Source organism: Sycon ciliatum, chromosome 3 (assembly GCF_964019385.1).
Source record: "Sycon ciliatum chromosome 3, ocSycCili1.1, whole genome shotgun sequence".
Classification (NCBI taxonomy): Eukaryota; Metazoa; Porifera; class Calcarea; order Leucosolenida; family Sycettidae; genus Sycon; species Sycon ciliatum.
Window position 1 is genome coordinate 39,163,569 of NC_088645.1, and position 142,936 is coordinate 39,306,504.

The following is a 142,936-nucleotide window of genomic DNA, read 5'->3' on the forward strand; positions in this document are numbered from 1 at the left end:
CAATAATGAATCGTGTATGAACCTCTGATGGAGGACAGAACTGGAATGTGTGTACTGCTACTGTGTTTTTTTACCAACAAGATGTAAGTGGATGACATCACAGGTATAGTGTAATGTGTACTCATGGTATCCCAATGATGTAATGTGAATGTATGACATCACACTGCTATATTGTGTACCAAGAGTCCATAATACCCAAGAGTGCGCAACTGGGATGGGGTTGTGGGCCGGCGTAATCCATGATGCACGTTATTTTTTGGGTCGGACTTGCGTCGTTCCGTCGACGCTGTCCACCACGGAAACGCTTCTCCTGCTCATGATGTCACACTATGATGTGCAACGCGGATTTCGCCGTCCCAGATCCGAGCAGTGAAGTTGGGCACTCTGTGGGGGTTATGGACTCTTGTGTGTACGTATGACATCATGATGCTGTACTGTGTACAAGGCCTTCTGACCACACAATGCTGTAACGCTGTAACTGAGTACTTCGAACATCACAAGAATGTGTGCACAGTCTGTGAAGCAACTCAGATGTGTCCCTTTCAATGAAACGAAGCCTTCTTTTTAGGTAGTTACGGCGTTGCTGTCACAGAAGCATTTTGGAAATATGGACGATCCACTGGTTGTTTTTGTTGGTGTGCATACCTGTGTGTGTGTGTGTGTGTGTGTGTGTGTGTGTGTGTGTGTGTGTGTGTGTGTGTGCGTGCACGTGCACGTGTACGTGTATGTTCAGGTGACCATTGAGACGGCCGTTCATCTCGGTCCACTGTTAGAAGAGCAGGTCAGCACAGCAGCAGCGCCCAGTCATCAGCCCGCGACCGGTGCTGCTGCCAAGTCGCACCATACCTCATCTGGTGAGCACAGGCTTGTCCTCTCACCCATGCTCTCAGTTGTCTTGTGTATGGGTGTGTGAATGAATGCTGGCTTGAGTTGTGTGTGTGTTTGTGTGGGAGAGGGGGGGGGGGGGGGGGGGCGACTGGCAAAAGGCCGTTCATGTACCAAGAAGTACACAGTTGTGTAGTACGTGGCCAGGATTTTTTCCCGTAATCGGTTCTTCAGCCTTGCAAGCTCTACGATGGCTAAAGCCCAAAATGATTTACTGCAGTGTTTGCTATGCTCGCTTTCTCTGCTGGACTGTCAATTTTCTAAAGTCCCTGTGTGTGTATGTGTGTGTGTGTGTGCATATGTGTGTGCATGTGTGTGTGTGTGCATGTGTGTGTGTGTGCATATGTGTGTCCCTGTGTGTGTGTGCATGTGTGTGTGCATGTGTGTGTGTGTGCATGTGTGTGTGCATGTGTGTGTGTGTGTGCATGCATGTGTGTGTGTGCGCGTGCGCGCGTGTGTGCATGTGCATGCGTGTGTGTGCATGCGCACGTTTGTGTTGTGCGTGCGTGTGTAGGTGGCGACGACGACAGCGTATCGTCCGTATCGATGATGGACGTGCGCCACTCATCGCAGGACCTGGATGCTCTGGCCGAGGACGAGGACGACAGCCTGAGCACGGACAGTGACATTGACAGCGGTGTGGACGATGACGAGGCAGACGTGAACGACAACGCCGGAGCCACTGCGTCCGCCACGGCCCTGGCCACGGCTACGTCCATGCTGCAGAGCCTGGAGAAGTCCTTCCCCTCATTGTCCGGTACCATCTCACAGGTCAGGCAATAAGTCCATTGCGCAATGACGTAATTTGCACCGTCAACACCGCACACAGAGTCACAGACTCACGGGTATGGCCCTCTGGAGTGTGTTTACAGTGCACTGCAGATCCCAGCGTATTCACATGCATTACTATTACCTTCCATATCAGATTCTGGCAATACACATTGGGCTTATGCTGTCATCCTTTCCGGATACCTTCATCGCTGGTCAGTTGTAGTAACTGTTGCATGTACAGTAGAACCTGTGTTTGCCGGACCTTGTACCAAGCGGAGTCCTGTATTGACCGGACAATGCTTCACGCACCAAAGTGCTGTAGACCGAACTTGCATGCCTAGATCAAGTGGAACCCTGTCATGTCAGGACAGTGCCCGCTGCACCAAGGGCGTCCGATTAGGGCAGGCTTCTACTGTACAACCAAGTAAAATGCAATCTGTACGTGTCTTTTGCGTTTTGGTACTTGCAACGGCCTGTGACGGACACTCTGTATGGGTTTAGATCATTATGATCAGAGACAGGGTTTTAGTTCCACTGTATCTACCGGTTTTGTATCATCGTCATGTGACTGTGGTCGTGTAGAAAGTGTACTTGGTAGTACGTGTATGCGGACAGTGGAACCAACATTGCTAACATTATGTGACTCACTCCTGCAGGAATTGATTGGGCTGGACCCAACATAGCTGCCCTGTATGCGGTCATGTGATTATGTACAACAGCAGTATGCACCAGGCCAGCAGGGGCGCTCAACATGTTTCTCGTGTTTTGTTTTTTTACTACTGCGGTTTCTGCTCTCTCTCTATCTCTGTCTCTCTCTCTCTCTCTCTCTCTCTCTCTCTCTATCTCTCTCTCTCTCTCTCTCTCTCTCTGTCTCTGTCTCTCTCTCTCTCTCTCTCTCTCTCTCTCTCTCTCTCTCTCTCTCTCTCTCTCTCTCTCTCTCTCTCTCTCTCTCTGTCTTCCCCGTGGATGTGCATTGCTATCCACAGGTCACTACCAGCTTGCAAGCGGCCACTGACGCCAACGGCCAACAACAGCCTCCTCCATTGGATCCCCAACCAGCCGCTTCGTCACAGGTCGTCAGCAATACCAGCACCAGTGCTACATCCAAGCTGAAACGCTTTGCCGGCTTTGTGGCACACACGCGCATTGGCCAGACCGTGATGAAGAGCAACGTGGTCAAGAAGCTCTCCGAGAAGGTCTCCAACATGCCACTGGTGCTGTCCGTGGAGCTACGCCAGCTGTCAGGCACGATGACTATCAACGTCCCACCTCCGCCCAGCGGTGTTGTGTGGTACGTTCCGCTCCATGATGTCGTTGTTTTGAAGTGTTCACGGGGGTATAGATCAGATTTCCCCAAGCTAGGGCTTCGCTGCCTGCTTTCTCCATTTACAGGTGCCAGTGCGCCATCTATTTTCCTCTCAAATGTGCCGACTGCAAACATAATCAAGTAGCGTGCCCCACTGTCCGAAGAGTGCCCAATACCCGTATAGGGCAGAGCCGTGTACACAAGAGAGAGAGAGAGAGAGATTGGAAGCCGTGTGACGGTGTCTGTCATAACTCTGAGTTTCACGTATTGCTACGATCAAATACAAACATAATTATGTTCGACGGGATCACAGAAACGCAATGGCTAAAACTGCCCTTGCTCACCTGGTTTTCCTGGCCAGTTCAAAGCTTCCAGCACGACCTTTATGTACATGACAGCTCTAGATTGTATGTATTCTTCTCTTGTTCTTCTCTTTGTTCTTTGATCTGCAGGTGTGCATTTGCTAAGCCACCGGAGATCATTCTTGTGGCAAAGCCACGCGTTGGTCAAAGAGAGGTGAAACTGGAGAAGGTTACTGACTGGATAGAGCGCAAGCTGATCGCGGAGTTCAAGGTGTGTGTGAGCATATGTGTACGAGCGTGCTATCATGTATGTTTGTATGTCGGGTGGGGGGCGTGTGTGTATATTTTACTGTGTGTATGTGGTCGTGCATGTGTTTTATGTATATGCACGCAAACAAGCGCACACACACGCACACTCGCGCACACACACACCCTGAGACTCCCTCGATTTAGGCTAAGGCCTGTGGAGAATCCGTAAACACACATACAAATACACTTACGAAGTGGTAGGGTGAAATACACCTCTGACCTGTTAATATTATAGTGATTGTGTTTAGCGTGTTTCTAGCCCCATTCGCTCCGCCAATGCCTCGTGCGTTTTATTTCCCTACCTCTGTTTTGCGCCTTCCTCTGACCTGCAGAAACGCCTGGTCATGCCGAATATGGAAGACCTTGCCATTCCCCTCATGAGCTCGGGCATGCCTGACGACGTCGAGGAGAGTCTGCCTGCACCTGCATCCGAGATAGTCGGCGGCCCTTCCACGACAGCCACAGCAAGCTAGTCAAATTGCTCTCCTTTTTTTCTTCTGTTTTTTTTTCTCGATATTATTTCACCTGTTGTGTTGGCATGCTCTGCGTGCTCTCTTCGTGTACATAAGGTTTTTTTTAAGTACGGCGCCTTGCCTGATCGCCCCACGCTTTTATTGACCTGCCCTGGAGGCAGAGAATAGTTCCATGTGCCGTGCACCCCCGTCGCCGCCTCGATTTTATTGAACATACCTAACTTACTCGACCCGCTGCTTATTTATTGTTCGTTGTGCGGCTGCGATCAGATGAGTTTATTTTATTTTCTATCCGTAGCGTTGATGTGCGCGCTTTCTCTGTAGCATGTGTACATACGTGAATAATTATCGATGTTCGCATCTGTCAAAAAATGATAATTATCACTGCTTCTTCTAGGATGCTTATGGTCCAACACCCCAGACTTATTACTGCGCATCTATTTCTTGCTGGAGACCAGCTTCCACTTGGTCTGGCTTGCTACCTATCGGCTGATTTTTGTATCCATTTTTATTCCACGATGATGTCGTGCTTCGACTGAACTTTAAAAATTCTTGCCTTGCTGGGTGATAGTATGCAGTGCACTGGTGACGTCACTGGTGACATCACTGGTGACATCACACGCCAGTACATGTAGTATGTAGCCTGCTGCTGGGTCCATCATATATATCAGAGCTGACTTGACTTCTGCATTCCGGCGAGCGGCAAGGTTGACCGTTTTGCAAGACAAGCTTTGCAGAGCTTTCGGTTTTGCCTGGAAGTCGGCGAGGACTTTACCAGTGGCGGTCCGCGACTGGTTACTTGCAGGCTTTCTTCTTTTCTACCTGTGATACTGAAGTGACTTTGACCTTGAGGACCAGATGTAAGCTGTGCGCTTGTGTTCGCTTGTGAGAATTGCGCTTGTTGTGCCCGCGTGGTTGCTCTGGTCACGAGTCATTACTATGTGTAGTGCATTGGTCTGTCCCCGGGGAAAATTGCAATTCCGCGGCCGCGTTTTTTTCCGCGTTTTTGCGATTTTTTAAAAGACCGCGTTTTCCGCGATTTTCCCGCGTTTTTTGAACTTTTTTGTTGCACTACACGTACACACAGTGCACTGTCCGGTCAGCAACGTCTCATCGTGGCGGCTTTTTACTCAAATATGACGAGTGTTTACACCAGAGACTTGTAACTGATTGATTTCACTACATACTCACTGAAAATTGCCGCACATCAATATTATTTACCGCATATTCACCGCATATTTACCGCAAATTCACCGCAAATTATGCCATATTATGCCGCGTTTTTCCCCGCGTTTTTTGCGATTTTTTTCCGCAATTTTCCCCGGGGACAGATTGGGCACGTCATCATGCACCCACTGATTGCACAGCGCCTGGACGGCTGGAGTTCTAGTGCATGGCCCCATTGTGGACACTGGACCGGAAATTAGAATATTGGGACAGGTCGACTTGCCCGGACCGCGCACCGGGTGCATGCTTCAGCCCTGACCTAGTCCGTGACCTGTGTATGGGCTACTATACAAACTACTACTAGTGTGTACTGTAGGCATGGACGTTTCATGGGAAAGAATTGTTTTGGAGAGTCGTAAGATGCCTTCAGCAGGAAGTACTAAAATAGCCTCCCTTGTCTGGTAGATCTACATGCCATAGCCTGCAGTGATAAGTGGCCAGGTTTCACAAGAGAAGTATGAAGTCTGATCTTATGACTATGTCATTATGTGATCGTTAGGTCAGCTCTGACGTAGAATCTCTGAAGGGAGTACTATTTTAGTACATGCACATGCATTATTAATATTATGCACTTTTGGCTCACAGTACGGCACCTCCAGGCTAATCACCACTGCGCTGTACGACAAGATCATGGCGCAAGAAGAGCACCTCGATGATGCTCTTGCCTGTGTCCGCAGGGCCAAGAGTCAGGCTCGCTCTGAGGCCAGAAAGGCAATGAAGATAGCTGCCGATACGCTCCGCACCGAACACAGCGAACTCGATCTCGCTATCAGTCTGGCAGAGGAGAAGGGAGCATCAAGCTGGCTTACCTGCCGACCCATCGCTCGCCATGGCTTCGCTTTGTCGAAGGGGGAATTCCGGGATGGCCTCTGCCTCCGTTACGGTTGGACGCCTTCTCGCCTGCCCACCACCTGTGTTTGCGAGAAGGCATTCACCACTGCTCACGCCTTGTCCTGTCCTTTCGGTGGGTTCCCCTCGATCCGCCACAACGAGGTGCGCGACATACTGGCAAGCTCATTGAAGGGTGTCGCCCACAACGTCGCAGTGGAGCCACATCTCCAACCCCTGACTGGGGAGCAGTTTCAGCTCCGGTCAGCATCAACCGAGGATCAAGCTCGTTTGGATGTGGTGGCCAGTGGAGTTTGGGGGGGTCGGTTCGAACGCACTTTTATTGATGTACGGGTGTTCAACCCTTATGCGTCTTCGAACCGCACCTCCTCTCTCTCTGGCTGCTACCGGCACCATGAGCAAGAGAAACGGCGTCGATATGATCGGAGAGTCCGAGAAGTGGAGCGATCCACTTTTCTCCCCTTTGTGCTCTCTTCCACCGGAGGATGCGGCAAGGGTGCCGCTGCACTGGTGAGCCGGATTGCACATCTCCAGTCGCTACGTGGGAGGGAGGCGTATTCTGTGCTAATTGCCCACCTCCGATGCAGGCTGTCTTTCGCCCTGCTGCGTTCGAGTGTCATGTGTCTGCGTGGGGCTCGCCGAGTTTGGCAGCCTCCAATGGATGGCGGTGCCTCCCTGGCTGTCGTGGAGGCTAGGATGTCCCGTTGAGCCTTGCCCCGTGATTGTGCGGACTATGCTATGCTTCTCTTGCTGTCTGATCACATGCGACGTCATCATTATGTGATTTGTTTTCAATCCTCCGCCATGGCAAATTGTGTTTTGTTCGCCCGTAAAAGAGGCTTTTACTTTTTTTCTTTTTCTTTTTACACACTCGTACGATCGTACAAGAGTCTTGCTCGTAGATTTCTAGATTTCTACGCGTACAGATCGTATACCATGCTGTCCCCGGGGAAAATTGCGGAAAAAAATCGCAAAAAACGCGGGGAAAACGCGGCATAATTTTTTTTTTCTGATTTTTTTTCGCACAGCAGAAAAGCAACCAACAGAAAATCACGGAATCATAGCAAACATGACAAAACAAAATCATCGGATAATAAAAGTGTGGCTAGACACGGCTACTCCGCAAGAGTCTCATCAGTCACGCAACTGACAGTCGTTGACTGCCAGCACAACAGGAGTGGCAGCATCCAAACGACTGCGGTAGGGAGAAGCACGGTGACCACGGAGGCTCATGTTGCAGGATCGAACCAAAGCAAAGGAGACAAGAGAGCGGATCCAGGACATGACGGAGGAGTAGGGTTCATGCCGCTTCTCCGAAACCATATGGCCAAGACGCTTCAGGAAAAAACGCGGCATAATATGGCATAATTTGCGGTGAATTTGCGGTAAATATGCGGTGAATAATATTGATGTGCGGCAATTTTCAGTGAGTATGTAGTGAAATCAATCAGTTACAAGTCGCTGGTGTAAGCACTCGTCATATTTGAGTAAAAAGCCGCCACGATGAGACGTAGACGTTGCTGACCGAACAGTGCCTTTTTTGTTGCACTACACGTACACACAGTGACTGTGTGTACGTGTAGTGCAACAAAAAAGTTCAAAAAACGCGGGAAAATCGCGGAAAACGCGGTCTTTTAAAAAATCGGAAAAAACGCGGAAAAAAACGCGGCCGCGGAATTGCAATTTTCCCCGGGGACAGACCATGGTATACTCGTAGAGGATGTGGTCGACCGGTCACATGTACATGCACACGTCACATCGATCACGCGACACAACAAACACACTCTCAAAATCGTTTCCTGTTGACAAAGATTTGGCGTCGACGGCGAGTCGAGTCTTTGTTCGGGCTTTCTTGCTCGGTTATCAAGTATCTATCAAAGTTTTCCTTTGCCAAGTAATCTCAGAACCACCGGACTGTGGGTAGGAAATAATTTTTAATTGGGCAGTGTAGCTGCGGCGTCGGCGAAGATGTTGATCAAGGAATAGTAAGCCGCTTTGTGATGCAATTCCACCGAGATCGAATTTGATCATCTTTTCAGTATTTGCGCGTAGAAGATCAAATATTTCTGTCTCGAGCGACTCCCACTGAGGTCTTTTGTGTACTCTGGTGTGCTATTTGCTGATGATCCTGCAGCCGAGTTGTACTTCCTCTTACGGTCGAGGAGGTAAGTCAGCGGGCTGTCTTTTCCGCGCTTAGCTCACTGTGCATTGATGACATTTTTATTTTTCTGAGTTTTCAATTTCAATTTCACTGTTGCTGCTTTTTCGCCTTGTTCCTTCTAGTACCAAGTTGGCCAGTTGTACTCAGTAGCACAGGCCAGCAAAGACAACACTGGTGGCGGTGAAGGCATTGAAGTCGTCAAGAACGAGCCGTGCGACCATGCTGAGTTTGGCAAAGGCCAATACACGTACAAGATATACCATCTGGATGGGTGAGGGCGAGGGGGTCGTTCTATGTGTGTGTGTGCGCGCGTGGGCGTGTGCGTGCACGTATTCCTCGCGCCTGTGCTGTCTATCTCCATCTGCATGTTTGGCTCTAGACCATAATCAGGCAGGGTTCAGGTGTTTCCCCCAATTCTGTGCTCCAGTATTGCACTCACGCTCTTCCCAGTATTCCGCTCGCTTGTGTGTCTGCACGAAGATGTCTAAAGTCTCCTTGCTCATCATATACATAGCACCCATCTTTTCAACAGCCGCACGCTCGTACGCATGACACTCACGATTCGTTCAAGAAACGCACACTTTAAAAATGTCCCCGTGTAGTACGAACACATCAGTTAGCAAAGCACACCGCGTGTATGCATCTTCTCACGCTCTTCGTGCATGTAGGTTATGTTGCGGCAATGGGCAAGCGACAGCTCGTGCCATACATCATGACGTACTATTCTTTTGTTGTTCTTGCTTGCGGTGATGTGTGTGTGTGTGTGCGCGCGCGCTCGCCGTGTGCATTTGGTGGGTGTGTTTCCGTGTGTGTGTTCTCCTTCCCTTGTGCATTTACAGAAAGGTCCCACGATGGATTCGCAAGATCGCACCCAAGGGCTCATTGGAGATCCACGAAGAGGCATGGAACTGCTACCCATACTGTCGGACAGTTCTCAAAGTATGTACAACATGAAATCTGCCACCTTGATAGCAACTAACTGCATGGTTATCCCAGTACTAGGGGCGAACGATGAGAGCTCTTTCCCGATGGCACCGCAGCTATCTAATGCTATCCCGCACAGGGTTATCCCTAGAGAGTCCTAGCAAAGGGGGGGGGGGGGGGGGGCACCCCCTCACCCCCTACTCTGACGGTGCGCACCACTACTCTGACAGCGCACTACCCTACTTATTTTTTCTCTGGATTTTTTTGGTTGCACATTGAAAATGCTGTCACAAATCGATCGTTCCAGTTGCTCACTGCGCCCGTACATAGGGTTTTGGTGTGACAAGGCAATAGTGGAACATGAAAAAAATGGTGAACTGTTTGTTTCCCTCTGTCCCCCACCCCGTACAATTTTTTCCGGCCTAGAACCCTGCTAGAGCTTCATGTCACCGCTGAAACTCGCGTTGCATGAGGCACTTTTCCCCTCGCAGAGTCCGAGACAATCACTAAAGTCTAGGGGTGAAGTTGGCACTGAGATCCCGAGTTCGAGTACTCCGATTCTCTCCAATCGAATATTCGAGTATTCTTCATCCCCTAAAAATTGCACACACCAATGGCCTTAAAATCACATGATACAACCCTGATTGAACCGAGTGGCAGTCATTTTTCTCGGGTATATTGGTTGGTGGATCATTTGGGCTCTCTCTCCACTACAGGTGCAGTCCCGACTGAAACGTGTCATTTTTCTGAGCCAATGTGTGACAGATGTACACAGTCATGTTATGAGATATATCCGGGACTTGTGGTGGATAAATCACTATTTGATCCTGTGTGAACGAGTGCAAGAAAGCGCGTGTGGTGCGTTGACATCCAGTACAAGCGTCGAGGGATTTTCTTTCTTTCTTTTTGCGGCGGGTACTGTGCGCTTTGCCCCGTGTGTGTGCACATAGTCCACCTGATCTGTGTCTTCCTAACCGTTGCTGTCAATAGAGATTATGCGATCCAAACGATAATTAGAGGATGAAAAAGGGTTTTACTCTGAGTTTCACGCACTAAGGCTGCAACCGCACTACGTACGAAATCAAGTACTCGTTTGCGTTCGCGTTTCGATAACGCAACATTGCATCCACACTGCCATTTCATGCATGCTCACGATCCTTGCGTTTTGTCCACGTTTCTGGGCCTCAGAAAATATCGTGCTGTGAAAATGTATGTACAGTTGTGGCAAGTGAAATCCGACACTCAGCATAAGGGACTACACCATGCAGTCTGCAGCCCTGCATACGTAGTACATGTGTTATATACAACTTTATCCGTCTCATGACAGAATTCGTACTCATCACAGTCAAGGTTCACAGTCAAGGTTCAAAAGGTGCTGGCGAAATTTAATGGGGATTGGATACCAATACTCCTTATGTGTACCATGTTTGTGAACTGTGTGTATCTACGCTGTGACCTTTCGATCTGTTCGGGATGCATACGGCTCTATTGTACAGATTAGGTGCAGTGCATTACATCATTGGTGTCCATTTGTGGCGCTGTCCCCTATGGCAAGTGTCGGATTTCACTTGCCACACTGTATTAGTAGTTTGAAAAAGAGTCGAAGCGCTAAGTATGAATTTCGTTTTTGAGGAACGTGGATGTTCGCGGATGGTTTCAAGGTTTGTTGCCCACTTTAACATCAAGTGGAGACCATGGAAGGACGACCTTCTCGTAGGAGATTTGCCGCTCTCTGGTCGTTCCAGGTGATGTCTCAGGTCTCGAGTCTTCAAGCTGAAACGGTGGATACCGTTGTCCGAACTTTGTTGCTGTCTGATGATGATAATATCACTGTCCTCGGAGTGTATGCTGATTTCGTTCCTGTTGTTGACTGGCAAAATGAAATACCGCCTGTGTCGCCTTCTTTGGACAGCCCATCCTGAAAATGAAATTGGTCATTGCGCAGGATTTTGGGAGGGAGAAGTCTTGAATACCTGGGAAGTCACGAAGAGAACATCTCTCAGGTGGTCCTCGCTGTCGTTCTCATCACCTGCATGCTCCAATGCTGATGCTGTAACATGCGATGATGGCCGCTTGCTCCGCCGAGCATGTGTTCCCTGTGTGTACGTTACAGGAGTACTGTCGGCAGATACCGTCCCTGCGGTGGATGGTGTCGCAGGACACAGTGGCGAGCTTGAGTGATCAGCTAGAAGAAGAGCATCAAGACTGTCATCGTCGGAGTCATCAGCTCTCAGTTGTGGCCGGGTCACTGTTGACGCGCTGGCAGTAGTTGAGCCAGGTGTGCTGGAGCTGGTTGGTGAAGATGACGACGTTCTAGGCATGGCAGCACTGCTACTGTGTGTTGTCGCAGGATCACAGTTGGAAGCGGCCTGGAGAGAAGCTGTGCTTATCGAAACTAGTGGACCATATTCAGGCATCTGCCCGAACGGGGAATGCCACGTCCGGAAGTTTCCCCAGCAAACGTAGGCCATCTCCAGGTCGTAGGCATCGTCACTGCCCGGATCTGGGGCAGCGGGACCAGTCTCCTGCGACTTCTTATATTTTTTATAGAATTTGCGCGCCTTGGATTTTAAATTGTCGACTTTGTCGTGTATTTTTTTTGGTATAAAAAAAAACATACACCCCTCACCGTAGAGGTCCTTGTCATACCCGTTCAAGGCCTCTGTCATCTCCTTCTCTCGGATGCTCCGTTTCGTCATCTGGTCCTGCTTTGTCTTCTGATACGCTACCCAAAGCTCCATGAGCTTTTCAAGATCGTCAGTGAAATAGTTGCCTGCCATCTCGGAATCAACAGCAGGCAACAGGAGTGTCCGGAAATTATACTGAAAGCACTGGCAGATGAAATCTCAAACACTACAAACTGACAAGGAAGCCGTCCACTACCGACACGGACTCAGTGCGAGCCTCAACAGGAAACATCTACCCGTATGAAGAACCGAAACGCAAGGAAAAGGCGAAAAGTTGCTTTCTACAGGGGTACCAGGATTGCTGAAAAGAAACGCAGCACGTTTTGCGTTTCGCGCACGTTTCCTTGACGACATAAGCAGAAAAGTTGCGTTTACGCAGTTTTGTACCTAGTGTGGTTGCAGCGTAAGCGATCATCAGAAAACAGCAATGAGCAAATCTGGATATTGGTTTATATACCCACAAAGCAAAAGTGTTAATTTTAGAGGTTATGCGATGACATCATCAGTTGAGATGCCTGGGCGAGGTCGCGGCACAGCGCTGCTCTTGCGCTAGCGACACGTGCTGCATACCTAGCGTCCATACGCGGATCCGCCGAGCATTCATTCGCGTAACCTCACTGTGTTTGATAGAAGCTTGAGGTGCCATGCTCCAGGACTAGTTCCAGGTGAACAACTCAGAGTATGTGCCTATTCCACCGTCCTTGTGCATCATTTGTGTAGAGTACTTTGAGACGGTTTTGTCCTTGCCTCAACTCTACACTGTTGTCACGCTAGTCATGTTGTTCTTGTTTGGTGCTGTTTGCAGAATCCCGACTACATGAAGGACAACTTCTCTCTGATTGTGGAGACTTGGCATAAGGATGGCTGCGCGGATATCGACAATGTAAGCTTTCTAAGTTTCTATCTATTAGTCTATTTTGCTGGTTTTACTGTCCATTACTCTGCTCTGCTACGGCATATGTACTCAGTACGTTGCAGTGCCCAACAGACAACACACCTTATCCTTGTAGGTGTTCATCTTAACACCTGGCCGGGTCTTTGTCATCATCGCTGCTGTTCTCTCTCTCTCTCTCTCTCTCTCTCTCTCTCTCTCTCTTTCTCTCTCGCTCTCTCTCTTCTCTCTCTCTCTCTCTCTCTCTCTCTCTCTCTCTCTCTCTCTCTCTCTCTCTCTCTCTCTCTCTCTCTCTCGCTTTCTTCTCTCTCTCTCTCTCTCTCTCTCTCTCTCTCTCTCTCTCTCTCTCTCTCTCTCTCTCTCTCTCTCTCTCTCTCTCCCCCAATACATGTGTCGGTGTGTCCTTCTCACTGCTCTCCCCTGTTTTCAGGTACATAACCTTGACAAGGACAAACTCAAGCAGAGAGAAGTGGTGCTTATTGACATCGGTAATGACCCAATCGACCCAGCGGTAAGTTCTCCTTACAAGCGCTTTGGACACTGTAGATTGAACTATTGTGTATACCTGTACAATGTCATGTATATACATGCACGTCCCATGTTGGGCGACCACGCACAGCTGTGCTGATCAATTCCGACCTCTTAACTGCTGAAGGACGTATATCTGCTACACGTGGAAAAGGAACCGAGCAGAGCCTGAGAACCCACACAGGTGTAGCGATTTTCGGCCTCACATTAGGTATAGCCGTTTGTTCGCTTCTCTCGCATAACGGATGTAGCAAACGTTTGCACTGGCGCAAAAATGCTAGAATTGGGTATCACCCAAAGTACATTCGGCAACCCGAGGGGTTTGCAACGACCTGCACAACCTCTATCCAGTGCTGCGGTAGCAGAACTTCACATGGTTCAGTAGGTAGCAAACACTGCCAAGTGACCACAGGAGAGTTGAACCCAAAGCGAGAGAGAGAGAGAGAGAGAGAGAGAGAGAGAGAGAGAGAGAGAGAGAGAGAGAGAGAGAGAGAGAGAGAGAGAGAGGTCATTTTGTACAGGATGTGTTTGGGGATACAATGCACTGACTTGTACACCTTTACAACACCCTTGTGATGATCTGTGTGTGTATGTGCATGTGTGTATTTGTGCATACATTTGTGCACGTGTGTGTGGGCGTGTGCATGTCTACAACTCTTGTACTTTCAACATTCCGTGCTTGTTTGCAGTCTTACAAAGAAGACGAGGACCCAACCAAGTTCAAGTCCGAGAAGACCGGCCGTGGACCACTCACGGGAAAATGGCAGGTATGGCGTGAATGTGATACCTTTACAGGGCATGGATCTCCCGCTCTCTGTTGTGCCGTGGCAGAAATGGAGCCCTTTGTGTCAGCAGTTGTTCTGATCACACAAGGCAGGCTTCCAACACGGTGAAGAGATTGCCTGGCGGTGATTCCATCGTATTTGTTACCTGTATACCCAGGACGCACCGTTGCGAGACAAAACCCGTACCTGGTCTATCAGCCTCGCTGCACATTTGTACCGTGAGGACATTTCCTAAGGGTTGAGTCCACTGCAGGTGTTGCATGCCAGGATGAACTGTTGCAAGGCACGGCCTGTTCTTATCATCACCAACAACAGTTAATGAGTTATTGGACCCATTGCGCAATGGTGTAGTTTGCACAGCGAACACCCCACACAGCCACCTGGGCATGGTCGTCTGGGGTGTTGAACAGTGCATTGCTGATCCCAGCGTACTCACATAACACCCCACACAGCCACCTGGGCATGGTCGTCTGGGGTGTTGAACAGTGCATTGCTGATCCCAGCGTACACATAACACCCCACACAGCCACCTGGGCATGGTCGTCTGGGGTGTTGAACAGTGCATTGCTGATCCCAGCGTACTCACATAACACCCCACACAGCCACCTGGGCATGGTCGTCTGGGGTGTTGAACAGTGCATTGCTGATCCCAGCGTACACATAACACCCCACACAGCCACCTGGGCATGGTCGTCTGGGGTGTTGAACAGTGCATTGCTGATCCCAGCGTACTCACATAACACCCCACACAGCCACCTGGGCATGGTCGTCTGGGGTGTTGAACAGTGCATTGCTGATCCCAGCGTACTCACATAACACCCCACACAGCGACCTGGGCATGGTCGTCCGGGGTGTTGAACATTGCATTGCTGATCCCAGTGTACTCACATAACACCCCACACAGCCACCTGGGCATGGTCGTCTGGGGTGTTGAACAGTGCATTGCTGATCCCAGCGTACTCACATAACACCCCACACAGCCACCTGGGCATGGTCGTCTGGGGTGTTGAACAGTGCATTGCTGATCCCAGCGTACTCACATAACACCCCACACAGCCACCTGGGCATGGTCGTCTGGGGTGTTGAACAGTGCATTGCTGATCCCAGCGTACTCACATAACACCCCACACAGCGACCTGGGCATGGTCGTCCGGGGTGTTGAACAGTGCATTGCTGATCCCAGTGTACTCACATAACACCCCACACAGCCACCTGGGCATGGTCGTCTGGGGTGTTGAACAGTGCATTGCTGATCCCAGCGTACTCACATAACACCCCACACAGCCACCTGGGCATGGTCGTCTGGGGTGTTGACCAGTGCATTGCTGATCCCAGCGTACTCACATAACACCCCACACAGCCACCTGGGCATGGTCGTCTGGGGTGTTGAACAGTGCATTGCTGATCCCAGTGTACTCACATAACACCCCACACAGCCACCTGGGCATGGTCGTCTGGGGTGTTGAACAGTGCATTGCTGATCCCAGCGTACTCACATGCATTACTCATACAATCCATATTTGGCAATGCGCAATGGGTTCTAATGTCACGTCCTCACTAGGGCGTCTATGGAGCTTTATATGATGTGGCTTGATAATATGCTTGATATGCATCGACAATTTATTTTCGTACAGTCCGTGTCATGCATAGTAGACCCCGGCTTTGTCTTTCTTCCCTGCAATGTCCGCCTGACCTGTCAGCAGTGCTTGATTCCTGCCGTGTACCATCAAGAGTACAGAACCTCTGGATACCCTTTTCTATGATACACTCTTGAGAGCTTGTTATACTCTTGTTGCCATGTTACAATACTCTGCTCCTTGGTTTGCATGTCCTCTGCTTGGCAGGAGAGCGCATCACCCGTGATGACCTGCTACAAACTGGTATCGTTCGAATTCAAGTGGTTCGGCCTCCAGACTTTCATGGAGCGCAAGGGCATTGAGGTAGGTGGTAAAAGCCTAAAACCTGTTTTGTGCCGGGTGTGTTTTCTTTGTGTATCTGTTGAGGGGGGGGGGGGGGGGGTGACATCTCACCGTTCATTGTCGGATTCTCCCATTGGGAGTGTTCAAAGTTGTTCACACTATATCAGCGCCTGGGTTCGAGGGACTGAAGTCACTATTCAGTATTGCCACAACTCTTCTTGGTGCTGGTCTTCCGTTGAAGCTGTCTGTGTAGACAGTGAAACCCTACGGTTTGTCACTGAGATCCTCTCCTCATCATACGCCGTATACACCTCTATATCATGGTGTTTGCTTATGCCCTGTCGACAGTTCAATGCCTACTATCTGGCTCTATCTCTCTCCCTCTCTCTCTCTCCTCTCTCTCTCTCTCTCTCTCTCTCTCTCTCTCTCTCTCTCTCTCTCTCTCTCTCTCTCTCTCTCTCTCTCCCCACACACACACACCCACATTCATGGAACTTGGTTGTCTTTTGTTGTGCTTTCTTTGTACAGTTCAACAAGAACCTCTTCACAATGTTTCACCGACAGCTGTTTTGTTGGCTGGACAAGTGGCATGGTATGACAATGGGAGACATCCGTGAATTGGAGGAGAAGACGAAGGCAGAGCTTGACGACGTGAGTGTGTGTGTGTGTGTGTGTGCAAAGGAGAAAAATAGTGTAGCTTGCTCAGCATAGCAAACTGCTTCATACTACCAGTACGTTGTATTGTGGTGACTTTGGGGGCGGGGGATCTGCCTTTTCAATGAATTCTGTCCCCTACCTATCCCCGCTCAGTTAGCAGAACTGTTCCAGTCGCCTTTTCCTGCGTGCCCGCATTGCACAAGTAACGTTTGGTCCTGTTCTAGATCGCACCAGACAGACAGACACGCCTTTCGATAGCTGGAAAGAATCGATAACTGGCGTAAAAAATTTCTTTTTCTGAGACCGTGAGCGGATCAGCTGCCAAGTGGGCTGACAAGCTAACTCCTATCACTCTGCACGCACCGAACATCCTATCGGCATGAAACCGGCGTTTGCAGGGCGGATTTCATTACGGTTGTGTTGCGTAGTTGTAATGCTGTGTCGTGATCCGTTTCTTTCTACCGCCTATCGGATTCAACTACCGTAAACGGGTAACGTTTGCGAAATGAATGTTTGCGTTTTTCGAATTGAGACTGGTTTGCGTTGGTTAATGTTTGCGATTGAATACATAATTATTGAATACATTCTTCTTTGAACTTTACATGGTGCGAGTTTGCGATTCGGGGCCTCTCGCAAAATTCGCAAGCATTTTTACGTCGCAATAGTTACCCGTTTTACAGTATGGGATAACTAACATTCCTGATCTGACCCCATGTATGTGCCGTGTGTGTCTTTGGGTCTGTGTGTGTGCATGTGTGTGTGTGTGTGTGTGTGTCTTGTGCGCGTGCATGGTGCACGTGTTTGTTATACATGTGCTCTCCCTTCACAGCAACGGCAAAACGGCGAGGCCAAATCGACGATGAAGTTTGGCGATTAGTTTATTTCTATATTTATTTATCGAGGTGATAGTCGAGTGGCGTTAGTGTGCGTACGTGTGCCTGTGTGCGAGAGAGTGCTTTTATACACGCATTTGAGCTAGATTTGAGCGGGTGTATGCGGTTATTTTTTTCCATTTCTGATCCGCGTCTCCAGTCCTTTGAGAAACGTGCTGACCTAAAGATCTTTTCAACTCTTTAGCAAATTTGCTCCGTGTACAATATCAGCAATGTGGTTGTGTGTGTGTGTGAGTGGTATGTGCAGTCGATTTCCAATCGAGAGGTTGTGGGTTCAATTCCCGACGATTATGGTCGCACACGTCTTTCTTCTCTTTCTCGGACTCTTCCTGACTTTTCTTTCATTCTCCTGGGTGGTTACCAACAGCCAGTGTATGCCGGAGTATGTGGTGTGGTGTGTGTGTCCGTAAAAAAAATGGAAAAATAGGGATTCACTGGCCATAAAAAGTCACTTCAAACAGTTGTGTGGTGGATACCAGGCTAAAAATAGTGGCGGTCAATTCATCAGCCTTGCAAGCTGTTGAATGGTGTAATCCCAGCACAAGTTGCTATTTCTAACATAGCTGTTCGCTACCATCGCTTCCGCGATGGGCATGTCTGAGGTGTGTGTGTGTGCGTGTCCGGAGTGGCGTGCCATTGCCCGTCGACCACCCAAGGCACCCTCTGCTGCTGGCTACGGTTGCGCCTGCGGCCCCATGTTCCGTCGAAGCGGCGACCTGAAACGCCATCAGTCATTCTGTCGTGGACTGGAGAAATAACAATGCGCTATCATTGCTACGCAATGGGCAAGGTCAGGGTGCGTGTGTGTGTGTGTGTGTGTGTGGTGCCAGCTAGTTCGGTTGGTGGGTACACTTATGCCTGACTGTGTTGGGTCTGTTGCCAACGGGCTCGGCTGCTTGAAGGTGTATTGTTGGTTTCAGGGTTCGTATACTTTCTATTTGAAATAGACATACCTGCTAACCATGGACTGCTTCTGGCTAGATTAACTCTTGTGTAATCAATGGTGCTAGTGACGCTAAGATCAGATCCACTCTGATTTAGCCACCCACACTAGTAGCAAGTATTAGGGAGGTTTCGCTCTACGTAATTACGTATGAAAATCCGTATATCGAACGCGCCGGGGAGCGAGGGCAACTTTCATACGTAAATCTCTCTACGGATTTCCGTAGGAAAGCTCTTTCCTACGTTGGGTCCTCCGTAGGACTTTTTGAAATATTTTTTCGCATTTTCCGCATTTGTCCATGGCAACATTCAAGCCGCGCGAAACACATGGTACACACACCGTACACCACGTGCGTAATATATGGAAACCGCGGTTTCGGTTCATGGTGCATACGGTGGGCGCATGCAGCCAACGCGTCTCCAAAGCAACAAGGCATGTTTAGCAGTCGTGGAGAAATCACGAAGAGCGAAACCCGACAGCTCTGATTTTTACGTATGAAAATTCCGTGCAGTTCATACGTTATTTTTAGGGCTGAAACGATTATACCAATTACTCGGTAAGCGATCGATAATTCCTTATCAATCAAGTAATCGTTACGTTATAGATTACTCGTTAGGAATTTTGAGTCCAAAAAGTACTGAAAACCCTCGTTTTGTGAAGTTTGAATCAGTTTACGCTGCGTGTATGCAGTTGCCAGGGGCATGGTGCATTTTCTGAGGTTAAATTGACTTCAAAACTGTCATGGTTTGGAGCTACCCTGTCACTAATGCAGATTTTTGGTATTATGAAGGCCTAGCTTTTGGAAACAGGATAATTTTTGCACAAAATTCTGACGCTATTTGCTAAAGATTATAATCGATTACTCGATCGTTAAGCTAGAGAGTAATCGATAGGTGAAAATCCGCGATCGTTTCAGCCCTAGTTATTTTCATACGTAATTCCGTAGAGCGAAACCTCCCTAGTATCTTCACTGGGGGCAGGGGTAACTGCAGTTGGATCCCAGGACGGATACCCTGATGCCGTCAATCCTTTTTCTGTACCTTGTCCTCACCCACTTACTGAGGTGTGGTGAGCCCATAAGTGGGATCATTTTCAAGTCCACCCAGAGTTTTGGGGATTTCAGGGGGTGTCGGCCGTTGGGTGGTTCAATAGCCAGTTGAGTCATCTTTCCAAGATTCCTTTTGAGCCTCTCTCCCGGGGAGACCCACGTGACCAGTTTTGGCAGTGAGCAACAAGTACAAGTGTGTGTGTGTGTGCATATGTGTGTGCACAGTGTGTGTGTGGCTTAGGTATGTAGCCATAGCCTTCTCAACTTACTATCTCAAAAATACCTACAGGCATCGGAGGTTCTTCAAGAATGGAATGACATGGGGAACCGGTTCGTGCTTTCGGAGAAACCCGCTGCACAAGACATGAACAGTTTGCGCTGTGAGCGAGTGGTTGTGACACAAGGAGTCACAGTGGTGGCAAAGGGAATGTGAAATGCAGTTGGAACTGGTCGCCGGGCAGAATGATGCACGAACTATTCTTCTGTCAGCTTGACAGCTTCCCCATGCTTCTGCCAAACTTTCTGGTCGGCGTTCACGAACAACACAGCCATCACGATTCAATAGACGTAAACTCTTCACGGTTATCACCGCAGCACACCAGAAGGTCAAAGAAGGAGATTTGCTGATTCATGGTATTAGTAAGGTTCTTCTCCGTAGCCGTTTTTAGCAGTTTGAAGAATTCAGTGTGCGCAGCGACTGAAGTCGGCTATGGAGTGCACTATTTGACGGTAGCCCTTGGCGGATTATGCCGGCATAATATTCAATTATTGGCATAATAATCTTGGGATTTCGTGAAAAAATTATGCTCCGGCATAATATACGGATTCGAACGTGTAGGGTCGGCATAATCTTTCGGTTTAGACAAAAAATTATGCTTAGGCAGTTAGGGGCATAAATGCCTTAATATAGCTTTGTCAGAAAGCCTGCAGATGTTTTTTTTTAAATACCCCAGTTACGATTCCTTGTCATAGGCTTGGCGGATTATCCCGGCATAATATTTGGCATAATCTTGGGATTTCGTCAAAAAATTATGCTCCGGCATAATATACGGCTTCCAAGGTGTAAGGTCGGCATACTCTTTCGGTTTAGACAAAAATTATGCTTAGGGCATGGCCGTGTGTGTATGCGTGGTTTCTCAATCCTCTATGTACAGCGTGAATACATAGTGGAACCGAGCATAATTCAGCATATTTGTTGGCATAATTGTGGCATGATCAAAAGCATAATTTGACGATTGGCCGAGCATAGTTCGCCAATGGCTATTTGACGGGCTCTGCGTGACGGAGCGAGCAGACCTTTGGCTTGTAAATCCGCTCAGATGTTCTTCACCTCAAGATTCTGGAGGTGCTGGAGCAGGAGGTGATTATTTTCAATCCATCGAAGTATGCAGAGCACGTCCCTTCCAACACGTACATGTACGGCAGTTTCTCCGCCACCCACCACCCTCCAAAGAACACCAAAAACCCGCATATCGCGCAACATTCACTGTGTCTTCATGATGTCCGGGAAACCCACTTTTGTGCCATTGCTCTGCATACAATTGCATACAATTGCATACATGTACTTCAAGCTGTACGTGGCCTCCGACGATTGCATACCAACTTTGTGGCCTGATAACTCCGGTTTGGGACAAGATAATTATACCCATCAAAATTTCTGTGTGTGTTCTACAGAGGTTTCTCTGTTGGCCCTAATTCCAATTTCAGAATTTTGGACTGAAGTCGCTACTTTATATTAATCAAAAGATGATAACAAACCAGAGAGTTTTAGATGCTAAACCTACATGTCACGCCGAAAAAACCTGTTCGACAGGGGGGGGGGGGGGGGGGGGAGGTGATTTCACTTTCTGGCACTTTATTTTTATAATTATTTACAAAGTACTCATGGTACTTGATCGATTGCTCGAGCGCGCGCTCTGGTTCGTTGCAAAAAAAGAGTACTATAACTGAGCCAGGGACTACAGAAACCACCCTATGGCACTTTTTGGCGAAAACATATTTTTCTCTCAAAATGTTGGTATGGTATGGTTATGTGCTCAAACAAAATTTCAAGTTGATCTGCGGTGGTAAAATGTGCCTAACCACCTATTTAGTAATGGCATGTCAACTGAGCGATATAGAGCAAATTTATGTACACAGTTTGTAATGGTCTTTGTATATCTTCAGTCTTGCTAGTTAGGCAGTTCAAATGTATAGTGAACTATGCCCTCAGCTTCATCCAGTGACGCCTGCGCGCCGTCCACTAAATCTCGGTAGTACTGCCGCTCCTCTTGTGCTAGTTGTTAGGTCCCGGTTTCGCTCAGTCAGCAGAGCACGAGGGTACAGTAATGGGTAATGGTTATCATACGGAATTGCACACTTATTCAGAGAGAGAGAGAAAGAGTTCTCAGGTAATACACTGTAGTCTAGCATGAAACTAATCCCGTACTAGTCCGTAGGAAACTAGAAAGGCAGCAGCTTTTATAGGGTGAGTAAGTAAGTTAGCCTATGGTCAGGGGATACGTAGAGCAGAGAGAAGTAAGAAGAAAGGTCAAACTACAAGGTACATGATTGTGTGGGCAGAAGAATGGGAAAGGTCGGGACATGGCACCTGTGCAAGAGGAATACGTTGTAGAGGAAGAACTGAATAGAAGGGTGTACAATACATCGTATACATGTAGGCGTGCAATAATACCAGGAGGACAACTGTTGAAAGGGGCATTAGGATGTATGGACAGCTGTTAGTGTAGATAACTAAAAGTGCGGCTGAAAGTGAAATGCATCAAAAGGTCTCCAGTGTGCTATCTAACTCTAAGGTCAACCTCGAAAGTGAGTGGGAACAATACATGAATACAGCGCATAGTATAGTATTAGTAGTGCATGTAAAAGAGGATAGAAGGTGAGGCTGGTGTAACAAGTCAAGTACATGTGCATGTCATAATAATGTATGTATTCCTATCTAACATAGCCCTCCCCTTTGCGGGCGCATGTCCTCATGCGAAGAAAAGTAAGAGGGGACATGTACATGTACATGCATTGCAGCAAACAGAAAAGTACAAGGCAGTACTAGCAGTATAACTATAAGACAATGGCATGAAGAAAGAAAAAGAATGAGTAGCGGGCGGGGGTGGGGTACTTCATAGGGAGTGGGTGTGATGAGGAATGATGAGTGTGTGTAGAAGAGCTGGATTGTTGTAAGGAACTGGCCGTATGATTGTATTGTACTTTGTAGCTGTGGAGTGTGGCGCGGGCGGATGTGATCATGGATTCGTGTAATGTAATTTGTAATCATGGATTGTCATGTGTGGCAGGACAGTATGGCTTGGTAGACTGAGAATAAAGTAGGGACCCTGGGTGTAAAATGTAAATGTGTGAAGGACCTGTCTCTCTGAGGAGCGGTAAAATGTATGTTCACGTCTCAATTTGGACGGTTGAAAAGGGATGTGTAAAATATCGCGTCACTGTGGACGGTAACAGTTCTTAAAATAATCTCGTCTCTCTGGGACGGTAAAACTGGGAAAGTATACTCGCTCATCATGTGGCGGTATATCATGTTACATGGATTTGTGAGCTGAGTGCGTGCGTGCAGGGTATACAGTATTTTGCGTCTGTTCAAGGGCAGGGACTGGTGACTGCTGATCCAGCTAACTGATTGCATGGTCTGTATGTGGTTGACATGGTCTGTATGGGTAATGAAGATGCTAGGAAGCTGTGTTGTCAGAAACTTGAGAAAGCTGTTGTGCTTGAGTGTGGCCATTGTAACATGTTGAGTGATCCAGAACTACATGTAGTTACAGTACTGTGTACTGTATGCATCTGTATGTAAGAAAGAGTTTTGAACTTTTGATAGAATGGTGGGCTGGGAGTGGGATGGGGTGAATGATGCGACTTGAGAGTGTGAAAAAAAAGGACTGGAACAACTATGCCTATGATAGCGGAAAGACAGCGAATAAACTAGCGAGGGATAGCGGAGTTTGTGGTTGGCACAGTGAAACGACTTACTAGATATTTCCGTAGATGAGGTTGAAGAGTTTCTCATAGTAGATTCAGGAAGGAGAATCAACGTTGACAGACACTGCGTGCGATTGGTCAGACATAGCGCTATGAGGTAGGGGATTATCCACGTACTCAGCATAAGCCTTCATATCATCTTGCGAATCTTCTTGCCTACGTGCTTGGCATGACACAGCATTGTTGACAGCCAGACATACCACTAGAGTGACGAAGAAGACTGGGACGAACTTCATCTTGACGAATAGGATTAGGAGGAGAAAGACTTGTGCAATAAAATACTCGCTACGATTGAATACGGAAATCTCAGGTCGTCGTGGGTTCGGAACCGCTGTTGGGGGCCAAATGTTAAGTCCCGAAACGTTCACGTTGGGCGCCAAATGTTAGATCCCGGCTTCGCTCAGTCGGTAGAGCAAGCGGTTACATTAATGGATAATGGTTATCATACAGAATTGCACACTTATTCAGAGAGAGAGAGAAAGAGTTCTCAGGTAATACACTGTAGTCTAGCATGAAACTAATCCCGTACTAGTCCGTAGGAAACTAGAAAGGCAGCAGCTTTTATAGGGTGAGTAAGTAAGTTAGCCTATGGTCAGGGGATACGTAGAGCAGAGAGAAGTAAGAAGAAAGGTCAAACTACAAGGTACATGATTGTGTGGGCAGAAGAATGGGAAAGGTCGGGACATGGCACCTGTGCAAGAGGAATACGTTGTAGAGGAAGAACTGAATAGAAGGGTGTACAATACATCGTATACATGTAGGCGTGCAATAATACCAGGAGGACAACTGTTGAAAGGGGCATTAGGATGTATGGACAGCTGTTAGTGTAGATAACTAAAAGTGCGGCTGAAAGTGAAATGCATCAAAAGGTCTCCAGTGTGCTATCTAAGGTCAACCTCGAAAGTGAGTGGGAACAATACATGAATACAGCGCATAGTATAGTATTAGTAGTGCATGTAAAAGAGGATAGAAGGTGAGGCTGGTGTAACAAGTCAAGTACATGTGCATGTCATAATAATGTATGTATTCCTATCTAACATAGTGATACCGTATTATCTCTAATATAAGCACGGTCCTTCATTTTTTCAATCTACCTCCGCCCCGTGCTATTATTGGAGACGTTCCTTTATTGGAGACTGTTCCATTATTATTTCAAGTTTTTCAACCTCATTTCAGAGGCATGTTGTCATGCCAAATTCATGTCAAACACACACATTTCAGGGTTTTTTCGCCGGTACAGATAATGAATTTACACAGTGTGCTTATAATGGAGACTGAGCACTTTATTTTTTGAATGCCGCCCCAAGGTGTTCTATTATTGGAGACGTGCTATTATTGGAGACTGTGCTTACCGTATTATCTCTAAGGCTGCAACCACACTAGGTACAAAATCACGTACAAACGGCATTACAGTAGAAATCGTCATGCCGACGCGTGCGAAATGCAAAATGCGCTTTGTAGGTTTTCAGCAACTGGCGCACCCCTGTAGAAAGCCACGTTTGTCGTTTTCGTCGTTTTCGCGCTCCATCTCCTGTGTACAACTTTGTTTTTGTACCTGGTCGTCGTACATAGCATCAGCATCAGCATTGTTTTTGAATTTCCCGGTCTTTTCCAGCGCATGGCACACGCTTTGGTACGACAACGTCACGTGCTGGCCGCGCGAAAACGTCATCTATGCAGACCGAAAAGTGTAGTGTGGTTGCGTACCGACTTGTACTGAAATATGCATGAAAATTTGTACTGTGAGTTTTACGTAGTGTGGTTGCGGCCTAATATAAGCACAGTCTCCAATAATAGCACGTCTCCAATAATAGAACACCTTGGGGCGGCATTCAAAAAATAAAGTGCTCAGTCTCCATTATAAGCACACTGTGTAAAGTCATTATCTGTACCGGCGAAAAAAACCCTGAAATGTGTGTGTCATACATGAATTTGGCATGGCAACATGCCTCTGAAATGAGGTTGAAATAATAATGGAACAGTCTCCAATAAAGGAACGTCTCCATTAATAGCACGGGGCGGAGGTACATTGAAAAAATAAAGGACCGTGCTTATATTAGAGATAATACGGTATATTAGAGATAATACGGTATGTGCAAACGCAGGGCCTGGACACTACATTCCGTCTCTTCCTCTGTACGGGCGACACGAATTTTGTCCCGCAGATTGTCACACAGTGCGCATACGTCTGTCCTTGGCTTCTTCACTTTGATGTGTGCTGCCTGTCTCCTCCAAATGTGGCAAAATGACCTGTAATGAACAGGCGAATACTGTGTGACGGTCTTGGTATAGATGTTGTATGCAGACTTCTTGTTCTCGGATGCTGGTAAGTAACGTTATACTGGAGGGTCCTCAGCACGACCTCGCTCCGCTGCAGGTTGAGGTAGACCGTACATGTTAGCACATGACTAAACGAGAGAGCTTGGAAGCTCCGGGCCCTTCGCTATGCTTTTTTGCTTTGGTGACCTAGAAAAAAATGCATAGGGCTGTTTAATATAAACTCTTATAAATTTCTACTTTTTGTTTTTAGACATAACCTGGGATTCGAACCAGCACTATCGCCCTGCATGCATCCCCCGATACACTTCGCATACATACTTATTCTTCCAAGTTGCTTCATGTTATGATCTTGTATTTGAAATAATAATAATAATAATAAAACAGGTCGCGTAATGAAGCAGCATAACGATAGATGTGCAAAGTCATGATGCCTGGTCCGCTTCTGTCCTGGGTTCACTACCCCGTGCGTTGCAGCCGCGAGCAAAACCAGCTCAGGCTGAGAGTTCCCTCCATGATTGCTTGTCCAAAGCGCGCATTCTGAGCCCACTCAGATCAGTCATGGTCTTCAGTGGCATGTCTCTGGCAGCTGTGCTTGCCTTGACTGCCCTATTTGAATATGCATTGTGGCCAGCCGTCTTTGATTGTCCGGTACGGTACGGGACCGGTACGGGACAGGTACGGCCGAGGGTAATACGACACCGTCTACCGCCTTGATGACGGCAAAAAAAGAATAGGGATGTTATATTTTTCTTTTTTTTTTCAGGCATTACCTGGGATTCGAACCCGCACTATCGCCCTACATGCATTCCCCTATACACTTTGCATTCATACTCATTCTTCCAAGTGGCTTCACGTTTACACACAAAGTACGTTATAGTTGAGACGAAGTAGTCGTGACAACCATGGCGATATGAATTTTCGTGGAACAGGTGCGGGAAATTCAAAATTTTGATGATCTTGGGTTTGAAAGCCCTATTTGAATATTGCGGCCAGCTGTATGTGGCCAGCTGTGTTTGCTGGTACGGTACGGTACGGGACAGATACGGAATAGCGCCAGGCGTGACACAAACAAACAAACACCAAACGAGAGAGCTTGGAAGCTCAGGGCCCTACGCTATGCTTTTTTGCTTGCTCGTCATGCATGTAACGTGTCAACGCTGTGATGGCCCTGGCTAGCGTTCTGGAGTCGACGGGATGTCTGTCCTGACGTTTCCTGTGACCCGTAGGCATATGCGGATAATTCCGGCAGAAAAATTGGCAGAATTCGGTACTTTTTCTGGTAAGTTTCATGCATGTTTGGTATGTGGATAAAGAAATGGAGCAGAATTCGAGGAATTGCCCGCCATAAGGTTTGTATGATTCTGCCAATTTCACTGCTTTTCGAGCAGAATCTGCCACCTTTTCGAGCATTATTCGCACACCCCTAGTGACCGGCGCTGACTCTGCCGATCACGGACGTTCTGGAGTCGACGGGATCTCTCTTCCGACTCCGGTTTCCTGTGACCGGCGCTGACTCGCCCGTTCAGGATTATTTTGGAGATGACGGGATCTCTCTTCCAAAGTATGTTTTTGCTGACGCATCCTGTCTTTTATTCGGCAACTAACGTCCATTCTAATAGCATTTCCTCGTCTCCCTACTTCGTATTTCTTTCCAGAAAATCTCCCTATACAGCAGGAAGTGGTTTACATAATACGAATCCCTGCTATACATCACCGATATAATTATTATGCTATCGGCCTACATGGGAATCCCGGGCTGGTCGACAGGCGGCCCAGCCAGCCTGCCAGTGGGATCTCGGCCTCGCACACAAATCCACACAAAATGCTACTAGTACTACACTATCGGCCTGAATGCATTCCCCCATACACTTCGCATATATTATGGTACCGTACTCTTGATGGTACGGGACAGGTATGGGATAGCGCCGGGCATGCTGATGGCACAAAACAAACAAATAATATTGTGGCCAGCTGTCTGTGCTGGTACGGTACGGTACGGAACAGATACGGGATAGCGCCAAGCGTGACACAAACAAACAAACAAACAAACAAACACCAAATTAAAGCTGTGTGGACCCTGGCTAGCGCCAGACGTTACTGAAGTAACGTCTTCTGCATAGCTACGGGAATTAAAGCTGTGTGGACCGTGGCTAGCGCCAGACGTTACTAAAGATTTAAGTAACGTCTTCTGCATAGCTACGGGAATTAACTGCACTACATCCTGCTCTATGTATGAACCAGGCAGGCACAGTGGGTTGGTCAAAGACCATGATTGAGATACGAGAGGTACCTGGTTCAAGTCCTGCCTGGGAGCGGTTTTTCCAGCCGTGCTGCTACCCACAGTCAACTGGGAACTAATTTTTTACTTGTGGCCAGGCACAAGGGGTACATGGATGCAGCTAATGGGGTCGTTTTCGGCACTTGTGCCGGCGCCAGTGGTTGTGAGACTTGCCCACTCACCCCCACCGTTAGGCGCTGCATCTGCCGCTAGGGTTTATCGGGTGTTAGCGGCCGTCGTGAGTTCCCATCGGGAACGGATACGATAATTTACTTTTTTTTTTTTTACATCCTGCTCTATGTCTGCTGAAATGGCCAAGTGCTCTCCCAGTCAAGCCATGGTGTGCCAGTTGAACGACTCCTTTGTTTGCCTTTTTTGAAGGCGCTTCATTACATGACTTCCAACAGCATGAACTGCCATGAACACGTCGTCTTTGCACAACTCGTAACCACGTACATGATAGCGGAAATAGAAAGGTCGATCACCACCACCAGTCATCGACTTTCGCATGCTTCCAGTCAGTGCGCCCAGAACAAACTGCTTGAAGCGCTTTTTCGATTCTCGCAGTTTAAAGACTTCAAATATGTAGTCCTCGAGCTACTGCTCTGGGATGACTTTCCAATGATTCTTCGACTTGCATCCACAGCCTCTCTCAATCCCATCGTGTATGTCTGAAGACGGGAGACCACGCTTCACCTGCTCCGTCGTCGGTGGCTCAGGTGCGGGGGCATCTGGTTCGTCATGCGATTCCGAGTAGTCGGTGTCACTCTCCGCGTTTGAAATTTCCGAGCTATCGGGGCTTGGCATTTTCGACACAACACTAGGAGCACTCGAGCTTGCTGTGACTCCATACGTCTTTTCTTAATAGGTGGCATATCATCGCCGTCGCTGTCAGCATCGGTGTCGGAATCGCTCGCGGACGACTCGCGGGTGCCAGCGCTGAATCCGTAAAAATTCTCCTCGTCCGATTCAAGCGCCTTCGCATCAGGGACTAGTCGACTCCACACAGAATCGAGCTGCGTCGTCTACTAGATGTTGTAGCCATAATCAATCACAGTAAAAGTGGAGCCTCATGAGTTACTCGACTATCGCTCAAGCTCGGAATCCTTCCGAAGCCGGCGCGGACACCTAACAAGAGGACAGCTCTTGACTTGAGTCTTGTCAAAACAAAAGTGACGAGTTCTGCGCTTCGCGTAACTAACTTTGAGTCGCGTGACTTTGAAACGTCATAACTTGATTTTGATATCAAACGTCGTACGGTGGTTTCTAGTCTATTCTAGACATAGACTATCCCTGGCTCATTACTGTTGATCAGTGATTTCTGCAATAATTATGATTGTAGATGATGAAGACACGATCGATACTCAGAATCCCTTGGGACTGACGATGGCGGAGGATCACAAATTACCAGCGTCTCTCCTGAAGGCGCAGAAACTATTGCGTGATGCAGTCAAGGATCGTGGTGTGCAGATCAGCGGAGGTTTAGGAACAGATAGGGAAATAGCTTTGAGCCAGCTCTTTGTCAATCTTACTCTGCTGACGAAGGATGAAGTAGAAACACTTTTCAAGAGCGAGTCGTTCTTTTCCTCCGAATCTGGGAGAGCACGCCAGCTAGATGCTATCAGAGCAGCTCAGGATGGAAAGTCCGCAAAGACGCGTGGCATTGAGCTTAGCGATATCTTCTCTGACACAGGTAGCGATAGTGCAAAGGACCAAGCAGGTGCCAGCGCACTAGTTGATGCCGAATGTGGACTGCTGGCACGTGCCGCTGGCAATGTGTCTATTGGAGCGAAAAAGAATAACGTGCTGGCGTTTGGCAGTGCGGGCAGTGGCAAATCTACAATCTTCCTTCTAATGCTGGAATACCTGTGGGCTATAGATTCGCTGTTGAAGGAGAAGATTGATCTTGTCTTGTCTGTTGAGTTACGACGCGCTGAGGTGCGATCTGCAACTAGCCTGTGTGAGTTGCTGGCTGCTCGATTCGACAGGTTGGACATGGAACAAGATGAGCTGGAGGAGATAGCTCGTTACTTCCGCCGTCATCCGTCACGTCTCTGTGTTGTGCTTGACGGCATGGATGAATGCAGCCTGGAGAAATGTAGCCCGTACATGCAAGACATGCTGTTGAGGGAACGCAGTGTTGATATGCATGTAGTGGTCACATCTCGACCATGCGCCGATGCGTACAAGTTAAGCCTATGTGGACAGTACCAACAACAACTGGAGGTTATCGGATTCTCACAAGAGAACGTGAAGACGTACGTGAGAAAAGTGGTGGGCGGAAAAGAAGCGGAGGAGATGCTGGAGAAGCTGCATGCACAGCCGGACATGCTAGCATTGATGGGAACTCCTTTATTTGCTGCTCTGGCATGTGAACTGTACCACAGCGGACGTGGCTTGGCGAAATCCAGCACGGCATTGTACGAGTCGCTACTTCTACGTGTCTTGGAGCGGAATGCAGGAAAGTTGTACAAGTCGTTCGCCGAGGTGGATGCACAGGAGATGAAGTTGCTGTACGAGGTCTCCCGCTTTGCACTTCCAATGTTGTCGGTGCAAAAAGCCGTGTTCAGCGAGTCGGAAGTGAAAAGCGCCGGTCTAAGTGATGCCGCTCTTCAGCTTGGACTCCTGATTGCTTACAAAGACGGCAGCTCGACTGAGAACCGACAGTACCGCTTTGCTCACCTGTCCCTACAGGAGTTCATGTCGGCATGGTATCTGTCACGCGAAGTGCTGAAGGACGAGCATGACGCGGCATGGCTGGTGAAGAGAGTCGGTCATTACATTGGTCACATGACAATGTTCTGGCGCTTCATCATTACACTGTTACCGCGCAAGCCCTCGTTCGTCGTCATGGAGCATCTCTGGCGGCTAATCTGTGAGAAGCGTACATCGTCGACATCGGACACTGCCGACTCTCGTCTTGTGGCGGACATTGTCAGCTACTCCCATCGGAAGTCTGCACGTCCGAGTCTTGAAAGGATGCAGTCCATGCTTTGCGCAACGCTAACGTATGAGAAAATGAAAGAACTGGCCTACAAGCTGCTGGAGGAGTCGTGCGGTGAGGGCAACGGCTGCCAACGTGTCGAGAGCGCTTTGCCACGGGGGAGAGAGTTGACGGATGAACTATTTCTGTCAACTCTCATCGATGTGTGGAAGAAGGAGGCAGTGGATCCCAGCACGGAAGTATTCCTCACTGCTGTGCGCAGCGTCAATTCCGTCGCGGCGTTACAATGCGAGCGTGTGATGCGTCCGAGCACCAAGACACCGGTCCCATCATCCACCGAGGACGCTACTGCTACTGCTATGCCTGCAGTTCGTCCAGCGAAGTCGACCGAGGATCGGCGCTATCTGGTTCATCTTCTGGTGGCTCATCATGAACACTGCCAGTATCAAGGTGCGTCCTGTGATGGTCATTGTTCATTCTTTTCACAAGTGTTTCAGAAAGGCATTAGCTTTTCTGATGTAAGCCTATCTCTTTTTGATTGTTTATCTGTTGGGCACTTTCTCAGCACACATAATTGCTTTGATAGCAATACCATTGATTTCTCTGGGTCTGGCTGTGGAAATGCTGGTCTGCGACGCGTTGCTGCTGGTCTGTCGCAATGCAAGGGTGTACGCTTGCTTGATCTTGGCTGGAATGCATGTGACGATGCCAGTATACTGTCGTCCATCATTCAGTCTTTGTCAGGCAGTCTACAGAATGTCAATGTGAGCGGTATTCCTGTAGGTAGTGATGGTGTTGTATCAGTGTGTAAAGCACTGTCTACTTGTTCTAAGCTGAGTGTAGCCCGTGTGTCCTACTCACTCCCTCTCCATGGTGATGGTGTAGGTGATGTCCCTCTGTCATGTGTTAGTGAAGTTGTTGAGTCATGCCCTAATCTGTGTAGGCTGTACACATCTAGGTATGGTTTCCAGTATGATGACGAATGTTTGGAAAGGTTTGTCCGAGCTGTTCAGTCTCACACCGTGTTGCATAAACTATGGGTTGCACTGTATCGTGAGAATGCCAGACTGGTGTTCCGTCTTGAGCAGCTTGTCCTTGACCCTACCTGTACCCTGTCTGTACTTGGGTGATGGTGATGACTGTGTTAGTAGTTTGTGTACATTATGTGAGTGTGTAGATGATTTGTTTCCTGATTCGTCTCTTGAGCACAGACCAGCGGCAGCAGCAGCAAAGCCTAGACCAGTCCTTTTTTCTACCTATCTAATGTACATAGAGAAGACACTACTGTTGTCAAACTTGAATTTTCATTTTTCTATTGATTGAAATAATTTCCATGTCTATACCCCACTCTCGTTGTACAACCACTGTAGATAATTATTGTATTTTTTCTTAGTAGCTCTGCTTATAACAATCTCTTTTCCCCCGAGTGTGTGTTTTTTCTTGAGTATTTTTGTGGTTCATGAACTCGTATCTGGCTGACTAATCACGGCCAAGTTGTAATATTATATGTAATGCCAACCCTAGGTCGAATCTCGTGACGATCAAATGTGCTGAGGCCGTCTTTGACATTGTGTGATACCGGACTGTGTGTGTGTGTGCGTGCATGCGCGCGCGTGCGCACGCGTGTGTCTGTGTGTGTGCACGCGAGCGAGTGAGTGGCCAGGAAAAGCCGGTTCAATCAGCTGTGTGATGGATACCAGGCTAAAATCCGTGGCGGTCAATTCATCAGCCTTGCGAGCTGTTGAATGGTGTAGTCGCAGCACAAGTTGCTTGTCGGTATAACATAGCTGTTCGCTATCATCGCCTCCGCGATGGGCATGTCCGAGGTGATGTGTGGTGTGGTGTGTGTGTGTGTGTGTGTGTGTGTGTGTACATGAGCGAGCGTGTCTGTTGGGGGTCGGGTGAAGTGTGTGTGTGTGTGTGTGTGTGTTTGTGTGTGTGTGCGTGTATATGTGTGTCCCATATGGTGTAGTGGTATGTGCAGCGATTTCCAATCGAGAGGTTGCGGGTTCAATTCCCGACGATTATGGTCACACACGTCTTTCTTCTCTTTCTCAAACTCCACCTGACTTTTCTTTCATTCTCCTGGGTGGTTACCAACAGCCAGTGCATGCCGGAGTATGTGGTGTGATGTGTGTGCGGGAAAAAAAAGAAAAATGACCACAAGTAGGGATTCACTGGCGAGAAAAATATCCACTTAATACCTGTGCGGTGTAGACCAGGCCTAATAGTGGTGGTCAATTCTTCAGCCTTGCAAGCTGTTGAATGGTGCAATCCCAGCACAAGCTGCTATGGCTTCTGCTGTATGGGCGTCAAATGGTGTGTGCGTGTGTGTGTGTGTGTGTGGCAGCTAGTTTGGTTGGCGGGAATGCTTATGCCTGCTTGTGTTGGGTCTGTTGTCAACGGGCTCGGTTGCTTGAAGGAGTAATGTTGTACCTGCCACCTTTGTTGGTTTCAGGGTTCATAAACTCTCTATTTGAAGTATACATACCTGTTAACCATGGACTACTTCTGGCTAGATTAACTCTTGTGTCATCATGGTGCTAGTGAAGCTTATATCAGATCCACTCTGATTTAGCCAACCACACTAGCAGCAAGTATTACCTTCACTGGGGGCAGGGGTAAATGCAGTGGGATCCCTGGACGGATACCCTGATGCAGTCAATCCTTTTTCTGCACCTTGTCCTCACCCACTTACTGAGGTGTGGTGAGGCCATAAGTGGAATCATTTCCAAGTCCACCCAGAGTTTTGGAATTTACCAGTTTGGGCAGGGATCAAGTACAAGTATACTACTAGTGGATGATAGTATTGTGCACACATTATGGTAGTGATTGAGGAGTTTGCTGCAGGCTGTACTACTGTTATTCTCGCAGTGATCATAACTACTTATTTTCTTTCTACAAAAGGTGACCGGAATTACAATGCACGAGCGCAGAAGATGCTCACTAGCGTTAGGTCTAGGTCGCGTTGATAATGCTGCGACTGAGATGCTGCTGCAATGTATGCATTCCATGAAATGGCATTGAATAGTTTTAAAATCAAAACCGTCATAATTATTCTATTGGCAGACGGGTGTAGACATAGTTGTTGGTAGAATTGTGGTACATGTACTACTAGTAGTAGCTATGCCAGCTGTGACACGAGCACGGCACATACCACCACCTCGCTTGCAAGGAAGCTACAGTCATAGTGAGACCCATCGGAGAATTGCGTTAAATTTATTAATGGCAGACTGATGCGAACTCGATGTTGACATGTACGTACCAGGCGAACAGAATGGATAGTGCAAAGAAGCAGGCATGTGCAGTGCCTGGTATTGTCTCCCATGCTTCACTGGCTGCTGGCGTTGCATGGCCAACGCTGCAGTCAAGGCCAGAGCTGGTATGGCAGAGTGCGGGCATCACACATGCAGTCGTCACAGCATGGAAGACACAGATCATGCTGAGACACTCTCGCGTAGACTGGCGTCACCACTGCATCAAATAGTCCAGATCCTTTGTCACAGAGCAAACAGAGACACAGACAATAACTATAGTGAGCATGTGAGAGAGAAAGTAGGGGAGGGTGTGAGAACACATGCAAAGATCCCGTCACATACTGTTGATCGAGGTAGAGGAAAACAGAAAACGACAAGTATGAAGTGAGGGGGGGGGGGGCTGGTTTCGTTGAGGGCCAGCGGGCCAGAAATTCAGTTTAATTTGATTGCTTGATGCCGCGTATAGACTCACCATGTCATACATGCACTACATTGCATGCACACTCCTCAGACCTCAGACATGCCCATCGCAGAAGCGATGATAGCGAACAGCTATGTTAGACATAGCAACTTGTGCTGCACACTCACACACACACACACTCACACACACACACACACACACACACACACACACACACACACACACACACACACACACACACACACACTTTCCGGGAATCTGCGGGTTCTCCCGTTCGGTGTGCACCTTCATCCCTTTAGTTTTTCATGACCCGTGTGGCGACACATATGTTTCTGTTCCCAAGTCTTCTTCTTTATAATATTAACGTATCAGTTGACTTACCGAACTACGTCTTCTAACACGGAGTGGCAAGGTTCCTGCATCCTTCACCGACTGCGACCTCTGGTGATCGGCATGAGTACGAGATCGTGCCGAATCGGTGCGCATGAACCCTTCCGGCTCACTCCGGCTGTAGCTCATCTGGCTGCTGGTCTGCGAGCGACACGCCGAGCCAAGGCGACTGTCCGTGCGAGACGAGGAGCGGCTGTCTGTTCCGTACGGGTGGGGTACGGTGGTCGGTGTTGTCTGGCCGTTGCGCTTTACCTGTAAAGCAGGACAGTAAAGAATCGGCAATTTAGTTTTTAAAAGAAGAACACTGATAAGACAAACTTCCGTTTTAAAAGAACTAACATTCGTATCTCATTTTGACGTAATCAAATTGCCTGGTGGCTTGATGATCGTAGTAATACGTGAAGCTCAGAGTTGCGACACAGCTTCCAATCTCTGTCTGTCTCTGTCTGTCGGTCTGTCTGTCTGTCTGTCTGTCTGTCTGTCTGTCTGTCTGTCTGTCTGCCTGTCTCTCTCTCTCTCTCTCTCTCTCTCTCTCTCTCTCTCTCTCTCTCTCTCTCTCTCTCTCTCTCTCTCTCTCTCTCTCTCTCTCTCTCTCTCTCTCTCTCTCTCTCTCTCTCTCTCTCTCTCTCTCTTGTGTATACAATAATAGAATCTGATAAGAACTCCCGTTATTTAGAACAAATATCATAGGTATCTTGGTGTTCGTCCTAAAGAGGTTAGACTGTAATGCTCTGGAGTCCGACAACTACACCAGATTTTGAACAGTCAGACATGTACAACAAATCAATTATAGTAGAGCACTGACAAGGAGTACTGAGACATTCAACAGCACGAAACTGAGACATTTACAATTTCCTTGGCTCACCAACTGAATTCAGTGTTTTGTTGGCCTTGTAACTGATGTGCTGATGTCACCATGCTCACTGCTGGTTTGTTTTCCTTCAGTTCTTTGCATTCAATATAGCCAGGACTGAGAACCTAGTAAACTGGAGTGTTTTCTTTAAAGGTTTTACTACGAACACAGCCCTCCTGAGTAACATGTGGAGAGCAACATAAAACGAGACACAGAGGGGATGAAGGGACGGTGTGCTGATGTACAGGGAGCAGCTCAACCGACCAGATGTCTTGATGTTTGCATTGCAAACAGGCATCGAAAAGGTGTGTGTGTGTGTGTGTGTGTGTGTGTGTGTGTGTGTGTGTGTGTGTGTGTGTGTGTGTGTGTGTGTGTGTGTGTGTGTGCGTGTATGTATGTATGTGTGTGTGTGTGTGTGTGTGTGTGTGTGTGTGTGTGAGAGAGTTAAGGCTAAAATCAAAATTTCACCAGTTGTAGTCTTCGGGGTGCTGAGTCGAATGGTCGCGGTCGGAGGAAGCTGAGACGCTCCCTTCCTACTTTAATCCCAATCGAACTAGCGCACTTCCACCGAAACTGGGTGACTGCGCCCTACTAGATTGGGATTTGTATGCAAAATGTCACTAAAAGCGCCATTCGTTCTTATAAAAGCACGGATGACCGCGATTGGCCCATATGTTGTAGTCTTTACACCAGTCACCTAGTCACCGTGCCTACAGGGTACAACTTACTAGCCTGTTTGACCCTTTTTTGGGTGCAGTCTTGTCACTCGAGTTAACTCGAGTTGAACCTTGGTGTGAAAGTTGTCGCCTGCTGGCGTGGTGACGAGGTGATTTGGGCACCCAGGAGCACGTGACCGCTTGTTCAACCATGTTCGATTGGGAATAAAGGAGGAACGCTGCATCGCAGCCTTTTCGGACCAAAACCAGTCGACTCAGCGTCCAAAAGACTACAACATATGGGCCGATCGCGGTCATCTGTGCTTTTATAAGAATGAAATGGCGCTTTTAGTGACATTTTGCATACAAATCCCCATCTAGTAGGGCGCAGTCACCCAGTTTCGGTGGAAGTGAGCGAGTTCGATTGGGATTCAAGTAGGAAGGGAGCGTGTCAGCTTTCTCGAACCAAGACCATTCGACTCAGCACCCCGAAGACTACAACTGGTGAAATTTTAATTTTTGCCCTAACTTCCCCTCTAAAAGAATAATAATGGGGCGAGGTGTTTGATAATCTGAACCTAGGCTAGGCGTCTCGGAGAAAACAAACAACATGATTGTCATAATGATCCATTGATCGTATGCCGGTATGGACATCCTATATTCAGTGGATCAGGGCTCATGGTGATTTATTCTTGATCAGTTCAAATAGCTCATGCTTCGCTATGAGTGTGGATCCCGGGTTTAGAAAGCTAGCTCTTGTTATCATCTTACCGTCAGAGTACCCGCTGTGCCGTCACTACCGCCCGCTCTCCTCAGTTGCACCTCATTCGCTCGGTCGACAACACGCTGCTTCCGCTGCGCTTCCAGATGATACGCCGACTGTGACATGGTCGCATATACTGCTTCGCTTAGCTATTTTCCTGTGACGGGCAAGCTGATCCAGTATTTGCTAGATGCAATGGGATTGAATTTGTTGCTCGTGAAAACTGTACTGGGTGAAAGGAGAACGTTACAGCTGGTTTCTTGGGGCGCACACACCGCACATCTACATGCACCACCTAACGAAGGAGACAAAACAAAACAAACGCTTCTCTTCGCCCCAGAAAGCCAGAGGGTGGAGGCTCCTGCTTTGTCAAACTGAAGCTGATCTGATCGTATGCGCGGGACACCAGGTTGTGTCGCTGCTCGCGTGATGCTGCTGTGGAATCTGTCATCGCCGCCTTTAGTTTGAGCTTCGTGGTGTCGCTACACGGGAAAAAAGTACACAGCACTCTGCAGACTGCAAGCAGCGGGTGGCGATCAATGGATCATGCAGACTGCAAGCAGCGGGTGGCGATCATCATGATCATGCGGACTTGAAAAATGTGGGATGAAGTCTGAAGAGTAAAACCTGCAGGCTGCATGCAGGCTGCACTGGCTGCAAGTGCAAAGCTGTCGTACCCGTGCTGACCTGTTAGTGTTTGTGTAGCTGGTGACAGCAACGCAATGTGTAGCCACGGTAATGCAGGTCTGAGAAGATCAAAAAGTTCGTTTTTGGTTGAACTAAGAACTAGTTACTTGAATCCCAAAGCCAAAGTCAAAGCCTGAAACAAGAATGGCAAAGGCCAAAACCAGGGGTAGGAGTCGCGAGGGATTTCAGAACTCCCTGGTCAAAGCCGCACAGGTCGACGGCACAGTGTGTACTTCCTGCACTTTTACTCTTTTCTCATCATCGCCACTGAGGTTGCGCTTGTTAGTACTGGCACAGTAGCAGCGGCGGTGAGGAAAGTTCGAGAACTTGAACCTGTTTCCCCCCTTTCCATTCCCGGATGCTCATACTAGTAGTGAAGACTGGAAGCTCGGTTGTGTTTAGCTACCCGGCAACAGGACAGTCAGTGTTCATAACAGTGTACTCTTGCTGACTCTTGCTTCTTGGTATCACCCGGTACCCATGTTGAAGTTGCAAACGATCCCTACATTACGAGCTCGTTCAACACTATTCCGAACACACACTATAAACAGACAACCATGGTCAACACCGGACAGGAGTCGCGAACGCCTTTTTCACGCCTCCCTGCACCACAATCAACACTACAGATTTTCGAGTTCAAACTTGCACAAGTAAGTAAATTAGTTACAGAAACTTTCAAAAGAGCCCACGCGTACGCACGCTCATTGCTCTTCAAGCTTCACACCAACTCAGAGCCAAAGCAAAAGGTCATAACGGTGCTGTAGACAACAAGACACAACAAAAGTAGTGCATGTCTTCTTGGCTGTTCAAGTAAAATTTGGTTGGAAATGAAGACTGCCAGCGTTGCTTTTCTGACTCGCTTCACAGGACCACGGAGACCAGGTCGGAGTTCTCGTAGTAGTGGCTCACAGTGCTCGTGTGTGAAAGGGGATAGTCGCAGTAGAGTACGACTATGACAAGACAGCATGCAGTCGTCTTTCGCAGTTTCGGGACTTGTCATGCGACGATCCCGCCGCCCTTGGCTACTGTATCCGTGGCGCTGTTCCGGGCGAGGTCAAAATAATTATTCAAACGCCGCTCGCCGTGCATGCCGCACTTCTCTACCTGTCATGGACCGATCTGTGGGGGAAGACCGAAGCGTCTTCATTCAAACTCGGCCGCAAACCTCTTGCTTTTGTTACTCGACGAACTACGTTACTTCGGCCCACTGCCACTGATGCCACGGACTGGAAGCGAAGTCTGAGAAACTCGTCCCACCGCGATGACCGACGGTCCCCACTGACCAGCACAGGGAAGTCCGTCTCACGCCGAGTAAAGTAAGCATGTCATTTGAATGATCGACGCTGCATGCTATCGACTGTTGACAACGAATGCAGCAGAGCGTTTCCTCATTTCAAGCAAACCCCAAGTCTGAGTGGTGTAATGCGAGAGTGACCAGTCTCTGGCAATACTCCGGATTTCGTTTGGACACGATCAGCGGGCGAACACCGCCATGGCGATGGCAAAGGCGTTCGTGATCGCCGATGCGCACAAGCGGGACATCACGGCCGTCGAGTTCTTGCCGTACAAGCGAGAGTATGTGACTGCGTGCGAAGGTTAGTTGGCTGTATGCAGCATTGGTTTTATGACACTGCACCAGACTGTTATTGCCCTGGCCACTGCCTTGGCCTTGGGCGGATGCTTGGATTGGGCCTTGATATGTACAGATAAACATAGTCATTGATGACCTGTTCCAGATGCTGGGACTGAGAACTATGGTCGAAGTCTGCAAACAAGCTTGCGAACCTTGTCACACTGTGCGGTGGCAGGAGACACACACTAACCAAGCGTACAAAGGCACTTCTCCATTGAAACGCTCGTGATTTACAGTTACAGACATTTCCAAGTTATGGGCAGTTGCTGGCCGCGGACCACCCTGGCGGGTCATAGTAAGGCCCCCCCCCCCTATCGCTGGCGCTCAGCTGGCTTGCGTGATCCCTGTGACGCGGTCACACCAGACCTTGAGTGCAAAGCTTGAATGGCTTGCCGGTTTTTCTTACCCGCCAAATTTTGAATATCTCGAAACACACCAATGTTTGCAAGAAACCGGAAAGCAGAAGGTTCGCGATCTAAAGCTGTACTTGTTCTAGTGTTCAGTTTTGATGAAGAAGCAAAGGAAGCCCGGACCCTGAATTGCGAAGTCGTGCTCTTTTTATTTGTTCGGTGTGCATGGGCGCGATGGTTCGGGTGGTGTTTCCTGATGTCGAGCTTTCTGCCCCGCCGCTTGCCGTTCTTCAACTCAGTTGCAGTCCACTCTCTTCTTCGTACCCGGCTTTCTTCATGAATTCGGTCGTGAGTGTGGTGCCTTGTCTTGGCCTCAAACCGCAGCTCCAACAATCTACGCAGCAGTCTAGAGGCACAGCGGCAGAAATCCATGGTCGTCGGACAAAATCCAAATCAAACTGAATACAGTGTAGTTGGATAGACAGACTCACGGTGAAAACCAAAGGCACAGGGATGGCACGGCTCCACGGACACAAGAAAGAACATCAATATCAGTTCATCATGTCAACTAGTTACATGGTGTGCTCCAAGCGCACTCAAATTATTTTTTGAATTTCGGCTTTCAGCCGCTTGTACAAGCTGTGGCTGAAACAAGCCGAAAAAAAAAACGGCTGAGAGTCAGCCACGGCTGAAAGTCGCTTGTAGGACATTTTTCAGCCATTTCCATGGTAATAGTGACGTAAACAAGCGCTTTTTTCGGCTGAACGGCTGAATCGAGCTCGGTGTGACCGCGGCCTAAGCGAGATGTGAGCGTAAAATTGGTGTTGCTGCAAAGTAAAACCGTCCTGCAGAGGTTGAAGTGGCTGGGCAGGAGTAGTACGTCTGCAATGGCAAAGGTGATTCTGGTGCAGTGCGAGTGTTTGTTTTTTGAGATCCAGAGGGAGCATTGTCAGTTAGTCCTGTTGCCTGACGATTGACAAGCACAGGCGTGAAACTCGTAGTGGCAGCAGACATGCGTATAGCTGGTGAGGACCTTACTGGTCCATGAGGGGGTATAGCCATGTATACAGCAGAATGATGTCTCTACTCTGGACTATTAGCTGTGTTCTGTTACATGTACACTACACTCCTGTTCTTGTAGCAGTTGAGCACTCTAATGTGGGGTAGTGGCTTTGCTGTTTGCGTTATGCGGAGCTCACTGACTTGTCAGTTTGAGCACTCTGGCAAGGTCCGTTCGGGCCGGGTTTGAACCTGGCTTTGGAAAATAATATTAATATTTTTTCATTCCTATCAGGTTCAGCCTCATCTTCTCTGTGCTGCGCTGATGAGTCCACAGAGGACGAAACAGTTCTGTCCACAGAGGACGAAACAGTTCTGTCCACAGAGGACGAAACAGTTCTGTCCACAGAGGACGAAGCAGTTCTGTCCACAGAGGACGAAGCAGTTCTGTCCACAGAGGACGAAGCAGTTCTGTCCACAGAGGACGAAGCAGTTCTGTCCGCAAATCGAGCCGAGTGTAAACTACAGTGATGTATTGTTGACTGATTATTGCAGGGGGATTCCTATCGTTCTGGGAGGCTGACACAGGAAAGCAGGTTAACACCATCAAGGCTCATCCGGGTGCTGTCATGGCTCTGGCTGTCTGGTGAGTTCCCTGGCCGTGATTGTTCCTGCTGCTACTACTGCAGTTGTATCTGCTGTTTCCGCTGTGCTGATGCTGGTACTACACTCCTATCTCTCTAACCCGAACCTCCAAGTTCCGGGCACCTCAGACTACCGGGCAACCTGTGGGTGAGGATAAGTTGAAATATTATTACTCTATGCCATTTTTTTGTGGAAATAGTGACATCACATGCCAGATGTTTGTGCCCGGTTCTGGACCGTCCCGATTAGAAAGATGCGAGTGTGCTGCCTGTGCTGGTCATGGTGTTGCTATTGCTGCTGCTTCCACTGTTGCTACTGCTACTACTGATGCTATTGCTGCTGCTACTGATGCTGCTGCTGCTGCTACTGATGCTGCTTCTTCTGTTTCTGCTACTGCTGCTGCTGCTGCTGCTGCTGCTGCTACTGCTGCTGCTGTTGCTGATGCTGTTGCTGCTATCGCTAATGCTGCTGCTACTGCTGCTGCTGCTGATGCTGCTGCTGCTGCTGCTGCTGCTGTTTCTGTTGCTGCCATCGCTAATGCTGCTGCTACTGCTGTTGCTGCCTTGTTCTTGTTATGAATAATGGCAGTGATGTACAAAAAGCGGCGCCTGTCCAAGAATGAAATGTGGCATTGTAGAAGTACCGACAGTTATCCATGTGCTCGTTGCTCCTTTTAGGAATGATGCTAAAACACTGCTGTCGGGAAGTTTGGACGGAACTGTGAAGACGTGGACTTCTGTCCTGGAGTGCCGGCAAATCCTTGACGTAAGCGAGTTTGCATTCAGAGTGCTATGTGTGCGTGTTGAACTTGATGGTGAGATGCACATGCCTTTCGTTTCTGCTTCAACTTGTAACCATGGTGACATCAGCAAGGACCCATGCTGCATTCGAAGACATGACTGGAGTTGGTCACCGGCAGCGGGTATTAGCAGTCGTTGTGCGTTGCCTTGGGAACTTAGATCAAAAGTGTTATAGACGTATACTCATAATACATCCACATCGGACTAAAGTATCTCGACTACAGAAGGCTACTAGGCCGACTCGTACACTGGCACACCGTGCAAAGTGACCAGCAGGGAATTGAGCCCAAAGCAGGATTGAGCGCAACCATGTATCTATCATGCAGAGGGTGGGCAAAATGTTTAAAACAGTTCGTCACATAATAGTTATAAATGTGAAGTTTTGAGAGACGCATAGCTGGAATTTCACACTCTTAGGGGTTATGGTCGTTTGCTGCTGCTGAGCTCGCTTTTTTGATTTTCCATGTTGTGATTCTGCAGCTCCAGACTCCAGTATACTCAATGGCATGGCATTTGAGAACGGGACAACTGCTGGTCGGTGTGGAAGGTGCTATGCAGGTCATATCGGAAAAAGAAGGTATGTTTCACATGCTCAAGTATTCTTTCAGAATCTATTAGGCTCCAAGCTTTGTTCCAGCTTTCTATAGGTGTTTTGTTGTGTTAGCCTCTCGCATGTTCTTCATTTAAAAATGTTCATCACTCATCAAAGGATCGAGGTGCAGTGTAACTCTGATAAAACGTACCCATGGGAAAAAGGAAAGTATTCTTGGCATCGGACGTTTTTCTTTTCCGAACATACTTCAAAAATGGAGCAGCACCCACCCATCCGAAGATAACACACTCAGCAAGTACAGTAAAACCTGTAACTAAAGACCACCTTGACTAGCGACCAGCCTGGTACTACAGTAAAACCTGTAACTAAAGACCACCGTGACTAGCGACCAGCCTGGTACTACAGTAAAACCTGTAACTAAAGACCACCGTGACTAGCGACCAGCCTGGTACTACAGTAAAACCTGTAACTAAAGACCACCGTGACTAGCGACCAGCCTGGTACTACAGTAAAACCTGTAACTAAAGACCACCGTGACTAGCGACCAGCCTGGTACTACAGTAAAACCTGTAACTAAAGACCACCGTGACTAGCGACCAGCCTGGTACTACAGTAAAACCTGTAACTAAAGACCACCGTGACTAGCGACCAGCCTGGTACTACAGTAAAACCTGTAACTAAAGACCACCGTGACTAGCGACCAGCCTGGTACTACAGTAAAACCTGTAACTAAAGACCCCGTGACTAGCGACCAGCCTGCTACTACAGTAAAACCTGTAACTAAAGACCACCGTGACTAGCGACCAGCCTGGTACTACAGTAAAACCTGTAACTAAAGACCACCGTGACTAGCGACCAGCCTGCTACTACAGTAAAACCTGTAACTAAAGACCACCGTGACTAGCGACCAGCCTGGTACTACAGTAAAACCTGTAACTAAAGACCACCGTGACTAGCGACCAGCCTGGTACTACAGTAAAACCTGTAACTAAAGACCACCGTGACTAGCGACCAGCCTGCTACTACAGTAAAACCTGTAACTAAAGACCACCGTGACTAGCGACCAGCCTGCTACTACAGTAAAACCTGTAACTAAAGACCACCGTGACTAGCGACCAGCCTGGTACTACAGGAAAACCTGTAACTAAAGACCACCGTGACTAGCGACCAGCCTGGTACTACAGACCACTTCGCCAAGCACGGACGGCCTCACATCCATATATGGTTGTGCGGTGCAAACCTCTAACTAAGGACCACCTGCCACTAAAGACCGCTTTCTCTGGCCCCAAGGGGTGGTCGCTAGTCACAGGTTTTACTGTACACGTCTGATCAGAGTACCGTATTTTCTCGATTAATAGACCCGGTCTTTTGTTTTTTTGAAGAGGGTTGGACCCCGGTCTCTTATTTGGGCATGGTCCATTATTTGAGCACGGTCCACTATATTTTCATCGGCACACCGCTGGAAATGGTGGGTATAAATTCTATATAATGACGTGTTAAAAACCCACCATTTCCAGCGATGTGCCGATGAAAATATAGTGGACCGTGGTCAAATAACAAAAGAAAGCACTAGCCACTACAAAAATTGTAGTTGCGCAACCTAAAATCGCGTCCTTTTTTGATCCACCACGTGCTTTCTTTGTGCGCATGCGCAAAGCGATGAAAACAAATAAGAGACCGGGTCTCTTATTCGGGCATGGTCTACTATTTTTCCGTGAGGCCTCTAGGAGGGTCTACTATTTGAGCATGGTCTATTATTCGAGCATGGTCCATTAATCGAGGAAATACGGTATACACTATTGAGATTTCAAGCTTGGAGCACTAGCCTTTCCCTACATTTTCAGCACACACAATAACATGCTCCCCTACTTTCTAGCCACTATGTGAAGTGCAATGATATCAGGCCCTGATTGGCGAGATGGAAGCATGTTTATTGTGTTCTGGTATGCCTTCTCTGCAGGCAGCAAGCTCTCGGGTCGCTATCTGAAAACCAGAGGTATGCGTGAGCGTGTGACGTTTCACATCCATGTTATTCGCTTCACAATGTAGAGTGCCACAGGTTTGTATCCCCCCCTCCCCCCCCCCCCTCTCCTCCCCCCCCCCCCCAGCCCCATTCCTTACCTTTCTCACTTTTCCTTGTATGTATGTATATTTTTATTTGAATTCGCAAGTACACACGGGCTACAAGCCCAATTACATGGAAGCGAATGCCATAATGAGGCCAATTAAGAAAAAAAGGTGGAGGAAGGAGGAGGACGGTAGCAAAGCAACAGGGAGGACAATTCAGGACCAAAATCAACAATTGCACAAATGTGAGAGCACCTGAGACCGAAGGTACCTGTGGAGCGATAAAATGCCAAGCAAACAGAAGAAAGGAAATCACAAGCCAATACACGCTAAACTGCACTTGAGTTAGAATGAAGGGGAAAACCGGAGCTCAACAAAATTATAACGTACAAAGTCATAATAAGAAGTCAGCTGGATGAGAAGTAGCACAAGCAAACATTTCCTGACAACGAGAGGGGCTGTAACTACAGCCACAGCAGTAGCTGCTGTAGCAGCAGCAGCAGCAGCAGCAGCAGCAACAACAACAACAACAAAAACGTGTACCTCGGTGTTTCTTCCACCAGTGCTGACTGTGAAATGGTGAAGTGCATGTCGTGTACAGCCACGTAATAGTGGTCAATAGTGTGAGTATTAAGCTCCCTCGCCCTGGGTTGGCTTTTAACACTCTTTCCAGTTAGCGTCAAAGTGTTCTGCCCTCGTGCAAATCTCGCTGTTGTACTCACGGTTAGAGTCCTCTGACCGTTTGATGCTCTGAGCCAGTTCAAAATTTGCTTTTCACTGGACTTTTTGCGATCAGCTCGGCCAGCCACTCAGAGCTCCGCTGATGAGCTGTAACACAGTCCAAACAGCTAGCTGTGCGGAGATAGAGTAATGGTATTTATTCATTTTATTTATCGTCTCCACTTCATGGCACATAATAATACATAGCCAATACAAGAAAGGGAGGGTGAATCCAACCACGGAAAACAGCATTATCAAAAGAAGAGAAGGAAGGGAGGTGTCACCATGTGCCAACAGCAGGTAGCACCATACTATTTTAGCTGAAATGCATCCTTAAAAGCAAAGCAAATGATAGCTATATGATCATGTGGCTGCTTGTGTACTAGTACAAACGGAATTCGGTGAATCAAACAACCCGGAGCTTGGATGGCTGATGATAGAAAGCTTTTTACTAGCACGCCACGATACTGCTTTCACACTTGTGTCTTGGTCTGTGTGTATGTGTGCGTGCGTGCGTGTGTGTGTGTGCACCCTCGTCCATGCCCATGTGCATTGTCTACAGCTGACTACGTTCTTGCACATCATGAAGACATTGTGCAGGGAATACAGAGCTATGAGAGTCGCGTCTACTCAGCTGGGTAAGGTACTAGTGCTCCGGCGCCATGATTATCATCATATTGCACAAGCCGAAAACTTGGCAGGTGAATAATGTCAAACAACTCCAAACAAAGACATGTGTTTGGTGGAAACTTTCGTCCATAGGTGTTAAAACGCAGTGAAAGGCTAGGCACATTGACATTAATCTCGCATTCTATTTAGTCGGAAAATTCTTCGGACAAAAATGACAAATTCATTTTCCGACAAATATTTCTGCTTGTACAGTACCACCTCCAGTCCAGTCATAAAAATTCCATTGAATTCGTGCAGTGCCTAACTGTACTGGTCCAATGCCATACCTACTAGTGTCCAGTACATGTACAGCAAAGTGCTGGACTATGCACTGTAACCCATCTCCCGGATGTGGCCTAGTTTCCAGGGTAATCCCTTGCTCAGTAGGCCAGTCCGGCAGACAAAACTTGAGTTATTCAAAGCCTTTCTTTGAAAGTATGGTAGGTACTAAATTTGACCCGTGAAGACAATATCCCAGATCGTCCTGAAAAGTGTTTTCTTGCACGTTTGTTTGTGTGACCTGTTGATTCAGCATACGACATCTGTAGAGTAATTGTACAAACAGTATTGCTGGTCGGTGCACTTCTGTTTTCATTATTTTTATCTTTATAAACCAATCTTGTGATGTTTTGTTTGTTGCCGAGCAGGATGGATTCAAAGCTCATTGCTTATGAGACTTACAGTGATCACGGCCGAGAACTGATTCGAGCGGTCACAAGGTACAGTCGACTCCACTTATAACAAACTCTCATATAGCGAATTTTGTGATTTAGCGAACCGTTGTCCATGTCCCTGTTTGAACCTATATAAAACCTGCATGGATGTGTGTGTGTGTGTGTGTGTGTGTGTGTGTGTGTGTGTGTGTGTGTATCCTCTTCGGCGAATTGGACAAGAAACGGCCAGGTCATGGGCTCCGGAAGCCGTGGCGGGACAATGTTGTGTCCGACATAAAGGACCGCCAGATAGCGGACTGGTTCGACCTCGCCCAGGATTGCAGAGAGTGGAGATCAGCATGCAGCACCATTCCTCCGACCGAGCCCGTCACCTTAGACTTCGTTTGCACTTGTGGAAAGCGCTATCGCCGTCGCCAGGACTTGACTCGCCACGCCCGATTCTGCTCGTGACTTGAACACTGTTGGTCCCTTCTAGACCTGCCATCATCTCCGGATGGGTATATTGTATTGTATTGTGTGTGTACATGTGTATTATCTCAGTATGAACATGGTTTGTGTGGGCAATGCAGGAGTGCACCTGTTCCTGAATGATTGCATGTATGATATGTTTGTCAGTGTTTGACATGCCTGCAATCGGAAAATCTCTCATGGCTTTGCTGCAACAAGACATCCACCACCATCACAAAACTTAATGGATGGGTACAGATTCTAAACAATGTGGTTTTTGGTATCATTTTTTCTTGGCCATCGCAGAAGAGAGTGCGCGCACACGTGTGGTATTCCGTTCCTAACAGTTGGCAAGGACACTACGGGCAACATCTGGTAAGGACATACCGTTAAGCAGCAGTGGACTAGTACTCAGTTTCCCAGTCCATGCAGTTTTAAGTAGAATTTGACTGGCATACATATCCATCATGAGCTATTAGTACATGGTTTGTACACAGTGCGAAGTAGAGGAACCCAGCTTCTATCATGACCTTTTCGAATCTGGAGGCTCGATTTGTCAACACGAGCAATCAAAGAATGACACTGCCCCATTTATCCATACGACGTCCTTTCGAAGTGTTCGTGGACATACATTAGTGCAAGCACTAGAGAACCCGCTCTATGCCAAGGTTGTCTGTTTGTACTTGCTCTATGTTCTGGTATAATCAGACATGGTGATGGCCGGGCACAAGCCAAACTTCCTAAGCTGGTTGTGTTTCTCAAAACACTGAACTCTATCGCCACTGGTAACACGAATGTGCGATTATTTTGCTATTGCTTCCTGCTTGATTCAGGGTGATCACCGGTTCGTATGATCGTTATGTGCGCATTTGGTCCATGGACCTGCAGGCCATCTACTCCTTTGGACACAAGTAAGTGGTCCGATAAACCACTCTAAACCGAATAGAGCCTTCCTTTTTCACACCTCTCACCCACTTGCTCCTTCACATTAATTTTTGGATGTCTTTGTTCAGTTCCAACCATGTCCGCACTCGAACTGCAATGCACTCTAGACCAAACATCTCCCAGTACAGGACAGATGTGTCTGGCCCAGAGGGTCTGTGAGTGTCACAGTGCAATGGAGCACGCTCTGGAGATGGTGGCTGAATCTTGCCCGAGAACACATCCCTAGAGCAAAGCCTGAGGGCAGTAGATCTCGAGGGCTGCATTCGATTTAGTTTAGAAATATGTACTAAAATTTGTAAAATGGAAATTGTGGGCACAAGTTATGCTATCGAGTCCATCATCTAAACCAGATTTTGAACAGTCAGACGTGCACAATCTATCACAAAACTGACAGGAGTGCTGAGACATTCCACGGCACGAAAGTCAGCCTGAGCACTGCTCGATAGCGCCAACCAACGGCCTTCCAACTTGGAAGGTTCATGGATATTAGTGGTAATTCCAATTTCCATGTTCCAATTTGTTTTCCTTGCCTTACCATCTGAGTTCTTAAATATTTACTACTTGGTATTTAGTGCTGTGAGGGGGTCTGAATATCCTGTCATTCCTGCCTGGTGTGTGTGTGTGTGTGTGTGTGTGTGTGTGTGTGTGTGTACATGTGTATGCCTGGCATGTATGTGTGTGTGTGTGTGTGTGTGTGTGTTTGTGTGTGTGTGTGTGTGTGTGTGTGTGTGTGTGTGTGTGTGTGTGTGTGTGTGTGTGTGTGTGTGTGTGTGTGCGTGTGTCCGTGCAGTGAGGACATTCGAGGTCTGTGCGTGAGTCACTTCTGCAATCAGCTGTGGGTGATGCAGAACCAGTCCACCGCAGCACACATCTACGATCCCAAGTCCGGTGAAGAGCTCTCCGACTACATGGTCACGCATGAAGAGATGCTCAGCAAAGAGTAAGCCACCCCTCTCCACCCTGCCTGCAGAGAACAAGACGGGGAGAATCTTGGGGTTCAAATCTAGGAATCTATATCCACACAAGCTCTCCAAATATATACTCTTAACTGGGAAAAATATACTTGTAATGCAACCGTGTCGAGTGTCCAGGGCACCTTTTATATTACGCTTCACACACAAAAACGTTCCTTGCCCAGTTTGTCTTTCGCACGAATCAGCTGATTTGTTGGGACCCTTGTTTCACAAATTGCTCCGGCTCGAACCTTAGAATTGTCTCCTCCGCTATTCTGGCCTAGTCCTGAGCACATTCCAGGTCCACCCAGTGGTGCTGATGGATGAGAATGTCCCCCCCCCCTTCCCCCGCACACACACACGCCTACTTTCCTTCTCGTGATCTGAGCACATGCACTGAGTGCGAACAGCATTCTAGTTTTCGGCAAAAAGGCTGAAGCAGTCTGCTGTTTCCCTTTTCTTGTGCTCACCAGCCTGGGTATTCTCAAGCTGTTTTCCTGGTCCGAAACTGGAGACATTGTGGGTGAGTGTACAGCGGTGTGTTGTGGATGAGTTCACAATGGTTGAGATGCTTTATGTGTTCCGAATGCACTGGAAGGTGCCATTGTACAAGAGCAATGTCCTGTTTTGGATTTTGAAACCGAGTAGATTACAAGAAGTAGCGACGACCCAGCCATTATGGAATCAAATACACCACACCACCACATTGCGCTCTTGGCCGATTTTTTGCGCGCCCCTTTTCACACGTGCTACATGTTCCTGTCCCAGCCATGAGCGCGTGTCGTTATCACCTGACCTATTTGATCACTTTTGTCATTTTTGTCACTTAGGGTAGGCCATGTTTCTATGCAGAATGAGCGCAATTGCGCCAATTTAGCCCTATAAAGATTAGTCTATTCTTATTATTCTTTCATTCAACATCATATACCTCCACTGATGAGCTCAGGAGGAGCGAAACAGCTGTCTGGAGGGTTATTGTCAATATCAATCTATACTGTAGTACCGGAATTGTCCTCGCTGTGGTGATGGTGATGTGAGTGCAGAGTTTGGATCGGCCAAGAGCGCAATGTGGAGGTGTGGTGTATTGGATTCGAGTAGATTACCAAGGAACAACTCCCGAATTACATGTGTGTCAAGGGGCGTAACACCCGCTACGACTGGTACGACCATGGTCGTACCACTTTTCGAAAAGTGTGGTCCGTCCGGAACGTGCAAAACCGTAATAAAAAAATCAGGATCCATCGATCCATACTAGTATGCGCATCAGACTTTGACTCGTAGACCTGCCATGCAGTCATACTGGGTACATACTGTCCTCGACTCGACTGCACACTGCACAGTCCCAGAACGCAGGATTTGTCTCCTTTTTACAAAATTTTCCCGGGGGAGGTCCCCGCACCCCTCCCCTCCAATACGGCCTTTGGCCGTGCCGACCTTCGGTCGTACCACTTCCAAAACCCCTCCTACGCCCCTGATGTCTATGGCAGTGAGTTTCAATTCAATTGTCACTGTGATGCAAAGCTCACACACGGACACACGCACACACACACACACGCACACACATGCAAAACACGCACTCATACACGCACGCGCACTCCTTCTGCTTGTCATTTTCCCTGTCTCTCTTCTTCACTCCTTTCAGGCACTACTCGTAAAAAGTCACTGGTGGTATGGAAGTTTGACTACGGAGCTCCCATGGTCATCAACAAAGTGGATGAGATTCAACATACATTAGCATACAGTAAGATCACTTACTCAAAATAATATTGTTTCCCAATGGGAATCATTTTCCCTGGGGGGGGGGGGGGGGGGGAGGAGTGTATTGTGTTGTTCTTACACCACCTACCTTTCACATGTTGCATTCTGCACATCACTGTAAGTGTCGTACTCACACCTTCATGATGTGCTTCATTCACACTGCTGTATGTTATAGTCTCTTGTCATTCCAGTAATCATTACATTCTGGCCATCTCACTACAGGGGGGCCAGTTTTGTGTCCGAAAACATAACTTCATGCACCAAGTACTTGTATAGAAGTGCATGCCTGTTATAAACATACTCGTGCAATCAGCTTTCCCATATTCTGGCAGTGAGAGAGGGAGCGATTGCGATGAAAATTGTCTTTTTTGAAATTCGTTTCAGTGCAAAGTGTCGGTATTTACGAACGCTCCTCTCAGTGAAGATAAATGCAAACGGGTACGGTCCATCTCGTCAGACTGCATTCTGTGAAGTGTTTGTGTCAGGACAATTCTCCCCCAACCTCACCCTCCCATCTCTTCTAGCCATGCTTTTTACGATGGCAACCAATTTCTTCTGGGCGCAAACATTCTGTGGTGAACATTTCTTTGACATTTTTGTGCACTGTGTACATTGCATTCTGCATTATTTGCAGCACGGAAAGTACCCATCCTGATCTTCAGCGGCGGTGAGGATGGAGACATTGTCAAGTGGGAGAAACAACAGCTGAGCAGTCTACGCTTCAGGTTTGTTGATGGTTAGATGCTACTGGGTGTGTCAATCAACGCACGCCTAACCCCTTTTTCGTTGCATGTCTGGGAAGAGGCACGAGGACAAATACAAGCCTGTTTTAACACTCACTGCATGATGAACTAAAATGAGGAGAGGAACTCGACACAATGCTTCATATCCCAGCAGGACGGAGTGGGTGGGACCTGTGTCAAGAGAATTAAATGTGTCACCTGATTCACTCTGCTTGCGCCAAGCTTTGATTCTTCCAAAACCGCAGAGTGTTGATCGTCCAGCTGCACCCGGATGGTCCAGTGATTATGCTTACACACATGAAGAACAGAAAGAATAAAATTCGACGGGTTCGCGTACCGGATGAAGAACAGAAGACACTGGAAATTTGGACCAGGCCTTTTGTACCGTTACTTTGCAAAATTTCTTGAAGACTTATGGTACGAAAGGCGTCGGTAAAATGTCCAGTGTCTTAGGTGCTTCGTGTGATAATTTCATTTCCTCCAGTCAAAAACTTTTCATGTTTTATGCTACAGAAAGTAGTAAGCAGATGTATACTATCACATAGTTGGACGGGGGGGAAAACCCGGATCGCACGCCACTCAAACCCACCATCAGTTCATTAAAAAGCTCAAGCCAGACAAGATTACAATTTCCTTGGAAACAAGAATGCAGTTATACTTAGAAGTAGGACACAGTTGAGGCTCTTGAACATTTTGAAAGTTTTCACTAGTGTACTTTCATGCCTTATCATCAGGTGAAATACAGGCAAACTCGAATGAACACAAGATTAGCCATATTTTTCCACAGTATAAGCCGCAGCACCCAGATATTTATTTGTCACGAAACACGGACATCCACCCCATATATCACCATTCGTTTGACCATCGTAGTATGCGCCGCGCTGACGTTTTCTGTGTGAATTATGAGTATTTAAAGGGCTGCGTACACTCCGGAGAATCAGGTATCTTGTTTTCCTTCTTTATTCTGTTTCCAGTACTGAGACGCTTCCTTACAGCGAGGCTGCCGACAAGGTACGACTGACCGAAGAGGAGATATTTGCCAGGGAGCAGGCCAGGAGGCTAGAAAGTGGCGGAGCCGACACGGGAGAAGTTGAGGTAGGTGTCGAGTGGTAGAGTTGACAACCGAAGGCCGTATGAGCATTTAAGCCAAGTGGGACAAAGTTCACACTCTAGCTGGGTAGATCCTGGAGGTCAGGTTGTCACTAGATGCCAGCTTGGAACAGACAATAACACTTGGAATATCAACTAATCCCCCCCCCCCCAACCCCTCCTCTCACAGTTTGAACATCACTGAATAATTGCACCGGCTATCTTCTCGCAGCAGCGTCACTCTGTCTTCAATTTAACATGTGCTGCCTGGTGTGCATGTGGGTGCGGGCATGGGTGAATGCGCGCACATAATTATGTGTTCGTGCGTGTGTTTGTGTGTATGCGGCGTGTATGTGTGTGTGTGTGTGCGTGTGTGCGTGTGTGTGTGTGTGTGTGTGTGTGTGTGTGTGTGTGTGTGTGTGTGTGTGTGCATGCATATGTACATGCCTGCATGCGTGCAGACCGAAAAGCACATCTCCATCAATCGAGTGGTGTTTGTGGAAAGCTGTGACTACCTCATAGCCGGCTGTGATGATTCAAACATTTGTAAGTCAGATATACTGCTCTCAGTCACAGTAGAGAGGTTACATTGCATGCTATTTTTGACGGGATGCATGAGTTCCGCTTGCATGTTGGAGAACAACCTGAGAGAGCTGCATCTCGCGCGGAAGTTTGGCGTTTTACGCCGATCGAGAACCCATTTAACGTGAAACTGCGTGGCACGTCTAAAAATAACGTGCAGCCTATTATTATTAGACCTCGCTAATATATTCTCCAAACTCACACAAATCCTGCTTTCAAAACTACACTAGCAATTCTACACACAGCACTGTAGCGGTAGCTACTTAGAGTAGTTTTGCCTGACTGTTTATTGCAAAAGGGGGAACATTATCGGACACGGAAAAGCACAACTAACTGTAAGGAGAGCAGAAACGAAGAGCTGATTCCAATCGGGAATCACTGTGTAAAGAAGACAGAGAGCGGAATGGACGGCGGTGCTGCGTGCACACTGCAGCGACCGGAAGCAGCGTGCCCAGTACGGGATGCCATGTATAGATGGAGCCCGAGGGCAGTGCACTCAGACATGAATACGCACGTGCACCCGAGTACTGCGTTCAGTGCATGCGGGGACTGTGCCATAGAAGGGGAAGGGTTAGTGATGCGCAGCCAGCAAGTACAGCGGTACATGAATGCATGAGTCTATGGTACAGCAGGCAGGGTGCGGTTCTTACACACGTACGCACGTTAGATCAATGCGAGTGAGTGTAGGGAGTAGGCAGGAGAAACCAGGAGACAGTCAATGCTATGCCTAGGGATAGAGTTCTGTCATGATGCTACTCATTACACTACAAGCACGCTCAGTTGTTGTAACACCTGCATTCCCTATATCAAGTTGTGCCACCCCTCAAAGCTTTTAGAATGTTCCACATTTCCTCCAACCTCTTTTCTTCAAAGAGGCTTCTAGCTCTGGCGCATTAGTCATGTTCCTCTGTCTTTCATTCTTCTTGTTGTCATTTCTATCTGCATTGCATCTCTCTCCTTCTTCACTGTAGACGTATGGGGTTTCAACGAGCAGCATCGGCGTGTGCAGCGTGAGATGGAGGAGAAGGAGCGCCTAAACCCGGAGCACAGCCGTACTATGAAGTTGATGAGCATGTCCACATGTAGTTTCATGTCCAGTGATGCTTCAAGATCACCGACCATTGCTGAGGAGGTATGGTATTCATCTAATAGATTCTGGACCGGAAACATAGAAATTATCGGAGCTAATCAAAAAGATCAAAGTAGGGACTTCCCCTTTTGCCCATTTAGCTACCAGGATTCGACAGTATGTAGATGGTGGGAAAAGAGGTAACGATGCTACGTTAGGCTTGCTTGCTTTATGTTTTGTGTTGATGCTCGCACAAGCGTATTCATGCATGCATGCGCTCATGAGTTTCTATACATGTGTGTGCACATGTATGCCACCAGAGCATACAAAAATCCGTATCATATTATTCATTGACAAGCACTGCTGTACTGTTGTATGACTGTACTCTGTCTGTGTGTGTTGTGCTGCGTGCCGTGTGATGTGTACTGTGTGTGTGTGTGTGTGTGTGTGTGTGTGTGTGTGTGCGTGCGTGTGTGTGCATTTTGTAGGATTCATCTGGTAACCGAGTGGCTGGCTTTGAATGTCTTTACACATTATGTTACCACATCTTGTCAGTCACTGCACTGGCTGTGGTACCACAGGAAGGTAACAAGTATCCATTCCTGGTGAGTAACCTCCACTTAACAATTTGATTATTTTGTTAACCTGACGATTGCCGAGTGCGAAAACATTGGAAATGGAACTGATTCTTATTTGCGGGACAATGACTCATATTCTTTTCTCTTCAGACGCATCTGCGAGAAACCTGAAGGCTTCTACGGGTTCAATTTGCAATGGATGCTGTTCTCCCTTCTGTAACAATTTTTGTTTATACCCCCCCCCTTCTCCCTCCCCAATTGTGTAACAAAAATGTCCAAAGTTTGTCCCCCCCCCCCCCCCGACGGCAAACTCTGTAACAAATGTTTGTTTCACCTTTCACCTGATTTTTCAGTTGTCATCAGGTTGGGATCGTCGCTTGGTGTTGTGGAACACGCAGACGGGAAGAGTGGTGGACTCTCTCCGACCTCCGGCTGCGGTACGCGGAAAAGCAGCGGCCGACATCGTCACCGATCTAGCCTACAGCAAAGAACTGTAAGTGCCACATTTTCCAGAGTATGAGCCTCACTGGAGTATAAGCCACACAGGAGTGTGAGCCACACCGGAGTACACGCCGCACTGGAGTATAAGCCTCACTGGAGGGCAAGTCGCACACATAAGTTTGTAACGAAATATGGACATCTACCCTGTTTATCGCGGTTAATTGTACCATCGTAGTGTAAGCCACATCGACATTTCTGGTGAATTAATGGTGTTTAAAGGGCGGCCTATACTCCGAAAATTACGGTAACGTTAAAGGAGCCGATGGAAAGGAGCCTGAACGATGCATTAGGGCTGCTTATACACTTCTCTATAATTCTTCCCGGACAAAATGGTGTAGGTTGCTGCATGATATCAGGTCATGGATGACATGATTAGTAGGGCATATGCTCTACAGCATGCAATATGGATTTTTTGCTGGATCTTTGTGTGAAAATCGTGTTGTAAAGTGGCAGTTGTGTTCTGTGTCTCTATTGTCCAGGAATCTCTTTGCGTACTCGTCGGCAGACAAGAAAGCCTACATTCGCAAGTTTGCACGCGATGGCAAGAAGATGCTGCTCGAAGCCGAGCTCTCTGGTCACCGTGCTGAGGTCACGAAGGTGAGTGCCTGGTTTCATGGAGGGGGAAGGGTGTGGGAATGGAAGGGGAAGGACGTGGGAATGGAGGGAGAAGGGTGTGGGAATGGAGGGAGAAGGGTGTGGGAATGGAGGGGGAAGGACGTGGGAAGGGGAATTCCAGCACATCGTACACTGCTGCTTGATGAAATCCAATCAAAATCACCCAAGTATGCACTGTGCATTGCGCAGCCCTACAGTCCATTCATCGGAAACAGTCGGAAACAGTCTTTTGAAAGTCGGATTTTGGCCGAATTGAGGATCAAAAGCCCACTTCAAATCTCAAAAGTATGGGTTTTGGATCTGCTTCTCTATACATTTTGCCATGACATACCTGTCCTAATTTGGTAAAACCTGGCTGAATTTACATTTCCCTGTTCTTGCACTTTTCTGGCCTCAAATGTGGCAAGGAGTAATTGCACGGGTCACAGAATGCACGGTGTACTGTTGTTTTCACGATATCTACAACTATGTGTGGGAGACACCAAAAAGTTAGGGTGCCAGTCTCCAACGAATGGACTGTAGGCCTGCGAACACTGGGCTGCGAAATGGTGCAAGGTGCAAACGTGACTCACGCGACCGGATGTGATGGAGCGTCACTGTGTATTGTCAACGTGAGTGTCTGTCTTCCTGGAGTAGGCTATCACTCTCGAGTTTTTTTTACTTCAGTCAAGGTTCATGTGAGGAAAGATGGGTGTGTATGTACATTTGTGAGACCAGCAAGCCATTGTGGATAGGCATTCTATCGAAGGCTCTACATTGCTTGCTTTCATCACTCCTCTCTCCCAATCTTCTGTGTGTATGTGTACCTGTGCTGATGTGTATGTGCGTTTGAGTTTTCGTTTGTTTGTGTACGTGTGTGCGTGTGTGTGTGGGGGGGGGGGCATGCGTGTATGTATGTGGGTGTAGATTTGCTGGAACAAGTTCACGCAGACGTGGATAACCAGCTCGGCTGATCAGACCGTGGCCATCTGGGTGAGGCAGTTAACTGCGATGCATCAGAGCTAGAATTTTTGACACCTGATGGGGGCACCCATCCCCATTTTTCTAGTGTAGTCTGCTTGATTTCCCCTTGTATTCCCTGACATGTCCTCCACTTTGTTGTTATTGAGTACCTCTGTTCATTTGGTAACTGGGAATTTAAAAATAACATCAATCAAAACAACAAAAAAGACTCCCCATAGATCTCCGACAGGCCTGGCTCTTTGAGATGACAGTCATGTTGAACCTGCTGTGTTACTGACAAGTTTCAGTGCTAACTGGTCATACACACACGTGTCATGTTGAACCTGCGGTGTTACCGACAAGTTTCAGTGCTAACTGGTCATACACACACGTGTCATGTTGAACCTGCTGTGTTACCGACAAGTTTCAGTGCTAACTGGTTATACACACACGTGTCATGTTTACACACCACATAACAGGCTTCGCACGGTGAGTCACGTCTGGCAACACTTCGTCTGGACGGCACGGTCAGTGCACTAACAGTGGACACGGTCAACGGGTGCGTTCTGGCTGCTTCCGAGAGCGTATTCTGGTAAGAATTCTCTGCTACATGCACTGGCCAACAGTGCTGCACACATTTCAGAAGTAGTTTAGTTGGTGGTTTGTCGATTTCGATCTATTTTCCATGGATTTTGAAGTTCTATGTGGTCCAGAGTGAAGGAAAAATAATAATAAAATCTGAGCTCAAGCGTTGGCGAGACGATGATGATGTTGGATGTGTGTGCACATGTATCTGTCTTGCAACGGTGAAGGGCGACTGGAACTTGCTGCCAACGAGTCTCATGTTCTAACCTCTCCCGTCTTCTATCTAGAGTGTATGGCTGTTGGTACTCGTTGGTATTGGCAGGCCATGCATCGTACGCCTATGCCACAATCTCCGTGGGTGTCTGTTCGAGTGTTTTGGCCTTGGTCCGGTTTGAGGTTTTGTCTTTGTCAGAAGCACCACACCAAGTACTCTGCCTCAGTTTGCCCGTTCATCATTCGGAAATGATACATTTCAGACAGCCGAACGAAACATAATATCAGTTTCTCTGCCTGTTGTCCCGTAGATTACTGAGATATACCGTAGTGGCGCACATATAGGCCCAGGCCCTTATGAGTGAGTTTTGCGTTATCTGCTATTTTTGCGAGTCGTTTTGTCTCACACATAGGCGCATGCGCTTGAGTTGCTAGTGCACCGGTATCTTGCATAATTATGCACATAGTGCAATACCGCAATGCACATTGAACTATGTGAATATGGTATTTTTGTGGTGGCTGTTTGTTGCAGGATGGACTGCATTTAGGTTCACTTATAAGCCCATGCGCTTATTTGTGAGGGTGAGCTTATGCCCGCGTATACGCACATGCGCCTATATGCGTGTCGCTACGGTAATGCATTTCAGATAACCAAACAAACTTCATATGAATTTCTCTGCCTGTCCACAGGGTCTTTAACCCGTACACGTATCAACGATTGCGACGATGCAAGGGCCACCGAGATCGCATCCGGGCAATCCTGCACGTTCCTGAAAATAACCAGGTCAGACACTCGGACACTTGTGCACTAGATGCTTTTTGAACGCCTAGAACTTCTGTTTGCCAATGAACTAACTCTACATAATATGCGGAGCCCATTTCACCTGGCTATAGTACTTTCAATTTGCGAGCCACTATGGGCTCCGCTGATCAAACTGTTGTGGTTTGCATTCAGCCCGCACACTACTCATCCACTCTTCTTTCCACTGATACACACGAATCGGAGAGTTTAGAAATACATTGCGTTGAAAGGGAAACACGGAAGTAAAGGTAAAACCAGAGAGGAAAGACGTGCAGCACAGGAACCCCAAGATGGATCCAAGGAGAAGCACATTGCACCGTGCATGCGCACACTCTAGATTGAGTAGCATGCATGCAACCTACAACTGTGATGTTGCACATAACATGCATGCAATCAATAACAGAAACCTTACAGGGTCCAGCAGCTAGTTGACAGAAAATTGATTTCAGAAAAACATCAACAACATAGGTACGTGTATCCTTTGTAAGGATCTCTTGGCTTTGGGAGTTTGATGGTACGCTACTAGTCCGTATGGGACTCTCGTACAGTCTCACGTGTCTATGACCTTGAAAGGTACTATGCATGTAGAGTTTAAGAGCGTGTACAGTTTATATGTACTCCTCCTCTCTTCTCATTTCTTGTTGTGTGGACTTTGTGAATTGGGTACAGTATGTAACGTGTTCATGGGACAAGACCATGCGACTGTGGAATTCTCACAAAGGTACTTATACTGCTGTTTGTTGATGGCTGCGAGACTCCTGCAGGGGCGTCGGACATGCTACGGTTGGGGGTTCGAACCTAGGAATCTGTATCCACGCAAGCTCTACAAATAAGTACTCTTTTACTGCGAAAATTATACTTTCTGTCAAAATGCAACTCCTACACGGTCACTACGGCACTGATCGTACCACTCTCTGTCCCAGGTATCCCGTGAATCAATCAAATACACTGATCTGGGCTCTATATTTCGAAAAATATTTCGGCAAAGGCACCACCCCAATCCCATGAGTAAATTGTACAGGTGGCTGACCGTACCACCCCCAAATACCTTCCGACGCCCCTGTCCTGACTGTCCTGACTGGACCCTGCGGGTTACCTCTTTACTGATGTTCCAGTTGCCGTGTTGTGAATGCTGCTGGATTTCGCGACACTGGGCTTGCACGCTCATGTGTGTGTGTGTGTGTGTGTGTGTGTGTGTGTAAAAAAAATGAAAAATAGGGATTCACTGGCCAGAAAAAGCCACTTCAAACAGCTGTGTAGTGGATACCAGGCTAAAATTAGTGGCGGTTAATTCATCAGCCTTGCAAGCTGTTGAGTGGTGTAATCCCAGCACAAGTTGCTATGTCTAACATAGCTGTTCGCTATCATCGCTTCCGCGATGGGCAGGTCTGAGGTCTGAGGTGTATGTGTGTGTGTGTGTGTGAGCATTGGAACGCGCGTGCGTGTGTGTATGTATTTTGCGCCCACACGATGGCCGTGCAATTGACGGTAGGTGCGTGTGCGTTGTGCAGTAATCTCCGACTGGAGCAGCAGTTTTAGCATCCATGGTGTATGCTTATTCTGTTTTACTATGTGCGACTGATTGATCACATGCCATTAATGCCCATGGAGGCTGGCAAAATGTTGGATCCGAACATGTGTCAGTAACCGACATTCATCCCGATGAAAATTCTCTCCTGTCTTGTGTTTTCTGCAGCACCTTTGGATCGCGGTGAGGAAGAAGTTGTGGAAGAGGAGCCATCGCCTCTCAAGTCACGTAGCACAATCCGAAACACTGGTGAGAAGCAATGCCAGCAGCAGCTTGCTCATGCTGAATCCAACATCCAAGTTGTGGTGGAGCAAGTCTAATACCGTAATAGAATAGTGAGCACGTGGCAAGTGCCGTCACACACGGTAACGGCCAGTACGACCATGGCTGTACCACTGTGACTTTTGGTCCCGGATGGTCCACCCAGAGCGCCAAAACTGTTGGCCGGAAACTCCAATTTTTTCCCACGGGGGACACCCGGTCGCACCCCGAGAGACACCCGGTCGCACCACTCACCACACTACCCTGTGACGCCACTGGTACGTGAATGAGCTAGTGTTCGCTACTCCCGCTTCTTGACTGCTCTCCGGGATTGTCCCGTTCAAATCTGCTTTGCTCAGCTTTGCCTTGATTTATAGCTCTCTTTAGGCGTACTAGTTTCTTGAATGGGGAAGCGCTGTCATTTAGTTCCAGGATGCTTCCATTACGAACACCAGCACACAATTCTGATAACCTATTCCTGCTATTTAGTATTTTACTTATTCCCAGAGCCTCAATGGCACACATTAGTTAGAGAGAAAGAGATCAATGACACTCAAAGTCGTGCAACAGGTGCAGCAAATCCGGCGCGATTATTTCCACCGTGATAAATTTGTTCAGAAGATAGGAAAGATAATTACTGAGAAAAATAGAATTTGAAATGGTCAATTGCTGTGTTCTTATCAATCATATTAATAATACCTCAAGGCAATGTGGTAGCTGCGTACAGGTGGGAGATGAAACTTGGTTTACGAGAAAAAGGCCGGAAATAATGTCTTCCTATCGACTCATCACTGATTTCAATGACAGAGCAACATGATCCTGTGTTCAATTCTAGTGTTAATAAAGCGGTCAACTCAATTCGGTCTATCGAAAGTGCACGATATACACACACACACGCACACACACACACACACACGCACACGCACACGCACACGCACTCTTTTAGTCACGAATGTGCACACATGTGTGTAACATAGCACATAGCACATGCATGCTGCACACACGTATACAGTATATGTACCACAAAATCCCCCCCTGCAGATCAAGAATGGAGCGTGCGACAACCGTGTATACTGGCATGACATGTTCTATGCAGTTATTAGTACACTGTGCCACACTGTGTCAAACTAGCCCTGCGTGAAGCAGAGGGCATATTCAGGTTGGCCAGTGGAAGCACTGATTGTCTTCACTAGATAAGCTGCTCAACACTGAGTCGCGGCCGCTGATGTCGCGGACCGGTGGGAGGCGACGTGGCAAACGAGTTCTCAATGATGGTGCAGTTGCTGGGCGTACACGTCGAGGTGCACGTGGAGCGCAGTGTTCTCGGTGTGGTATCGCCGCTACTGCACGAGCTGCCACCGATGGCCTGTGGACTGGTGTGGCCCGGGTTGGCGTGCCAGCTCTTCATCACGTAGCGCAGCGAGCCGCAGTCGAAGCTGGAGCGTCGCGACACCTGCGGCGAGTTCGGCGTGATGCTGTCGCGCTTGGAACGCAGCGCGTTGACCGTCGACAGTGTGATGTTCTCCTGCAGCTGCATCTGCGACGAGCGACGCTCGCGATTGTTCAGCGACGCCTGCCTCTCCTCCTCGCGAGTCATCAGGCCGTCGCGACGGATCATCTTGAGCCACGCCTCGCGAATCTCCGGCCTCAGCAGGATGTGCGAGACGAAGATGGTGAATCCCTGCAGTGCGTTGAGACCGGTGAAGATGTACGTGAAGATGATGTTGGCGCCCGGGGCCAGCGTGAAGACGCCGAATACCCACGTCAGACTCAGCACGGTGATCAGCGAGAAGGCAACCTGTTGCAGCAGACAGGAAACACACACACACACACACACACACACACACACACACACACACGCACGCACGCACGCACGCACGCACGCACACACGCACACGCACACGCACACACACACACACACACACACAAACATACCCACACGAATCAATCAATGCATTTGAATACTACTAAACCAACATAGCAACACTGAACAACGCGAATATAAATATCACCCACATTGCTCTAAATGGAAATGTGTAGTCGTCAGTGCAAGACGCCAAACGTAACTTCAATCTGCTCGGTGCAGACCAGTTCACATCATCACAACTACCGAAGGATGCTCCAAACGAGAGTGCTGAGAGTACCGCGGAGGCATAGCGTACTACTGTCGTGAACATGGAAATCCGGTCGCACGTCTAGCGGCCCCAGGGCGTTGGCCATGCAGCCGTAGCACGTTTTATTATGCGCTGCATGCTGCTGGTCGCATCGGATCAACATGTGCACTGCATGCAGCGTTCTGTACGCGCCGAGGGCGCCGGCCCCGGTCAATCGACTGGATTTCCATGTCCGCGACAGTAGTACACTGAACAACAACATACAAGGCAAGCTTAGTTTGTTGCAACACCACAATCGACTGTTTACCTTCAAATTGCGTTTATGATCATCCAGATCCGCCATGGCTTGCTCTGGCTTGGGTTTGATGATCACGCAGAGCAAGCGCAGGAAGAACATAAGCGTCGTGAACAGGATGAAACAAATCGGCCCGAAGTAGCCGACGTAGAACGACAGTCCCTGAAGTCGACAGCTGTGCAAGGTGATAAAGAAGAAGAAAACAACAGAAAAAGAGTATGAGAAAATGTAACATGTGGTTGAAGACGGCTTCATGTCTACCCTTGTTAGTAGATAACCCGGCGGTTTCAAAAGTGTTTGTTTGTAACCAGTATGATCTACTATCCGGACCTGAATGTACGCGTTTCAGGCATCAGGAGATTTTGGATCATTATCCAGTAATGAGATTTGTCTTGTAGCCTATGTCGTACTAACCTGTATTGAATTGTTCATCATATGAAGTAGAACACTACTCCTGAGACAGATGTATATTCTCCAGCGGATCCTATCCGTAGTAAGGTTCTGCAGGGCTGACTAAATAGCACTCGTGTTGAGTACTATCATGAGTTGTCATGGTTACTATCTTAAAACACTCATCATATAACAGATTGATTTTCTCCAGCAGATTATATAAATAGTGTGTAGTAAAGCTCTGCAGAGCTGACTAGTTGACACGTACATGCACTGACTGCTTTGATCGGTTGCCATGGATAAACACTTTGCACACTCGTCCTGTACATCTACGGGCCGCAGTAACTATCAACGTTGCATGTACAGTAAGACATGCACCGACGTTCTGTGGATCAAGCTTGCATCCCTGGATCAAGCGGAGGGATGTCATGACAGGACAGTTTCCACTGCACCAAAGACCTCCGGTCAGGGCAGGTACTACTGTGCCCGTAGCAATAGTTTCGGGATAACTTACTATTCCTCATTGCCGTAGTGTGTGAACTCAAACACGTCCGCGCACATGGTGGCCACCACCACGAGAAGCGGCACTCCTGCAGATGCAGACACAACGTATATGCACCCGCACGCACGCACATACGTACAGACACGTGCACACACGAACACACACACACACACACACACACACACACACACACAAACGCGCTCGCGCGCGCACACACACACACACACACACACACACACACACACAGCCAAAGGCAAAATATGTGTTATTTCGACCAGGATTACACAATCGGATCGACAGTGGAACTTAGTTAGCACATACTCTGATAATACAATCACACTGTTGCCTAGTACGGACTTTGACAGGAATACGGGTGCATTAATCCATATGGAAGTATGTTGACACAAGAAAGTGCTTCAGATATCAACAGTTCTCCTGCTGTCCATAGGGTCCTAATAGAGTTCTAACTATTATTGTACTCATACATGCCATGCAACCTATTATGTTATTATCGATGAACGATAGAAATCAACATGAGACAATAGTAGAGTGTACATGTGGCGTATGCTATCTGTTACAACCCAGGGATGAAAGAAACTCAATAACGGACCAGATACTGTGCACGCCGAGGGGACTCTAAGCCTGGAAGACATACACACGGGCAGTGGTAGAGTTGAGACGTCAACTGGAGAGGCGCTAAGCAACACTTACCCCATGCGAACAGCACCGCTTTGGTGAAGAACATATCAATCTCCTTGGTGAAGACGCGCACGATGATACGATGCAGATGAAAGATCTGCACCAGTGTCCAGCAGAACATGACCAGTGGGAAGTACTGTAGCAGCGCGGCCACGGTGATGCAGATTGGTCGAATCCCCGTTGCCGTGGCACCGGAGAGCAGCGTGACAAGAGTGCAGAGTAATGCCAGGCTGATCTGCATGATGATACGTAGCTGAATCTGCTGACGAAATCTCCTGCAAATGCGTGGATGTACACAGGGCACAGGGAGACGAAGATCAGGGTTGTGCCGGGATTGCACCATTCGACAGCTTGAAAGGCTGAAGAATTGAATGCCACTATTCAGCCCGGTCTACGCCAGACAGTTATTGGAAGTGGTTTTTCTGAATCCATAATTTTTGGTCTTTTTCATTTTTTCAAGTACACACACATAATGTCCTGCAGCATGGAGGAACGCAGTCGTGAGGAGTATCACATTCAACACAAGGGAACAAGAAAACAACAAAATTAATGCACCGCAGTGCTGCAGTGCTCGGAACGGCAGACACAGTTTCCATACCTGAAGAGCATGAGTGTGATGAAGGTCAGCACACATCCAAATACGGAGATAGAGGCACCGATCAGCGTGAGGTACGTCAAGCCCTTACGCTGCGACGTGGGCACTTTGGGTACCTGTGTAATAGCAGAGAGGAATACATCCGGGCCATGAAGCATGAGCACAATGTGTAGCGTATGTGTCGGTGGTGTGGCCTTAGTTGGTACGACTGAGAAAAAGGCTATACTGCGCCAGGCCAGGCAAGAACCACACGAGCGTCGCGTCTCACTGCAGTCGTGCTAGAACAGCTTTCTGCAAAAGAGTCACAGGTACCCTTCCCAAGACGGAATGGATGGACGCCGCATGTAAACTACAAACATGGGCATGCACACAGAGAGGTAGCTCGACCATTGCTTGGCAAAACGTAGGAGGCTCTAGTGAACTGAAAAAAAGAAGAAGAAAAAACAACAACTCACCAGCAAGATTGCAAAGTTCGTCAAATGATTGCACTGGCAATGCACTGTTGAGCTAGTGCGATTCACCAGCACTACTCGACAGCCATTGCTGCTCCAGTCGCCCAGACCATCTGTTGTGCAACGATAACAACACGCACAGAGAAAACAAAACATTAGGCACATGGTCAGTTTGTCCTGTCGTCCTTGATTGGATATCGGATAGTTCACGCTTTAAAACGACTATGAAAGACACAAATCAAAAAATGTACGATCACACAGATCAATCAGTATTCACTATTCGCACAATAAATACTCGCCATTTGCACAAATATTGATCATCGTGTATACAAACAATAGTCTTACCGTTTGCCCCAAAGTCCCAGAACACGCAGAGAGGCTCCAGATCACCAGCTGATATGTTCTCCGCCACGCCGAGCTGCTTGAGGACGATGTTGACCGGCTTGGATGCGGGCAAGTTGACCACCTCCTGTCCGGGCACCGACGCGCTGATCACCATGCTGTCGATTATACGCTCTGGCTCCTCGCTCTGATTATTCGTCACGCGACCACCCCTGGCCAGTACCGGGAACAGGGAGTCGCTCGCAAACAATGAGAATGAGACTCGAGCGCTCGGCCGATCGCCGATCTCCAGGAGGACGTCGGACGGGATCGAGATCGACGCTGCTCCGATCGCGGGCTCGTGTTTGTCGACGAACAGCTGAAAGGATCCGCCGGCCACAGGGCTGGGCTCGCTCTTAGTAGTCGGTGCAGCTCGTGTTGAGGACAGCGACGTGAGACCAGCCGGCAGAACGTTGAGACCGACGCGGTAGCCCGGCTCGATGCTCAGAGGTATGTCGGCAATGCTCACCTGGATGTCGTTACGTAGCAGAGTGCGTGACGTGTAGCCGTTAAGATCGGCACGTGCCGTCAGCTTCTCAATGGTCTGCAATAGTCTGCAGGAACAGGGCACGACAACACAGGAAAACACAGTGCGTGCTTTAATGTTTTGAAAACACACTGACAAGTGCACCGCTCCCTCCCTCCTCCCCCCCCCCCCCCCCCGCACATGCACACACAAAATAATATAGGTGATGCATTCCCAAAACAAAACTATTGACCAGTTCCAGTTCCTGAGCATTTCAGTCTACAAGGTTGATCAACTGGCCTGGATAGCATTTTAATGCCGAGCACTAAATCAAATACACAGGTAAGCAGACTGGCCCCGCTACAGGATTCCAATACCCTGCCACCCCCCCCCCCCCCCCCACCCCCTTTGAAACACCACCCTCCACCCCCCCCCTCCCCTCCCCCTCCCCCCTCCCCCTCCTTTGAAACACCACCCTGCCAGGAACTATCCCATTGCACTGTGCAAACACCCTTCCTTGCTTAGCGGCCTGACCAACGATAGGCAATGCTCGACGGTGGTGAAATTTTAACATTACCTTGCTGACGAATTCTTCTCACGCTGGCTGTCGGCAATGGCCGTCGTGGCAGCATTCTGCAGGATGCCGTCGATGGCAGACACAACAGTGTCTTCAAGCTGTGCAAGACAACAAGAAACCGAAACTTGAAAAAAGCTTTTCCAAGAACTCGCAGACTCCAGTGCAGCCATTTACACAATCGGGTCCCTCAAGTCAAATACTCAACACGGTCTCTTCTCTGCATTTATTTTAATATTCATTTTATTAAATGTAGGGATTCCCCACAGGCTGTTCGCCTGTCGACGGGTTTCCTGTTTTCGCTTCAGTGATGAGATACGTGGGATAAGAAAACTGGTAAGAGAGGGAGGAAAAAAAAAAAGAAGCCAAAGAAAGGAAAAAGAATACATCACTATTAAAAGTGTTCACCGAATGTTTGGGGCATGCCCGTCATCACGGTGAAAATAGTAAAACTAATTGGTGTATTTCTAGAACTATTTCCCCGCTATTCTCTGTAGTATTGACCCAATTAAGTTAACAGGCTAACCACTGCTACACTACGTATGTCCATTTCTACAACTTCCAGATCGCCAAGTGACGTGCAAGTAGGGTGGCAACAAATGCACTTTGGGTCCGATTTCAACGGAGCACGGAACGGGAACACACCTTGGCGGCGTCGGAAACGGTCGTTTGCAAGTTTGCCAGGCGTTCCAGCAACGTGGACGTGAGACTGACGTCAATGGAGTCCAGCGCATTCGTTTCCGTGGCGATTTCCTCCACGCGATGTCCAATCTCCAATGCATTGGTTTCGGTCACTGTCTCCTGTGAACGACAAAAACACAACGGGTTCAGTTTTTTTAATTAAAAGTAAAAAATGGCCAGTAGGTAGAGTGTCAGAACTATACACGTAGGACATGACTTCACACAGCAGGAAATTCAGATGGTGTTGTCGTGCATGCCACATTCACACACGCACACACATACGCACACACACGAGAACACATACGCACACACACGAGAACACACACACACACACAGTATACGGTCAAAAATGAGACTGAAGTCAATCATGTCCAACCTGACCCAATCCCATACTCATGCCCTCCAACACTACACAGTGATGTAATCAGGGTCAAGACACCCTCAGCCTCAGGGGTGGAATCAGGGTCAAGACACCCACGGTGATGAAATCAGGATAAAGATACCCTCAGAGGTGGAATCAGGGTCAAGACACCCATAATGTATGTATGTGTATGTATACTTTATTTGAATTCGCAAATCCAAACGAGCACAAATGCTCAATGACAAGGCAGCGAATATGTTATTATGTTACAGGGAAGGAGGGTTGGGGAGAAAATAAGGAGAACAAAGAGAGAATGGTAGATATCTCAATGAAGAGCGAAGCGTTATCAAACTACAAGTAAGCCAGCGAACGATAAGTCGATAGTTCTGTAACCCGCCTAATAAACTAAGTACTTTTTTCAGGCGTGCAGTGGACTGTCATTAAAACAGAAACAGAAAAATAATAATAAGGCACCCATTTTGTTTGTCCAGGGGATGGCCCACGCCTGGTAAAGAGAATAAAATAGAGAAAATAAAATAGAAATAAAATAAAAAACAAACAAACAAAGTACTAAACAGTTACTGCTAACGAGAGTACTTGCTACTAACATCGGGAGGATGAAAGGCCCAACCCTGCCCTGCCAGTTACGGACTTGCGGGGGGTCGCCATGGCAAATAATAATGGTAAACAGTGAAAATCAATCACAGACAGGAAGCTGTCTCAGGGCAAGTTTCTAATCATAACATCAGGAAGATCGGAGTGTATACGGTACGACGGCAGCTTTGAAGCTGCTGAGAGACGACAGTACTCTGACTGCATCCGGTAGGACGTTCCAAAGGGCACTACCTCGGGAGGCAGGGCGAGATCGTCCGGCGCGGGTTCGTGTAGCTGGTAGACGGAGCCCCAGGGCGAGATCCAGGCGCGTCCTACGATCCGCGCCACGTACGAAGAGCTCCTGGAGGGATGGACTCGCACTGGCGTGTATGCACCTCCAGACAAAGACCAGGACCTTCTGCCGATGTATTTCTCCAATCCTGAACACCTGCATGCGTTCCAGGAGATCACTGGCACGAGAGAACCCCGGCCGGCCATAAACTGCTCTTGCCCCACGGTTTTGTGCTACTTGGAGCCGGTCGGTCTGGGCCTGAGTGAGACCTGGGCTAAACGCAACGGACCCATACAGTAGATCCGGCATGATAGCTGCCTTGAAGAACAGCACACGGCTAGCAAGTGTTAGCGACTTTCGTGTCCGCCACAGAGTTCCAATTTTCTTATTGGCTTTCGTGATGCTCGCATCAACCTGGGGCTGCCATGACATGCGTACATCCAAGGTGATGCCAAGGTAGCGGGCACTGGTGACGCTTGGCACGGGTATGCCATCGCACTTTACCACAACGTTGGGACTCTGGCCATTGGATCCTGCAAAGACAAGGAGCTGACTCTTGGCGGCGTTGAGGATGAGACCACGGGAGGCTAGCCAGCGAGCTAGGTTAGAGACGGCTGTTGTGAGCTCAGAAGAAACGAGGTCAGCGCTGCGGCGGGTGGAAGTCAAGGCTATATCGTCTGCAAACTGGATTGACATAGTCGGGCAGGTAACAGTCGGTACGTCTCTAGTGTATATGCTGAAGAGCAGCGGCCCCAGGACCGAACCCTGCGGAACACCGCAGGTGCATGTAACAACCCTGCCGAGTCCGGTACCAGTGCGCACTTGCTGTTGGCGACTTGACAGGTAATGTTTGAACCAAGTCAGTGCTCCTCCAGTAACGCCAATGTCAAAGAGATCCTGGATAAGAATGCTGTGCTTGACTTTGTCGAAGGCTTTAGACATATCTAGAAGGCAGGTTGCCACAACTAGACCGTCATCTCGCCCAGTGTCGACTCTGTCAGTTAGTAGGGAAAGAGCGTCTTCCGTAGAGTGTCCATGACGGAACGCAAATTGGGTCACTGGCAAGATGTTCATCTGTGCGACATGTTCCACCAACGATTTCTGCACGACCTTCTCAAGGATTTTGGACAGTATCGGTAGCAGTGATACCGGTCGGAAATGTTTGGGAACAGAGGGATCACCAGACTTGTGGAGCGGAACAACGTGAGCTAATTTGAACTGCTGTGGAACTTCGCCGCTGGATAATGATGCATTAAACAATGTGGTAAGAGATGAAGCTAATATATCAGCACAATACTTGATTAGGAGACCCGGGATTCCATCACTTCCAGTAGCTTTGGCCGGGTTGACTTGCTGCAGCAAGCGCTCCAAAGCACCCACTGTGACGGGTGGAAAGGACACTAGGGAATGCTCTGCAGGGGGTCCCGCAGGCAGGAGTAGTTTGGATGGCCGAGTGATGTCGGTGACGACAGTCTCGAAAGCAGACGTAATCGCCTCTACACCACACGATGGCTCCTGATGTGTCCGCTTTCGACCGGTAACGGAGTTTATGACGGACCATAGCTGACGGGGGTTTCCCGTGTTCTCCGCGCACTTGTTTCGAAAGAACTCGTTCCGTTTACGCCTGTAGGCATTTGATGCAGCGGACCGGGCCTGTTTGAATGCTGAGTGGGCCTGCTGGCAAGTTTTGTCCGATAGCCAACGCTTGTGCAGCCTGTTCTTCCGCATAGTGAGCTGATACAGCTCTCTGTCCGACCACGGTGGTTCGCTTGGGCGTTTCCGGCTTTGCTTGCAAGTGAATGGAGCATGGCGATCCAGAACAGTTATAAACTTTGAATGCCAGTCTTGCCACATTTCGTCCACGTTAGCCTGAGCAGGAAAAGCATACAAGTTTGCAGCAGTAAGGTCATTTCGGAAGTCGTTTATATTGATGTTGCGGAGATTTCGGGTGGATGTAGCCGGCTTACTGGTCGACTGCTTGGGCACGGAAATGTCCAGCTTGGCAAGAACTGCAAAGTGGTCACTGATCGTGCACTGAATGACATGGCACATCGCTACTGTTTCGGGACGGGCTAGGATTAGGTCGATTACGGTACCTTGGGGGCAGTCGGGCGTCACGCGCGTGGCACTATCCACATGGTTTGCCAGACCATATGCACCTGCCAAGTCAAATAGATGGCGAGTTTGATAGTGTGTCCTGCTGGTATCAATACCAGGCGGTCTGGCATTCGTGTTGAAATCGCCGAGGAGAGTTATCGATGGGGTTATCCGTGAGGCTCCGTCAAGCGCTCTCTCTAGTCGGGTCCAAAAGCTGATAGGCTCAGTTGGTGGGCGGTAGACACAAGCAAATACATGGTGGGCTGTCCCAGAATTCGTTGTCTGTAACCAAAGAGCTTCCAGGCCATCCTGCGCAAGGTCCAGCCGAGGTTGGAGAGCAAGAGATGAGCGATAGTAGAATGCCACGCCGCCTCCTGGGCGCCCACGGTCAAGTCTCACGAGGGAGTAGTCTGGGATGACTAGTTCTCCATTACTGATAGTCTCATCCAGCCATGTCTCTGCAAGGCCAATAACGTCGATCTGGGAGCTATCTAGGAATGATTGAATCAGAGTCAAGACACCCACAATGATGGAATCGGGGTAAAAAAACTCCCCCTACTTACCCCGGTTAGCTGGTACAGATCGTTGGAGACTGCGGACTCGAAGCGACACTGCGACACATCGGCCGGCAGCCAAACAGGCTGGATGGTAGCCGGGTCCCAGACGCACGTCCTCTGCGCCACCGCCTGGCTTGCCATGAAGACACCCGTCAGGCCGGCGGTGCTCAACTCCTCGTCGATGTGGCCGAACGGGCATGGCTGCGATACGGTGGCAGTGGCTGCGTAGGTCAGTGGCCACATGAACGTGCCCTGGACCGTGTCTACAGTCTCCGCTGGACATGGTACTGGGAAGAGAGCTGGACCAGAAAAACAAAATGAGACAAGACGTTAGGAAAGCATGCAACGAGTATGGCGTATGTCACCTGACCTACCACCCCCCCCCCCCCCCCCTCCCACCACCACCCTCATACCTCCCTACCCACAGCGACGAAAAAAGAAATCCAGCCCATGGATAAAGCAGAGCTGTGGTGCACTGCACAGCCCACTGCTCATAGTGCTCGGGTTGAAACTTTCTGCAAGTGATGGCCTAACCTGATGCACACTTTATACTCTACTCGAACCTGACTAAGGACATTTTCTGGTGATTCGATGCTCAAACACCCATATGGGGCCATGATGTACATGCACGTGGAGAAACTAATCTCCGAGATTTATAACAAAACGTCACCACTCACGGGTACAGAGCGTGCCACTTCCAACGAATCCTTTCAGGCAGGAGCAGTCGAATGATGTCGACGTCATCGAACAGTCGGCATTGGCATGACACGAGTGACTGCCCGTCAGGCATTGGTTCTCTCGGCACTCGCGCCCGTCGCCAAGGTAACCGGCGAGGCACGCGCACTCGAACGAGCCCACCGTGTTGTTGCAGGCGGCGTTCCTATGGCAACCATGGCTGCCCTGCTGGCACTCGTCAACCTCGGCACAGTCCACGCCACTACCCTCGTAACCACGACGACAGGTGCAGCGATACGACCCGGCCAGGTTGGTACAGTCTGCATTCACGCTACACGGCGAGGCCATGCCACATTCGTTTACGTCCACGCATCGACCGCTAGCGCTGTTCAAGTTTGTATAGCCGCTGGTGCAGCGGCACTGAAAGCCGCTGCTGCCGTCGTCTATGCAGTCCTCGGTGGTCTCGTTGCAGTTGTGCGAGCCCGTGGCGCAGAAGTCGATCTTCACGCAGTGCCGGTCCGGGAACTCGCTCACCTCGTAACCGTGTTCGCAGCGGCACTCAAACTCGGTCGGCGTGGTAACGCAGACAAACTCCAAAGAGCAGTTGTGCAGGCCGGCCACGCAGGGGTCGATGCGCACGCAGTGATTGGTCATCGAGCGGCGGTAACCGTGGCTACAGATGCACGACGCCTGCAGCGTGGAGAAGTCCATGTCGCACACCTCGTTGCGCTGCGTGCCCACGTTGCACTTCTGCAGATCGTACTTGCACCGGTCCACGGGCGTGCAGCCCACCGTCGGATCGCCCTCGTGGAGCAGGTCGCAGCGACAGGTGAACGTGTCGTTGCCCGGGTAACAGTGCACGTTGGGCCCGGTGCAGTTGTGCCGCTCCAACACGCACAGGTCGATGGCGATGCAGCGTTTGGCGGCGTCGTCGTACGTGTTGCCCGGGTAACAGTCGCAGCGGTACGTGCCGGGGAGGTTGACGCAGTGAGCGTCTCGCTCAGCGCACTTGTTCTGCCCCACGTCCTCAGCAGAACACTCGTCAATATCCAGGCAAGTTCTCGGGTTGTCTTCCGGGAAGGCGTTGTAGCCACGACCACACTTGCACGAATACGAACCGGGCACGTTGCTGCACACTGCGTTGTCGCTGCACTGGTGTGTCCCGTCAGAGCACTCGTCAACATCCAAACACAGTGTGTTAAGTGGATCCGAGTCCACGATGGGTTTCTCCTCGCGGTACCCAGTAATGCAGGCACATCGGAACGAACCGTCAGTATTCCGGCAAGCAGTGTTGATCGGGCACTGCACGACATCGTTGCCATCGTCGTTGTTATCATCCGCTGTAGTGGTTGTTGCCGTTGCCGACACAGTGACACATTCCTCCACGTCAGTGCAGTTCACGTAAGCATCGCCATGGTAACCATCCACACAGCTACACATATAAGACCCGACCGTGTTGGTACAGCGACTGTGCGGGCCGCACAGCGATGGAGACCGGCCCTCGCTCAGTTCGCATTCGTCCACGTCCGAGCACGTGCGTCCATCGCCGCTCATCCCCGACGCACACGAACACACGTAGGATCCCGCTGCGTTTGTGCACGTGGCCGTGACGTGACACGTGTGCTGCTGTGTCGCACACTCGTCCTCGTCGTCGCATTCCGTCCCGTCGCCAAGGTAACCATCATGGCAGCGGCACTCGAACGTCCCGGGCAGGTTGGAGCAGGTGGCGTGTGCCGTGCTGCAGTTGTGCGTGCTCGACTTGCACTCATCGTCATCAATACAGGCAGCGCCGGGGGGAGGCTGTCGGCTGAAACCGTCATCGCACAGGCAACGGTACGACCCGACAGTATTACTGCAGTGCGCGTTTAGACCACAGGCGACCGTGCGATTGCTACTCTTGGAACATTCGTTCACATCTTCACACGTCGCCGACGCTTCTTCGTTGTTGATGTCGGCGACGAAAGTCACGTAACCGACGTCGCACGGACACTCGTAACTTCCGTGCGTGTTGACACACTGGGAATTGGACGGACATAGGACAGCCGTACCGTTGATCTCGCACTCGTTCAGGTCGATACAATCGCCTACCTCGCTCGCGCCCTGCATGATGAGGCCCGGCGCGCACCCACACACGTTCTCGCCGTTGGTGCCCGTGAGGCACGTCAGATTGCCCGGACACGAGGTGGGGTCCAGCAGGAAGCATCGGTGCTCCACGTCCTCGCAGTCAAAGCCGTTGCCGACGAAACCCGGCTCACACCGGCACTGGAAGGAACCCTGCGTGTTGTTGCAGGTGGCGTCGTCGTGGCACGGCGACGATAGACACTCGTTAACGTCCACACAGGTGTGCGACAGCTCACTCAGCGCAAAGCCGTCGTGGCAGCACGCCCGATGGCCGAACAGGCAGTGCGCGTACGGCGGACACGGGTGATACGCAAGCACGGGAGACGAGGACACGATGGATAGGTCGAAACACGTCGAGGACGAGTAGTCTGCAAAAACAAACAACAAGAATAGAAAGAAGATAACAGTGACAACGGGGAAAGAGTTGTTGGATCATTACTGCCTAGATAAGCGAAGAGGGCACAGCGGCTCAGTCCTGGCCGTGAGAGTCCTGGCAGGCTTTTTTTCGGGGGATTCACAGAAGCATTTTGCGACGGCGTCCTATGTGGGTTGGGTAAGGTGAGTTCAAGTGTACAAGCTCTCAGTCAATCCTCGGTAGTATAGTGGTAAGTATCTCCGCCTGTCACGCGGAAGACCCGGGTTCGATTCCCGGCCGGGGAGGACATTTCTTTTTTACTCAAGTTTTATTATATTTTTGATTCTATCAATGCATGGACGGCAAGTGTATAGTCACAATTCTTTTGCTTGTGCGGCGTCTGTTTGAACGGGGAGGTCAACTGCAACAATCAATACAAGTAATGGCCATTTGATGGGTTGGATCTCATCACTGCAATACACGGAGAACCCCTAGAATGGGACGCGGCATCGCAGAGCAACTCACCCGCCTGGCAGATGAAGTAGCGCTGCTCGGAGCAGTCCAGGTTGTTCCAACCGAAAGTTCCGTCATACGCCAGCACCACACATGACATGTCCACGGTGGAGTGAGCGGGGTTCGGCCGTGGTGCATAGGGCAGCCAGTCCATGTAGATTGGTACTTGACCAGATTGCCATCTGTGAGCACATACAGCAGATCGAAGAATCGATTTGAGGTTTTATTAGCTGTTGTTGCTTTTGCTACTCCTTCGTGTTCCCTCCTAACCTGTAATCATCGCTATCGCCGTGGTTGGCTATCACCCACTCTCTTCACATTGGTCGGTGTTTTCACTGTCTTGAGATGGGATAAATAATACAATATGAGAATGATTTACGACATGCGGCCTATGGGCGCTATGTGCGCAGCGTGAGTCGCTAGTGCAAGTGCAGCGCTGCGCCGCGACTTCACCAAAGCATTTAAACTGATGATGTCATCGCATAACCTCCGCACACACACATACGGACTAGCGCATATACTTCTTTGAAGTACACGCATACACACACACACACACACATGCACACATGCACACGCACACATACGGACTAGCGCACATACACACACACACGTACGCACACATGCACACACACCCGACTAGGTCAGCCGGGCAGTACAGTACCTGTAGGATGAAGAATCATTGGATGTTCCGTTAGCTTTCAATCCGATCCATGCAACGCCACTCAGAGCTGCACCAGCTGGATTTGACAACAACATCGTCTGCAGGGCACTCTGCGTGTTGTCACTGAGAACGTCCACAAGCCGTCCGCCATTGCTGGTACAGAAGTCTTGCGCACTTGGCCAAGTTCTCGTTTCATTGCCGAGGAAATAGAGGTGGTCGGCAGAGCTTGACACGACACTCAGAGACCCAGCAGCTAGAGTAAACAGGACAACAAGCAGCAAGAAAAATAATCAAAAAATTAATGATAGCGAATGCAAAGGTAAAAATTGTGGATCGGAAAAAACACCGGACCTTAGCCAAAAAATAAAGAAGTTCGAGAGATCCGCCTGTGAAGTGTGATGCATCACTGCACCGGTGCACCGGTCACACCCGGCCTGTCAACTCTTTCCAAAAAAATTGTACTTGGAGTTTGCAGTGGCACGCATGACCCTCGCGACCGCGCATGAATTCGTGGGTTTCCTCGGTGTTCTAGTTTCTACCATGCCACACCTCTGACCCGGACATGGTCAACCCGGATGTCCTCCTCCGCGTCCAAGCCACATGCGGGACTGGCAGAGATGTCAACCTCAAGTCAAGATAAGAGGATTTGAAGTAACGACAAACCTACTTCAGTGTGCAGTTTTGTTCTGTACCGGCCCTCCCCAGACTACTCAGCGGTATATGCCCAGTGTCAACTGTACATGGACACGTCGTATTCTATAATCTCTTCCCTGCCGTTAGCGCGTTCGCATTTCAGTTGAGCTTCAGTGAACGATGGATCACGGGTAAACGACATGATGTTTTGACATGTTGAAGAGCGAGATAAGAGGGTGGCTTGTTCAAGTTGTTGTTCATTTTCATCAACACATTGAACTTCCGATGGGTTAGTGTCTGCCCTCGAGGCACGACATTAGCGCCGAAAATGCGCCGGCTTGATTATCTCCAATTAGACTGCTGATGAAACGCTCGAACTGGGCAAGATCTACATCTACATGTACATTGTAATTAATGTGTTACACGTACATGTATTATTAAAAATTAAACATTTGATACGGTTCGCGAGAGATCCAGTGGACGCCAGCCTCGGGCTGACTTATCTGCATCTCCAGACACGCCACCACCCTGTCATTAGGCCTTGGCGGATAATGCCGGCAGAAAAATTGGCAGAATTCGGTACTTTTTCTGGTAAGTTTCATGCATGTTTGGTATGTGGATAAAGAAATGGAGCAGAATTCGAGGAATTGCCCGCCATAAGGTTTGTATGGTTCTGCCAATTTCGGTGCAAAAAAAGCAGAATCTGCCACCTTTTCGAGCATTATCCGCCAAGGGCTACCTGTCATACCCCACGCCCACACCGTACTGTACATGCGTGGCTAGTATCAGCTAGTGGCTTTCACTTTGAACTTGAAGTACAGTAGTCATGTAAACACCACACGCATTGTACAATTAATTTAGCTGCATGTACATAATTATGACGTTACATTGGCAGCTGAGTGCGTGTTTGATATCTGACGTGAACGTGCTTTTTTTGTGGTGCGTTGCCACCTCGTCCCATTCTGCCACCCTGCCATTCGCCTAAACTACGGATATAGATTCTAGGACTCCCTCCATACATGTACATGTACATACACCTGGGTATAGTCTCGAAGAACGACAGGCAAACACGCTGAACCGGTTAATGGCGTTATGCCCCATTGACTCACACCCATAGATACGGGCTGCCATTGGTCTTGATTTAGCTCCACTGTTCGGGGGTCCTAAAAAGAACAATTGCCGTCAGATGAAGCCTTGCAGAACTGTGGAGGGCTGCAGGGTGGGGAGTTTTTTGTACAGCGCCTTTTTAAAGATCCCAGGGTCAAAGAAGAGCGGGCGTTATCTGTGCACCGCAGCTACCGGCATGTGCCCTAAATTCCGATTGGATCGTGTACGTCGGGCAAGGTACTCGCCAAGGCCGATGTACGAGTGCCAGTTATAACTGCTGTTGCTTCGTGTGCGAGCGGGCCCGCCCGGTTAGCAAGCCTGCCTTCGGTCACGCGGCGATCGATATCAGCGGCTTTGGCGACGGTCGAATTCTTAGCGGCACACTCATTGTGACTCAACGCAGGATGGGCGCACGTTAGCGATTCGATCGGGTAAGTGAGAACTCTACTCGTGGTAGGTTTACCACGGCCGTTAACGCGTTGAAGACTGGCGTCAGTCGTGCGTGCCGAAAAAAACTCGGCGATCATTGTCCAACGGCGGCGATTTGCTCAAGATTATGTTCCTCATACTAAATTTAAGATTGGACTACACTACCTGTAGATTACATGTAATGAGCCATGGAGGTCATTATCGCAGTATCGGAGGAGAGCGCGCAAGTCTTCTGTAACGAGAAATGAGCTACATACCCACATCAATATGGATGGGTATGGCAGGGCTGAAGAAATCGGACTCAATGTTGAACCCTCTCTACTTGAAGGACGACGACACCACAGCTTAGTGGTTACAGCGTTTTTGGCAAACCCCATTGTATGGTCCCGGGTTCGAGTCCTGGAGGTGGAAATCAGTTGTTTTGTCTTCCGACCTTTCCCTTCAAGTTCAGCTTCCTCAAACTGATGAGTACTATATGACGGGCACAACGCATTGCTACGTCAGTTAGCAACTGGATATTTGAGTTCCAAACCCGAAAATAGCTCGTACTAATCAGGTCCCTACTGTTCGTGTCGTGTTCCCATTAAACCGAATGGACAATAAATCGCATCGGGAAGTCACCGGTTGATTGTTAGGCATGACAGTCTCATGAAAATGATTGTATTGTAGTTTTGTGGGATTACCCAGATGCTCAAGGGCTGTCTAGGGGATGATCGTTGGAAGCAAGAAAGAGTTGCGTGAATTCGCCCTGCATCCTAACTCTTCAGACTGTAATTTTCTTGATAAAACTCCACGGCTCGGCTTTTTGTTTGCGGAGGAGGGGGGGGGGGGGGTCTTGCTTGTGCGTGCACTGCATGCGCGTCGAGCGGTCTGTCGGTTGGTGGCGACGAAAGGCCGCTGATAACCAGCCACTGTGTACGACCTAACTTGCTATACAATTGGTAACGTCTGCGTTCGTCATGATAACACGCAACTGGGAAAATGACACAAGTAATAGTTGGAACATGAACCCGTGAATAGCGCGGCCCCTTTCGCTTAACTATAGCATAGTATCTTTGCAGTGAACACTTGTGTCTGCTGGGAGCTACTAATACTAAGAAAGTAGTTAGTTAGTACTAGTGCCTTGCTGCCAGCACTACCATAGTTGTTCATGTACTTGCTACCGATTGCGCTCTACTTCGAACGCGCTAACTTAACACCATGTCCTATAGTTTGCACCGGGGAGTAGTAAAATACATGTATTTTACTACTCCCTGGTTTGCACTACAGAAAAAAGGGTATAGGCAGGAAGCTTGCCAGTCCCATTCAACCGGTCTCCCAATAGTTGTGAGCAAAGCCTGTTACACATCTACTTTGAAGCACTAGTGTTTCGTCTCCTTGTACTTCGAAGAAGTGGCCGCGAAACAGGCTCTGTTACCGATTATCACTTTTGTTCTCTCCTAATCAAAATAACCTGCTCTCTGCCTGCACTCAAGCGAAGTTAACGCGAAACACGTGTATAGTGAACTGCACGGCATTATGTGAGCATCCGTTGCCCCAGCCTTTTGCGGTTGGCACAATGGAAGGCTGGATAATACAGATCTCAAGTTACCGGTTCCCTAGCCAACGCTTGGCGGATACCATCATTTGGAACAAAAGGAGCGTAGCACGCGTGACCCTGTTGCTACGATTACCGGTTTGAGGCTGGATGTGTCTACTATCATCGGTAAGATGGGAAGAGAGGTTCGTGTTGTGCAGTAACGCGTGAACGCTTCACCGCACAGTGGCCATCTAGACAGAAGGTTTGCTACCAAACGCGTTAGACTACTCGATGACATTAATTTTAGTTCATGCTGTAGCTGAGCGTTCATGTAGGCCGCGATCAGAATTGAGTGATGGCGTGTGCACTACGACTTGAATTTTGCTTGTCAGTAGTTCGTCGCCGTCAGGAATCAGCGGATGACCACGAATCACATCTACAGAATCCCGTTGAAGGGCAGCGAAATACGATTATGCCGTCCCAGAGACGGACATGGCAGCATTCTTTTCACGGTACCCCGCGCCCCAATCAGTTCCAACATCCCCCCCTGTCCGCCCTCTTCACTCATCGACATGCATGCACGAGCCATCACCCAACCACTCAACTCGACTGATCACACAGCATGGGATTGTCCTCAATATTCCCCCCATTCCTTCCAGGTCCGGCGTTCTGGCGTTGAATTTACGACTTCTTGTATCATGCAGCAGATGTAGAAAAGATTGAGGTTCTGGTCCGACTCACACCTAAATGTTTAGGTCGTCGGCATAACGCGACATCCCGGGACAAACCCGGAAGGATGTGCCACTAGGCAGCCTCGCGGAAGGCAAGTTGATCGCGTTCCCATCGCACTCTGATCGCAACACTACATGATACACGTAACCGTCCGTGCCCTAGGCCCTGTGGCCGCGCGCACGCACGAATTCTGCCCGTGGCTGCGGTCTCCGTCGCGATGCGGCGAGAACTGTACATTGTAGTCGCCCGTGTGCCTACGGGTACTACAGCCTCCATCGCTTCGCTGAGAACGCACTTCGGCAAGGAATGATAGGAGTGTAAACAGGCCAAACCCGTCACCACACTATTCTTCCATACTCGTGCACAGGCACGTCCTATGGCCCATGTCATGGGGGAGTATTAGTATGTTGTACACGCAACCATTGGCCTTCCTGGCTGCACACAATTACATGGACGGTGATGGAGATATAGCGTACGGCATATTGCACGGTCCTGCACACAGGTACATCACTACATGTACATTGCATACTAGCGAAGCAATCCACACATCATCGGACTACAGTACATTCTTCTACTATTCGGCCAGTATGACTAATACTGTGTTCACGTCGTCCTGGCGGGTGAGAAATGTGAAAGTGGCCATATTGGGGTTTGCACCCGCCTCTCAGCACCGGAAGTAGAACTTAGCTTTAAAAGCAAGTTAGTTACAGGCTCTGTTGCCATTGCCGGCATTGGTAGATCATGTACTGTCAGTATACTTCCAAGTCTCACACATGCTGGTGACAAGAGAACTACGCAGGAGGAATTCGATGCAGCTCCAGGAATTCTACGCCAACACTTTCAAATTCCCGTCCTTTCTTTTCTAAATGCGGCTTGTCCATTCGCCTTCGTATTATCATTGGGCCTAGTCCCGTTTCTTGTGCAAATTAAAATAAAAGAATCAACCAACCAACCAACACAATACAGGAATTCACTCTAGACTGTTTTCCAGTAGGGCTGTGTTAAAGGAAAAAAAGAAAGAAAGAAAAAAGACTCTAGTTTGCAGTGAAGGAGTGCACACACCCTGGACGTCCAGAAAGCTACCTTGCATGCAGGTACATTGTACATGCAGCCTGCAGGAACCAATGTCGACACGAACGGCATTGTATTCCTAGTACTGTCACTGATAACGTCAACGGTCAAGTCCATGCAGACGTCAACCCATCACACCGCGTGCACTCGTACATTTTATTGTGTGGAGATAAATGACGCTCGGCGAATTGTCCTACGGCGAGTGGTCTGTGGACTGAATAGCATTCCTGACTTTGACATTAGATTTCTCCAAACGTCAACCAGCAATTAACTGCGCCACGCGCAATCATACACTGCAGGGATGAAAATTTAATGATGACTGAAATTCGGCGAATTGTTCCACAATGAGTCATGTGGACTGAGTGGGCCAGCCGCTTTCTACAAGTGTTAGACAGACATGCTCCTCTTGCACCAAGCCCTCGACGCAAGAAAAAATCAGTACCATGGATGAACCGCCAGTTATTACACCTCTTGACCAAGCGCAACCGGCTCCATAGGAGGTGGCTTAGTGATGGAACAGAACATTCCCACTCAGCTTTCAAGGCTGCCAGGCGGGAAGCTACCAGCTATAATAGGCAACAGAAAGAGACCTACTACCAATCCAAGTTTCGAGCTGCGTCTGGCAATACCAAACAGACATGGCACACGATCAAAGAATTGAGTGGTAAACATCGACAATCTCAGCCACCTCAATGTTCTGTTGATGCCGTCCGAAACACCTTTGCAGAGATAGTAGAGGACGCCAGCCGCCCAGTGCATCTCTCATTTCCCTACGGGCCCGCCTCAAGCACTGATCTGACAGCCTTTGCGCCAGTGTCTATTGCCAGAGTGAGGAAGCTCCTCGAACGTTTAAATCCGGCCAAGTCCAGCGGTGATGATGATATTTCTGCAGCCCTTCTCCGCGCACATGCAGACATACTGGCGCCATCCCTGACTTTGATCTTTAACAAGTCCCTGAGAGAGGGCATATTTCCTGCCCAGATGAAAAGTGCTAGGATATCGCCACTCTTCAAAGGCGGAGATCCGAGCATGCCAAAGAATCATCGACCAGTGTCCTTGTTATCGATTGCATCCAAAGTGTTGGAAAGGATAGTCCACGAGCAACTCACACGATATCTAGTTCAGAGCAATTTATTCCCGCCAACTCAATTCGGCTACAGATCCCACCACTCTACATCCGACGCACTAGTGCTAGCTGTGGAAGGTATCTGTGAGGCCCGTATGAACAGACTCAACACAGGTGTAGCCTTTGTTGATATGTCAAAGGCATTCGATAAAGTGAAACATCAAACTCTTGTGCAAGATCTGTTCGAACTTGGCATCTGCGACACGGCACTCTGTTGGCTGGTGGATTACCTCTCTGATAGAGAACAGTACGTTCAGGTTGGCCAGACTAGAAGTCTCCCGTACACCAGTTACTCAGGTGTCCCCCAGGGGTCGGTACTGGGCCCACTGCTATTAAATTTTATTGTCTATGCCCGCGGCATAGCAGAAGAACTATCACCGTTTAATGTGGGAGCAATCCAGTTTGCTGATGACATCTCTATACGATGTAGCAGGGAGTCTGCGGAAGCTGTTTCTGCACACCTTTCAGCTGCTGTTCAGCACCTGGCCACCTGGCTGAAGGGCCGTGGTTTAATTCTTAATGAAAGAAAGACACAGATATTGCCTATTCCCCCATCCCCATCTCAAGCACTTGAGCTGCATGTCATTTGTAATGGGCAGACGCTGCCTGTTGTGAAAACGGCCAAGTATCTTGGCCTACATTTCGACTCAGACATGAGCTGGAACACCATGACAAGCCATGTTGCACGCCGCGTTGCCGCTAAGATTGGGCTACTAAATCGAAGTGCAGCATGTTTGCCTTTTTCTTGCCGTGTTCAGTTTTTCAGGTCCTTTATACTATCAGAATTTGACTATGCATCTGCTGCCTATGCCCCTTTCTTATCGTCTTATCAGGATAAGCGCCTAAATAGTTTGTTCAAACGTGCGGCTCGCTCGGTGTGCAGGGCAGCCCCTCGCACTCACACGGCTCCCTTACTTGAACGCATGAATGCCCATACCCTCAGCATATACACCCACATGCACATCCTTGTATTCATTTGGCGCTGCCTGAACAAATCTTCAAGTACTCTGTTTGCAAGCTTTTTCACCCGTAGTCCCTCTCTCCGAACACGAGGAGGGAACAGCAAGTTACTCATCATTCCTGTCTCCCCCACTGCATCCTCAGCTAAGCGCATTAGCCATGCTGGAGCTATCCTGTGGAACCAGCTCCCAGACACAGCACGCCTCGAAAGAAAGCGCTCCACTTTCAAATCGCTAAGCCTGGCCTTTCTGTTAGGCAGTACCGTCAACTAGGATGAACTCATCTGCTTCACTACCTCTCTCTCTCTCTCTCTCTCTCTCTCTCTCTCTCTCTCTCTCTCACTCACTCACTCACTCCTTTCTTCCCGGTTGCCGTGCTTGTGACTTTTTTTCCCCTGCTGCCGTGCTCATATTAGTTATCTAACTACAGCTGTATCTTCTTCTTGGTTCTGTTTGTCCGCTTATGATTATATTTTCTTTTCTCTTATTATCAGTGGGACCATTGTCATTAGGTTTAGGCCTGTTTTGGAACTCCACTTTAAATAAAGCCAAACAACAACAACAACAATGAGTAATCTGGAATGAAAAGCATCCCTGTACCATGTAGAGTGATCACTCCTCTGCGGACAGAAAAGTTTCGTCCTTTCTGGACTCATCAGCGCAGCACAGAGATAATGAGGCCGAACCTGATAGCAATGAAATTTTCCAAAGCCAGATTTAAACCAGGCCCGAACGCATCTTGTGCATGTATAAAGGTTCAATCCAGTGCGAATCTCCATGACATCGAAGTACATGTAGCTCGAGTTTTCGCACGTCAAGGTGACGATTGTGGAAGAAAACAAAAGCATGTCTGGCAGTGTACATGTAAGCGTCTGCCAAAATGGGCTGAGAGAATCGCGCATTTGGATACATGATTGTACATGTATAATATTATGGCATATGCGGGGCCAAGTTTCATTGTCCATCTCTGACGAAATACTAGTACTTTTAGCCCTTGCGGCTATTTCCAGCTGCTCCAGCTCTCCTGTCTGCGCCGCGTTCTGACCTGGCACTAGAGGGACTGATGTCATAATACTCTTGGTCGTACTGGCACGGGCACACACACACACAAGTAAGTACTATTGGTTGGTTAGCAAGATCGTCGTCACTGAGTGAGATGTGCTTGAAGCTGCTTGAAACCTTAACCTGTTCTGCCACAGATTGTTCTCAGGGTCTATACGACGAGAAAAGACATCGAGGAGCTCTCTGCGTTCGCGAATACTAGTGGATATTGCCACACATTGCAGCACCGGTCACTGGTCATCCCGGGGTTTTGTTGTTGTTGATGATGTCCACCATGATGAAGCAACTGTTTCATTCAGGAGCCCCCCATGGTGAGAAACCGTCTCTCACCTTGCCCCGCACTAATCATCGTGATCATGAATGGCTTGAAACGGGCAATACATAAAGTGAAGTCGCATTGCAGGAATAGGACTATAGTAGTTAGCTGAGGACATAGTTCGTCACACCACCTCAAAAATCACGTTTCCTCACAGACCGACACGCTCACTCTCATCCGGTGTTGTCGTAAACAGCAGTCGAGGGAGAAACGACGCTGGTGCTCACAACCACTTCTAGGGCTCTCAGGAAATACACTGGGTACGCAGCTGCTGCTGCTGCAGTTACACGTGTAGCTGGAGATATTCTAACAACCATGAGGACTTCCCTACCTCATGCTACCTCATGCAACCTCATGCAACCTCATGCTTGCATGGCACATGCATACACAGTCATTGTACATTTTAGCTCTACACGGCCCAAACATTTAGATTTCTTGTGACACCTTCTAAGCCTGCAGAGGAAGCGTCACAAACTTGAAACATGATTGCTATTTTCCCACATACAGGTACAAGTACTTCGAAGTAGTAGTTTGTATTCCCATCGCAATCACAGTATTGGGCAAGCCTGCTCATTTGGTTTTGCGATGTAAACTTTAAGCAGCGACAGCAAACATCGCACCACCACCACCACCACCACCACCACCACCACCACCACCACCACCCTAATTTTACAAAGAGAGCCTGGGAAATGAAAATCTCACTCCCACTCCCACTGCCTTGAAATGCCCAACACAGCTTCAAACATGATTCCTAACACTACATGTCGCATTGCAATAGAAAACGAAGTACACGTATCCAAAAAACGGCATTGATTTACAATTTCTCACTCTTCTCTCAGGGAACAGCCCGGAGAGAAAACAACGCGAAGGATATGCAGCCAGCATTGTACATTGAAGATTGAAGAGAGGGACATTTAGGTTGCTAGTCAGAGTTTCATCTTTTAGATATGTTGTGGCATGCGAGTTCAGGCTACTGAAAGGGAGATGAACAGGAAAGACGTTGGAGACTGCAATACGGAGAGAGGATGGAAGGAAATCGCCTTCTACCCCGAGTCATGATCGATCATCAAGCTAATTTCGAGACTGATTACTGGCTGAGCGTGGTAATGAGCAACGACGCACCACGCGCAACAACAACCCCGTGTTGCTCTGAAGCGGGTGTTCTCTTCTTGTTTGTTCCCAACGGCGGATACGTCATATTGGGGGACGCTGGGCACCTGGGCAATTCACCAATTTGCAGCTCGAAACCATACGCTGTCCAGTTTCCATGGAGGCTGGGCGAAAATGCCATATGCGGACAGAAATGGCGATTCTCCCCGTCGACTGTGGTACACTGTACTGCCACTGCACTGGACAACAGCCAAGGAAACTACCATTCTGGGCTACCGGCTGGGTAGTTTCCTCATACTTGTACTATCCTTTTTTCTCTATCGACTCAGTATTGAGCATACATGTACATGTACATGTACGTGTGTGAGCGTATGTGTGTGTGTGTGTGTTTGAGGGGAGCAAGAGGTACTAGGTGTGGTTGGAATACACAGGGGTTGCATGGACAGTGTATGCACAAGCAACTCACCATGGGCTGTTGATACCAAGATGGGCAGCAAGGTCAGGAACAGCCAGCAAGCATTGCGGGCCTTCTCCATCACGACACCAACCAAACTCAGCTTCACGTCCCTACACGCCTCCTCCAGCACGTCGTCGATCCTCTCCCAATACTAGTAGTACTACTTGACGGAGGCGGAGGAAGAGCTCCTTTTGAACAACTCCCACGCTCGGGGAACACATCAACTACCTTGCAACTAGGAGCAAGCCTAATCATACAAACGACTCTCATCAGTTCTTCTGCCACTCTTCGTCCAACTCACACAGGCGATCGGTGGATAGTAGATCCTGCAACTGAACTGGCGTGCAAACAACCGCCAACAGGGCAAGAGAAGGACGATATACGCGTGCGCTGGTCCCTGCATATAGAGCAGCAGTAGTTGGCTAGGAAGTAGTGCGGGTGCGAGGGCTGCCACCAGTAGTACTGGCCTTAGCACGACGGTACACTACTCTAACAGTGTGCTGTACAGGCCAAGCTGGCAGTGGCAGTGGCAGTGGCAGTGGCAGTGGCAGTGGCACGGCAGGAGGGTGATCAGGTAGAGAGGCAGCACCGCATAGCTACGACTGGTGCAGTTGTCTCCCTTGGCTGGCTCGCCTGATTTGACTGCCTGGTTGCACCGCACACAGACACAGTGTACCAGTGCCAGTCTCCTGCCTACCCCACTTGCACTAAGAAGTAAGAGTAAGACAGCATTATGCTACTTAGACTGGTACATGTACGTGTTCAGTCTGAATGCTACGTTATACTGATTGATGGCTAGTTAGTGCTAACATGTACATGTTCAGTCTGAAAGCTACGTTATACTGATTGATGGCTAGTTAGTGCTAACATGTACATGCTCAGTCTCAATGCTACGTTAAACTGATTGATGGCTAGTTAGTGCTAACATGTACATGACTTTGTACACGTAACAACTACATACACGTGCATATCGACGATACCTGTACGTCTACGTGAAGTCATAATGGGGCATACCCCTGTCGTATGCAAGTACATGTAGTTGCCTGAGGCGGCCATCCGCAGCTAACATGACATGTACATGTATGCAACTAACGTAACGTGTACATGTAGTGACGTTCTCCCATCATCCGGGTACATGGCCTGCGTGCAAGAAGTGCACTCGGCTAGCGGCTAGCTAGCTAGCTGTCATTATTCATGTGAACTGTGCGCGTGTACGTGTACGTGTAATTATGCATGAATGCTGATAAACCGTCCGCGCGCAGGTGTGGACGAAAGCATGATGGCCACCTAACGGCAGAAAGCGAGTGTCTAGATTTGCTGCGCGCAGCTTCGTGTCGCTCCTAAAACATTCATCAAATCTCATTCTGAGCCGGTTGGACCCTGATTGACGAGCCAATGTGTTCGGGCAGACAAGAATGCGGGCACCGTTCCGCGCGTATGTGCATTATGCATTTACATTGTAGCTGCTATGCGCGCAATGACCAATGTTTATGAACGTCCATACGACAGGTCATGGGCTGGAACAAACTGGAGAGATTAGGCGCAGCGATGCCGGTCAAACGACCGCCGTGCAGTGACGCGCGCCCGACGGATGAGCTTCACCACTACGTATACCACCACCACCACCACCACCACCATCACGGTCAGTGTGACTGTTCGCTACCCTGACGGACATGATGTGCTGCAACATTACGCCAACCCGTCCATCCTCCCCCTCCCCGTTCATGCATGCAGCTGTCCGCGTGTTTTAAATACCCGATCAATTTTCCAGCGGCTGTGTTTCCCCGCCGCTCCCGTCAAGAACTGACTTTGTGGACTCAAAAACCTGAGATGTCACATGTTTGTTATCCAAAGGTGTGTGTTCATTCTTTCTTATTCATGCGGCATGCTAGAGCCTTCATGAATGCTGCTGGCGTGTTGATAAGCATACAATGTTTGCTTTGCGCTTTTATCAGGACTTGAGAAAGTCAAACCTTAGTTTGTATTAGTGACAGGTACATGTACATTTGTAAATGGTGGGCGAACTTGAATTCACCAGTATTAGTATTATGTAGTTTACCTGCTTGTTCTGCTGTCTGTGTATTGTGTAGTTTACAGTGCAAATACATGTACTGCTGGTGATCAAATTGCTGCAGTTGTGAAAGAATCATACAATGTACATGTTTGTTTTTGCCTTCCCTCATTCTATTTTAGCACTTTGTTTTGTTCTCGTAACACATTATTGAATGTATACAAATCATTGATTTAGCATGTTTATTCTTCAGTCACCGCTTTCCACTGATGATTGTGACAAGAAAATCGATTTTGGTAAACCTTCATGACTTTGTTGTAGTGTGGCGATGACAGCAGAATTTGTTCTCTTTATAGCTATTATAAAGTTTGTTTTTGTTTGTTTCTTTTATTTGAATCCGTCCAGAGCCCAGGCAATTCTGCCTTCTCACCAGAGGAAAAACCTCCGGTTCCTACTAAGCAGTGCAGAGCACATAGGGACAACATGCAGCAATGTGTAGGCAAGGAAGGAGCGCGTCTAACACTGGCTACAAAATTAATTACAAGCAATCCTGTCCAGAGCCAGTTTAAAGGAACAAGCTGCACTGTGGAGGCGAATATCACTGGGAAGGGCATTTCAGGAGTGCTGCCCACAAATGTCAATGGATGACGACCAGAAGGTCCAGGAAGGAAAGGCACTTACAGCAGCCACTGTTCCTCTCCTCCAGTAATTCGGCGATCATCTCGGGATACGTGGCGTGTACTATCCGTAAACTGAAAATAAGTGCAGAGAAGAGTAATTTTTGTTTTGCTTTTTCTTTCGTCGTTGTGTCAGGTCAGTGATATCATGTTCTGTGATTGCCCGTATAAGAAGATTATTTAACTCTTGTAAAGAGGACTTGCAAGATCAAAACGCACAAAACCGAACTTTGTAGTGAAAATTGTGAGTTAGGGATCGAATAGATAAGCTCATGAGAAGGGGGACTGTGAGTGCACGGTTGGAGGGTCGGAAAATTGCATGAATGCCGGATTTGTAGGATGTGATTACTGTAAATCAACTAATTTTCGCTGGCGATTTAATTTCGCTGATTTCGCCGCTGGGTACCAACTGGCCAAAGTAAATCGCAGGCCAAAATTTGTCATAGAGGCAAATGATGCATTATTGAGCCATGGCTGCATGTGAGGGCAACAAATACCAAATCGATTTCTTTTTTGAAAACCCAAACCGGCCAAAAAGTTTCATTTCAAGATCGGCCAAAGTTTCTCACCGGCCAAAATTTGTTGATTTACAGTAAACGACTCTGCAGCTGCTGTATCAGCAAAGGGAAGAATGCATTGGATGCGTACGTTAGTCGTGCTTGCACAATGCCAATGTACCAAAGTCTGCGGGCTCTTATGGGCAGAGATCGACCATGGCTCCATAGCTGGCTGATGGCGACTGACACCTTCTGCACAGCATAAAATATGCTGCTGCCAGGACAGCTGATCGTCAATGTTTACGCCAAGGTATTTTGCATTGGAGATAACGATTAAGGTGTGATCCTTACATTTCACGACTGGTATGTTGCCAGTGAGTTCCCGAGGTCAAATTACCATGACTTGAGTTTCGTCGGTATTCAGCAGAAGCTCAATATCAGAGAGCCAGTCATACAAACGTGTCACAGCCGTTGTCAAAGTCCTGCAAACAGTGTCCTTCAAATAATTACGTCTCGTGTTATGGTGTTGTGTGAAGTCTGCATCTTTGATGCTATGATGAAATTGCTATTTTAGGATATTACATGCATAGTTGATTTGAGGTCCTGGTCTTTTGCTTAGAAACTGCAACTGTAATGCAGCAAGCAATGCCCTGAAGGGCAACAACGTTTGAAATCTCTCTCTAGTTGTGCGGCAGTGGTTTGTGAGAAGAAGTGAAGACAGTGCACTAGTCACCTAGAAACCAAGGTCAGGATTCCGTTGGTACATAATTTTCTAAAGATAACAAGTGTCCCCCTGTACAGGAAAACCTGTCAATGTGACCACCCTGATAAAGCGACCACCTGTCGAACAGGATCACTACAACCAGGATCAAGGGATGTCATTTCCGTGCAGTCAAATGACCCTGGATAAGGAGACCACCTGTACACGGGGACCACACTTGTAAGGTCCCATGAGCGGTCAGCTTAGACAGGTTTTACTGAACATGTATGTGCAATGCCACCAACCATGTATCAACCAGGCGCCATGCGCAAACTGATGGTGGCTGGTGGTGGTGATGGTGAGAAGCAGAGTTCCGTGTCACAGCGGTGTAAAAGTACATCTGCAGCTTAGGGAGCGTGTGTGTGTGCAGGTGTGAGCTTATCGCCAATTCGCTGGGAGTGTCTTTTCCACCATATTATTCAACCATAACGTCACGTTTAATCAATTTCATTCAATGCAGGATTGTTCTAACTAAAACCCTGCCGGTTTCATTAAGGATGAGTGCATGTGCCTTGTAAAAAACAAGATGCTCGTAATGGATATGGCTAATGGCTAACTCTGTCCCCATCTACCATCGCTAGATGTTATCCCTTCCTTGCCGTGGTTGGCTAACACCCTCTCTCTTTGTATTGGCCGGTGTTCTCACTGTGCTATGAGATGCTGTAATAAATAAATAAATAAAATAAAATAAATGTGGCCTATGTGCCAGTTCAACCTCTTCTGGTCTATCGGCCCCCCCTCCCCCGCCCTGGCCTATGGAACAGCCACTTTGTACATGTACGTCTACGGCCCTACCATCCGTTATCTCTGCTTTCTCATGCCTGCCTTCCTTCATAATTCACTGGCAGAGATGCTGGTGTTGGAATGATTTACGCAAGACTCTGAAGCCGCTCCATAACTGATAAGAGAGTGTTCCCGGCAAAACACACAACCGGAGAAAGGGAATGCGCATAGAAAATACAATGTCCATGCATGACCGTTAGAATCAACGCTGATGGACATCTAACTGTGTTCCTTGCAGTTAAGTAAAATCAATCTTTGAAAATAATTTTGTCATTAATTAACACCACCAGTTACTGAACAATCAGCTCATGTGATAACATTGCACGACGCTAACAGACGGTACTGACGTTCTATAACTAACTGGCTAACAGCTCTAGCACATCTTGGATGTGCACTCCAACAGCCTTCCAACTTTGAAGGTTCTAAGTTATAGAAATAACATAAGGAGTCTTCCAAGTTGATAGGCTGTTGGAGTGCGCATCCAAGATGTGCTAGAGCCGTTAGCCAATTAGTTGTAGAACATCAGTATCTTCGGTCATTGTCGTGTCATATTTTGTCAGTTATGAAGCAACTATCCACGACAGCAACAAGATAATAAGCAGTCAGAAAGTGCGATAACAGGGCACAAAACGGACATGTTACTGAGACATCCAACAACCTGAGATGAGGCTTCTTATCTTGGTGAAGTCATGGATAGTTGCTTCATACCTCGTTTCCATGTGATGTCTCCTATTTTAGAAAAAGAGGAAGGAAAGGCCAACTGAAGACGCCAAAGCTCATATTAGCTTCTGTTTTTAAAGTGTTATTATTATTAGGTTTATGCCTGATTGGTTTACAGTGCACAACAACAACAAAGGGAGCCGCTTACTTGTAGCTTGCTTCAAGTTATTTGGCAGAGCTCATGTGGCATGTTGTTGTTGTTGTTGTTGTAGAAGTTTATTTAACGTCGCACCACAAACAGGCGATTTCGCCTCCTTTGATACATGTGGACGACAGCATGTACGTGATCAGCCTGCTCTACGTATTGTTACAATACACAACAGCGTACCACGTAGACCTATTAGTACGGTCGCAGAGCCGTATTCTTCTGATAAGACCTGAATACAAGACATGTACTGGTACTTGTGTGCACACAAGCATTCCCACAACACTCCACATCCAAAGCAGTAATTCCTCACAAAGATTCTGCACTTGGCCATCGCCAGATGAATGAAACAATGATACTCTGAAAGGCATAAACGAGCAGTTGACATTGTATGCATGTAATACACTGGGAAGTACTCAAAACTTAGTTTGATTTGCCTCAAATCTTCAGGAGTTAGACACAGCATCCAATGCACGTCAAAGTAAAGGTGCAAGCCAAATGGTGGTAATGCCATACCGTTAGAAATGGCAGTAAGCACCAGGGAGTAGTAAAATAACTCCGGTAACAGACATGTCCGTGTGCATGATTGGCAGTTAGGCATAATTATGCGGATAATGCCGGCAGAAAATTTGCAGAATTCGGTACTTTTTCTGGTAAGTTTCATGCGTGTTTGGTATGTGGATGAAGAAAGGGAGCAGAATTCGAGGAATTGCCCGCCATAAGGTTTGTATGGTTCTGCCAATTTCACTGCTTTTCGAGCAGAATCTGCCACCTTTTGTAGCATTATCCGCACACCCCTATTGGCAGTAGTAGCCACTGTCATAACAACAAGCCCTGGTTACATTTGAATGCGTTGAGTTCTTTGTCCATTGTTGTTGTTCTCACATTTTGTTGATTGTAGTAAAAACGTTGTGTCGAGTAAAATAACTCGGATGGTGAGCCAAGGAAATATTCAATGGAAAATATGGAAAATGGTGGGCACGAGTTATGCATTTAAGGTGGCAGACTACCCAAAAATTCGCTGAAAAATCGAATTTGTAAATTCATATTGAGTGCTACGTCAGTTGAAAGAGCATGAATAGCGGCAAATTCTCTGAAAATTGTGTCCCGATCTGACCGGCCGTTCAAGAGTTATGGCCGAAAATGTGCCCTTGCAAGGAAAGATTTTTTTGTTGCACGCTGTCATTTGTTGGCAGCACTGTATTTGAATGTGAGCAGACCGTGCGCAACTTGTCGTATCATGGAAACACGTGAAAGTGTGCAGAATTTTGCTCCAAGTCCAAAAAATCTTGCTGTGGAGGTCCCAGCACTGGATGTTGTATCAAAGGTACGACCTCGTAGCACACCCTAAACCTAAACAAATTCAAATATTGACTTGGGTCTGTGGGAGTGTGTGAGAGAACGCCCACTCGTTCCGTTGTGACAGATTCCAGGGCCTCGTTGAGGGGCCCTACCCCATCACCCATGGCTGCTTCTGGACTTGTTCTAGGTTTGAGTCCCGCGCACGAACAGAATGAGCACGAAAATGTGAAAAAAATGTAAATGCATTTGTTTGGCTCCTGGGTGGCTCGCACACCGTGGCACTATGCCGGAAATTTGAGTTTTTCCGGCCTGGAAAGCCTGTCAGTGAGGCGCAAGAACTTGTAAATCATGTCCTGAGGGCCAGCATAGTGGCAGGAGTGTGTGGTCAAAATTTCACTCAAATCCATTGAGAAACACCAAAGTTACGGTCAATTGAATGCCATATGAAATTTATGGGTAGGCTGCCCCCTTATCGGTTGTCTCTGTGGTTCACACTTCGAGTCTTGTCGTGCAAGTCTAGACAATAATGGTTGGTTCTTGATCAATTGCATCGCCTGCCGAGGTAGTGGTTGTAGTGCGAGTATTATGCGCACTGCTCCTCGATTACATCCCAAAACCGAGGACGTGAGTGACGGCGGTATCGATCAGTGATGTCTCCTGCGTTCAGTTTTGATTCTCGTATGCCGCGATAGTGCCGGGGGGGGGGGCAACGTGGGTTTTATGCAGTTGCCCTGGAAGGTGCAGAGAAGCGTATGTCTCTTCCTATGGAAAGGCCGGGGCATGCATTGATCCCGAGATTTACTTCTCACTAGGTACAGAAGTAGACGAGTGTCTCTAGTCCTATAGATGAATGTGCAAAGATATTGTCTCTGCATTCCTACAAATTCTGCAGAGAGACACTCCCGTGTACAATACATGTGTGGCTAGATTGTGCCGCTCGAAAGTGGTGACATCTCACGTCACAAGGTAACGACTTCTTGGCCAAATCGGATCCACTCTGACCGTAGCGAAGTGCAGAGAACTGTAACAGAGAGGTTAACATGCACGTTATTTCCGACGCGACGCGCATTTTCACGTCAAATTTGGCGTAAAACTCCAAATTTCGACGTGAGCTGCAGGTCACTCGCGTTGTTTTTCGACGCACAAGCCAAATACAGTCAACTTCGCTTATAACGACACTCGGCGGGGCATCAGAAAAGTGTCGTTATTCGCGAAGTGTCATTATATCTGAAGTCTCATTACATTTGTCACAGTTGGATGGGACTTTGCTCCGGGCATGAAAATTATGTCGTTATTATTATTATTATTATTATTATTACTGAAGTACGAAGTAGTGGTTGCGACTTCGGCGATAATTTGAAAGAAAGGGTTTGCTCCCCACACCGGAGCTCGCGCTATTCCGCCGACTTTACTTGACACTTGACTGACTCACGACTGCCATCCAGAGCACACGAGAAGTCCATCGAACCTTCGACTCGGCAAACCTGCAAGAAAGCACCACTCCCTGCTCAATACACAGTGTTTCGGGGAATTCACCCCTCATCAGTTGAGCTTGAGTAGGCTGAGGAAGATTGTGCCTGAAGAGCACCACTTATATAGTGCTCTCCAGGCACAAACATCACCAGGGACACAGACTTACAGAGACGCTCCGTTTCCAGCGCGACAAACACCTCGTGAACACCCGAGATAGCAGCGCGAGTCAGTGTCGCTCCTGGACGGTGAGACAGACGTCGAGGACCCTCGGTCATTCGCAACGCTGTCACCTCCAAACCAACTAGTCGCAAGCCCGCGCTGGGCACAACAGTACGAAGTAGTGGTTGCGACTTCGGCGATAATTTGAAAGAAAGGGTTTGCTCCCCACACCGGAGCTCGCGCTATTCCGCCGACTTTACTTGACACTTGACTGACTCACGACTGCCATCCAGAGCACACGAGAAGTCCATCGAACCTTCGACTCGGCAAACCTGCAAGAAAGCACCACTCCCTGCTCAATACACAGTGTTTCGGGGAATTCACCCCTCATCAGTTGAGCTTGAGTAGGCTGAGGAAGATTGTGCCTGAAGAGCACCACTTATATAGTGCTCTCCAGGCACAAACATCACCAGGGACACAGACTTACAGAGACGCTCCGTTTCCAGCGCGACAAACACCTCGTGAACACCCGAGATAGCAGCGCGAGTCAGTGTCGCTCCTGAAGTATTATTATTATTTATTCATATTTTACTAGGGCAGTCCCCACAGACCTATGGTCTTCTTACAGGGTGCCCTAGCCACGTGAAGATAGCGGAGCGAAATGCAGCAGGTAGGGATATGGTGCGAATCGCGGCAGGGAGGGCGTTCCATCGGTCACCTCCAAGATAAGATACAGAGTGATAGCCAAAATACAATCTGGCATGGGGCAGTACCAGGCCGAGCAATTCCTGAGAACGGGTAATTCTAGCAGTGCGGGATGATGAGACAGCACGAGGAGTGAAAAGTCGGCAAAGTAGGGGACTAGCACGAGCATTTATGCATCTATGTAGGAACACATAGAGGTTGGCAGCATAGCGAATATTTAACGGTGTTAGGTGCTGTCTAGCTAAGATGGGTTGGATGGAGGCAGAGGGAGGAAAGCCAAAGACAGTGCGGATCGCCCGATTCGCGATGCTAATAAGAGCGTCATAGGTGGTCTGTCGCAGGCAGTGCACGTACGCATTGCTCGCGTACTCCAGGGTAGATTGGACAAAATTAATGCAAGATAGAAAGTTCGCTTGGCTCTAGCACTGAGAAGGTGGCGACAACGGCGAAATGCATTGACCTTGGCATTAACTTTACTTCTAATGTGACTTACTTGCTGTTGAAACGACAGATGCTCATCTATGATGATGCCCAGGTACTTGGCTTGCTGCGATTGCTGTATACGGCTGTTGCAAAACTGTAGGGCACAGTCTGCATGTACATTGGGTTTCCGTAGCAGCAGGAATTGCGTCTTGGATGGGTTCAGCTGTAGTCCATGGGCCTCCAGAAAGCTGCTCACACGGGTCAGATCATGTTCCAAGGTCTGTGTGGCAGTGGAAGGGGACGGGTCGGCAGCGTAGATGTTGGTGTCATCTGCATACAGGAGGCAGAGGGATGACTGTAGGCAGGCTGGTAGGCGCCTGGTGTACACCGTGAACAGTGCCGGTCCCAGGACAGAGCCCTGAGGGACACCGCGATTGGCCGTGTACGGGGTTCCAGGTGGTTGACGGAGGCATTTCACTTGCTGTGGTCGGCTGGACAGATAGCTGGAGAACCATTGCAGAACAGTGCCTCCTACTCCACAGCGCTGCAGCTCCAGAAGGAGCTCGCCATGCAGGACACAGTCAAAGGCTTTGCTGAGGTCGAGGAATGCTACAGCAACCACGTTGCCAGAGTCCAGGGACCGCTGCCAACTGTCAATGCATAGCGCCAGTGCGTCACCGCATGAATGACAGGAGCGATAGGCGAACTGTTCGTCAGGTATAACATCACCTGCAGAGACCATGAACTGCCGGAACTGGTGGTAGACGATTCTTTCTAGGACTTTGGAAACGATTGGAAGAAGGGAGATTGGTCTATAGTTTGTGGGAGCGTTTTATCACCTTTCTTGAAGACTGGACAGATTTGGGCAAGCTTGTATTGTTCGGGGAATACGCCAGTGGCAAGGGAGTTGTTATAGATTTCCGCCAAGGATGCAGCAAGATACTTGGAGGACGCACGCAGAAGTGAAGCAGGAATGTCGTCAGAGCCGGTGGCTTTCCATTCGTTATTCGCGAATTGTCGTTATATCCGCAGTCGTTATTAGCGAAGTTGACTGTACAATGTAACGCTAAACTTTCGCGTCACGTCAGAAATAACGTGCATCTTAATCTCCCTATAATTGATGGGTAAGTGCCTCGTGTACAAGGCAGTTTGGGATGTTTTCGATACCCTTACCGGGAGTGGAAACCCTACCTGAATGCCCCACTATTGGCTATGTATGGTCACCGCCGGTGGATGTGTCACTGATGCAGGTGAAGGACAACTACCTGCGCTTTTATGGATCCATACCAGTGAGTCGGACAATGCAGGTATTTTACGACTCCCTGGCCCACACAAGTCAATCTGAAAGAATATTAATAGTTAACTTAATGTTGTCAACTCTCGTGCCTACCTGTGACGTAGCACGCCCCAGTGACTGGGAGAACAGGGCCTGATCAGGCAGCCCTGTTGCAGGCCAGCCTGCTCAGGGCATTGGCCGAGGTGGTAGAGAGCAAGGAGTAGTAAAATACAATATTTTACTACTCCCTGGTAGAGAGGTTAAGATGCACGTTATTTCCGACGTGACGCGCAATTTCACGTCAAATTTGGCGTAAAACTCCAAATTTCGACGTGAGCAGCAGGTCACTCGCCGCCTCGCGTTGATTTTTCGACGTGCGAGCCAAATAACGCGAGCTGAACTTTCGCGTCACATCAGAAATAACGTGCATCCTAACCTCTCTGGTGTTAGTGAGCAAACGCCTTACTCGGTCGATCTAACTATTATTATGCACGGACAGTTATTTTACGGCATGCATCCCATTATACCAGCAGCGTCTAAAGTCTTAAAAATATGCTTTTTATGAGTGTTCATGCTGATGTTCATGTTCATGTACATGTATTATGATTAGACGAGTAGATAAACCTTGTTTTTGTTTGCATAGTGTTCCTAGTTTGGCAGCAGCATGAAACAAGGCGGATGACTCCGTATTCGGAAACAGCGACCTTTCTGCAACCATCCACACGGTTGGTAGAGCCTCGGTCTGTTGAGACCATCTGAACCGTATGGGTCCTGGACTTGGTTCCGACCATCTTTATTCTATTGAAGGGTTTTGTAGAGAAAAGCTGGTTTTGTCAACTGACAAACGGTCTAGTTAATAATTATTGCTATTCACTCTTTAGATGAAAATTCTTTCTAACGATGTTGAAATGTTTTGGACGTTTTGGGCCAGTCACCCATGGTCAGAACCAGGGTTTTTTTTTAGACTTCTCCTAACGTCAGCCGTGCACTCCCCGATCGCTCCTGGATGTCTCCTCGAGAGTCCTAAAAAATAGACGTTAGTTTTATCCGAAATGTTTACCCTGAACGTCTTTTCTTCCAACTTCTGCCCATGGCGTCCTTCTCTCAGCTCGTCAGCCGACAACAGCTTCTGCCACCACCACCATGTCAAGCTATGAACACGATGTACATGATTGTACATGGTGTTTGATACAGTTTGTTTTAGTTTACATTATGTTGATGGTTTGACATTTACAGTTCAGATGGTCTGAACAGACCGAGGCTCTAACAACCGTGCGGATGGTTGTAGAAAGGTCGCTGTTTCAGAACACGGTGTCCTCCACCTTGTTTCATGTCAAACCATCAACATACTTGAAGTAATTATTATGATTGTACATGTATATGAGTCGAAGTGTCTGTAGTCTTTGCTGCAAACAGTGCTCGATACCTCAAAAAGGGCAGAGCTTACCACACGGGGCAGAACAACAGAGACCAAAAATCTTTCTCGTAACTCCGAGTTCCGTCTGATGAGTGTTTTTTGAAACACGAAACTCGGAGTTACGAGAAAGATTTTTGGTCTCTGTTGTTCTGCCCCGTGTATGAGTCATAGAAAAACCCTTTTGGGCTCTATTGGCTTGCCTTTGTGTGGTACTTGCTTGACTTGGGCATAGAGCAGTAGTGTAGTGGCACCAAGGACCCCCAGACACTGCGCGGATCATACTTCAGGCGGATCGCAACTGTTGTAGGAGTAGATGTGCAGTTTGTGCAGGCATGCCGGGAGGTAGGATAGGTACGTTTGTGCTCTGGGGTTGCTGTTGAAAGGACAGTATGACATGATCAAGTGCAATCGCAATGCCAAAAAGCACCCCATCGTGAGAATAAAAGATCCCCCCCCCCCCCACCCCCTTCAGCCGAACGATGCGAAACCGACCCAACCCTAGTGCTCTCTGAAGTCTGAGTCTCTCTCTCTCACTCTTTGATCCACACTGATATGTATGCGCATGACGTAATCATGACGTAATCATGACGTAATCATGACGTAATCATGCATGATGGAACTGCATACTAAAGTACATGTAACCTCTTTAGCGCGAGCGTGTGTGCTACTAGTACTAGTAGTACTACTAGTACTAGTAGTACTACTAGTACTAGTAGCACGACACTCGCGCTAAAGAGGCCTACGCCCGTCGTACTGCTGACTACTAGTACTAGTATAACGCTGTACAGTGCATCTCAGTCGCGAAAACCATAAGGGGCGCTGAGTCCGTATCGCAGTTGAGCCGAATTTGGCCCAGCAAATGCCATCCACCGCGTTGACCAGCGCAGAACAGGAAAACCTCTAAAATACCATGTACTAACGGTAAAGTAGCGCTACCACTATCAGGTACTACCACTGCGTATTGCTGCCCGTACGCGTAGGTGTTATGTGGACGAATGAAGCTTGAGTGTAGAGCGGGTAACAAAATGCCCGTGCAGTGATGCAAGATCTGAGCTTAGCCACTGACATTGTGCAACGCTCTCTTTAACTCACCGGTCGGAAGAGACAGCAGAGGCAGCCTAAAACGACCTTCGACAGGGAAGTACAATGTACAAGAACGATATGAAGCGATGGCCGAGTGAAAACGCCAATCAAAAATACGCGTAGCTATTGATATAACCACTTATCTCGGTACATCTTCCAATTGCAGCTATATATACATACATGTAGATAACATTGCGTTACGTGGAGACCTCCGACTAACAAAAATAGTTAGAATACATAATGTCATGTACATGTCCAGTGCTCCTCAATGAAATTCCACCAAGCGCTACCACGCCGGCCATCTGCTTTGACAAGGTTTGCATGTATCAGTATGACTTAGAATAATCACAGTAAGAGTTCGCAAGATTACTAGCAATAATTATAGCCAGTATCGACCTCACAACAAGTAGATCTAGACGCACAATTCCAGACTCCTCGATCTAAAATTGTTATCAGATTCCCTTTCCGGCCAGCTGCATGTGCGTTTAAGTAAACTAGTTCCATTTTTGCCTGGAAAGTCGGTAAAATTTAAGTGTGGGTACCGTCCCAGCTAGTTTAGTCCTTCGCGATCACATGCCATGATCACTGTGTTCGCAAACAGTGCCCTTTCTTTAGTTTCCGAACACGGTGTCCTCCAACTTGTTTCATGCTGTCAAACCAATACCACGTGTAAACTAAACAAGGTTTATCTAATATTAATTATGTTCCATGCAGGTTTGAGTACAAGTGGATAATAAAAAAACGAAATTAGAACTCAAGAAAGTGCCTGTCATAAGGTTTGTATGACCCTGCCACTTTCACTGCTTTGGAGCAGACTCCGCCAAGGGGGAGTCCCTGCTTTCAACGCCTAATTCTGGTCACATGACAAAGGTGTGAAACCGATCTTGTGCTATGAATTCGGCATGGCGGATATTGCTCAAAAATGGCAGATTCTGCTCGAAAAGCAGTGAAATTGCAGAACTATAAAAACCTTATGGCAGCCACTTCATCGAATTCTGCCCATTTCTTTATCCACATACCAGACGTGCACGAAACATACCAGAAAAAGTGCAAAATTCTGCAAAATTCTGCAAATTCTCAGCCGACATTAACCGCCATGGGCTAGTGGGACCACCACGCACACCGAAACGCACCCATACCATGTAGCACATCATCATGAGCATTTTGTTCATTTCAAAGCCAGGAATGCATGAATAATGGTCAAAACAAAACACTGCGCACAGACGTGGACACACACCAATACAGTCATTATGTTCCTGCTATTAAAGATGATAACAGAATTATAGGACTTTCATTAAATTTAGGGATTTGAAAAGAGAAACATCGGAAGAAAAACTGACTTTCACCACTAGTATGAGACTTCAGCCAGTAACCTTCGCTTTAGGCCAGCGATGCTCTACCACTTGTTATCATCCCAGCAGAGACACGAGAAACGTGGACATTCTCAGAACGGAAAAGAAGAGAGAAAGGTAAGGTGAGGAGATTAATTAAGGGATACAGCAAATGAAACAGAGTTCGCTAAGTCTTGTCTACGGAGGTCTTAGTATCGGACGTTTGTCACTGAGTTGTTTGGCGTTATGGCAGTAAAACTGCGAACGAGACTGAGACTCCACTTGTTCGTGGATTTAAAGGTATTGGGCGATTGTCACTGCACTGTTCTTATAGGTCCTGCGCCCTGAATCGCATGGCCGGGGAGTGCGTCACACTGTGCTTGATAAAAGTGCAAATGTCCGTGGGAAGACCATTCAACAAATCATCCAGCTTGCCGGAACCAGCCGTGGCCAGCAGGTCCTGATAGAAGCGCTTGTAGCGCGGCAGCAAGGCGACGCCTCTGTAGTTCGCACTGGTTATGCCGCCCACCAGTAGCAAGATCTCGCGCAGAGCCGCGTGCTCCTTTTCTTCGTCGCTCGCCGCGCGGCCGTTAATGATGGTCATGTCGTGTTTGTTGTTGTTCCAGAGTCTCCGTCCGTACATCAACAAGATGGTCAAGCCCATTGCGAACACGTCCGCGCCGTACCCGTATTCGTCATCCAGGAAAATCTCGGGCGCGCGCATAAGGGGATTTCCCACGCGGCCCTTCAAATGCGCAGGCACTCCTGGGCCGTCTGTGCTCTCCAGTGCCTGCCGGAAATCGCCCAGCTTGATGCGCCCTTTGACGACGACCAGGCTGCGAGGTTCGACGCATCTGTGAACGATAGCCTTGCCGTGAATGTAGACGAGGGCGCTCCTGAGGTGATGGGTGGCGCGGTGGGCGAACGCCTGGCAATCATCCTCGGTCAGACGGCTGATGTTTGCCTTGACGTCATAGTTATACTGTACGTCGATCCAGTCGGCCACGTTGCACTCAGCTAACGGAAACACCAGACCGAACGGCTTGCTGTACGACGTATTGCTATCCATACGAACAACGCTGTCAAGTGTCAGGATGTTTACCTGTCCCGGGTGGTCTAGCTTGGTAAGGAGAGCAAGTTCGTCATGTATTACCCCCTGGTAGTTTATCTTGTTTGCAATCCGAACGGCTAGGTGATCTTTGCTCTTCCGTACTTTCGACGAATCCTTTCGGACGCTGTAAAGGCTCGACTTAGTCCCTGCTTTGATGAGTGACGTAACCACAAGGGGACGACGCTTGACAAGCTTGGGTAGTTGCTTATTCTTTACTACAGGCGCCATTTTCGAGAGTCTGCCCGCTGCACCCGACCGCAGACCCAATCCTAAGAACGCCTCGTCACCTTCAAATTCCCACGATGCCGGTTATCGAAGAAGAGAGAAAGATAGAATTATTCTCTAGCGATCAGAATGTGTGCCGAACACTCTGGTAGAAGAAGCCGAGAAGAGGAAGATTGCGGGCAAGGCGCGCTGCTCCAACGCCACGCACGGGAACCAAGACAAAATATTGGAAAGAGGTAAGTGAGTGAGACACTTTGCGATAGCGCGGCAGGCAGCGGCGGTTTGACTAGTGGACGAAATCTCCAATCCTCTGGATACCCTGGCGTGGCCAGTGCTGGCTGTTTCTGTTCCAGTGTCCTCCTGTCTGCTGGCTGTACGGTACACATACCGTACAACCTCGTATACGGTCGTGGTCAATGAAGGGTGTGCTGTATGTGGCAGAAACTCCCCGTATCTTCTGGATACGGCACGACATACGGGATCGTATAGTACGGTGTTGGGAGTGAGAAATTACCGACAATAAACTACTCGCCGTTGCTACATGCTCACTAATCCGGCCGTGCATGGCGAGTTTGGCCTGCAATTTGTAGTGTCTTGGTCAACCCTGACACTAATGTCGTTCCTCTTTTCATTGAGTACATGTAGTTGAATTATTGTTCTTGTAGTTATTTATAAGAAGAAAAGAGGACCAAAGAGCTACAAGTTACACTATAATTATTATATTCACTTACACCACCAGTTACTTTACAATCAGCTCATGCGATATGAGCCACACACGTTATGTGATCCCTTTGGAGTGGATGTGTGGGCGCTAATGCATGTAGTGGGCGCTGCACTTCCGTATATGTGTGGTGCATTGCCTTGCTCTCGTCTTGTTTTTCTCTCTCTCTCTCTCTTATGTCCTTCTTTATTTTTCTTGGTGCGCTTTGTCTGTGCAGACGCCGAGACCTCCAAGGTGGGCTGAGCAGCAGGGGCCCGGCACCACTTTCCGCATTCATTCGGGACCATCGTGGATCGTAATATGAATTGGCTGCAGTGGAGCCTCCGTGTTCTGAAAAAGCATAGTGGACTTAGTAAAACAAATGTGGTATGTTGCTATGCGTCCTTGAATCGCGGTTTGACCCTTTTGTCTGATGGTCTTGCCAGCATCGTCCTCGGCACACTGTACTTGTACAACAACGTCCTTCACAGATGAGACTTTCGGCTCGTGCTTATTTTTTTATTTTTTTTTGTGCTTATCGTGGATGCGCTCACCTTTCCCTGTGTATGTTATTTCTATAACTAAGAGGAGATAACAATCTACTCTTGCTCTTAACTTAGAACCTTCTAAGATTAGTTGGAAGGCTGTTGGAATGTGCAGACAATACGTGCTGTAGCTGATTGCCAGTTAGGTTTAGAACGTCAGCACATCGTTATTATTATTATTATTATTATTTAATATTATTATCAAATTTTTCATAGGGCAATCCCCACAGGCCTAAGGCCTTCTTTAGTCGGTGTCGTGCAACGTTATCGCATGAGCTGATTTTTTTAATAAGTACACAACTTACTCGCCGTAAGGGGAGAAGACAACAGAGTATACAATAACAAAACAGCAGGGAGAGTAGGGGCTGCAAAGCAAGCCTGTGTTTGGGAGGCAAGCCCACAACACCGACCTATGGTCTCGGCGTTAACGTGAGCTTTCGCACCATAGCCTAAAAGAAGAGGGTGATTTAGCGATAAAGACAAGAGCAGGTTAGGTAGAATGGTTGAGGAGAGAGAGAGAGAGAGAGAGCGATTGTTTTTTTGTTTTTTTTTGTAAAGTAACTGGTGGTGTTAGTGGATACTATCGCCAAACTTGTAGATCTTTGGTCCTCTTTTCTTCTTATAAATTAATCCTTAGCTCTCCACTCGAGTCTTGTAGTTATTGTAGCTATTATTCTACTTGGGCAATCCCCACAGTCTATCAGCAACAGTGCTGTAAGTCTGTACAGGCCACCATAGGGGAAACAGGGGTAAACAGCAGTACATGTATTAGACGGTAGGGAACCGCGTGAACATGAATTGTACTACAGTAGTAACAATAGCATCGGACAGTTCTGGTCGGACTAGCTGAACTCGCCTCACCTGCACCTTGCTTTTGCATGTCCTACCCCTTTCGTCTGTTTGTCCTAGTCTTCTGTACCACTTTACTATTGTCCCACATCCTCAGTAGGATCGTGGGCATGCCTACGACCAGAGTTTCAAGTCTCTACGCCCAAGTGCAAGTTTCGACAGTACCTCGTTCCGGTTTTGGTTACTGGTCCTTATGGGACCGTTTTCAGCCATTTTCTACAGGAAGCGATAGGAAAAGAGGGCTGAATTATTATTGTTATCTTCGCTATCGCGATGACCGTAACCAAAACGAGAACGGCAGAACTTTGTCCATTCGCCACACACGGTCTCTCTAACATGTTCTCCCTTCGCCGTGACTGCGCTCACACAGATAGAGTAACCCGCGGCCAAGTCAATTTTTCCCTTTCCTTACCCATTGTGCAAGCTCAAGCTGGATACAGATCTATTTCATTCCTTGATGCTGACCGCTTTAATGCGCTTCCCGAATCCTTTCGCACAAATCATATCCCCAATTCATTTCGCCAAGAACTTAACAATTTCATTCGTCTTGGGCACCCTATAAGAAGACCTTAGGGTCTGTTGGGAATGCCCAAGTAAAATAATAAAATACAGAACAATACAAAATACGGACTACACCATGGGAGCCCCTGCACAGGAGTTGTCACGTTCGTCCTAGTCTCAGTACCATTGTCTTTCCTTATTATTATCGAGCTGGGAATGTGAACATAGTAAAAAAGAAAAGAAAAAAGGTCGTTTTACTTCGAGTACTAAACTCTCGCACTGATCCAGCACAGATAACATTCTTCTCCTCAACTTCCCTTTCCATTTCCATATAATAATTCACCTTGCGTGACTTTGTTGTCACCTCTGTACCTCATTTGCTCTTTAATGCCCCGGTTCATGATATTTACATTAATTTTAGTGTTTTTGTCCCAATAGTGAGAACTCCCAGATTGCCTAGAGTGCTCAATACCACAAGGACGGACCACTACCACAAAGGTAAAAGAGGACAGAGACAGCCGGCTAGGTCATTGTTGTAACGCTGCGTTTCATGCACATAGCAAAGCTAAGGCAATCCTCAGATAACTCTGATATACAGTGATTTTGTTGGTTGGCGCTAATCAGCAGTGCTGAACGAGAGAGAGAGAGAGAGAGAGAGAGAGAGAGAGAGAGAAACAGAGAGAGAGAGAGACAGAGAGAAAGAGAGATAGAGAGAGAGAGACAGGGAGAGCAAATAAGCTGTTTCTACCATGTATTAAAGGGGAAGTTAAGGCAAAAATTAAAATTTCACCAGTTGTAGTCTTCGGGGTGCTGAGTCGAATGGTCTTGGTCCGAGGAAGCTGAGACGCTCCCTTCCTACTTGAATCCCAATCGAACTCGCGCACTGCCACCGAAACTGGGTGACTGCGCCCTACTAGATGGGGATTTGTATGCAAAATGTCACTAAAAGCGCCATTTCGTTCTTATAAAAGCACGGATGACCGCGATTGGCCCATATGTTGTAGTCTTTGGGACGCTGAGTCGACTGGTTTTGGTCCGAAAAGGCTGCGATGCAGCGTTCCTCCTTTATTCCCAATCGAACATGGTTGAAGAAGCGGTCACGTGGTCCTGGGTGCCCAAATCACCTGGTCACCACGCCAGCAGGTGACAACTTTCACACCAAGGTTCAACTCGGGTTCAACTCGAGTGACAGGACTGCACCCAAAAAAGGTCAAACAGGCCACCAGTCAGCTGGTCGCCGTGCCTGCAGGGTACAACTTACTAGCCTGTTTGACCTTTTTTGGGTGCAGTCCTGTCACTCGAGTTGAACCTTGGTGTGAAAGTAAGTAAGTAAGTTAGTTGTCGCCTGCTGACGCGGTGACCAGGTGATTTGGGCACCCAGGAGCACGTGACCGCTTGTTCAACCATGTTCGATTGGGAATAAAGGAGGAACGCTGCATCGCAGCCTTTTCGGACCAAAACCAGTCGACTCAGCGTCCAAAAGACTACAACATATGGGCCAATCGCGGTCATCCGTGCTTTTACAAGAACGAAATGGCGCTTTTAGTGACATTTTGCATACAAATCCCCATCTAGTAGGGCGCAGTCACCCAGTTTCGGTGGAAGTGCGCGAGTTCGATTGGGATTCAAGTAGGAAGGGAGCGTCGCAGCTTTCTCGGACCAAGACCATTCGACTCAGCACCCAGAAGACTACAACTGGTGAAAATTTGATTTTAGGGTATACTTCCCCTTTAAGGCCCTGGGCGGGGCATGTCTTGACGAAAAAGTGCTATGCGCCAACTTTGGCCTTCTCTAGATTACCTGTGTGTGGACAGAAAGCATCTTCTCCTGCGCTATGGCTCCAGTGGGCAACTTGCCTGTATCAGGCCAAGCCTGGTTTTCGTCCACGTCTCCAAGCAGCGGGCGTTTCATCACTCTCTCCAGCAACTTAGATAATTGCGCCGAAAGGTGAACCAGGGAGGCAATATGGATTGGTGTGAGGGAAAGATGCAAACGGGAAAAGTCTGAACAAAGATTTGACAGTCACCACCAGGGCTTGAACCAGGGACCTTCTCTTGAGGCCAGCGATGCTCTCACCACAGAGCCATGGTGTAGCTGTAATCCCTGTAGAGACCGTTCGACTCTTCTTCTAACTTCGAAACTCAAGATTCCTGGGAGGCAATTGGAAGCACTAAATGCATTGTATGGTGGCCCAACAGCTAGCTTGAACGCGGAGGCAACGGGCGACGGGTCAGGTTGTCGACCTGGGCGTCGCGTATGATCGCGTAGCCAATACCAGCATGTAGGTGACATACGGAACCTGTCCGAGAATGTTGCCATGGGGATGCATGCTTGCGTCATTGTGTGAGTACACATTCCGTATATAGTGGTGAGTACCCTCACTGGTGTAGAGCAGCTACGGTCCAGGCTATGCTGAGCATGGCACTGCGCCTCACAGTCAGTTATTGGCCTCGGCGAGAAAAGGCCTTTTTTTGCCACGAGAGAAGTGAACAACTATTCGTAGTTAGTTTCACGCTAATATTTTGACCATATTTTGACTTGTTCGCATACGTGCAGCAAATAAACACAATGGCCACTGAAGTGGCTGTTAGCTCAAAGGGCCTGAACGTTTCGAGCGATGCCTTCGATGATGTGGACCACTCCATGGTTCAGCAGATGCAAAGCGTAGCCAAAGCCTACCACAAGGTGGCCTCGACGCGTCCACGACCGCTGAAAAGGCTCGGTGTTCCTGTGAGAGATTCAGGCTATTTGCCGTGGCAGTACGGAGCAAGTCTAGGCACTCTAATGATAAAACGATCCGACGTTCACATGGGCCGTGAGATCCGCTTCTCTGGCAGGCTTCGAAAGCGCGTCTTGCAATGCAAAAAGAACCGACGTTTGCAGGGCACAACTATTGTTCCAGACATCCCACCGTGGGGATACAGCTGCGACTATTCTTCTGATGACGACGACAATCAATCACCGAAAAAAAGAAGCGGTAACAATTCATCTGCCTTTTCCAATAATTCGGGATACTCATCATCTGATGATGACATGCAAAACTCCTCATCGTTCTCGCTATCTTCGCCACTGGCAGCGTCGTCTTTCATTCAGGGAAGTGGTGGCTCACCAGCTTCCCAGCTTGCAACCTCATTCACTAGCCGGTTGCAAGTGGTGGTCGGAGATTCGTTGTCTTCCAGCGCCGGTTCGGATGCGAGTGGAACTAATTCCGATGGTTCGACCAACACGTTCACTGGAATCAAGCGGCTGTTCCAGGAAGACGTCAGCAGTCCGCCTGACCCAATGGAAAGTACAGGCATTGAGGAATGGTTCCCTACGAATTCGAGCGATGACGACAAAGGGACTAGCTCTGATAACTCTTCGCTGTCAATGATCAAAGCCGACGAGCCCGATGACAGTGGCATGTCGCACTATTTCTGCTCCGTACCTTTGAACGACGATGGGAAACCCCCGACAAAGCTCTACGGCCCTATGGTGCGGCTGCCGCTCAGGTTTCGCATCTGGCATCAGCGCCACTGCTTTGCGCAGATCTTCAACACCGGTAATTGCATCTGTGTGGAGCGGCCTCCCGACTTCTAGAAACCATTCGCCTGTCTTCAGCCCGCAGACTAATCCTCTCCAGAGCTGTACTTGTGCAGCGGATTTAGCGGAAAAGTGGAATCGACGCACCTGTCTACACCAGATATGCCGATGCAGCTGCTAAGGACGTAAGCACCACACAACGATCCATATACTGTTACCGCTGTGGCAAGCGAAATCCGAACCCACGTCGACCTGCGGGACGGAAAGCCACGTAATGAAGGCCTGTTTTCGGGCCTGAACGTGTAGTGGCTATCCGGATTTCACTTGCCACGACCGCAGGTACCTGCGCAGCCCCTAAACATACTCTTTAGTCATTATTTTGATACCGCTTCTAGTCTTCGCAGTGCTGCTCGCTCTCTTTTGCCGTATGTGATTTATAACGTTTAGAGCCGCGCATAGGATACGTTCAGCATCCGTCAACCTGCACGGAAATAGTTTGCTTCACTTTCTTCGCATCAAATAACCTTGCCCAAATTCCAGATTTCCTAATTTTTTTGCAATCGCCCTCCCATGATTCAAGGTGACACAGCTAGTTCAATGAAACCTAGATATTTTCCTTGTCTGCCTGCCAAAATATCATATTCCAGGTGTAGTTGTTGATTTTATGCTGTGTTTTATGTGTGAATTCAACTTTGATTATTTCGTACAGTAATTAGGGCTAATGTACAGTCCAAATTGAGACTCTAGCATCTTGTCACGGTTGTTACGATTGGTGTTCAGAGGTGGCGATGTTGGAAGCTTGCAAGATCCTGGGAGTGCGTGCGAGTACATCTTTCTGCCTGCACGCCTATCGTGAACTCACGGTCATGAAGTGGAAGCAACTGGTGTGGGTTTAATTCTACTTAATTTAATTGGACTCGGATGGAGAGCCAAGGATTAATTTATACAAAAGCAAATTGTCATGTTGCGTGGTGATGTCTGCGGCATTCATACTTTTCACAGCTATTATTAAAAGAAAAGGACCAAGGAACTACAAGTTACGCTATAATGTCCACTAACACCACCAGTTACTAAACAATCAGCTCATGCGATAACATTGCACGCTTCCTCTCCTTATGTTATTTCTATAACTTAGAGCCTTCCAAGTTGGAAGGCTGTTGGGGTGCGCATCCAAGATGTGCTAGAGCTATTAGCCACTTAGTTGTACAACGTCAGTACCGTCGGTCAGTGCCGTGCAATGTTATCGCATGAGTTGATTGTTTAGTAGCTGGTGGTGTGAGTGGACATTATAGCGTAACTTGTAGTTTCTTGGTCCTCTTTGCTTAACTATAAATTAATTCAATTAATTGACATTAATTCCTCAAAACTTATCCCGAAGTAATAGCTTTATCACTGATATTCCAACGCGAAGTGTTCAGCAGTCTTGAGGCTAAGCAACTATTGAAATCAATGGAAGTGAATGGATGGTAGCGGCTATGTGCCGAGCAAGTAAAAAACAAAAGGCGATTTTGAGACGGTGAAAATGTAAGGGTGTGTTGGAAGGATAACGCTAAAATCATTCCAGCCTACGCATTGGGACCAAGCGCAACAGCTGTAAAATACCTAGATACCCATCTGCGGAAACAATTGTTACATCCTCCTTGCGGACTCCTCAGAGGAGCGCAGGGAAAACCACACTTCGCATGTCATCAGATGGGAAAAAGCGCTGTTGGATATGTGTTACAACGTGTTCAAAGTAGTCCTCTCCCGACCATCATCAGCAACATACTCAAAACCTCATTGATTACACTACATTCTTTCTAGCATTCTATTTTCGGAATCTGCTTGGATGAGTCCTGGAGTTTCATGTCAGAGCAAACATTTGCGCGAGGCTAACCTTCACAACTCAAATTCTACATCCGTAGATATGAATACTCACTGCATTGAATAGAAATCGGTTCAAACTCTTAGCTTCATGTTAACATGACCAACAGAGCCTAGGGCACAGAGTGCTTTTCAGGGACAAAACAATAATTATTTTAAATCAAATTTAACGGTTCGCGTCAGACTCGGCTAGTGGCCGAGTTTTCCGCATCCGTAGGAACACCACCACCCACTCAGGATCAAAGCGCAGATGCAGCTCCTAAAGCGGTGGGAGGTGAGCAGACCAGGGAATAGGAGCGGCAAAAATCAACAACGACAACTGTTGAACAAAAAGCAACAACGACAACTGTTGAACAAAAAGCAACAACGACAACTGCTGAACAAAATGCAACAACGACAACTGTTGAACAAAAAGCAACAGCTTCAACTGTTGAACAAAAAGCAACAACGACAACTGTTGAACAAAAAGCAAAAACGACAACTGTTGAACAAAAAGCAACAACGACAATTGTTGAACAAAAAGCAACAACGACAACTGTTGAACAAAAAGCAACAACGACAACTGTTGAACACAAGCGGCAACAAAGACAACTGTTGAACACAAAGCAACAACGACAACTGTTGAACAAAAAGTAACAGCGACAACTGTTGAACACATAGCAACAACGACAAGCCTCCCCCAGCGCTCCCACCAGTGCTCTTCAATGGAGTGACTATTCCTGAAGAGAAGGAAATTAAACTTCTGGGCATAGCATTCGACTCGCACCTGTTCTACTCTGCACACCTCCCGGCCGTTGCCTCAAAGTCAAAGGCTGCCCAACACGTACACTTCCAGAGAAAGGTTGCACCTTTGTTGGACTCTAGCGGCCCGCACGGCAGTCTACAAAGGCTTCGTACCGCCAACAATGGAATACTGCTGCCTGGTGTGGATGGGGTCATGCACTTCCCGGCTGGACAAAATACAGCTCAAGGTACTGAAGGTGACAGGCGCCTGGCTCCCCAGCCTGAAACACCGCCGACTGGTTGCTGCGCTTTCGTTCACTTTCAAGCTGTCCTACCTTCCAACAACAAGCCCCCTGAAGCTCATCCTCCCACCTCCAGCTCCAGCCAACTCCCGCCCAGTGGGTGGTCGATCCACTAGGTTAGCCACGGGGACTGCCCACTGCCACCCGCTCCAGCTCTAGTCGACGCTGTCCGTGCGCAGTCGTAGCAGCCTCCAGGGTTCCTACCCAGACTGCATCATTCCCTTGTGGAACAGCCTACCAGCGACCATTCTACCAGCACGGCCGCAACCCAGACAGCTCCAATCCTTCAAGGTAAAATGCAACAAGTATCGGCTGCACCTGAACTGGCAAGCAGCCACCGACGCCCTATGAAACGGTTTAGACCAGCGCTCCACTAGCATCCTCCCTCCTCCCCCCCCTTACCGCAATGTGACGTTATATTTCACTCTGTTTCTCTCACGACCCATTGTCCTCGTTCCTCACTATTATTCATTTCCCCTCTTCCTCCTCTCTTCATGGTTTTACTGCATTATGGCGCGCTTTGTCTGCGTAGACGCCGAGACCTTTGAGGTCGGCAAAGCAGCCTGGCCCCGCCACCACTTCTCGCACATACCGTACTGGCAATATAATGTTGCCGCGTAACGCGTAACGCAGGGGGGGGGGGGTGCGGCGTAACGCGCGACCAGGCTAGTGCGACAAATTTTCGTTGAGTTCGTATCGCGCGTCCGGCGGGGTGCGGCGATCTTTTCATTGCAGTTTGTACTGCAAAAAAAATGCTGAAAACTGTGAAAGCACGTGTACCGCGTGGTGAAAAGTTCAAAACTGGACGCAGCAGGAAGTCCTGACACTCGAAGGCGCATCATTCAGTGGTTGGCGATCTCAATGGATTCTTCTTTCCCGAGGTCGTTTTGCGAAGAAGAGCGATGACGACTCCAGCAGCAGTGATGACTCGAGCAGCGATGACGACTCCAGCAGCAGTGATGGCTCGAGCAGCGATGACGACTCCAGCAGCAGTGATGACTAATGATAGCCATGGTGACTATGTAATATGTTGTACACTCATTAACTGTGTGAGTGACAGTAGTTTTTGGAGGAAGCGCTCTTCCCCTATGTCACTTTGGTTGGTTGGTTGGTTGGTTTTTATTTCACTTCGCACATTCAAACGGGATGACGACCCAATAAAATGACGGCGAAGGCTTAGCCTAGAAGTGGCTATGGAAGAACATAGTAAAAGCTATGGAAGCACATAGTAAGAGAATAGGATACTAATAACTGCGGCTTTTCCTTTTGAAACTCGGGTATTGAGCCAATCATAAAAGTAGAAAGGAAAAGGACATATGGAAACGAGTTAAGAGTAACTCTCCACCACTGTAACTAGATACTATATATTGTTGCCCTTTCTGACTGTATATAGTATCTAGTTACAGTGGTGGAGAGTTACTCTTAACTCGTTTCCATATGTCCTTTTCCTTTCTACTGTTTTTTCCTTTTGATGATCTTTTTGTGAACAGATCACTCTGATAGTTAAAATATACAGTCTTCTATTGATATCGTTGTCGCCCTTTGCCGTCGGGTTTGTAACAGTTGGATTGCAACTGAATTTCTGTGCCTTCAATGTGGATGAAAAGAAAAAATGATGCGGCAAAAGCAAAAAAAATGATGCGGCAATAGCAAAAAGTGATGCGGCAATAGCAAAAAAAGGACTGCGGCAATATAGAAACCTGTGTAACGGCTCCTGTGCGACTTTGCATGTAACGCCCTGCGTGCGGCAAACATCTGCCAATGTAACGCTTCATGGCCTCACTGCGGCAACATATTGCCAGTACGGTATTCGGGAATACATGTACAGTGCACTTTCGTATAAAAATAAATAGATAAAAACAATTAAAAAAAACAACTTGTTAAGTGGCTATTTTAGCGGCGGAAGATTCTGACTGAAGGCGCAGGCAACATCAGTGTACGTGTTCAACGGGTATGGCGGCGTAGTTTGGCTGGGTGCGACGGGCTGGCAGGACAGTAGACATGCAGAACCATCCATTATTGTTTTCAAGAATGAGCTTCGCAAACTCACTTGCAAGCATAGTGCTTCGTTCTCCGGTATGCCTACGCCATATACATACCCCCCCCCCCCCCACACACACAAACGGTGCAGGCCGACCGTCGAAAATAGCGTGAACGGTAAAAATGCTCACAATGTCTAGTGATTGCCTCAGGGGAGTCAGGGGCCTCTGGGTCTGCCAGTTGGCTTCGTCGTTCGTTCCCCGTCACGTCACTAGTATGGGACAAGTACAGTCAGCCGCAGTATCTTTAGCTTTGTATCTTTGTTTTTGTGGCACATGCAATAATTACGAAGTAGTGGTTGCGACTTCGGCGATGATTTGTAAGAAAAGGTTTGCTCCCCACACCGGAGCTCGCGCTATTCCGCCGACTTTTCTTGACACTTGACTGACTCACGACTGCCATCCAGAGCACACGAGAAGTCCATCGAACCTTCGACTCGGCAAACCTGCAAGAAGCTTTCTAGCTTCTAGCTTCTTGCAGGTTTGCCGAGTCGAAGGTTCGATGGACTTCTCGTGTGCTCTGGATGGCAGTCGTGAGTCAGTCAAGTGTCAAGAAAAGTCGGCGGAATAGCGCGAGCTCCGGTGTGGGGAGCAAACCTTTTCTTACAAATCATCGCCGAAGTCGCAACCACTACTTCGTACTGTTGTGCCCAGCGCGGGCTTGCGACTAGTTGGTTTGGAGGTGACAGCGTTGCGAATGACCGAGGGTCCTCGACGTCTGTCTCACCGTCCAGGAGCGACACTGACTCACGCTGCTATCTGGTGTTCACGAGGTGTTTGTCGCGCTGGAAGCGGAGCGTCTCTGTAAGTTTGTATCCCTGGTGATGTTTGTGCCTGGAGAGCACTATATAAGTGGTGCTCTTCAGGCACAATCTTCCTCAGCCTACTCAAGCTCAACTGATGAGGGGTGAATTCCCCGAAACACTGTGTATTGAGCAGGGAGTGGTGCTTTCTTGCAGGTTTGCCGAGTCGAAGGTTCGATGGACTTCTCGTGTGCTCTGGATGGCAGTCGTGAGTCAGTCAAGTGTCAAGAAAAGTCGGCGGAATAGCGCGAGCTCCGGTGTGGGGAGCAAACCTTTTCATGCAATAATTAGCTTACTTTTCTGGTGTTAGACTGACTGCTGTTTTTTTGCGCCCCCCCCCCCTTTTCACACGTGCTACATGTTCCTGTCCCAGCCTGTCCATCACTTGACCTTTTTATCAGTTTTGTCACTTTTGTTACCTAGTCTTAGGTGTGCCACGTTTCTATGCAGAATGAGCGCAATTGCGCCAATTTAGCCTTATGAAGATCAGTCTATTCTTATTATTCTTTCATTCAACATCATAATGCCTGCACTGACGAGCTCAGGAGGAGCGAAACAGCTGTCTGGAGGGTCATTGTCAATATCAATCTATAATACCGGAATTGTCCGCGCTGTGGTGATGGTGATGTGAGTGCAGAGTTTGGATCGGCCAAGAGCGCAATGTGGTGGTGTGGTGTATTGGATTCCATAATGGCCGGGTCGTCGCTGCTCCTTCTTAAAAACCAACTGTTGAACAAAAAGCAACAACGACAACTGTTGAACAAAAAGCAACAACGACAACTGTTGAACAAAAAGCAACAACGACAACTGTTGAACAAAAAGCAACAACGACAACTGTTGAACAAAAAGCAACAACGACAACTGTTGAACAAAAAGCAACAACGACAACTGTTGAACACAAAGCAACAACGACAACTTTTGAACAAAAAGGCAAAACGACAACTGTTGAACACAAAGCAACAACGACAACTGTTGAACACAAAGCAACAACGACAACTGTTGAACAAAAGCAACAACGACAACTGTTGAACAAAAAGCAACAACGACAACTGCTGAACAAAAAGCAACAACGACAACTGCTGAACAAAAAGCAAGAACGACAACTGTTGAACAAACAGCAACAACGACAACTGTTAAACTAAAAGCAACAACAACAACTGTCGAACAAACAGCAACAACGACAACTGTTGAACACAAAGCAACAACGACAACTGTTGAACAAAAGCAACAACGACAACTGTTGAACAAAAAGCAACAACGACAACTGCTGAACCAAATGCAAGAACGACAACTGCTGAACAAAAAGCAAGAACGACAACTGTTGAACAAACAGCAACAACGACAACTATTGCATACAAAGCAAAAACGGCAACAGTTGAACAAAAAGAAAGAACGACAACTGTTGAACAACAACAAAGACAACTGTCGAACAAAACACAACAACGACAACTGGAAACTCTAAAACAACGAACACGACACCTGTTGAACATGAAGACCCCCAACTGTTGATCAACCACGTAACCATGGTAACTGTTGATCAACCACGTGATAACTTTTACATTGTTCACACTTATTGGCGATGGTGCCATCGTGAGAATAAGGAATTAAAAAACAGTTGGACAACAACAGCAGCTGCAGCAACAACAACAACAACAACAACAACAACAACAACAACGACACCGGTTGAACAAAAATCAACAACGACAACTGTTGAACAACAACAACAATCACAACTCTGGAAAAACAACACGTCAGCACAGCAAGACGATCTACGTACTGGTATTGCTGTGGCGAGCGAAATCCAAACCCTTACCGGCCTTGCACCACCAATATCCCACAGGCATCCTTTACCATGGGGACATTAGAATTACACACATGGGTAGAGAGTGAAATGACTATAAATCCTCAAAATTTATAATAGCTTTATCTTTGATATTCCACTGCAAAGTGCTCAGCAGCCTTGAAGCTAAGCAAGTATCGACATCAGTTGAAGTAAACTAATGGTGGCAGCTGTGTGCCAAGCAAGAAGAAAACAAAAAGGTATTTTGACTAATCTTTTGGGGTAGCTTAGAGATGATTTCGAAGCGGCGAAAATGTAAGGGTGTGTGGGAAGCGAAACGCTAAAATAGTCAGTCCAGCCTCCGCATAGGGACCAAGCGCAAATATATTATGTATTATCTAGATAATCAATCTGCGGAGAGAACGGTTTCGTCCGTTTAGGACTCGTCAGCGCAGCGCAGGGAAAACCACACTTCGAACACATAGATATGTAACAATAGTGTCATCAGATGGATAACCCTTCTGGATAATGTGTTACGTGTTTAGAGCAGTCATCCCATGACCAACATCAGCAACATACTCAAAACCTAATTAATTACACAACATCTCTCTAGAATTCTAGCTTCGGAATCTGCTTGGATACGCCCTGGAGCTTCATGTCAGAGCTAACAAGTGCGCGGGAGGGTGGGGGGGGGGGTGGAAGCCTTCACAACTCAAATACTACATCCGTAAATATGAATAATTACTGCACAGAATAGAGATAGGAAAATCTCCTCGCCTATGTGTAGGTTCAATACTCTGAAGACGTAACAGAAAGCTCCACAGGCAGCGGAAGGTCTCCAGACTCTCCACCACATCGATCTCAACACGCCCAGTGTCCGTTGCTCAGGGCACTGAGCACAGCCTCAGAGTCCAATGTCCAAATGCGTGGCATGGCTGGCCAGCCGACCAGTCCACGGTTAGCTATCGCTACCGTACGGGCTGGCTAGTGATGCGCTGCGGCGGCTGCTTGCTCCTGTTCAAAGTGGGCTTCTGAGGCTTGGGAGGCGGCGTCGCCGCCGCCGCTGCTGTGGTCGCCTGTGCACAGGGAGAAGGGGATTCCCAAATGCATTAGTTACCAGCACTATAAACTTGCATACATCAAGAATCTTTACCATGGAGAAACAAATGAGCGACTTCTCTTCAGCTCACGGAATGATTCACGGTTTGTCCAGTCCACATGTTTCCCAAATCCTAAATCCCAACAATTCTTTGCAACTTTTCCTCAAAGTAATGAAAACCGAATATTTTCTCTTTGCGATAATGCACACATTGCTCTCTGATACCATGCTTACCTTAGCTTGCGAATGGACAGTGAGTGACCTGCTCTTTGCCGTAAAGGCTGGTCCAGGTGACACTGGAGATGCGGTGGGAGTCACAGAAGCGGACGTCGTCGTCGTCTTGGACGTCACCGCCCGTGCTCTGCCGTTGCTCGGCTGCGAGAGCTGGCGACGCACTGCCGCGGTGGCGTTGGGCTGCGGGACCGTTGTCACGACGCCTGCCGATGCTTCCTCTTGTTGGTGCCTCTCGGCATTGCGTGCCAGGCGATAGTTTCGCTTCTCCAGGTCATCGAGTTGGTGCTGTGTACGCAGCTCAGCAGCATTCATATCTTCATCAAGAACAGGAGCAAAGCAGGAATGTACAGAACTGGGTTTATAGCAACGCTGTGATGTCAGCAGGGGTTTCCCCGCCAGCAGTCAGGCAGCGCAATCTGTATACTGCATGACATGGAGCAGGACAGCTGATGCTTGTTTGTGCCGTGACCTGAAAATCATAAATACACCTGTTACACAATCATCAGCGATTTTTCTGGCACTGGACCTTGTGTGTGAAGATAGCAACTAATCGTAGAGGGAATGGGGCATAGAGAGTTGCCATGCCATGATGCAAGAGTACATGAAAACCAGAGTGTGCAGCTTTTGACTTTTCTGCATGGGTGTCCGATACGGCGAAATTCCACGATTACATCATACTTGGTGTAGATCTGAGGCGGGAAGTGGCATGGTGTGTACAACTAAGCTGCAGTTGCGCAGAGAGAGAGAGAGAGAGAGAGAGAGAGAGAGAGAGAGAGAGAGAGAGAGAGAGAGAGAGAGAGAGAGAGAGAGAGAGAGAGATAGATAGATAGATAGATAGATAGAGAGAGAGAGAGAGAGATGGAGACCTGCTCGAATCCTGCTTGTATGCACCACACCACTAAAATGATGTAATCGCGGAATTTCGCCGTGACAGTAACCCATCAGAGCTGCACACTCGGGGTTTCATGCAATCTTGATTGGTGTGATTAACAGCAGAATTGCTCACCTGTTGCTAAGCTTGTGCCCTTCGCCGCAGCCACATTGGACTTGCTGGCAAACGTGAACGCGCTGCTCTGACTTGGATACTCTGACGGTTTGTCCACTGCGACCGTGGACTTTCCCTTGCTGAATATGGACATTGGTGATGTTCTATAGGAAGTACAAAATTAAAAATTAATCAAGGAAGAAAAAAAACTTTCAGGAAATTTACACACAGAGCATTGTTATACACAGAAGTTTAATATCAACATAATATATATCGTCTACCGTGTTCTTGTTTAATTTTTAAGATTGCCAACGCATGCATCTCTCTATCTCTCTCTCTCTATCTCTATTTCTATATCTCTTTCAATCTCTCTCTCCCTCTCTCCCTCTCTCTCTATTTCTCTATCTCTCTCTCTCTCTCTCTCTCTCTCTCTCTCTCTCTCTCTCTCTCTCTCTCTCTCTCTCTTCCTCGGGCCCCTGATCTCCACATGGGAAAATGGCGTCGCATAAACATGGACAGAAAACAATTCAAAACATTACAAACTTGGTGCTACCCAACCTTGAACTTACTGTGCACTGGTTTCTTCTTGTCGCACTTCATCCGCAGCACTGCTGCTCCTTGATGCCGACTGCAGCTCTGCTCGTAGTCGCTCCAACTCCTGACTCCGCTTCTGCAGCTCGTCTTGTTGATCGTACTTCTCTTGCTCTAGACTAGATCTGGTCGCCTCGGCAGCGGCTGCAGCAGCTCTCAGCTCCTTCACCTGTGTATGCAATCAGCGCACATGGAGGTCAATTAAGGCAAGACGAGAACATTTACTTCGTCCGACTTATTATAATGTGCGCTTCACTTCAAAACTCAAGCATATGTACAAAGGAGCACCTGTACTAAAAAATCAACCAAGAGACGATAGATAGATAACTAGTGGGTCGTTTCTTGGACTGACCTTCTAGTTTTCATCGCTGATGGTGTCTCAGTGCGCATCGGCAAGTGCTTCAACCTGCAAAACGTTGCCATTATTTTCATCTCCTCCAAGCTACGCTGCGCTTCCTTGATTTTTTCACGCCATAGGCACGATTTAGACGATCGGCTTCGCCTCCTCCTCGTGCAGTACGACTGCCAGAATGGTGGCTGTATGTGTTTTCGCCTGACGCTCCCACGACACCTTCGAATGAGGCGAACAACTACACCAACCACGCATAAAAAATCACTTCTCATCACTGTGTGCCGCGCGCATACTGAGTCTGATCTGTGTCGACATGTTATGCAGTCAGACCATGCGTGCTTTTCCCTGCCTGTTTCACGAATCCACTGGCCCCGGAGACTGGCGATCTTGTGACGGAGCTTTAGCATACTACTACTAGTAAGCTTGATGTAGCGAAGACGCATCGTGATCGCGGTTCCGAGGACTCCGCACCATTCACGCACGCATTGTATCCGCAGAATACTTCACCCTTTCTGAGCTTCAGTTTTTGAGCCAGGTTTTCGCCTGAAAGTCGACCTCAAGGGCAGATATTCATTTCGATCAACTTCTCAGCGATCTCTTCTGTGATCTTGTTTCGTCGCCCGCCACATCGTGAACGACTGCGAGAGAGATCAGCAAACTGGACGGAGCGATGCTGGTGCTTTCTGCACAAAGTTTCTGGATGACGCGTTTGCTGAAATTCTGCCAAGCAAAAAGCGATTGCAGCGATTTCAATCCGCCAGGAGGCACTCGAGAACGATCGCCCAGGAGTTTCTGGTACTTCGTGACAATTCCCCATCGCTATGGTTACACTTGGGGTGTTGGTTTCAGCACCAGGCCTTCTCTGTGTTGCGCGAGAAGCAACAGGGGTCCTCTGACGACAAAGTTTGGACGCAAAATGCTCGAGTCGACTAGGATCCTGAGGCGCTGCCTCCTTTGGAGTTGGAGCATTTCTTCTTCAACATCACAAATCGACAGCTGAAGGACGGTGTTAGGTAGCTGGAAAGTTTATTCCGTCCTGAGATTATTTGAATTTGTTTGGTTGACGTTCGAAGCGAAGCGCACATTTTAATAAGTCGGACCAAGTACTCATGCGAAGGCCAGGCATCAGAGCAAGTACATACACCTAACGTAAAGCTCCGGTACAACACACCTCCAAGTGACAGTCAACAATTTCCCGTAATGGTGCAACACGAACCGACGTGCAAGCCCAACACTCACCTCCTCGACGAGCTCCCCGACCCGTGTTGCATGCGCTGTGTGTTCTGTATCCAACCTGGCTTCCAGTGTGGACACCTTGCCTTGCAAGTCGTTCATTTCTCCGTCCGTCTCAGCAGCTGACATGGAATTTCTGCTGGTGTCATTCTCTAGGGTGCTTACTTTGACCAAAGCTCCGTCTAGTTTACTCTGGAGCGCGCTCAGCTCTTCATTGTGCTGCTCAGTGCACGCTCGGAGTGTCGCTTCTCCTTCCCTGATTGCCACAGCATGCTGGTCTCTCGCCATCTCAGCTTCTTGCAGAGCTGCTTGGAGATCAGCCAGCTGAGCAGACCGCGTGTGGAGCTCGTTCTGCAGACCCGATGCACTGGCTGCTTCAGTAGTACGAGCTAGTTCAAGACAGTTCTTGGTGTCCGTCAGTTCTTTCCGTGCTTCGGCAAGCTGGCTCTCGAGCGTAGTCGTACTCTCTTCCAGCTGAGCCTGCAGCTGGGTGCCGGTCCGTTCTGAGGCTTCCAGCTTTGCGTGCAGTTCCTTCAGCTGATCTGCAATGCTATCGTGTGCGTTCTGCAGCTGTTCCATATCATTCACCTGGTCCTGAAGCTCGCCGATTTGCATAGTGTACTCAGAAACTGACCGGCGGTTCTCCTTCTTCATTCGCTCCTTCTCACGCTCCAGTTCGGCGCGGGCAGCTTGCGAGTCGTTCTCTCCTTCCTCAGCCAGACTGTCTAGCATCTGCCGATTGGACTGGTGTTCTTTGGCGAGCTGCTCTCGTGTCTCGGTCAGCTCTCGCTCGCTCTCGGTGTGCGTGGCCTGCAATGATGCCAGCTCGTTGGTGAGCTCCTCAATCTGGCCGTCCCGGGCTGAGACATCGGCGTGCAGTTTCTGATGCAAGGCCTCCAGGCGCTGGCTTTCGGCCTGGTCGCGTTCCCTGCGCTGCTCCAGCTCTGACGTTGCCACAGCATTCGTTTCTTCAAGATGGGTGATCTACAGAATGTACAGAAGAAAGGCATAGAACGCTGGAAACATTGGGACTGGCATTTACCAAGTATGATGCATAGAGGAGTGTTCAGCGCCTAAAGAAAATCGTACCTCTTAAATTGCGTTCAATGATACGCAGTTCATGTAGTATGTATCATGAATTTGATACTGTGAGTATACGGAATTCTGCTACTCATTTAGATGCAACCGGGTCTTCAGGAAACACGATACCTGGACTGCTTGTATTGCAAACAAGAGTTGAACAAGGGCACAGCCATGTTGACAGGCATGCAAGTTGACTCGCAGTCTAGTATTCTGAATACTGGGATTACATGATTTATCGTGCATCCTCCCTGCAGACATCCCCACACATCTTTCCGAGGATTGGTGGTACCGCTCTTACCCTATTCTTGAGCTCTTCTTCGCTCTTTGCGTACTTGACCCTCATCTCCTCCATCTTGATGCCCGCATCACTTGCATTCGTTGACAGGTTTTCTAACCGACCGGTTGCTTCAGTATTCTCTTTGCCAAGCCTGTCAACCTCTGCAGAGAGTTCATTGACCTGAGGAATTGACAGGATATTATGTACACAGGAGCTCAGGATGACAGTGCAATTTACGACTGATTTTTTTGGAACATCCGTAAAACCATGATGTTTAGGCTTCTTCAAGCCTGAATTCATCAGAATATGCTATAGAACATCCGCCAAATCTGGGCCCTGATACACTACTAAAACTACATGTTTGTGTACCATCTTGACAAACTCTCCATGATTGCCCAGGATCGAGCAGCTTGGAGAGGCACGCGGCATAGCGAGTCGAGGAACAGCAGTGGAACCATGTGTTGCACCATACAAAATTTAATAATTATCATAATCATGTATTGTGAAACCTGGCTGGAAGATGATTTTTATCACGGCCCATGTTTTGGAGAAAAGATCAAAGAAATATTACTTGATGAGCATTCCGGACCGGGTTTCCGCACGACAGTGCCGCTGAATTAAATCTTATCAAGCAAGTAAATGCCATACAGGGCGCTGTGCAGCCCTAGACCTGCAAACACTGGGACGGTGAACTGGTGTAGGGCACAAACTTGATTAACGGCATCAGGTGTCATCAAGCAACACTGTAGATTATGCACTACCCTGACACTACTTGGGGACAATTTGCACTGCTCTCACCTTTGCCTGCAATGATGTAGTTTCTGCCCGGTGCTTTTCAGTCAACTCTCCGACCGCAGTCTCTCCTTGCTCTGTAACAGTAGCTAGCCTTGATACTAACTCGGACTTCTCATGCTTAAGGTCATCCACCGCGCTTGTGAGCTCTGTCACCTAACATTGACAGGACACAGTTTCAAGATCAAGAGGCAAGGAAAGCATAATCAAAGCAATTACAACACAGGAATCGGTCGTATCACTAATATGAGATTGGAGCAGTTGGAATCCAGTATAAATGTTTACGTCTTCCGGAGAAAATCCATGGGCGAGTAATAGCATTGGCAGCGTTGCTGCAAGTGGCACACACTGCAACAATGTCCCCCGGCCTCGGCATGTACCGGGTTAGGGTGCTAACACGTCATCACCGCTCTGCACCCCCCCCCCCCCGCCCAGGGTGCTTGTCTCAACCCTTCCAGAGTAGAAACATGGGATCTAAACAGAACAGCAAAGGGCAAGGCGAATGTGTCGTAGTTTGTTGCTCTGTGTAATTCGCTCCACTTTCGCGGTCCTGGCAGATACATGCACTCTGCGGCAAACTAGTCATTTTACACAATAGCAGATCAGCTGCCTTGGTACCCTGGTCATCGGGAGCCCCACGACATACTTCTGACATCAAAATGTGTTTGAACCTACCGCTAAAGATTGGCGCCCTGCGCACCATGGCAAGACAGAGAGTCAAAATAGATTGCCTGAAGATGCACGGTACGAAGAGGCACAGCATTACACACAAAAAACACGGAGCACCCTGAACAAAAGAAGGGACAGACCGGAGGGAAAGTCCCTAATTCACACTTGTTCGACTGTATACATGGTTGGCCCAAAGTGCACCGTTAAATGTTCAAACAACCTTACTTTGGTCTGAGCAGTGTCCGACTGGGATTTCAGCTGCTCTTGCAGCAGGGCGATCTCCTGCTGGTTTGTTTCATTGCTGCTCTCAAGTGTGGTCTTGAGCTCGTCACGGGAAGTGGTCAAGGTTGAGACTTGGGCAGTAAGCTCTGAGATCTGCAGGCACAGGCCCAGGCCACGCAAACACCCAAGACCGATCAACAGGAAATATGCCCACACCTCGGTTATCCCGGCGTAACAAACAAGGGAGCGAGTAGAGAGACAGGGGGGGGGGGGGGGGAGATACTTGATCTTCCTGAAAGGTGTGCTGCAATCTGCAGCTGGGTCTTGTCTCTATATCGACAATCATGGTGGAAGTGCTTGCTCAAGGCTTGCATGTCTGGCGTGCACACCATGCAGAGTCGGACATACATGCATCCAGCATGCACCAATATCACTACAGTCATTTCCACTGAACCATGACCTAGAATGGTCGTACATACCTTATCCTCCAGACCAACGCTCTTCCGTTGAAGCTCAGAGCACCTGTGCTTCTCCTCGTCGAGTTGCTCAAAGTGCTCTTCCTGTTGCTGCCTGCACTGCTGCTGGGCTTTCTGAGCGGCTGCTTTGGCGCTGGTCAGGTCGGTTTGAAGATGAGAAACCTGCATCTCGAGGGTCTGCCGGCAATGGCGATGTTCACCGAGCTCCTGCTCCAACTTTGAGACGAGAGCCGCATCGATGGTTGCTTCCTGTGACGTCGCGTCGCGGGACGACGATGGCTGGGACTGGCTGTTCACGGGTGTGGCAACATGAGCCTGTGCCATCTCCTGTGTCCTAGTGTTGTCAGACATGGGTGCATTCGCAGCAAGAGGAGTCGACGACGTGTTATCTTCACCTGTGCTATTTTGCTGCGTGGTAGGCGAAGGACTGCGTTCTGCAGGCACTTCACCCGGCCGATCAGATTCTGATGCAGCAACTGATTGTTTACTTTGACTCGGATCCGCCACGTCCTCTAGTGTGTCCCAGTCATCGCTTGTCGGTGACGTCATGGAGTCCGTATCCGTGACGACGGGCACGCCATGTGCCACTGTGGATGGTGACGATGCACCAGTGCCCTGTCTTCTCCGACTCGTGGACAGGGTTTCACGGCGGGACGGCTGAGCGCGTGGACGGAAAGAGGTGCACGTGCATGCACAAACACGACAAAACAAAACCATGTTAGCCACCGAGCAGGCACGCACACAGACACAGACAAACACACACACACCGTGTACCACGTATACGCCCGTCGCAAGAGAAGCAATCACATATGCAAATGTACCGTATGTGCACCCACAGATTTTCTATTATGGAAACGTAGCGAACAAGATCTGAATGAGACAGATCAAGAGTTGCGCCAGATAACTGTCTAATCCACACAACTGGCGAAGCCATGTGAATCGACCTCCCAATGCACACCTGGTCTACACCACATGGAGTACATCGACATAAAACGGCCAAGACAGTTACCTATGCACACCCTACACTTGCTGGGGTACACACACATAAACACACACACCTCAGACCTCAGACATGCCCATCGCGAGAGCGATGATAGCGAACAGCTATGTTAGACATAGCAACTTGTGCTGGGATTACACCATTCAACAGCTTGCAAGGCTGATGAATTGACCGCCACTATTTTTAGCCTGGTATCCACCACACAGCTGTTTGAAGTGACTTTTTCTGGCCAGTGAATCCCTATTTTTCATTTTCCATTTTCTTCTTCTTTTTTTCACACACACACACACACACACACACACAAACACACACACATACATACACACACGCACAAGCAAAGAGAAACTCACAAACCGACTTTCACAAGCACACATGCAAACTATGTTACTATCAAGAACAAGCACATGCACACAGACCTTGACAGTCCCTTCCCCAATATGACCGAGTCTTACTTCGGAAGCCATGCTCCTTGCTCGAAGCTTAGCAATCTGACTGCTTCCACGTGCACGCGGTGTGTCTTCGATGCTTCCAGCGGTCGACGATAGCGATTTCTTTTGCTCCTCGATGCTGCTTCCTGTGGAGGAATTGGAAGACGTGGAGCCCTTCCTTGCAGCTACCGGGGGAGGTCTGGTGACTTCCGATGCAGTCTCTGTCGATAGCTGCGTGTTCAATGCCTGAGTGACACACAGCAAACGAGACCAGATATTGCTCAGGGACGTAGCTCTCATATCTCTGGTGTGGTAAGTTGGTAACCATGTACCACTGGCAACCTGGGCCTATTAAGCCGAAAATTTGTTGCCGCAGTGTGACAGCAGCACAGCCCGAAATGTTAATGCTGCCGAAATGCGTTCTAGTCTTGGGAGGCCGAAATTTGGCTGGGCCGAAAATTTGTCGACTAGTAGTCAGCACTTTGCCTATTTTCACTATGTAGTCGCTATGAAGGCTATTTGCTGATGTTGTGATCGGACTACACTGACAGTACACGGACTAGGCGCCTGCACCTCATATACGGCTACCACCAGGCTCTGGTTAACATGGCCAAACATCAAAAAACAGTCTTCACTAGATCATAATTTGCTAAATGCCTGGGGCAAGAGCTCGCTAATATCGAAATCAAAGTGGCAGATTAGAACTAAACGTATCATGCCAGGCAATCATCATGCAAAATCACCGGTCATCTTATTAAGTAAACATTCAGCAGGAAACTTGGACGTGCAACTGCTAGATACTGTTGTGACATGTATTTATGCCGCAATATTGGAAAGTCTGAAAAGCTGATTGGAAGTGGACCCATCCTATGTCTTGTATTCCTCATCCTCTTCCTACCTCTCTCCTACCCTCCTACTCCCCCCCCCCCCCCCCTGCGTCATGCACACGCATTCACGATAATACGGAATATCACAGGGAAAGGTTTCCTGAGACACGAGACAGTACCTCCATCCAGCCGTCGATCTCCTCCTTGCTCTCCGCCTTGATGTAGTAGGTGCGTGATGCCGTGGCCAGCGCAATGCAGTTGAACTGCTTTGCCTCGCCATCGCCATCCCGGATCGACGAGCAGTCGTGAAGGTTTATGTCACCCAGTGCTTTCTTGGGATATGTCTGGAAGCAGCAAGAGGCAGAAAAAACGGGTGAGAACTATGCATGTGTCAGTGGATCTATCCGGTAGAACCAAACTTATCACACTGTCGGATACACGCGCTCTCATTTCTCCTTATTCAGCCATGAAAAAGTTATAAAGAGGTGTATTTTGCTGACTGATGATCGTAGTAACACGAGAAACTTAGAGTTGCGACACAGCTTCCAATCTCTATTTGTCTAAAGAGATGTATATGGACTTTATGGACATAAGCCACTTGTTCTGTGGTTATACAAGTCCACGTGTTGATACCTCTCTATTCTGATACCTCATGCAATATATTCCTAGTCCCCAAGAGGAGTACATTCCATGTGCTTGTGTGTTTGTGCGCGTGCTTGAGAGTGCGTGAGGTTCCGTGCATGTGTGGATCTGTGTGTGTGTGTGTGTATGTGTGTGTGTGTGTGTGTGTGTGTGAATGTGCATGTGAGCGTGTGTGTGTGTTTGTGCGTGTGAGTGAGTGTGTGTGTGTGTGTATGTGTGTTTGTGCGTGCAGGTGTGTGTCTGTATAATGTGGGAGCCTACTTTGTTGGGCTCTTGATTTAACGCTGTCCAATGCCACCATCAGATTGCTGTCTCCTTCGCCAATAGCTATGCCATGCTCTTGGAGCCAAAATTATTCAATCACTGAAAGACGTACATTTGTCTGGCCGTCCTCTCAAGCAGCGGTGCCTACTCTCACCTTTTCGCTCTCGTAGTAGGAGAGTGTAGCATCAGACGTCAGCACAAACCATCGCTTCTTCCATTGCTACACATTCAAAACAGGGAGCAGAACACACAGAGAGCAAGATGCATGGAACAAGCAATACTTCATTTATGACTGGACACCAAGATAGTGGTGCAACGGTGTTTGCGGTAAATCAATTCCGGGCATCCTCGTCCGGTCTTATGGCTGCTCAAGTCTGACATACCACGTATTCGTGCATCAGAAGTATTTGTAATTTGTGTTCATGGACTCTCCACAGGCCTTAGCCTAACTCAAAGGGGTCTCAAGTAAGGCACGATATTCTAACATGTAATAATCCAGTCTCCCCGAAGGCGTGGGTTCGAATCCCACCGCTGCCACCAGTGTTAGCTCCCGGCTAAACGCAATCCCCTCACACTTGCAGAACACAGGGGGTTTATAGTATTGAAAATGGAAGAAGTATTTAGACAAGAGAGCAGACAAGAGTGAAAAGGATAGAGAACAGAGAACCACTGGAGCATGCGCTCTTCTGTACTCGATGGAATCGCATTGCTATGGTGAAGGAGCGGGAAATACGAATAGTGAGTACAGAGTCTTATTGCACAGTCACAATGTGCAATGCAATATGCATTACATACCCTACACCGGTTCTATTCTACTGACAATGAGCACCACATCACTAAACTGTTACTATACAGTAAACCTGTCAAGGCAACCACTCGGATAAGGCAACCACCTGTCCTAGAAGACCACTGAAACCAGGATCATGGCCTGCTATTTCCAGTCACATGACCCTGGATAATGAGACCACCTGGTAACAGAGACCACGTCTTGAACATCCCTTGAGTGGTCGTCTTAGACAGGTTTCAGTGTACGTGGGATTTGACATGCCTTGCGGTGGTCTCACCTTGGACCCGAACTTTGCGTTGAGGTCTGGCGGGGCTTTAGTTAGGTATCCGTCCTTGACAACCTACAACACACACGAGAGAAATTGCGACACACAAACATTGCCACCATACTGCAGGCCAGGTGGAACCGGTCCGGTTGGTCGGGCCATGATCGGACTAACTCTTTGGCCACCAGCGTGTGTTTACTGCTGATGAGGCTACAGGCACTGAAGCTACTGGACCAATCAAAAACCGCTTTCGGGGTCCTGTCAGTGGCCATAAGTGGATTGAGCCATGGGAGCTATCAAAAGCGAGTGCTGTACTGACCATATACAAGTAGATGCGGGAGTATATAGTGCTGCTCAATTAAATCAGATCATGTGAGTTGATTGCACGACTGGCGTGGTGCAGACCCCAGTGCAGGGCGCAACTTGACTCATGCATTCCGATTTCATTGAGCAGCACTGCACATGCACATACTGTGGTGTGTGTGTGTGTGTGTGCGTGTGTGTGTGTGTGTGTGTGTGTGTGTGTGTGTGTGTGTGTGTGTTAGCCCTTTACTGTCCGTACATACAAGCATCGATCCAATGGGATCGATGGGGTAGGCATTTTGAAATTATCGTAACTTGCTCAAATCTAGGTCTTTTGGAGAGATCGAAATATGTAGGTCGAAGAGAAAAGCCTCAGCTGTCGCCTCGAACAATTCGCAAAGCGATACGAAGAGCGGTTGCTGAGTTATCGCACTCGTAATTCTGGTCCCGGGAAATGTGCGTTCAGAGCGCGACGCGCATGTCGACGGCTGGGATTTTCCCTGTTTACGTCACCTGTTGGCAAGGCTACACCGATTCAAATTCAAAAGTAGGTTCCCGGGAGTCTCTACGAAAATATTTGAGCTCGATACGAGCAACAGGGGTGACATGGTGGATTGAGATCGATCTCGAGCGTGAGCTCAGCGCTTTTGCGCGTTCCCTGGCTTGCAGCGCTGGACCAGTGCATCCTGTGGCGCCGAGTGTGGGCTCATTGCGTTCGTCTCGTCAAGACCTTTCCAGGATGCCCAAGATCGTGGAAATCGTCAAATTCAAACCAAAGTTACGTCTAATTTTAGTTTCAGATTTTGTGGTTGCGTGGGCTTGTATACATTTTAATCGGACAGTAAAGGGTTAATATTGTTGACTTTGCGATTTCTCTCTCTTCTCTTCTCTCTTCTTGTCGTTGTCTCCCGCTTCTGGGAGCGGCGTGGCCCGATAGGGTAGCTGTACAGGGGCGGATCCAGACCCCAAAGCTGAGGGGTGCGAGGATGAAACTTACATAATAATATTATGTGTGGCCCAATATCTGAGAAAATCGACCTTCGGGGCTGTTTTGGTGAAATTGATTTTTTTGTTGCAAATTGATGTCTAGCCTTTGTTGAGTATTGTCACTTCGTTTCACGGCCATCAGACCAATATTGACCATGTAGAAATCCATTTTACAGTCAGGAGTCATGTTAATGAATTGTTCTTTTTTTTACAATTTTGAAAGATCAGTGTGTTTGGAGCCACCAAAAATTGTTTCCGTGTGATATCAATAGCCAACTAATATAGTAAAGTGTTTTGACTGTTCAGGTACTTCATTTCCAGCATTCCGTGACTTTATTGAGGTTGTGTAGTTTCAACAGCAGCAATAGCAGCATTAGAAGGAGAGGTGATTTATCTGTTCTCCTGGTGATGGACATGCTTGACAGGATAGTCTGCAATAGATTTTGACGGAACACCATGATACATGTAACAGCTGCATTCACATACTTATTGTGAAGGAGTCAAACAGAGCCAATGCGTCCAGATTCGCTTTGTCACACTTTGTGGAGACTGACCATTTCCAAACATCAGTAACACAGCCTGACAAGCGTTTCACATCACCAACTCAAAAGTAACAGAATGTTACTAGTACTCGAGATTGCCCAGCCTCACGTGCTCCGTGATGGTCTGATTCGCCATTATTGGCTCGAGTATCGAGCTTGCCATCCAAAACATTTTAGGATCATCGTCGCAAAGAAAACTCGCATCATTTCGTGCTGTTTTAGCAGGTCTGGCGTGAAACTCAGGAAACAGTTCTGCCACCCGAGCAAGGGCGGCCAGCGACCTTGCAAGCGGCGTACCCTCAGGAATTCACTTGGTTGTCCTTGCCTGGAGCTGTAGCAGCTATCGCTGAGGCAGACTGTGGTTGGCCTTGATCATACTCATCCAGGCCAAGTCCTCATCATCGTCGCCCCCGACAGGTAAGTACCGCGTGTCACTTGCGATCGATTCGACTTACATGCGCTCTCAGAACTAGAAGCGCTGTCGCCGCTTGACAGGATATCCACAAAGAACGATGCATCACCGTCCATGGGATCGCGGCTGCTGTGCTCCGTGAGCCCAATAACCAACTGACACAAGAATCGCCTTCCATTTCCTTCCGCCATTGTCGTCTCTGCACTTTGCTTCGACAGATTCGATTTTTTTGCGAACAAATTTGTTTTTAGTGTTTTCTCAAAAAAACCGCGTAGCCCCGAAGGTCGAAAGTCTCAGATATCGGGCCTTTTGCAGTAGTAAACCAAAGACATAGTATGTTATGTGTGTTACTGTATAATATCATAATTACACATAGCACCAAGATGAGTAGTATGATTAGTTACACATTGAATGTCAAAATTTACAAGTAATTTACGACTGCTACCGGTATGATTCTCAGTCAGACACAGATTATGCTATGTTACTGTACATGCTATAATTATACACAATCAAGAGTACATAACCCCCCCCCCCCCCGGGGGGGGGGGGTTATGTACTCTTGACACAATGTCAACTCTAGTCAGGGCGGCTGTTCAGTTCCTCACTCCGCATCCTGGAGAATGTTGGTCATCCTCATCTTCCGTGGGTGCTTGAGGGCGAACATGTCGACGATGTCAGTGACATCAACAGCCAAGTCGTAGCGGATGTGGAGTAGAGCTAGCGCTCACACTCGCAAGACGTGATCGGCATCACAGCTAGAATGGCTAGTGTGGCGAAAAAAAAGTTCTATTCCAAATGTGCAGCCCTGGCGCGAGCACGTGTCCAGAACGATCACGTGATTGCACACAAATCATCCGCGGATCCGCGCAGCGAGCCTGGGCCTGGCTTTTTGTTGTTGTTTTTTTTTGGAAAAATCCTGACGGGTTCATTTGCACCCTTCGCACCCCCCTGGATCCGCCCCTGCTGTACATAGTAGTAGTAGTAGTAGTAGTAGTAGTAGTAGTAGTAGTAGTAGTAGTATGTGTGTGTGTGTGTGTGTGTGTGTGTGTGTGCGTGTGTGTGTGTGTGTGTGTGTGTGTGCGTGTGTGTGTGTGCGTGCGTGCGTGCGTGTGTGTGTGTGTGTGTGTGTGTGTGTGTGTGCGCGTGTGTGTGTGTGTGTGTGTGTGTGTGTGTGTGCGTGTGCGTGCGTGTGTGTGTGCGTGCGTGCGTGCGCGTGTGTGTGTGTGTGTGTGTGTGTGCGTGTGTGCGTGCGTGTGCGTGCGTGCGTGCGTGCGTGTGTGTGTGTGTGATTTAGCCCTATGAATTGCACTTATAGCATTATGGGATATGTAGTACGTCATGCATGCTGCGATGTTATTCATTGCTTACCGTTCGCTCGCCAACTGACGAGGTACTGCGTTGCTTCAGAGCAGACGTCCCGTCTCCTCCACCAGCACCACCCACGCCGTGCTGATCTTTACTCTTGTAACAAGTCTGACATGTGTTCTTCTTGAAGAGATTCGGCTTGAATTCCTTGCACGCTCCGCCACTCATCCTGCTTACGCCTATGGGATGGTTCCGAGTTGGATAACTCGAAATATAATGGTGTATACGACCGTAGATCTGCTAGTGATCGAGCACCCAGCGCACGGTACAAGTACAAGTGTCTAGCACCGATTGAATTGATTCTACGCTGTGAAAACTGCTAAAGATTCACAAAATTATGTCGTAGGCTGATTCCCAAGGCGCGGTGGGCCAAGACAAGGAGCTGCACAAAATAATCGGCAGCTGTCTTTGCACGCTTCATTGGTCCGCGGCGGCTGGGAAACGACACTGGACAGCAGATGACGTCCGAATCGGAGAGTATGGATTTCGACACACGGCTTATTCCTACTGAGTACTACTACTACTTTGAAGCACTCACGGAAAAATGTCGACCTGTCGAATGCATACTGATAGTGATACGGAACGAAAGGCGAAACCAGCTCGTCCCTAGCTGCCGCAAAGCTCGAGCTGCATACGTCCCTGTGCCAGCTGTTACTGATCTAGCCGGACTCGACACTAGCACTAAAGCCAGACAGTCTGTTCTCTGCCTTTTTACGGCGCATGCTATGCTGTGCATAGTCAAGTCACGCTTTGCCCATGTTGACACACGGCATGCCTGCCTCCCCGCCTCCATACTACATGTAGCATCCATGGCTTCGCGTAACAACGTTGTTACCTCGTAACGTTGTTCACGGTTGAGGATTATGTGCAGTAAAGACTACCGGTAAGGCCACCCTTTGTTAATTCATTGTTTAACGTCCTTTTTTTCGCGAAAAGGTACGCGGGAGGGCGGAAAAAAAACAAAAGCCCATTCCAAAAACTGGAAACCCCAATCAAACATTTTGACCCGTAAAGCATATACAATATTTCTGGGTCTAACGGCACTTGCAGGCATAGAACAACACTCTTTGATGGTACATTGGAGCACATGCCTGATGAATCCAACAAAACAGGTACATAGCATGGAGTTAGCATGTCATGAATTCATTACATCTGGATTTTTACTAGGACACACACCGTACGATATTTAAAAGCCAACAAAAAAAGAAAAAAGAACACAAGACAAAGGCATGCCCGGGAGGCAAGATTATAAGTTTAATTAAGGTCATGATCGGCACACTGTGAAACTACACAATCATGTATTTACAACTTCGCATATTATTGGTACTACTACTTTCTTGTTTTTTTTTCCGGTCGGAGGCAAAAAGGTACGCGGGCGCGGACGTTAAACAACGAAAAAAGAAAGGGTGGCCTAATGTGCCAGTGGAGATGGTCGGAATCTCTGTCGCAGTATTTTGTAGTGATGGTGCACACCGGCATAAATGTACCGCTTCTGTACGAAATAATTGCAATGCAGAACACATTCTGCTTGAACTATTCCGTGAGGTACATTCTATTTCTGTCAATATGCATTGTTTCCCGATGCGGATAAACCCAGGGAGTGTTTGCCGATGCGCGCGTGTGTGTGTGCGTGTGTGTGTGTGCGTGTGTGTGTGTGTGGGTACGTGTGGGTGCGCGTGTGTGTGTGATACTCTTCGACTCACTTTAGAATTCAATTCCTCAATAGCTAAGTAAATAATTACATGCAGTTTGCCGGTTCCTTCCAGAGTTTACTTATGCTGGCAAGGAAACACCAACAGACCGATGTCCTCGGTGATGGTCTTTTACAGGAAGCCCTGGGATCATTTTGTCATGCTCATTGCATGACACAGTAACTGTGCTGATAATGGGTTGACTTCGGACAGCGGCAAGAAGGTCCTTCCAGTGGTCCGCCCCAACATGCAAGAGACACACGTACAAGAGAAGATTAGTACAGTGGTCCCTCTATAATCCGGCACCATTTGTGCCACGAAAATCTGCTGGATAAGGGAGGGTGCTGGATTAACAAATCTGATTTACTGCTGCAATGTGCATGAAGAGGACATTTTGGCTACTGAAAATTGTGCTGGTTTATCGAGGGTGCTGGATTATAAAGTGCCGGATTAGAGAGGGACGACTGTAATACATTTTTATGTGTACGTTCCATGCATAGTCTGAGAGTGATGCAAGTACAGTGGAACCTGTGTAAGACGACCACTCATGGGACCTTCAAAACGTAGTATTTGTTACCAGGTGGTCTCCTTATACAGGCCTGTATTACAGGGTCATTTCACTGGAAATAGCATCCCTTGGTCCTGGTTCCGGTGGTCTTCTAGGACAGGTGGTCGCCTTATCCGAGTGGTCGCCTTGACAGGTTTTACTGTAGTGATTGCTGGCAACGACAGACACGCTGATACAGATCAAGTGTGAGCACTGAGCAGCTGGGTGCATGATGAATCAGCATAATTATGACTCATGAGACATTGTGCAAGTCACTGATTGCCCTGCAGCTGAAAACACAAAGACATAGTACAGTCAACTTCGCTTATAACGACACTCGGCGGGGCATCAGAAAAGTGTCCTTATTCGCGAAGTGTTGTTATACCCGAAGTCTCATTATATGTATTACAGTTGGATGGGACTTTGCTCGGGGCATGGAAATTCTGTCGTTATTCGCGAATTGTCGTTATATCCGCAGTCGTTATAAGCGAAGTTGACTGTAGCCTAAATACAATCGTGTACAGTACATGTACATGTGTAAACTTTCCAGTTGCTTTTGTCAACGCATCTCATATTGGGTTATTATTGGAAAGACTCCAATGTTGGCTGCACCAAACCAGGATGTGCCGGCGAGGTACGGTTTAGTATTACAGTCGTCCCTCTCTAATCCGGCACTTTATAATCCAGCACCCTCGATAAACCAGCACAATTTTCAGTAGCCAAAATGTCCTCTTCATGTACATTGCAGCAGTAAATCAGATTTGTTAATCCAGCACCCTCCCTAATCCAGCAGATTTTCGTGGCACAAATGGTGCCGGATTATAGAGGGACCACTGTAGTATTATTATCAAATGTTTACTAGGGCTATCCCCACAGGCCTGTAAGGTCAATATGTCACATGGTATGGTATAGTATGGTATCGACTTGAACTCAAAAGTCACGAGTGCATGATGTACAACTAACAAAGAACAGTGCAGACCTGAGTCTGAAAGCTGAGAGTTTATGAAGCCATGCGGCTACAAAGCGATCAGTAGCATTGTGCATGTGTGCGTCTAGATATCTATGCCGTTCAGAGAAAATGCTGGTATACAATCATGTATGTATGTTGCCGTGGATTTTTGGACTGGAGGCTAGCAATTTAGGCCATATCGCACGCATACAATCCGAAGCCAGTGTAAGTCCTAGGTGGCGGACTTTTAAAGGATAGAAGGGGTGGCTACAGGTAGTACAGTGAAAAATTCGCATCTCGAGAAAGATCATTATCTTGCAAGACAGAACATGTGTAAATTGATATGATTGTTCCATGCAAGTACAGCAAACTGGGTCCACCAGGGAGTGGCACGATATGATTCACTGGACCTTTCGTACTCAATGGTACATACATGTACATATTTCCCTTGACACTGGACAGCTTTAGACATTTTCCGGCAACTTCCAAATTAGAGTAAAGAGCAGCGAGGAAACCAGCAACATGTAGCATTGTGTCTATGCCACTATCCACTTGCGTGTGTACCTTCTATCTCCGAAGACTTTGGCGCTTGATCCATGCAGGTTAGTTCCATCCTTTCCAGGCGAATGTGTTCATAACGCCACTCTCCTTCATCCCTCCCGTTCTGTTGCTGTCACACACCGCCTTGCCGGGGCTGGTCTGCTTTAGACGGTCGACCAGCGCCTCCACCTCCTCGGCGGGGAGCTTTTGTCCGCCCTTGACCGTGGTCTGATCGATTTCTTTCTCCGCGGCACGTGTGATGGGTTGATGGAGGCGCTCGCTGATTGCGTCCACCTCCTCGGCCGTCATCTTCTGGTATCCCAGACCGGAATCAGGCTTGAGAACGGTACCCCACGTTTGGTTGTTACCCCACGTTGCACAGCTGCTTGACTTTTCCATTCCGCTCTCCACCGTCGGCTGAATACCGTTGCCTCCTGCGTTGGCTATGGCCAATCGAATCGGGTGTTACGGGCAGGTGCAGCTATAAAAAGACTGTGAACTCCGCTTGTGCCTGTGCTGACCAGCTCTGGATGAAGCCGATCTTCGATCAAGGCTGCTAGGGCGTAGGATATCGGGCCAGAGCTGTGTCACGGGAGTCAGATTTCTCTAGGTGTTCTGGACCCTACCGACTGGCATAATCACAAGCGGCCTCCGTGCGATGCTCAATGTCGTCAAACACACTCCAGTAGCGACGAAATCAACCTGCGAACCTCAGCGATCCTTGCCTTTTGTTTACACAGCCATTCATTATCTCCACACCCACAAGCTGGGTATGTACATGTGTGGTCCACAGCTTACGGTGAAGCGTGGAGTCATAGCCCTGCTGAGTTACCCGTGCGGGTCCTGGCATCCCAGTTCAGGACTTCGAGACAACTGTCCGGTCTGGTGACCTACCGCCAACTGCATCATGCCTGGTAGACGGAGCCTGAAATGTCGAAGTTTGGATCAAACCCTGGTTCTGAGACATCCGCATCGCCTAGCTGTACGGAATCACAGCTTCCATAGCTAGTATAGGCTGTCAGCATACTAGCGACTGGTGGTATGCAGTGCGGAGCACATGACGCTTTGCGGGCCTGACTTTGTCCCATGTATCACGTGATGCGATCTAATATACCAGACAGTACGTCCTCCCTCTTGTTACATGCTATCAACCAAACAACGTAGTATCCTTTTCTACCTGGACTCCTCCTTGGTTTCCCTTTTCTCTCTAGCTCTTCTCTTGAACCTTCTTGCTATTATTCACTTAAATGTGGGGCTTTGAATAAAACAAGTCGACATCAGGATGCATGCTCCCGGACCGGCTTCTAGCACATACATGTGTATGCCATTGTGCTCCTTTTTTTCTTAAGCCTCTGAGTCTTATACGGGCAATCACAGAACATGATTTCACTGGCCTGACCGCGGCAACAACTGCAAAGCAAAGCAAAACAAAAAATGTAAATAAAAATAAAATGAAACTTTACAATCTGCACACAATGATAACTCCATTTTTGAGATAGTCTCTGTTGATCAGTCAGTATCCGTTACCCGTGTTAGCTAGTTGCCAACAAGGCGGGCTTCAGCAACAGGAACATCTGGAGAGGCGTCATCCATCCCCCTATGCCAGGGAAATGGTGAGCGAGCCCCCCGCAGACACATGATGTTAGCACGCAGCAAAGCAAAGGCCAGCCGGCTCCGGATAAGCGAGATATGGGTATGATACCCAACTGATCCACGCTCCTCCATAAGGACAGCCAGCCGCCGATAGAAAGCAGTAGCAGCACGGCCCATATCACCAGTTGTTGCCAGGACAAGTGGAGTGAAACTCGACATCTCCACCTCTCGTACTCGTTCACCATAATGGCGTCGCTTCTCAGCTTCGTGCTTGTTGAAGGCAGATTGGATGTGGGCCGACCGGTTCGAAGCGGCATATGGGTTGAATACCCTTACATCAAAAAAGCAGCGTTCAAACCGTCCGCCCCACACCCCGCCTGCCACAATGTCAAGCCGTGCCTGGTCAGTTGATATTGCCGTCCGATGGCGAAACTGCTCACCAGTGACCGGCTGAAGATGAGGCTCCACCGCAACGTTATTGGCCACTCTCCGGAGCATGCTGGCGGTGACGTCACGTACCTCATTGTGGCGCAATGTTGGAAAGCCACCCTTTGGACAAGATAATGCGTGGCAGAGATCGAAACTGGCCCCACAGGCACAGCTACTGCCATTGTGCTCCTACCCTCCACCCCTGACCACCCATGCATCTTCAACTGGACTCCCATCCTATTCTCCACACATCCTCACAGTTCACAATACAATGTAATACAATCATGTACATATCACTACTACTAGTAGTCCCCTCAGGGCTGCTGGCCCTCGTCCCCAGGACCTCATGCAATGTTGGGTTGGTGGGGCTTGTTCATAGCTTGGGCATGTCCGAGAACCGGTTTAGCGCCAGACGCTACCACAAAGTCATAAGAAAGATGTCGATCACTCTCCTGTTCAGAGTTGTTCTCTTCCTGTTATGTCGACATGGCGCGTCTTTCTGCTTCCCAATACCATGCAATGTCGTGTCTCCTATTGAATGGGTGAATATACCGATAATGATACTTACCAACATAACAACCGGTACATATTTTGCAACAGTCGCTTGACCTTCGCCTTGCAAGCTTGGCTTCAGGTCGATGGATTTTTGCTTCTTTTTTTTCTGGGTTCAAAGTGGACCGCCTCTTGTACGGGCAAAACTTCAATGCTATCACTGCATGAAGATAACAACCAAGAGCTAGAAAATACCGATAACGAGCGAGACGAAAGAGCAAGAACCAGAACTAACAGTTTTTTTACTGACATTTTCAAGGCAATTTTCAACGAACTTGATGTGAGTCTTATGTGACAGCTGGATATTTGCCGTACACTAGGCCGGCGGCAAACAGTCACGGGGCATAGCTACACAAAAGTACTGTGACGTCACAATGTGGCGCAGCGAAACCCGGCGCAGGTTCAGAGTGACGGAACAGAACACGAACGTTTCTTTTCCTCTTTTTCGAAATGAAAAAGAAGTTCAGCAGGTCAGGTTCATTGATTTTGATTTTGTCCGATTGCTACATGCAGTGTCTTTGAAGTCTTTCGCTGTGGATCACGGTTTCAATCAATTATGAAGCGAAGCAAGGAAGCGGGGAAGGAGAGTAAAGATGCGAAAGGCTCAAGCAAGGAAAAAGCGAAAAAAAGGTTCGTCTAACTGGACTTGCGAGTGTGTCTGTCCGGACGTAGTTTCTGGGTGTGGGCCTGTGCAAGTTCAGTAGTGGTACAGTTAGTTGTGCGCTTCACAATGTTCGTTGTGATCGTTATGCATTCTTGTCTGTACTGTATTGCTAGTACTCACCTTGTGTTCTGTTGCACGGCAATGTTTTTACGCTGTTCACGACAGGGGTCTGGGTCATTTGTTTTCATTTATTTTTTATTAATTCAACTCAATATCATAGCATCAATAGTGCATAAACAAGAGTATGCAACTGTGGTTATGGGTCCGCACGCGGTGCGTTGCCTTCATTACGTAATTTGCTTCTTTCACGCTCTGAAAGTATGCACTCAAACCCATTGCCATCACAAACTTACCTGGCCGTGCCTCGCTCGCCGTTGAGAGCAACATCGCTCCAGAATCGTTGTCGGGTGGCTCCGTAAGGTTGTGCGCGTGCGCCGCGCTGTGCTGCCGTCACTCAGTTACGTAGAGAGTTGATGGCCTAAATATTCGTCTCTGGGAGACTTTCGACGCGGGGACTCTCTCTCCACATCTTTCCCACCGTAAGCACCGTGCGTCGCCAGCGAACTGCTTTCATACTCACACACAGAACTGCTCTCATACTCACACACAGAACTGCTCTCATACTCACACACAGAACTGCTCTCATACTCACACACAGAACTGCTCTCATACTCACACACAGAACTGCTCTCATACTCACACACAGAACTGCTCTCATACTCACACACAGAACTGCTCTCATACTCACACACAGAACTGCTCTCATACTCACACACAGAACTGCTCTCATACTCACACACAGAACTGCTCTCATACTCACACACAGAACTGCTCTCATACTCACACACAGAACTGCTCTCATACTCACACAGCCTCCGTGTACCAAGAGTAGTAGCATATCGGGAAAAAGAAAAAAATTCAGTTCGAATATTCGTCACCTCACGAACGTCCGTTCTGCGAAGCTGAACGAACGAATATTCGGGATATTCGTTTCAGCCCTACCTTTTAGACACTCTCCATTGTCGGTTTCTATGTACTAGCTAGCACCTAGAGCACGACCCCAGTATTCCACCCCCCTCCCACCGCGCACGCGCGCGCGCACACACACGCACACACACACACACACACACACACACACACACAAAGTCACTTGAAAATGTGCAGGCCCGGTTTTAATGTTTGCTTGAGGGCGTGAAAAGAGAAAAGTCTGAAGAAAAAATTGACTGTCACCGCTGTGACTCGAGCCAGGGTGCCAGGGACCTTCCTTTCTAGTATAACCAGCCATGGCCACATTCTTGTTATGATTTTGACTTTCTCCCGTGGATGTATTCAGCTCAGCACCTGCCAATGGCAGACAGCCAGAATCCCCATACGGCATGCTACGGTATGCAGCGAGGTTTCTGTTTGTCCTAGCTGCCATCTACATTTCGTCGCGGAGTGCTCGAACGGAGAGTACCCATTTAGCAGCTTCGGATACGTATCGACTTCGGCGCATGAACGTTTCGTGTTCGAAGGACTACGAGAAATTCCCAGGTACTAGTATTTGTGTGTGTGTGTGCGCGTGCAGGCGTGTGTGTGCATGCGTGCAGGCGGGCGTCTACGTGTGTGCATGTGTATGTTTGGGTGGGGGGGGGGGGGGGGTATGTACATGTGTGTGTGTGTTTGTGTATGCATGCACACAGGAGCACACTGTTCTGCATGTGTATTGATTTGCGCACAGGGATGGATGTGCTTGTAATGTTGGCTGTGATATAGGCTGTGCAACATATCATATTGTGTACCGTATGCATGAAGTGTGTTATGTAATGGATATACTACTGGTAGTTTTCCCGTTACTGTAAGACCAGATATTTTAACATCAATTGTTACGTTAACGATCTGCGGATTTTTGTGGGTTAGCAAAGTGAAATTCTAACGAATTCCGTCTCAAAACCGGCAAATGGCTGTACATGTACATATCGTTTTGTACATAACGACTTCGAATGTTAGCGAATTTTGCGAAATGACTGTTCAGCTTGTTTCGTTTATCGCAATTCTAGAATTTATAAAACTAGTTAAATCTTCACTAGTTTGAGGGAAAGACACATTAGATTAGTGAAATCGTTAGAATTAAATGTTCGTTAACATTACTTGTCTTCCAGTACACACCATGCTCTCTCCAAGCATCAAATATATTATTTTGAATCATACAAGGAGGCGACTGTTGGATATTCTTCTGTAGCGTGTGTTGTATTCTTATTTCTTACCAATGCCAAGACTTCTTGCCAAGAGGACTTGATCTCCTTGAGTGTGCAACTCCCGCATACCTCGCTGTCCCGGCAGAACTTCAAGTTGACGTCATCGTTTTAATGCAAGGCTTCTCACGAAAAATGCGATCGAGTCCCCCAACTAAGCCAGATTTTGAGCAGTCAGACTTGCACAATCTAGCACAAAGCTGACAAGGAGTACTGAGATATGTTTCTATGTTACAATTTTTCCTTGGCTCAACATCCGACTTCTCTCACGAGTTATATATAAGTTGTTTGTACCCAGTGGCAGCGCATCGCATGTGGTCCTTGCACTAATTTGCGCTGGATCAAACATGGATTTGTCCATCACGGGTCTAAGATACGTCTGATAGGACTTGTGCAACGCGCATTGCACCATAAAAGTGACGTTGAAATTCTGTTGGGACGGCAGTCACGGCACCCACTGTGGAGTTGCACACTCTTGGGGGTTATGTACTCTGACCAATGCTGTAACTATCTCTGCATCTAGTGCTTCTCTCTTCACTTGGTGCACTGGGCATACATTGCGTTCGAGACCCCACGTCGACTAAAACGCGATGTACAATATCACTTCTGCAACGCGATGAGCGACGAGCGATGCGATCGAGAGTTTTTTCTGCAAAATGTTGAATCGCAGGTTGTCGCAGCTCCGTCGCAGGTCGCATCGCGGGAAGTTGAGCCTAGTTCAACTTCTGCAACGAACGATGAGCGATGCGCATCACTTTCTACATCACAGACCCACGTGACAGGTCGCGTGCAGTCATGGACTGTGCGTGCCCTGCAGTATTTCGCTGCGATATGCCGTGCATTGTGCATCGAAGACTCTTCACGCGATTCGAAAAAGACTTTCGCTCGACGCTCATTGCATCGCAGAAGTGATATTGTGCATCGCGCTTTAGTGTGCTCAGCTCCACCACCATGACACTCCCTTATTCATCATAATTATCACAAAGTGTTTGTATGGAAGTTCGTAAAAAAAGTGCTTGACTGTTGTCCCTATTCTTATCATCAGGATATCTTCTCTTGCTTGTGTTCTCCTTCTGTTGCTCAACCTTGTCTCTAGGCTGTTCGCCACAAGCATGCGGTAGAGTGGTGATGGACAAGTTTGTCCGTGATGAGGAGATCGAGGGCCTGATCGAGTAAGTTGCAGAATGTGTGGAATTATATGCGTGCGTGTATGTGTGCCTGGGTACATGTGTGCCTGGGTACACGCGTGCCTGGGTACATGCATGCCTAGGTACATGCGCCCAGGGTGTATGTGTGCCTGGGTACGTGTGTGCCTGGGTACATGCATGCCTGGGTACAAGTGTGCCTGGGTACGTGTGTGCCTGGGTACGTGTGTGCCTGGGTACGTGTGTGCCTGGGTACGTGTGTGCCTGGGTACAAGTGTGCCTGGGTACGTGTATCCCTGGGTACATGTGTGCCTGGGTACGTGTGTGCCTGGGTACG

General features: G+C 48.3%; 9 protein-coding genes and 1 non-coding gene across 10 annotated transcripts in view; 5 read left to right on the forward strand and 5 right to left on the reverse strand.

The window, feature by feature from the left end:
* Positions 1-4,897, forward strand: part of LOC135812145 (testis-expressed protein 2-like) — a 12,816-nt gene extending 7,919 nt beyond the window's left edge. The window contains exons 9-13 of the mRNA XM_065325466.1: positions 734-854; positions 1,400-1,656; positions 2,643-2,947; positions 3,415-3,535; positions 3,906-4,897. Coding sequence (XP_065181538.1) covers positions 734-854; positions 1,400-1,656; positions 2,643-2,947; positions 3,415-3,535; positions 3,906-4,046 — 945 coding nt within the window. The 3' untranslated portion in view covers positions 4,047-4,897. The remainder of the gene's footprint in view (positions 1-733; positions 855-1,399; positions 1,657-2,642; positions 2,948-3,414; positions 3,536-3,905) is intronic.
* A 3,035-nt stretch (positions 4,898-7,932) lies between these two features.
* LOC135812146 (phosphatidylinositol transfer protein beta isoform-like) lies at positions 7,933-17,774 on the forward strand. The gene is made up of 10 exons (XM_065325467.1): positions 7,933-8,107; positions 8,257-8,287; positions 8,406-8,554; positions 9,123-9,222; positions 12,700-12,777; positions 13,217-13,297; positions 14,004-14,081; positions 15,944-16,039; positions 16,547-16,669; positions 17,505-17,774. The coding sequence occupies exons 1-10, from the start codon at positions 8,091-8,093 to the stop codon at positions 17,550-17,552; spliced, it is 801 nt and encodes a 266-aa protein (XP_065181539.1). The 5' UTR covers positions 7,933-8,090; the 3' UTR covers positions 17,553-17,774.
* Positions 17,775-33,842: 16,068 nt separating this feature from the next.
* On the reverse strand, positions 33,843-37,835 carry LOC135812753 (uncharacterized). The gene is made up of 3 exons (XM_065325996.1): positions 37,400-37,835; positions 35,111-35,371; positions 33,843-34,546 (listed from the first exon to the last, which is right to left on the reverse strand). Exons 1-3 carry the CDS (start codon positions 37,514-37,516, stop codon positions 34,520-34,522), a joined length of 405 nt encoding a protein of 134 aa, XP_065182068.1. The 5' UTR covers positions 37,517-37,835; the 3' UTR covers positions 33,843-34,519.
* Positions 37,836-39,204: 1,369 nt separating this feature from the next.
* LOC135812149 (uncharacterized) lies at positions 39,205-61,445 on the forward strand. Its single transcript, XM_065325469.1, has 24 exons — positions 39,205-39,673; positions 41,616-41,706; positions 42,383-42,470; positions 42,986-43,082; positions 45,019-45,054; positions 46,408-46,483; positions 47,162-47,233; positions 47,942-48,010; positions 48,469-48,546; positions 49,371-49,520; positions 50,007-50,056; positions 51,176-51,274; positions 51,926-52,016; positions 53,009-53,129; positions 53,585-53,669; positions 54,677-54,837; positions 55,263-55,379; positions 55,706-55,845; positions 56,333-56,450; positions 57,375-57,440; positions 57,890-58,002; positions 58,899-58,992; positions 59,680-59,731; positions 60,707-61,445. Exons 1-24 carry the CDS (start codon positions 39,571-39,573, stop codon positions 60,856-60,858), a joined length of 2,319 nt encoding a protein of 772 aa, XP_065181541.1. The 5' UTR covers positions 39,205-39,570; the 3' UTR covers positions 60,859-61,445.
* LOC135812147 (uncharacterized) lies at positions 61,353-87,187 on the reverse strand. Its single transcript, XM_065325468.1, has 14 exons — positions 86,705-87,187; positions 76,175-76,427; positions 75,526-75,695; positions 72,527-75,013; positions 71,856-72,148; positions 67,913-68,068; positions 67,271-67,368; positions 66,192-66,781; positions 65,850-65,959; positions 65,398-65,510; positions 64,812-65,074; positions 64,113-64,188; positions 63,221-63,383; positions 61,353-62,597 (listed from the first exon to the last, which is right to left on the reverse strand). The coding sequence occupies exons 1-14, from the start codon at positions 86,772-86,774 to the stop codon at positions 61,989-61,991; spliced, it is 5,451 nt and encodes a 1,816-aa protein (XP_065181540.1). The 5' UTR covers positions 86,775-87,187; the 3' UTR covers positions 61,353-61,988.
* On the forward strand, positions 75,234-75,305 carry Trnad-guc (transfer RNA aspartic acid (anticodon GUC)). Its single transcript has one exon. It is a non-coding gene; the product is annotated as a tRNA-Asp (tRNA).
* Positions 87,188-101,785: 14,598 nt separating the features above from the next.
* On the reverse strand, positions 101,786-102,796 carry LOC135813084 (serine/threonine-protein kinase DCLK2-like). Its single transcript, XM_065326301.1, has one exon. It carries the CDS (start codon positions 102,794-102,796, stop codon positions 101,786-101,788), a length of 1,011 nt encoding a protein of 336 aa, XP_065182373.1.
* Positions 102,797-116,527: 13,731 nt separating this feature from the next.
* Positions 116,528-132,740, reverse strand: LOC135812150 (myosin phosphatase Rho-interacting protein-like). The gene is made up of 14 exons (XM_065325470.1): positions 132,259-132,740; positions 128,659-128,721; positions 127,749-127,814; positions 126,868-127,032; positions 125,886-126,107; positions 124,437-125,090; positions 123,961-124,110; positions 123,073-123,222; positions 122,296-122,454; positions 120,921-121,898; positions 119,308-119,498; positions 118,760-118,902; positions 117,754-118,067; positions 116,528-117,496 (listed from the first exon to the last, which is right to left on the reverse strand). The coding sequence occupies exons 1-14, from the start codon at positions 132,421-132,423 to the stop codon at positions 117,389-117,391; spliced, it is 3,528 nt and encodes a 1,175-aa protein (XP_065181542.1). The 5' UTR covers positions 132,424-132,740; the 3' UTR covers positions 116,528-117,388.
* Positions 132,741-135,390: 2,650 nt separating this feature from the next.
* LOC135812151 (uncharacterized) lies at positions 135,391-136,732 on the reverse strand. The gene has a single exon (XM_065325471.1). It carries the CDS (start codon positions 136,379-136,381, stop codon positions 136,046-136,048), a length of 336 nt encoding a protein of 111 aa, XP_065181543.1. The 5' UTR covers positions 136,382-136,732; the 3' UTR covers positions 135,391-136,045.
* Positions 136,733-139,016: 2,284 nt separating this feature from the next.
* The window catches only part of LOC135812152 (2-oxoglutarate and iron-dependent oxygenase domain-containing protein 3-like), a 15,520-nt gene continuing 11,600 nt past the window's right edge, over positions 139,017-142,936 (forward strand). Inside the window, exons 1-3 of the mRNA XM_065325473.1 lie at positions 139,017-139,186; positions 140,554-140,753; positions 142,551-142,626. Coding sequence (XP_065181545.1) covers positions 139,113-139,186; positions 140,554-140,753; positions 142,551-142,626 — 350 coding nt within the window. The 5' untranslated portion in view covers positions 139,017-139,112. The remainder of the gene's footprint in view (positions 139,187-140,553; positions 140,754-142,550; positions 142,627-142,936) is intronic.

Excerpts from the sequence above, each read along its gene's own strand:
- LOC135812146 (XM_065325467.1), top strand. Across the intron at positions 13,298-14,003 it reads ATGACCCAATCGACCCAGCG|TCTTACAAAGAAGACGAGGA; the intron begins GTAAGTTCTCCT and ends GCTTGTTTGCAG. Across the intron at positions 16,040-16,546 it reads TGGAGCGCAAGGGCATTGAG|TTCAACAAGAACCTCTTCAC; the intron begins GTAGGTGGTAAA and ends TTCTTTGTACAG.
- LOC135812753 (XM_065325996.1), bottom strand. The coding sequence starts at position 37,516 with ATGTCACAGTCGGCGTATCATCTGGAAGCGCAGCGGAAGCAGCGTGTT. Across the intron at positions 35,372-37,399 it reads GCACAGCGGGTACTCTGACG|GTAAAGCGCAACGGCCAGAC; the intron begins GTAAGATGATAA and ends CCTGCTTTACAG. Across the intron at positions 34,547-35,110 it reads GTGTTAGAAGACGTAGTTCG|GATCTGGACTATTTGATGCA; the intron begins GTAAGTCAACTG and ends TCTGTGACAAAG.
- LOC135812149 (XM_065325469.1), top strand. The coding sequence starts at position 39,571 with ATGGCGATGGCAAAGGCGTTCGTGATCGCCGATGCGCACAAGCGGGAC. Across the intron at positions 45,055-46,407 it reads TCGCTATCTGAAAACCAGAG|CTGACTACGTTCTTGCACAT; the intron begins GTATGCGTGAGC and ends CATTGTCTACAG. Across the intron at positions 53,130-53,584 it reads CCGACACGGGAGAAGTTGAG|ACCGAAAAGCACATCTCCAT; the intron begins GTAGGTGTCGAG and ends GCATGCGTGCAG.
- LOC135812147 (XM_065325468.1), bottom strand. The coding sequence starts at position 86,774 with ATGGAGAAGGCCCGCAATGCTTGCTGGCTGTTCCTGACCTTGCTGCCC. Across the intron at positions 75,696-76,174 it reads AATGATTCTTCATCCTACAG|ATGGCAATCTGGTCAAGTAC; the intron begins GTACTGTACTGC and ends ATGTGCTCACAG. Across the intron at positions 65,511-65,849 it reads CGAACTTTGCAATCTTGCTG|GTACCCAAAGTGCCCACGTC; the intron begins GTGAGTTGTTGT and ends GCTATTACACAG.
- LOC135813084 (XM_065326301.1), bottom strand. The coding sequence starts at position 102,796 with ATGGCGCCTGTAGTAAAGAATAAGCAACTACCCAAGCTTGTCAAGCGT.
- LOC135812150 (XM_065325470.1), bottom strand. The coding sequence starts at position 132,423 with ATGAGTGGCGGAGCGTGCAAGGAATTCAAGCCGAATCTCTTCAAGAAG. Across the intron at positions 127,033-127,748 it reads CCTACTACGAGAGCGAAAAG|ACATATCCCAAGAAAGCACT; the intron begins GTGAGAGTAGGC and ends TGCTGCTTCCAG. Across the intron at positions 126,108-126,867 it reads AGATCGACGGCTGGATGGAG|GCATTGAACACGCAGCTATC; the intron begins GTACTGTCTCGT and ends TGTGTCACTCAG.
- LOC135812151 (XM_065325471.1), bottom strand. The coding sequence starts at position 136,381 with ATGGAAAAGTCAAGCAGCTGTGCAACGTGGGGTAACAACCAAACGTGG.